The sequence below is a fragment of the Lingula anatina genome, chromosome 3, assembly GCF_051362555.1.
Source record: "Lingula anatina isolate TDL-2025a chromosome 3, LinAna3.0, whole genome shotgun sequence".
Classification (NCBI taxonomy): domain Eukaryota; kingdom Metazoa; phylum Brachiopoda; class Lingulata; order Lingulida; family Lingulidae; genus Lingula; species Lingula anatina.
Window position 1 is genome coordinate 21,619,394 of NC_141769.1, and position 144,179 is coordinate 21,763,572.

The window sequence follows — 144,179 nt, forward strand, 5'->3', positions numbered from 1 at the left end:
ATTTGCATAATGCTAAACAAATACAAAACAAATGAGGACTAAGAGATACAGATTTCAGTCGTTTTTATGCGTATAATTTACCACGCGTCATCGTAAAAAACTGAATGAACATTTTAATTTAAACGATCTGATTTGCAACGTATTGTTGATTTTCAGTTTTTTTATATATTCTTTTCCTTTTATCATTATTTTTCCTCGTCAATATGCTGTCTTTATTAATTTGTTTCCAATTCCTCATTTATTTTTTTATTTTTTTATTCATGCATTTTTAATCAAATTAATACTACCATTTCTCTATTTTTTTCTGAAAGCAAACAAACATAATTTTATCTGCATTTCGTTTGATGTTAGGGAGGATTCTGAATAAGAGGTTAAGCAAATAATAATGAAACTGGTAAAAAAAGATAAGTTTCGAAACTTATTTATTTCTGTCAAGGGCAGTGGTAAATCAATTAAAACTTCCAGTAATTTCATCAAAGAGATACCTGAATGAGTGAGATTATCTGTTTCCCCTCCTCTGCCTGGATATAGAATTTTATGAAAAGCTGGCATTTATAATTTTTCTCAATATCACATTTAAAATCTCATTATTATATTCATTTCAGCGGGGAATTGTCCGGGGGGGGGGGGGGGGGGTACCTGGATAGATGTTTGAGCTCTTATATTATCTGAAGACCAAGATGAATAAGGACATTTGAAGTTTTTTTTCCAAATAATACGTCCACAAAATTGCTTTGGGAAGATAACGATTAAGAATTTTAAGTTGACTTATCAACTCTATCATGTATGGCAGCAGTTTCAATAAAAATTTGTTCGGGACTTGTTAGAGTGTTAGAGCTGAAAGATCTGCAGGTGGTGTTAGTAAACACCTAATTTGTTTATATGGCCCCACTTCTAGGCAGCATACCAATTTGACTATATTTTTAAAGTCAACAACAACTCCATGGGCGTAACTAGGCATACGCACGGATGCACTGTGCGTACAATTTTTTGAGCCAATCATGATATTATTCTCTATAAATTTAGTGTATTTTTCACGAAAAATAATCGAAAATCCTCTTCGATTGCAAGTTAGAGTCACCTGAATGTACAAATCTTCTGTATGAATCGTATACGCACCATTGTTCTGACGCCCCCCGTCTCGTTTGCTTTCACAGAGCTGAGGTAAATAAACAATACTAGCTACCTCCAGAAGTCCTATCTTCCTTTGCCTCTTAATTGGTAGCCTTTGTCTTAAGTGTGTCGAATGCACACTCGCTGGCGAGATTTATCTCAGATAAAAATCTACCTGTGTTATTTTCAAAGAGCAGCTCCAGCAGACCTGGGGACACTAGATAAAATCTGGACAACGGGCTTTATCAGGAGCCAGAGAAACAAAAAAAATATTTCCTGCAAAGCTCTAAAGAATTTTGACACGGACTTGACCCGGCTTAACCCTCTAAACTAACAGGGTGATATGGGCAATTTTCACAAACAAACAGAGCTTTATCCTGTAATATAATTATTTGATTTTGGATGATACCATATATAAGTTCAACTTTTAGAAGATTCATCATTAAGCTGACCATGCAGGGCCGTAGCCTGAGCAAAATGCCAGGGGGGGGGGGGGCAGTAAGCGGACACGAGGGGGCGAAGCCCCCTAGGGGGGAGGGGGTGCCCCCCTCCCACGGTGTGGAAAATTTTTAAAAACTGTATGTATAATACTGCATTCTGGTGCATTTTAAATGTTATTTATTAGTCAATCAGAAGTCAGAAATTGTGGGTTCATTTTGCCATAAGTACAGTCATTTTTTTCACACAACACGGAGGGTGAGCTTTTTGGCATAAACTGAGTTGGCTAAAAACAGTACACCTTTGTAAACAGATTGTTGAATGATTGTATAGTGGCCATGAGTGCCTTTTCTCACAGAATTGATACAAACTTTGCAATTATTTTTTTTACCTTTGCGATCATTTGCACCCCAATTTCCAGGGGGGGGGCAGCTGCCCCCCCCTGCCCCCCGGAGGCTACGGCCCTGCCATGGATAGCAAGAAGGTGTAAGAATCCTACAACGATCAACTGTTCTTAAGATTATTTTCTGACAACTCGGGATAACCGCAACAAACCACATCGAACAAAGGTGCCTCACCGTTATTTAGAATTTAGCTTGATACAGGTTTTAGTAACAACCCAAACTGAATTGCTTGGTCTACTTTTAGCCCTGCCAAGTGACAGTGAGTATTGTATTGTGTAAGTTTGACCAAGGACGTGTAAGTTTGACCAAGGACGCGGGTAGAAGGCCCTAGGGTTGACCAAATATGACACCATGACGCTGTCTCTGCGGCAGGGACATGGTGGCAACAGAGCAGAGAGTCTGGTTCATAAAGGGATGATCTGTTGTAAAATCTATTGCATGATTCGTTAAATATTAACATAAGAATATAAGTGATCCATTAAGATATATTAAAAGGTGGACCTATCACTGTAAATATGCCACTATCAAAGATAGGCGTTCTGCAGTTAGATTGCCTGTTATGTACAAATTAATATTTATTACAACTTATGCGGTAGCATGTACTGGTGTAAATGAACAACAAGAGGTCGCTAAACTACAGTAAAATCTTACAAGTGGCTTGTTTCCAAATAATATTTCTATTCAAAGAGGACAGTGTACAGGATAGGTAGTGTATGGTGGCTGATTAGTAGTGTGCTAGGAACCGTAGTCCGTTCCCCATTTCTTTGTACAGATGACATTCGTCCCATATACTAACCCCAATACTTCCACTAACCCTAACGTGTACTAATTATCATATGGGAAACGGGACGCAGCTTCGTTCAAATTTCCATAAACTTCGTTTTATCGTGGACTTCATGAATACTTGTGGCCGTCACATTTCAAAAGATTTTGGGGTTGTTTGTGTTGTTATTTATGTTTTGTTAGTCCTGGGGTGGGGTGGGGGGGGGGGGGCTGAGGGGTTGCTGTTCTGGAAAGCATCACGCGCTGCGACCCAGAGCAAGAGTCTCGATTCCATAACCCCCATAAGGGGCGAGTATGGGTGAGTTATGGAATCTAGACGCTTTTGCTCGGTCACAATGCGCAATGCTTTGGAATTACGGGACCCTGTTCTGTCGAAGAGCGAGAGCCATGTTCATTTAAAAAACTAGTAAAATACTACGGAAGCCGACTGGTGCCATATGTTGAAAAAATTTTTTTATCTCGAAATTTCGAGATAGCATTTTGAAATTTGAACAAAAAAAATTTCATCTCGAAATTTCGAGGTAGCATTTTGAAATTTGAATTAAAAAAAATAATAATAGATAAAATACCCACAATGCATGAGGGATGTGAAACCGGAACTACACGAGAAAGCCTCATGCTTTACATTCATTCATCTTAGCCTATCTGTTATGCCCGAAAAAGCTGTTTTTTTGTAGAGTCACATAAATTTGACCAAAGGGACTCAATTATTTCTGCCAACGGGAAGTAACGATATGGACCAGGATTTGGAAGACTTCATGAGGGGAAGAGGGATTAGCGACACCCAAATTAATAAGCTATATTGGAAGAAAAGGTATGTTTAGACACGTTTAGCAGCAGAATTTTTTGGATTTAAAGGAAGCACTACTGCAGTAGTTAGAATCCTATATCGTTATATCCTATATCGTTAGAAACCTATAGTATATTGTAAAAATATACCAGTAGTACGTGTTCTTTCCTCAGAATGGAGTGCATACATTGTACTGGTACTACATGTAGTACTCCCATTGGGGGTAGTGATCACAGTTCACGGGAAGTAAAATTCACAAATCACAGTGAATAAAAAAACTAAAAATTTCGAATCACCGGGTATAATTATCGCATTCCACGAAGGTCACAGAATAAAAAGTTGCATTCATGTGTCAGGGAAATGGGGAGCTTCACAGATGGGACCTTTGTTTACCTCTGACATTGATATCTGAGCAAGAGATAAAAGGCACTCTGAACTTTTTGTTTTATTATACTGATTGTCCACCAAATTATTCTAGAATAACCATCTCAGTGTTAATACAAACATGTCAACCATTGACGGACCTATTCCCATACATTTTTACGCAATGACACAACCAGCCATCCAAGGCTCCTATCCAATTTTATAATTCAGGGCTCAACATAGGTACTGGCATTACTTGCCTGGTGCAAAAAAATCTGATCAAAAAACACCTCACTGACTTTTTTTATTTTATATCCATTGATGTTTTAGTGCTCTCCACAATATACTCTCACTCCACCCTCTATATCTCACATTATAAACAACCCTTTATGCATTAATTTATTTTACTGATACAAATGTTGTTCTCCAAATTTTTGGTGTGTTTATTCCTCTGTATGTGAGTGATGTTAAGGCAAAAAAAAAAAAAAAAAAAATTAGGATTAAAAAAATAATAATTTAGGAAAAATAGTAAAAATTAGTAAGCATCTGGGAAGGACGTGAAATGGACATGGAATTTTAACGTTCAACTTTAACACCAAAACTCTGCTCTGTCTGTGGAGATATTCTAAAAATCAAAGCAAAATATAAATATTTGATTATTTCTCTTTCTAAATATGTGTAAAGTGTATTTCCAAAATTTTTTTTAATTTGAAAATTTTGCAGATCTATATAAAAATCAAGTAGGCATCTGGGAAGGACACATTTGGGAAGGACATTTTGTCCATTGCTAAAAAAATGTGAAACAAGGCTAAATAGAAATATTTAATGATATATTTACTGTGCCAAGATAAGTTTGATGAATGACATCAAAAGTAAGCAGAGTCTTCTTTGATCATATATTTCATCACCAAACATTTGACTATTTTTGGCTATGATAAAAGGTCTCATCTTCTATGATTATGATTGAATAGTATTGTGACATTTTATAGTAAGTCTAACCAAATTCATTGATTAAAATTTTATATATTGTCTAGATTATAATAATTTCAAAATTATTCATTCAAATGAAATGTTTCAAAGTTAAAAAATATTTGGTAGATAATTTAAAGTTCTAGATTATCTTGAAAAGACATAAGGGTTTGGGTGTCATTGGTCACATGACCTCTTATTGTCCTATCAAAATGCCTCATGCCCTAACAAAATGCTGGGTGTTATTCTGAAATGATTATTAATTTTTATTTAATTTCTCATTGAAATGTTTCTTATTAAAATTTCTTTCATGGGTTGTTGACCCATGTCATGTTTGAGGAGAATGTGAAGTGAAAAATTTTTAGCTTTTGTATTACTGAGAAAGCTTAAAAAATACCGGTAGGTACCAAAATCATCTAGGAAGGACAAATTGATATTAATTAATCCATTATTTCCTAATTAAATAAATTTTCATCAAATGCTCTTGGCCAAATATGGGAAATAACCTATATTAAATGTCTTAAGCCTTTATTATTAAAAATGATCAATATTTTGAAAACCATATCAAAAATAAAAATGTCCTTCCCAAACACTATTTTATAATTTTTCCAGATAAAAGTGTCAATAAAGTCATAATTAATCATCAAAACCTAAAAATTATTTTGGATTCTGGTGTCTTGGGATGTCTGATTTCAGAAATTGTAAGTTTTGTAAGTAGCAGTCTTTTTTGAAATTTTAAGGTCTGCAGACCAAATACCACGGAATGGCCCTTAAATAAATTTTTAAAAGCACTCCACACGCCACAGGCAGCAGTGACCTACTTTTGGTATGAAGCATGTGTAAACAACTATGACTGTGAAAACTAATTACTGTAGCCATGTATAAAATGATGTGGTCTGTGCCACAGTGTGGACACCTTCAAATGGTGCAAAGGCAAATTTATTTATATAACAGGCTGAGATAGTAACACTTTATCTTAAAAATACATAGCCATTCCACATTTTGCAATTATGGCAAAAGTAATGTATTACTAAGTGGCTTAGCTGTGAACAGCCTTTTAAAGATACAAGTAAATGTTTTTGTGAGTGTCAGTGTACATGCCATTTCCCTCCATTAATAACATTCCTTTTCTATTGCAGATGGACAAGGAAGTGGTGACACCTGCAGAAACAGAAAATCCATCAACAATGCCTATAGAAATGTCACCTGCCCAAAAGAGTGATATTCAGGATTCACAAGATTTCCTTGATTCGCCAATATGCTTTGAAGGTCATTATACTGATGGTGAAATCTCCTTTTATATACCAGTACACAGTGAAATGCCAATACTCACAGAAGCAGAAAATGCTACTGCTGTGGTGGTAGACGATGACACCATGCCACAGAATGAAGGGCCTTCTGTTGTGTCTATGGCCGCATTGAATGATGCAACAACTGAAAAAAGTCCATATTCTGTTCAAATGATAGTTCACATGGGGACATCTTCCTTCTTTGAAGTTATGTCTTACTTTAAAGATCCTGAAATATCAGATAAACTCATAACAATCACCAGGATTCTAAGTAATGGTGAGAGGGAAATAGCAGAAGATACTGGGGGAGTTCTCCGCGACGTGCTGACTGAATTTTGGCAAACTTTCTACCAAATGTGCACGGTTGGCCGTGAAGTTAAGGTTCCTGCTCTACGCCATGACCTAGGTGAAACTGAATGGCAGGCAATTGGCAGAGTCCTTCTGTATGGGTTTAAGTACACTGGGTACTGGCCTATCAAGCTTTCAAAAGCATTTCTCTTTTCAGTCATCTGTAGTGATGAGGAAGAAGTCAAATCATGCTTGCTTGAAGACTTTTGGAAGTTTGTACCAAAACAAGACATGGAGGTTCTTCACCAGGCCTATGAAAACTACACACAAGTTGATGAGGATGAATTATTGGACTGTCTAGAGACATATGAATGTAGAGCAAAACCAAAAGAAGACAACATCAGATCTGTAATCCTTGAAATTGCACACACGCAATTGATCCAAAAACCAACATTTGTTGGTAATTGCATGAGGGAATGTCTCTTGGATGCAAAGATTAACCCCAACAAAATTGAGGAAATTTACAGCAATGTTTATCCCACTTCTCGAAGAGTGATCAAGTCTTTCAAATTTCCTGAGTTTATGGATGCAATGGAGTCAGAAGTTGCAAAACACATTAAAAGATATGTCAAAGACGCAGATGGTGACAAATTAGGACAATTCCTAAGATATTGTACAGGATCAGATCTGTTAACAGTGCCGCAGATTTCTGTGGAATTCTCATCTCTCACTGGTTTTCAGAGGCGCCCAGTAGCACACACATGTGGGTGTGTCCTCCAACTACCAAGGCTGTGCGAAAGTTACATGGACTTTAGGTACGAATTTGATAACATTCTAAACCAAAACATATGGGTTATGGACATTGTGTAAGCTACAAACTAAAGAAGAAACTAATGCCTCGATATACATGTAGACTGTCCAAAAGTGAAGCAGTATTAATATCTGGATTGTGCCTGGTTGTTTCTGACTTTTGTTGAAAAGGGAAGTTGACATTTCATGGTCATTAAGGTAAATGGGACGTGAAGCTTACTCTAAATATGATGTTGAACAGAGCTGCAGTTTTTCCTTGTTTTTGAAAGTGCATTAAGCCTGTTTCATTTTACACTTGTACTGCATGTAATGGGATCCTTCTTTTAGTCAGCGAGGATTTAAGACACTTGGTTTATGTCTGACAAACATTTTTATACTGGTTTTTATGTTCATATGTGTAATTTTCATTAATAATTTTCTCTTGTGATCAAACATTGATGATAAAAGTGTGATCATGCTACAAAACATAATGAACTGTTGGTTTTAAAAGTGCTTTGTAAGTTTATGCAAGTTGCAAGTGATTTGTCTATTTTTGTTAACACACCAAAGAAGTACCCTTTGTTCCATGTTGTTAAAACGTGTTATGGGCATTGTCATAATATTATATTATAACCTTTGTGCTCTGAACCTCACTGTTCATGTCTCTTGTTGATGGAATGGAATATCCATATCCTGGTCAGTCTGATACATATAATGCTTGCGTTTTTAATTTCTAGTTTGATTTAGCCAAATTTTCTGCTTTTCATTTTACACTTATATTACATGTTATGGTAGAGCTCTTTTGGTTAACCAATATTTCAGACACTTGGCTGATATCCAATAGAGATATTCTAATATTGCTTTTAGACACTTGGTTAATGTCTGACAAACATATTTTGATATTGATTTTTATCTTAATATAATGTGTAATTTACCATAATAATCCTTTTCCCTTGTGATCATACAATAATGATAAATTCAAAAGTTTAATTTCTGAATCACAAAAGAAGTGTCTTTTGTGCATTGTTTTTAAAACATTATGGATGTTTTCATTATAATAGCAATCTTTGTGCTCTACACCTGATGGTAGACCGGGTGTTTTTCTTTTTGTTAATAAAAGTTACACTAATAAAATGATTTTTTTTCACTTTTATTTTTGTTTTGGGGTCAATTATAGAGTAAAAGTTGAATAATATATTGGATATCAATCCAAGGATCAAACTGTGGGTTAAAGTTTCATGCCAGGTATGTGTCATAGCGCAAATACTGAGAGAACTATCAATTTTACTGTATCACCCAACTAATTTTCAATATACATGCACTAGCACTTTATATTTAAACATGATGAAGAATGTTACTCTCAAAAAAAAAAAACAAAAAAAAAACAGCATTGTCAGATTACCTTTACATAAGTTATTCCCAAACAAATTGCAGAAAAAATAAATACATGACTGTAATTCATAATTATCTAAAATGTTTATTTAAAATCCTGATGATAGAAGTAGGACTGCGCCAGACAATGAAAGGATTTTCAATGGAATGTTCACTCTTGATTATACATGTTTTTTCTAAAAATTACATCAGCAAAAGTCAGTTCTATATGTTTGTGTTGAAGTTCTAAGGTAAGTTGACTTAAATATTATGTCAAAAGGTAGTCCATGCAGTATGTTTTTGTTATCCTAGAAAACTAATTTAAGTCATGATAGTGACTTTTCATAATAATAGTAATACTAATAATAACCGGCATACTATTAAGTTTATCTCAGCAAAAAATACTGATGTTCTGTGTCTTGTTGTACTGCATGGCCTGCAGATTTTAGGGCTGTTCTGTTTTTACACTGTACTCATTATTTGTTATCATGAATAAAGTTTATAAGTAACATGACTTGATATGCATTGATCATCAAGACTTCCCTGAACAATCATTGTTACTGCGACACAGCTGATATGTACCAATGCGACACACTATAGATCCTGTCGAATAGCTAATCGCAATGCATGGTAAACCTGCTGTGCCTACTGTACATTGGTAGGAAAGTCCAAAAAAAGTTCAGCCATGTAAATATTGAAGAGTTCAAATAATTCTTCATCACAGGGAAGGCCATCCCTGAAGCTGCATTCGGTTAAACATGCTTCGATATGTCCTTGGTTGACTGGTCGCAGGTAGTCTCGTCGGCCATACAATTCTGGCATAGAGAACAGAACGATTGGTCTTCCATTGGGAACGTTCTGATTCTTTGTGCGTCGTATGCGGTGACAGTTCCATACAGACGTGACCCTATCCAGATCAGTCTATTATAAATATAAAGAAAAAGAAAAAGGCTATTTTGTTAATTAGCATACAATTTACCACAACTCAAAACTGACATTACTTAATATTGCAGTCACCATTCAACTACACCCTGATGATTATATGCAGTATTGTATTTGGAGATGTTTTAACATCTAAAACTATTTAAAACATTAAAACTATTTAACGCCATTATGTGAGATTAAAACAAAAAAGAAATGGATTCTCGACTCTTAGAAAGACCCAGTAAATATAAGAAGCGCTAAAGTTAATTATGCATTACCAACAATCAATTAGTCTCATTTCAGCAGCCGAAACAGATAGAACTATAAAATGCTTTAATACCTGGACCAAAGTCATGAAGCAGAATTGGACGAGGCTTGTGTCTAGCGGGTCTCCTGCAAAATCCCCAACATCCTTCAATGCTTTCAGAACATCCATCCAAAATTGTATGCATTCTTTACGCAGCATACACCAAAAGGCTTCAATCCGCTGGTTGTGAGTGCTCCGCCCATAAATAAAGCTATTCTGCTCCGACAAGAACTCTTGCATCTGTGCTACATGACCGTTCTCGGTTCCCATGTCTCCTTAGTTCAGATTTTATCGTTGATAAAGCAAAATGACACCTTTGTTTACTAATAATCTGTACTCAAGGCCTCATGGCTCTATAATAAAAGCATTTAAACCAAAATGATGACACCGGATTGTAGCCTACATATATACACTCCTGGTCAGCTCTAACAATTTCGTGATAAAATCTAGTTCAGGGACGAAATTACTCTTCATACCGATTGCTAATAAAAAAATACAAAGGTGTTAAATTGACGATTAAAGCTTTGAGTTGCCTATGCTATTGAATATACATCGAAAAGAAAAAATATAAAAACCGATATTTTACATTTCCGGGAGTTTTTTCATTGTTTCAAATCTGCACAAAGACAGATGCATTATTGAATAATTGGATGCAGGAAAAAACTCTTTCGTTATTAGGATGATAACAAAGGGTTACAATGTCCTTAATTTTAAAAACAAGGCGGCAAAGCTATTTTCACAACTGGTTTAAGTGTTATAGTAATCTCACCTGTCATCCCTCTTTCCCTCAAAAATACTTCCAAGCCCTGGTCTATATCTTTCACATCCCTTTGGTGAAATAATTGAGCCCCTTTGTTCAAATTCATGTGACTCTACAAACAAAGCTTTTTCGGGTATAACAGATAGGCTAAAATGAATCCTTTGAATGTAGAGCATGTGGTTTCCTCGTGTAGTTCCGTTTTCACATCCCTCATGCATTGTGGGTATTATTATTATTATTATCATTTATAATCTGCAGAAGCGACTAAATAATAATTTGCTAGTTTTGATGATTATGCAAAAATGTTATGGCGTAAACGGGAGTCGTCTTATTCTAGCTGAGGTTTAGATGGTGTGAAAACGCATAATCATTAAAGGTGGGGAAAGTAAAGCGCCGCACCGCGCCGTAAAGCGTCTGAGCGGGATAGATGTTATATATATCACTTGTAGTTGAGGGGAGGGAGGAGGAAACAAATTTTAAGATTTCTTACCTTAACTTTGTCTATTGTTATATCAAAATGCTATCTCGAAATTTCGAGATAATTTTTTTTTTTGTTCAAATTTCAAAATGCTATCTCAAAATTTCGAGATAAAAATTTTTTTTGTTCAAATTTCAAAATGCTATCTCGAAATTTCGAGATAAAAAATTTTTTTGTTCAAATTTCAAAATGCTATCTCGAAATTTCGAGATAAAAAATTTTTTTGTTCAAATTTCAAAATGCTATCTCGAAATTTTGAGATAAAAAATTTTTTTGTTCAAATTTCAAAATAGTATCTCGAAATTTCGAGATAATTTTTTTTTGTTCAAATTTCAAAATAGTATCTCGAAATTTCGAGATAAATTTTTTTTTTCAACATATGGCACCAGTCGGCTTCCGTAAAATCCCGACCACAATTCGACAATTCTCTTCATTTGAAACGACCAGCAATATTTTTCATGGACCAATAAGCGTGCCGTCACTCTTGGGATAATCTTTCCCGGATATATATTTTGGATAGCTTTTGTTCCATTTGTTAACACATCTTCTCTACTGCCCATTTCAATGCACTGCATGTAGTTTGTACATTTATATGGGTTGATAAAGTAAAATATATGCTTACATGGACTTTATGTGTGTAGTTATTGAAAAAAAACAACGCTTCTAAAGTACAAATATAATTTCTCAACATGTAATCTCTAAAGGTTCTTGAGCACTCGTTAAGGAGAATTTCAGTACGAATATCATAGCAATATACGTGTACTTCACCTCTGTAATATCATAGCAATATACATGTACTTCACCACTGTAATATCATAGCAATACACTTCACCTCTGTAATATCATTGTGTTTTAAGGAGGGTGAAGTGTCTTAAGGGTATTATGTTTAGATTAGTGTTATCAATCAAAACCAACGAGTAATGAACCTGCCAAGTTTCCTGGTCTAGACCATTATGTTCTATAGTGTAAGTTAATACATCACTAAGGGACGGCTCATCATTCGAATTGGAGGGGGGAGGAGAAAATGTCCCCCCCCTCCCAACCAAAAAATAGCTGAAAAAATCCCTGATAACATTCAAATTTTTCGGGATCTCCCTTCCACATTGATTGAATAACTCGGCCACCCCCTCAATAAAACTAGTGAAAAAGTAGTGTGAAATTTATATTTTTCACTATGTCTTGTACGACAAGTCACAAAAATTATTTTTCTCAAGAACCCCTTATTATTTTCAAATTTCGAGACCCCCCAATATTTGCTCGGAAATTTTCAGGCCCCACATTTTCTCCTCCACCTCCCCCCTCTTACTTAAATAATGACCGGTCCCTAAGTGGCGTTTCAGCCGGTGTCATTCCTTTTCCACCGCTTTCCCACGCGTTCACATATCTATTGATAACTTTTAACCTTCCTGGTTGAATCGATGCCATGTTATGAGTACATCGTCATTGGAAACGCAACACAGATGTATACATGGTGGTCCATAAAAAACTACCTATATAGCTTTCCATCTCAATTTTGATGTACATATAATTAAGATATTCCCAACTTTCTTTCGCCAAATTTTTCCATAAATACGATTATTTTATCCTTCCACATTCTGCAAAAATTGGAAAAGTAATCAAATTTCAATTGATAATGTGTTCTATCCACACTCCTCTCTGCTGAATAACGACGGCCACACTAACGTTGAAATTTGCATTTGCTATTGTAATCATGTCAGCCGGACTGTTCCTTACTTTGTCTCGAATGTTAGTCTTCAGAGAGTCTAGAGTTTGTGGCTTTTAAACAGAAAATTTCCTTAAGGTGACCCCCAAAGGAAGAAATCTGGGGGGTTGAGATCTGGCGAATAGGGTGGCCAAGGAAAGTCCGTGCGGCGTGAGATGATGATGATTGAAATTTGACTACCTTAAAGGTATCAATTTCTGCAGAATTTGCAAGGATAAATTGGTCATCCTAATGGAACACTTTGGTGAAATAAAGTTGGATATATCTTATTTATATCAAATTTGAGATGGAAAGAAATAATTTTGGACCACTCTGTAAATAGTGGAGATTGAGACAAACATATTAAATTAAGCTTCTGTTCTTCGGGATAAATAAATATTAAGTAGGTTTTCTCTCTACATTTGTTTTAGGACCATTGTGAATATTGCCTGCAATATACATAAAAAGAAAAATCATACAAACTATATCACTCATATCATTATCGGTATTTGTTGTGTTAAATACATTGTCAGTGGGACATTGGGGCAAGGCAGTACATGGTAGGTGGGTGTTCACTTTCATAGAGGAAATTACACTTTTGGCGACGTATCCATAGAGATCAAGTTCTTGTTCAAAGGGTCTGGGGAGGAAGGGGGACTTTCTTCTGTGAGCGCAATAGTGTGTCTTTTTGACCTTTTAGAATGGTTGAAATAAGTTCACCGCATCTGACCCTGCATGTACGCACGCGTTTACAAAAAGGGTGGATAAAATAATTCATACATAAAGCATAACGAGTAGGATGTTGGTATCTGGTGCATATTTTTTAAATACACATAAAGATCGCTATGGCAAAGTATAAACATTTGGGTGGAAGAAAAATAACTTAATTGATTAAAAGAAAACCGTTTTTCTTTTTCTTTTTTTTCTGAATTAGAAAAAACAATGCTTGTAATGTTATATTTTAAACTATTGTCCTGTGGTGTCTCGTTTCAAATTTGAATAAACGTTTTCAGAGCGTCGATCCCTAAGTCAGCCAAGATAGAAATGTTGATCTTCTAACTCTCCTTCTTGATAAGATATACTTTTCATTGGAAGTATAACGATAAACTAGATGATTAAATAACCTCACTCGAAGGAGAGACATGGAATCGACCGGAGTTGGAGGGAAATTCCTCTCCGTCTTTTTCATAATTTTCGGGACTCTTTCGGCGATTTCAAATGCTTATACTGTCATATATACCTCGCCTACCACGGATTTGACGTTACGTTTATCAGATCAACCGTTCCACGTCAACAATTCCATCCCTGTGCCGCCAGGGGTAACGCTGAATGTAGAACCTGGCGTTACCGTTAAATTCGGCCCGGCTGTCGGTGTGCGCGTTGAGGGACGGCTTTTGGCAGTGGGACAACCGGACAAACGTATACTTTTCACGGCTGCAGACGAACCTAATGTTGAAAGGGATGATAAGCAGCCACCTATTTGGTTTGATGGTGCACGATTGGCCGGGGACTTCACGGAAAGTCATCATGGACGCCTGGAACTTTTATACCAAGGTATCTGCAGAGTAGAAATTACTTTCTTTGTGTTTTTGGAGCGTTTTAACTTTCTTTTTTATATTTTATTTATTTATATTTCTTTTTTTGTAAGTTACAAAATGTTAATTATGTGTTACAACCCTAGTTTTCATTATTAGAAAATGACGGAACAAAACTCTCACCTCGAAGTTGGGGGAATGAAATCCGTCTACATTTCCTGCAAAGCAATTAATATTTCCCAATTCAGACCTTACAAACTGTTACAACAATAATTGGTGCTGCCCAGTTATTTAGAACTATGTCAAAAAATTAAAAATTAAATTTATGTTCTACGTCGGATCCAAGTGCAGTCGAGAAATGTTTCGTCAGGGGGAGAAAAAATTATTCCCTTCGAACATAAATATTGGTAAACCACATAAAGAGTACATGTAATCATTATTTGGCTTATTATCATAGGAGCCTAGTGGATAGGGGCCAAAGCGAAATTACTATCCCTTCTCACATATTTAAATACATCAGTTATAAATGCAAGAGTCTCACCCCTCCCCCCCCCCCCCCACGACCACAGACAGGCGTTATTCTTTATTCGTTTTGAATTATTAGCCCCCATCTGACTTTCTACTAACCTGAATATTCATTTCCACAAATGTTTGTTAAAGAGTACGTATAATTTTCCCCTTTCAGGTAGTTTTGGCACCGTTTGTCGGAATGGCTGGGATAGCTCCTACTACTACAACATCAACAACAACAACAGAGTTGTTGCTAGGATGTTGGGATATAAAACATGTACCAAAGTATATAACAGAGGCAGTGGCACTGGAAGTATTCTTCTGAACAACGTGAGATGCGATGGACATGAGAGCTCCCTCTGGGACTGTCCTCACGATGGGGTCCGTGTGCACAACTGTTGTGAGTATCTTACTGACCTGTTATCTTTATTCATGTATTTACTACTTTTGAGAACTATGATATTGCAATTGTGTAATCTTTTATAATAGCCTAAGGCCAACGTCAGGGATGTTTCTTTGTTTGGTGATTGTCAGAGTGATCTATCACGAAAAAATTAAACTTAATAATCAGGCCCTTTTTTCACTGCTAACCACAGAAAAGATAAACTCGACACTTTTACAGACGACTGTGTCTACATCATTTATATTAACCTAATTTTTTGTTTGTTTATTTGTCCATTTTATTTCGAACATGAAAGTTTGCACATGTATTAAATGGAATATAATGTAAGTTCAGGTATTAATATCACTAGTATTTTGTCTTTAAGTGATTGCAAAAGTTCTCTTTGTGCAGTGTTTGATACATTCCTGACAACCGGAGGAAGTTAGACAAACTTAATTAGTTAGACAGTCAGACAGACCATTTTACCAAAAAAGACAAAAAGTGAACTGTGGTCACAAGTCTGCTAGAATGGAAAACAACACAAATCATTTTCTATTTTACCAGTACCGATGATGGAATTTGGACCATTTACTCCACGTACGACATGCGCTCATTCTGGTCGGTTTCAAATAGCTGTTGTTGGTACGTTCTTAAACATTACGTACAATGTGGGCATGGGTGCTATATACCGATGTCAAATGTAGGAGGTTGACCATTTGATTTTTATCAGGTAGTTTGTAAAGGGTTATCATGATTTCTATACCGCTCTGTTATAATATGTATTGTGGCAGATCCAGGAGGTTGCTAACAAGAGAGGGGCGTCAACATAAGTATCAATAAATTCTGCCTGGTTTCTCGTGGCAATATTCAATGTTAGGCTAAGGTAACATAACTGTCATATATACCGTACAGGTATGGAACATGCTTGTTTTAAGAAAGGCCTGCCCTGTTCACCTGAGCTTCAGGTTACCCTGTCCTTGGGTATGTCTTTGCATGGGAACCAAAATGATAAAGTATCATACAGTTATTGTCTGTCTTTCTGTGGTTAGTAATCTATAGCTAAGATGGAGATATGGTGATATCAGTTTACAGTTAGAACAATATAGAGGAGCTGAATGTCAGTTTGGACCGGCCTGACAGGAATGGCAGTCCGTTAGGAAGCGTAGTCCTCTCCCCGTTATTTTGTACAGATGACATTCGTCCCACCTGCCCAAAATGAATGAGTAACTCTGTTTGCTTGCTGTGAATAAGGTCAGTTTGACATCGTGACAAGCGTGACAGGAATGGAAGTCCGTTAGGAACCGTAGTCCTCTCCCCGTTATTTTGTACACGTCCCATATTCTTACCCTTATACGACGACTAACCATAACCTGTACTAATAATATGGACTTCCATTCCTAAAGGCCCACCATTCCTGCCACACAGTTTTTTTCCTATTTTGCTGACTGATGCATGAAAACAAGGATTAAAATCTGTTTTTATAACTTATAATATCTTTGATGTCATTGTGACATCAGTTCATTAATTGAATTTGCCAGTGAAGCAATTAAAAATGCATTCCCTATTCTAAGTCACACGACAAACATTAAAAACGAGAATTTAGATCTCCCTATTTTCCAAATTATCGTCTGTTAAAGAGTAACACGCACCACAAAGGACCCTCATGACAGTGTCTAGTCACAGCAATGGTTGCTATTACACAGTGACCTCATCTGGCTCGTACCAAGGCTTTGAAGCGCCAATTAAGGCATTCCTTGGGATAAGTTTTTAGAGTTTCACCAAGAATAACATTCCAGGCATCGGCATCTGTCAAAACTTGTCCAGTTTGGTTCAGTTTTGTTGTAGGACATATAGGCCGTTGATTCGGCGAGTAATGACCTACCCACTTATTGTCTGTTTGGTTCAAATATGGCGATTCTAATGAGCAAGGTAGCTGCTCATTTTCTTGGTTCTGTAAGTTATCTGCTATTAAAAGTGCTCTTTGTGAACCGGTAATTTCATTGTGCACCCTAAAATTGTTCCTAAGGCCCCCTATCAAATGATAGTCAAATGAGAGGCACAGATTTAAAAAAAATGTTTAACACTGCTCAACTCATTTTACGCACTGCAAAACCGACCGCTTGCATGCATGATGTCAAATTCTTCTATGCAGTAGTTGCCGTCATATGGATACTTTTTTGACAGAACCATGCTTCGCCTAAACCAATCTTTGACCAGCCCAAAGGAGCACTACCCAATTGAATCACTGCATATTACACAATGCAGCATTGCAACAAAGATGGTGGTCAGTTAATTAGTAGCGACACACCTGACTACACACTTCTTCATTCACATATCTTATATAAGATTCTTCTACTTTTTGAAAAAGAACGTATTTTTACCTAGGCATGCCTTTGAAAATGAAATGTTCCATATCAAAATGTCAAGTCTGTGCAACTAACCCTAGCCTGTACTAATCATATGGGGCCCCTGACATCCATTCCTATAGAACCACCATTCCTGCCCCACCGGCTCAGACCAACACAACTATCATTATTTATACATAAGTCGAACATAGAGCAACGTTAGATCAACTGTATGATGCACAATCTATTAAAGGGTAATTGTGTTAATGAAATTCAGGACTGCAACCTGCTTCCTGCCCTTCACTGCTACCCTAGGTTTTAGATTCCGGTATTGTCAGCTCGATCTTGATTTCATATACATGTATAACCCATATCAGCAATACCAGGCTCTAGCGAACACCGTCAAGCTGTGGGCGTTCTTCTTCAAAATTTTGCCTGGGGCGCTTGGAAGCCATAAGTCTCGTACGTCACAGGTTTGGCCGCCTGGAGCTGCCTTTCCCACCTTGCGCTGATGTTATCTTGTGCTGACGAGACAAGAAGCAAAGTGGCTGATCATGACGCGGAGTTAGAAGTTTGAATTAAGCATATCTTGCAGTCGAAGGTCAGTGCCAGGAAAACAGTGAATAGAATCTTGAGGAGAAGGGCTGTGACAGGAAATGTGACACCTGTTAAATCTACGGGTAGACCGCGAAGTGGAAACACCAGAAGTGATCGTGTCATCATTAACCTGGCAAGAAGAAAGTGGACAAAACCTACCAAAGCCAGTGCCTTGGAGCTACAGGCCCGACGTTTGGCTTGATTGTCTCGCCATGGCTACGCTTCAAGAATAATGGTGGAGAAACCACGCCTGACACCTGCCCATCAAGCAAATAGGCTGCAGTGGGCGCGCCATAACCGTAACCTCACGGTCCAACATTGGAATCTCGGGGTGTTTGCTGGTGAGTCCCGTTTTCCACTGTATCCAACAGATGGAAGAATGAGAGTGCGTAGTCTCGTTGGAGAATGGCTGTTGACTGAAAATATCCAAAAAACAATAGCTGGGGGGGTGCCAATTGCAGCAACGGTATTTGCCCATTACTTCCTCTGGATGAAAACCTTAACGCTGCCAGATACCGGGACATTCTCCAACAGAACCTGGAGCCGTTTGCAAGAGGGATATACAGACACAAATTTTGGATTGCAACATGACAACGCAACTCCCCATACAGCCCGCTAAATTAACGACTATATCTGCCAAAACAAGATTCAGCTCATGCCACAGCCAGCAAGCAGCCCAGATGTATACCCAATTGGGACAAACTTGGTAGTGCTATTCAAAGGAGAAACCATCCCGATGCAAATTTAGATCAACTTCGAAATGTCCTTCAAATTGAAAGTACCACAATTCCTCTCCAAAGAGCTGTGGCTCTAGTTCACATGCAGTATTCCACGCCGTCACATGCAGTATTCCGCGACCATTATCCAAGCTTGCGGTGGAGCATTCCCCCTACTGCGATTAATAACTTTGTCTGAAGGGTTTTTATGACAATCTTCCCAAATTTCATCTTGATTGTCGATCACAATACAAATTTATGTTTAACTTTTGTTTTGTTACTGTTGAGTAAAAACATACTCATTTTGGAGGGATAAAACCTAAATAAATAAACGCTTTTCTTACATTTGCATTGTTTGTTTCTCTTTCACTTTCCTAATCCTCCAGCGTCACATATTTAGCAATATAAGCGGTACAATTTTGGTAATAATAATAATTATGAAAGAAACAGGGCGAAACGTATATCGAAATTTCCGTGTACCAACCATTTTGAGCAAGAGCGTATGTGTAAAATGTATACAAAATAACCTGTGAACAATAACGTGGAGTATACCAATTCCCCGAGTTCATAATAGCATGTCGTAATGTTGTTTAATTTTTCAGTTCACAGTCAAGACGTGTGGCTGCAGTGTTCAGGTTACTCTGGTTATCGTGGGATTGCCAACGAAACTGCCAAGTACTGGTCTGGTATAGAGCTGGTGACAAACTCTTCTGTGAAAGGAATAAGTGATCTCCAATATGTCGACATCGAATTCGCTGGTCTTCCTAACATCGGGACGCACTCAAATGATACAGCAGCCATATCGATTAGTGGAATCCCACCTGTGCTTGATAACCTGAATATCACAAATGTCATCGGAAATGGTGTTCTACTCAGAGATATAACTGGACATGCGGCGATCAACAATAGTAGCATTGAGAACAGCATGGGAAACGGGGTTTCCTTCAGAAGCTATGGTGGTAACCTGGCACTGGACAATGTCCAGATTTCTAATGCCCATAAAGCAGGTTTATATTACAACAGGACATTTCCGCTGCCCTCCTATAAGATGTGTCAACTGCCGGAAACAACGGTTCCTGATGGAGAACCGCTCATAGTCAGCTTTGACAGTACTGACCTTCATCTGGGGTCAAAGTCTTCCTGTTCTCAGGTAGGCCACTCGATACTTATTAGACCTTTACAGCTCACTGATTTGTTATATTTAAGAATTAGCTTGTTCAACGCGGAGCCTATATTGTAAAAAGAACGTTCCACAAAAGTTTCTGGCCATACATCTTTACATTTTGAGTAAATAATCATTCAGCTCAAGCGTTGAATTATTTAAGTACATGGGTAGATTATAGTAGTTACGCAAGAGACGTTGTTTCATAAAACACGTGTTTTAATTAGCTGTGTTCCATCATATAGGTGTTTCGAAGTCAAAAACCAGGGTATATTTTGGCGGTGCGCGTACTATATATAAGGGCACGTTGGTATACTCGCCGTAACGTACTGGATATATTTGATGGAAACAGTTCGTCCTCCCGGCGGCTGGAGAGAGTGTATACGTACGGTGCCGAGGTAAACATGCCGTCTCCTCTCTACACTACCGGCGGCTCAGTCTTGCTGTCATTTTCACGACTAGATATTGGCTCTAGCGAACGGTATCAAGGAATGTTTACAGTACAGTCCGTTGCCGGTGAGTTAACATTAAATTTGAGAAAGAAAACTTTCTCTTGTCTCTTTTCAACACATACAAATGTATGCTTGAATTTTTTCATTACTAACAGATCCAAACATTTCTCAAGAATCGTGAATTGACCAATAGAGTTTATACCCTATGAAAATCTCCCTTGAATTAACTATATATATATATATATATATATATATATATATATATATATATATATATATATATATATATATATATATATATATATGGCAAGCGTGGGTGTGGTACAGAGTGCTCAACTGTCAGGAGGTGTTTATTTGAAAACCTCAAATAAACACCTCCTGCCGATCGGGGATACCTTCTGGGTATGCCCGTGAAACTCGGAGTCGGGGTTGATACATGTCTCTTGTTATGTCACTAATATATATATATATATATATATATATATATATATATATATATATATATATATATATCAGTGCAAATGACTAATGATTCAATTTCAGTAGGTCATGCTTGTCATAATGGCAGCATATGCAGCTAAATTTCTCATGAAAATTTTCGATATGAATTTGCTATCGTAACATAAAAGTTATCTATATAAACCGTGTATGCCTTTTTACAGCTTATTCAGGTCACCCTACTGGGTTATCAATGAATAGCGTCAAAGTTACAAAGTCTGGATATGGCACTTTTATCGAGAATCAACTGCAACCAATTGGCATATCAGGGACTCGTGTGGCACATTCTTCAGAGACAGGTCTGTACGTTGGTAAAGGATCCGGTACTTTTGTGCTTCAGGACAGCGCCTTTGTGAATAACATGAACCATGTGTACTTTGAACACATCCAGAGGAATGTTACCGTGAAGAACAGTGAACTCATTATCTCCTCTAACTATGCTTTGTCTGTTGGCACCACCCCAGTGTGGACATTATCAGATAAAGTCAGCTTCATTATTCAAAACAACACCCTGATGGATAATACATTTGGTATATCAGTGCTGCGAGCCAGACAGTGTGCCCTAACAGACAATGTGTCCGACAGTGTCTTTCACAATCAAAGCGAAACCGCCCTCAAGTTGGGGTCTGGTTCTGTATGTGGAACAAACAGACTAAGAACCATCCAAGTGAATAAGAATTATATTTCTAAAACAAAAGGAACTGCGGTTTTATTAATAGAAACTGACACCCAAATACTCAACAACACATCCGATAATGACGTGTCCCAATGTGTTCTTTGTATTTCTGCCTCCAGTGTATTTGTGACTGGAAATAAATTTAGAAACAACAATGTAAGAACGGAAAACAAAAGACATAAGGTTGGTGCTATCATGGTCTTGATAAAATTTCCGAGTAGTTTCACATTCACAGACAATGTTTTCGAAAACCTGTTGGGCGAATATCTACTGACCATTTGGTACGAGAATTCCGTCCTTAGAACACTAGATGTGTCACGAAATTACTGGGGAACACCAAACCCGCAAGATGTTTACTTGGGGATTATTGATAATACAAAACGCTACACTCTGAGAACCCAGTTTCTGTACACCCAGTGTACTCTGAGAACCCAGTTTCTGTTCTATATCACGTCTGATCTCTCCAGTTTGTCCCCAGCAACTATAGAAGTGGACCCAGCCCCAACTCCCCACACACTCGGTGGCCGCATATACACCGACCTTACTCTAAAGGACACAGGTAGACCGTACACAGTGACACATGACCTGAACGTGACAGCCAACGCCACACTTACCATTGAACCAGGAGTGGTTTTAGAATTTGAAGATTCTGTGGGGATGTACATTGAAGGAAGACTTAATGTCAGTGGAACAGAGGGTAAGAAGTGCATCTTCACGGCCAGGGGAAAGTTGGCTACAACGAATGTCATATATAAATCAGATTTTGGTAAATTTTCGTTGCTTCGAGGACCCTCGCAATCATATGACGCGGCATCGTTTTATGGACTACTTTACGGAGAAGAAAACGGAGATAAATTGCCAGTTTGTTATGATTCTTCATTGAGAGGGCCGATGTTGACAACATGGTTGGACGGAGAATGCAGGCGACTTGGGTATACTTCTCTTAGGCACATGAGCTCGATTTCTGATACGGCTAAACTGGGGTTAAAACTAAATTGTGCTGGGACGGAAACAGACTTTGAAAATAATTGCTTTACAGGTATGCAAAGATACAGGTGCACTTCGTTCTTCAGAGTTGTGTGCACCAAGCATTCGCGAGAGACCACGTGGGCAGGTATACGATTAGGTCTGACGGCTCGTCCCAGCTCTATACAACATGCGGTGATGCAGTTTGCTGGATACTTTGACTCCGGGTCACGTAGAAAAGGTCCTTCTTTACAGGTGGATTTCAACCGACATATTGTAGACAACGTGGTCATCCTTACCTCTGGGGGAGGCATTCGACAACTCTATGTAGAACAAAGTATGACTAACATGGTGATAGCAGACATAGATAACAACGCCTTTGAAACATACACACTGAGTGCAACTCTGAGGGATTCACGAAGAGAAGACATAAACTCATATGCTGTATTATTTCAATCAGGACAACCCAGTAGGACAATGACAGCGTACTTTACTCCCTATAAAGAAGACTGCGGTGTAACATATCTGGCCAGTGAAGGCGATATGGTCCCATTCCATCAATATATAAATACGCGTACACAATGCGGTACCTTTACAACCAGGTCAGACCTCAGACTACGGGTTTTTATCATCTACCCTGGTTATCATGACTTCAAGCTCCTTTTGACAGATACAGTGAAAAACTGGACAGTAGGTCTGAACTCGTTGGATTCCGTTATCACCACCTCTACTAACACGCTACAGTTCCTGAAGGGTTGGAGAAACAGCTGTACTTGGTGCTATGTAGATGTTAACGCAATAGTCATGGCGGTGAAAGGTAAGCACGAGAAACTAATACGCGTAAACTTGTAATTAGATATGATAGTTGGCTCAAACGCATCGTCTAACTCAGTAATTGTGTCGTAATTTTTTTCTGTCATATATTGATATGCAGTTTACCAAGTCCAGAAACTGCACTGCGATAAAAAGCATCGCGTTTCTTGCTGCAGATAACATATTTGATAGAGAGAAAAAAAGAAACTTTCTAAGTTTTCCGGTATTAAAATGATTTTTGAAATGTATAGATATACCCCACTAGCGCTAATTGCAACTTGGTATATTATAAAACAGCGCTATTGTTTCGAGATGGGAAAATACAATGAGAAATATTTGCTTGGCCAAAAACGCTTGGGAATGTGGAACTACATTAGATAGACATTTAGATAGACGGAGAGATAACCATACAGAACCATTAAATGGAATATCATAAATATTTAAATTATATAGCATGTTAGTCAACAATTGAGCTAAAGCAACTTAATATATCGGCTGTAATGATATTATGTAATCATATTCATGGACATTATTTGTCTACATACATGTAAGGTGTGGTCATTTTGAGGATGACGTAAAAGCACCGGTTTTGGCGTTAAAGTGCTGTTCGTGGGTTCGTTATGTTCAATATTAATTACCTTGGCTAGGAACACAAAAATCCATATAGACTGATACACACTAAGAAGATGAAATAATGATTAAGGAACGCAAATGAGGCGAAATAATGACATATTTAGGGGATAAAATCTATGGTGTGATCATCTAAGGATATTTGTAATTTTCAGACGACCTTCCACCATACTAACCAAGTTTAACATTGGACAAGGTAATAATCAGTGGCTCCTCCACAGCAGTACACACACTGGACAAAAGAAGTGTCACCCCTACTGAGCCAATACTATGGGGGAGATAAATGACTGTGGAATGATATGCTCCTGGTATCATTTTATTAACATCAAATTTCACAAAAAATCACAAAATGAGAACAAAATATACATTCTACCAAAATATGCAGTTTCAAGTCCAAAATTAGTACTTAGTGGCATAGCCACGTGACCTTTTAATAGGTGCCAGTCTACGAAGCAAGGTTTCATATAATTGTCTGATGCGTTCAGGGCTTATGATGGCCCAAGCATGAAACACTGAATATAACAGAGTTTCTCTGCTGGTTAGACGGGCATTTGTCAAAAGTTTTGACATATCATTCCACACATTTTCTATTATGTTTGCATCCGGACTCTGGGCAGGCCACATCACCCTGCGAATGTCCTGTTGGTCAAACCAATCATCAACTGCTCTGGGCCCGTGACAAGGAGCATTGTCATCCTGGTGAACAAATGGATAATTCCTGTCACCAAACATGTTAGTAATAGATGGTAGCAAGCCTGACTCTAAAACATCGATATATTTCTAGTGATTCCTGTTTCCATTAACCACTATCAATTCGCCCAAGCCATGGATGCTGATGCAGCCCCACACCATGATGAATATGCTGCTCCGGGTTCGAAAATTCAGTGCATGTGGTTCAAATGCTTTACCAGCAGTTTGCCAGCATAGTACCCGTCTGTCATCAGAGGTCAGACCAAAGCGACACTCATCAGAAAAATATATAGGACCAATTGTCATGAACTGTCCAGTTCCAGATCCTGTTGACCCTAGTTTACTCTACGTTGCCTGTTTTGTAACGATATAAGAGGTTTCAGTCTTGCTACCCTGCTGTACACTCTCTGAGCATGTAACCGACGCCTAGCAATTTTCACAGACACATTCTTATGTGTGAAATTGTTCCACTGTGTTGTCAACTGACAAGCAGTGTCGAACTTTGACAACCTGGACATCAAAATCAGTCGTCGGTCTTCACGGCCAGTATTTTTTCTTGGACGACCCATCAGAGGCATTTTGTCTCTTGATCCAGTGTTTCTATACCGAGACCAGACCCTCTGCACGGTTCTAACTGAACAATTCAATTGTATCGATATTCTGACATTGCTTATATTCCGCCTCTTCAGGTTAATAACTTCCACATATAACCGTTAGATAATTGCCTGTATCTTGCCATATTGGAGGAAGACGGGAATAACATTTGCTGTACATGTACAAGACCAACAATACAATTCAATGGTATGGCGGTTTTATACTCATTAGTCACAGTATAAGTAGACCAGGTATTATAAATACCCAAGATCTGCCTACTTTTATTACTCTGAGTTAGGGGGTGACACTTCTTTTGTCCAGTGTGTGTATATGGCCGATATCGAGGCTACACTAATGGAATACGGACTGACAGGAAACATCCAAACTACCCTGATGTGGGACAAGTGGGCGTTGATATAAAAGACTCAATTATAGTAGGAAACTAAAGATTGATGAACGCTTGGTTATCCAAAGTATCGAATGTTCCAATGGTGAATGAACTGTTACCATTATTCGCCATCTCAATCAAAAACACAACCTTAGATTCCAATGACTATGGAATTTATATAGATAATGGCCGTGGAAATCGAGAACAGTTAACCATTGATGGGTGTAAGATCAGAAATACCAGGGAAACATTGTTACAGTACAGTGTCCGGGAAGACAACCCCAAAGATGTGGACATCCAGTTTTTGAATAACGAAATCACTGACAACAGAGGGAGTGTACTTGACATCAGTGGTGGTGCTCTACATATGACAGTATCGGGGAATAACATCACAGACAATGAATACAGCTCTGGGTCAATGACCTTATACCGGGGATATGAAAAGACAATACAGTTTGTGAACAATGATATATTTGGTAACCATTACAGAAAAATCATCGTCATGAATATGGAGGAATCAACCTATGATCTAAACAAAACCCCAAACGTTGGACTGGTAGGGAATATCCTTGCTAACAACACTTATTCATACGGCAACAGCGAACGTCGGCCATCACAGCCCCCAATGTCAGCTGCACTCGTTTTAGATGGTTATGGAAATGTCTGCGTTCAAAACAACACGCTTCAAAACCCGGGCCTAGAGGCAGAGGTGTATGTCAAGACTCACTCTACAAAATGGACAGACACCATTGAAGCCAGGTACAACGTGGGGATGTGAAAATACCCATTGCGTGAGAAAACGTATATATGATGCACACAGCGACATGTATCTGCCGGAAGTGCAAGTACTTCCATTTGTGTCAAGATCGAACGAGATGGTGTTCACTCCTGACGTCACAGAGGGACTTCCACAAGGAAACGTCCTTGGCGGGTGGCTGAACAAGTCCATCACATTAGAAGCAGCAGGTTCTCCATTCTATCTAAAAGAAGATTGGACTATTTTACCTGGTGTTGAGGTTTTCATTGAACCTGGTGTTTGGATTAAGCCAGCAAGGGACAAAGGGATCCTCGTTCTGGGACAGATAGTTGCCAGGGGAGAAAAGGGAAAAAGGGTTGCCTTTGGCTGTCAATACCAAACAGCTTATTGTTCTTATTGGCAAGGATTGGTGTTTGCATCAGATGACGTCAGTACTAGCCCTTCGGAATTGCTCTTTGTAGACGTTTTTAATGCAGGTTACAAAGGGAACACGTACGGCGCAGCTGTGCAGTCTTTCAGCCCCAGTATAATCATACAGAACTCACGAGTGATCCAGTCCAGGTTGAACGGTATTGAACTAATTGGACCAGTAGTGAAATCAAGCATCATTAAACGAAACGAGTTCCTTAACAACAGAGGTGTTGGGATAAACGCTATTGTGGCTTACCCAAGAAGTGTACCACTCAATACCAGGGTCAAACGAGAATCTGCGGGATGGCCAAGTGACCTTTATGGGGTCAATGATATTTGCGAAAAAACTTCCAAAATGCTCCTTGTTAACGACAGAACTGTGGTTTATTATTCTCATGGAAAACAGCACGGAGGATGTTATTATAATTGCACGCGTGCAATACGTTCTGAACTTGGACGGAATATCACAATCCAAATTTTACAGTTTAATCTGCAACGTTTTCAACTGGAAATATTCGAAGGATCGTCTCCTCTTCTCTCAAGGCGACTTCGAATTCTTTATGCTGACCAGACAAACGATTCACTTCCTTCAGATGTTCCAATAAACAGTTCCAGTGTAACCATCCGGTTATATAGCAGTGTCAGGAGCTGGGACACGTATGGTTTGCAAAGCATGGTCTTTGGTATCAAGATCTCCAGTGACACATCCACAGGTAAGATGTACATTAACACATATACATCCTAGTAGCATGTCATTGTGGTACTTGGCACTCTTACAAAGACTTTATCGTTCTTAAAGATAATTTTTTTTTTATTTACAGTATGTTAAAATACAAGTACACGTGTATATTTTACATGTTTCATAACCCATACTATTTGGTTTGCCTTTCAGGATCTATCGGCAACTTTGTCATCGAGGAAAACACTTTCTTTAACAATGGTCTAGGTGGAGTGAACATAACTACATTTGAACAGAGTAATTGGGATATAAACATCAATAAAAACATATTCCACAGAAATGGACTTTCGACTTCCAACCGAGCTGAACATTCCAAAGCAGCTATTCGGCTTAATATCGCTAACACCAGTGCTACATTGGCAAACAATTACATGGAAGGGAACCATGGTGGCATCCACGCCACGACTCACAGCGTATTCCAAAACAATAAGTTGAACATTTGGAGCAACCAGATTCTCTTTACAACTCAGATAGAGAACATACTGGTTGCAGAAATAGAGGACGGCCCTCACACACAGCAGTGCAGTATAGATGGGAATGTGATACAGCACGGACAGGGAGATAGGTACAGTGATGTCCTCCACCTGGAGGGTGTGTCTGGAACCGTCACAAACAACTACATCTAGTTTACACATCTACATCTAGTTTTTGGGACAAGATGGCGTAGAGGTTGACACGAACTCTTGGACACGGGACATAAATTGGTCTTTCTTGACATAGACAAGTGAACCCAACGTCTGATGTGATACATACTGAACAAGTGCACATCCGTGAACGAGCTGATCGGGTGGAGAAAGTACAAATAAGGTGAATAACTGATATTTTTTAACCTTATCACATAGACAGTCTGCGCGAACGTCGCATAGTGGATGATACATACTGACTACATTAAATTTCACGCAGTGCTGTCAACCTTTCAGCATGTCATCCAAACACACAAAAAACACTAAGAAGGGTGAGCCTACACCCAAACGTACGCACAGCGAAGTCTCCAATACAAGTGCTGAAGAAAATAACAGCATTATCTTAGCGGAACTAGAAGAAATAAAATCTTATATGAAAGACATGATAAACAAAGACGAACTGAAAGAACTAGTAACCACCTTAGTTACAGAAATGTTAAAAGAAATGAAAAAAGAAATGGGTTCACAAATCAACAACATGCGAGAGAAATTAGACTTCCTGGAATTTGAAAATAAAAACCTTACAGAAAACATTGCAAGGAAAGACAAAGATTTACTTAAATTGAAAGAGGAGATAAAAGATCTCACAAAACTGAGTCTCGAGGCGGACAAACGATCAAACTACAACGAACAGTATTCTCGTAAGAACAATATTAAAATTTACGGGATAAAGGAAGAGACAAAGGAGAACACTAAGTCCGTCGTACGCGACACATTGAAGGAAGTAGCACAGATAACACTCCGGGATGATGACATTCTAGCAGTACATCGTATACCTGGGGCAAAAACACAACAACCGAGACCTATAATTTTACGAGTGAATAACACGGAGACAAAAGCCAAAATTATGAGGTGCAGAAGGGCAATGAAAACCTCGAGGCAAAACTTGAGACTGGCAGATGACGTCACAAAAAAGAACGCGCAACTTATCCAGCGCCTCGTTAGCCACCCTGAAATTGACCAAGCATGGTACTTTAATGGGTCAGTCTATGGTCGGCCGAAAGACAGCACAAAAAGGGTGAAATTTGACCTGCACGATGATATTAATTTAAAGATAAGAAACGCTTGAGCATGAACTTTATTTCTCCCTTTTCCATTTTCCTCTTGCTTTAATTTCGCACATAAAACCAATTGTCGCACAAAACTGAACGCTCTCCCATGTGCGTTTTCCTATATGTAGTATATTGTGTGAGTGTATGTTTGTGTTTAAATGAGGTGAGTAAGTGGATAATGGCCCTGCGTAAGACTGAGATTGTGTACGAAAGTAAAAGTGTGCACGTGATACATGTCTGTTTGTTAAGCGATGAAAAGAATGGTGAGGCTCATTGTCGTACATACATATATATCAACGAAAACGTTATGTCTGTCAATACATTAAAATGCTATTATGAGTTTTGATTTTAGTATATTATCCTTAAATGTCCGGGGGCTAAATAACTTTAAAAAAAGAAAGGGAGTATTTAGGTGGCTACATAAAAGGCCTGAAAATGTTTTCCTCCTACAAGAAACCTACAGCTCGCAGAAAGTCGAAAAATTATGGCGCGCTCAGTGGGGTGGAAAGGTTTGGTATAATCATGGTACTGGGCATAGCAAAGGGGTGATGATATTATTTAAAAATAACATAGAATATGACATTATAGACACAGTTACAGACCCGGATGGTCGTCTTCTAGGCGTGAAAATTAAAATTGGTACGAGCACTTTTCTTATGTGTAATATATATGCCCCAAATCAAATAAATGAACAAGTTGAATTTTACAGATTTCTCTATAAAGAACTAGCTAAATATGAATCTGATTATGTAATTATAGGGGGTGACTTCAACTGCACATTGTCCAAGCTAGATAAACATGGTGGACTGTCCACACACATTAAAGATAAAGTTATACATGAAATACAAAGTATTATGAAAAAATATCATTTAAATGACACATGGAGAAAGTTCCATGGTGCAGAAAGAAGATACACATGGAAAAACTCCGAATCAAAAATTTCCTGCAGACTAGACTACTGGATAACATCTAACGAACTTATAGAAAATTGTTTTATAGAAAAGGCGGAGATACTGTACGCACCTTACACTGATCATGATGCAATATCTTTGTTTTTAAAGACAAAAGATGTGACAGTTAGAGGGCGAGGGTTTTGGAAACACAATAATACTTTACTAGGAGACGAAAGATATATTAACGAAATGAAAATTGTAATTAATGAAGCAAAAAACAGATACAATTACTTAGAGGACCGTGGTTTAGCATTTGATATGATAACCATGGAAATACGGCAGTTTTCAATAAAATTTTCAAAGCAAAAATCTAAACAACATAGAGAAAATGAAAGAGACATTTGGAAAAAAATCAACGTGCTACAAGCCGAGATAGACAATCAATTTAATAAAGAAAAAGCTAAAGAATTAGAAAAACTTAAGACTGAATATGATTTAATCTTAGAAGCTAAAACTGAAGGTGCAATAATGCGCAGTAAAGTGAGATGGTACGAAAAGGGCGAACGCAATACAAATTACTTTATCAACTTGGAAAAACGGAATCGGGTCAGAAATACAATTACAAAACTAGAAATTAATGATACACTAACAGTAACTAACGATAAAGATATTCTACAAGAACAGGAAAAGTTTTATGAAAATTTGTACACCTCACAGAACACTACCTTTAACGAGAGAATCTCAAACAAATTTTTCAATGTACAAAACATACCCCAAATTCCAAACGACCTAAAAATCGCATGTGAAGGAAAGCTAACCATCAACGAGTGCAAAAACGCACTCAAAGAACTTACAAAAAAGAAGAATAAAACCCCGGGTGTCGATGGGCTCTCCGCAGAATTTTACATGAAATTCTGGGAAGAATTAGGAGAGGAAATTGCAGACTGTTTGAATTTTGCTTTTGAAACTGGTCAGTTAAATATTAGCCAACGGCAGGGTATAATAACTCTAATTCCCAAAAAAGACAAGGATAGACACCGTTTGGAAAACTGGCGACCTATTTCTTTGCTAAGCGTAAGCTACAAAATAGCCGCAAAAGCACTTGCAAAACGAATGGAAATGACTTTACCAACCATTATCAACAAAAACCAAACCGGGTACGTTAAAAAAAGATATATCGGTGAAAATATAAGACTCATCTGGGATCTTATGTACTCAACAAAAAGGCAAAATAAAGAAGGGATGGCAATTTTCTTAGATTTTAAAAAAGCGTTCGATTGCATTGAATGGGAATTTATAAAAAAATGCCTGAAAATATTCAACTTTGGCCCTGACTTCATTCAGTGGTTTGACATTATGTACGCCAATGCTTCCAGTTGTATTACAAACAACGGATATTCCTCGCGATTCTTTTCAATTACAAGAGGTGTAAGACAAGGATGCCCACTGTCCGGCCCTCTATTCGTGCTGGCCGTAGAAATACTAGCCTGCGCAATACGCGCAGATCCATCCATACGGGGAATTACTATTGATCGTCATGAACACAAATTATGCCAATATGCCGACGATACAACGCTATTTCTAAATGATGTTGGGTCCGCTAAAAACGCATTGAAATTAATATCTGAATTCAAACAAATTTCTGGTTTAGAACTAAACTTGAGCAAGTCCGAAGCCCTGTGGCTTGGAAGCAATAGATTCAACGACGAAAAGCCCCTCGGGTTGCTATGGCCGGATAGACCAATAAAAGCTCTCGGAATTCATTTCTCTTACGATTACGAAAGCTGCAGGTTTCTAGACTTCGATAGTAAAGTTGATCAAATTGAAAAGCTGCTTAACCTTTGGTCCAGCAGAGACCTCACATGGATTGGAAAGATACAAATACTGAAAACATTGGGTCTGGCTAAACTGGTTTATGCTAATACAGTTCTTGAGACCCCAAATGATATTATTTTGAGGATAGATGCTTTATTCAAAAAATTTCTATGGAATGATAAAAAACCAAAATTAAAGCAAAATACATTAATAGCCCCAAAGAGTAAAGGTGGTTTAAATTTGACGCATGTGCCATCGCACGTGCGGTCTCTGAAGGCCTCAATGGTTAAGCGCATAATGTTAGCTGACAACGATGATCCGTGGGTTATAAACATACTGAAATATTTAAGAAGTGTGGGAGGAAAACTTATTTTCAGTTGTAATTATGAACTGAAGAATATTAACATTTCGGACATACCACCTTTTTACGTAACCATGCTAGATGCATGGAGTGATTTAATACAAACAGACCCTAATAATGCCTCCGATATAAAGAAACAGATAATATGGAATAATAGATTCATACTTGTAAACAAAAAGTCAATATATCTAAGGCATTGGTCAAAAGCCGGAGTAAATTATATGCAAGATATTATAAATATTAATGGTGAATTTATATCATTAGAAGAAATAATAAATCAACACAACTTCGACATTAAGCTGCCGAATTTTCTAGAATACGAAAAAGTAAAAAAATCAATTCCGATATCATGGTTACGTAAACTTCGGGAAAATGCAGAAACAGTTGACAACACAGACTCAGATGAGATAGTATGGACTCTAGCCTCTACAAAAACCATTTACGATAAGCTAATAGAAAGAAATGTAATAAATTTACCCACAGCAAGTTTGCATCTCATCAAATCAGGCGTAAGTGAAAATGATTGGCAGAGAGTTTTCTTGATACCATTTGAGTCTGTCAAAGAAACTCAACTACAAGTAATGCAATACAGAATAATTCACAATGTGCTGTACACAAATTCTACACTGTTCAAAATGAAAATAGTTACTAGCCCAGGATGTATTAACTGCCATATGAAAGAAACAATAATACATCGTTTTGTAGAATGTGTACGTGCAAGAAATTTTTGGATTGCATTTGAAAACTGGTGGAACATTCCGAATAACACCATACACTTCAGAAAAAATGAAAAAACTATAATGTACGGGTGTCTGTCAAGCGACCAGCGCGTAAAAGCTTTAAATTTCTGCATTATTGTGGCTAAACAATTCATAAACAAAAATTCAGAAAATCCATCAGTCTATGATTTTGAACTGTTTCTACATTTTCTTAGTCAGAAGAAGAAAATAGAAAAATACATTGCTATAAAGACAGGAAAAGAAGACAGGTTCAATACAAAATGGAAACGCATTCCTACCATAACGTGTTAAAATTTTCACCTCTAGTACGCTATAGTTGCCGTTATGTAGTTCACAACAAGCATGTATACGTGTAGTATGTATGGACGGATGAGTGAGTGAAAGTAAGTCTATATATTTATGTTCTTATTTATTTATCAGTATTTAATTACCGTAATTATTATCAGTATCATATGCATTTAATCTTTGATTTTCTGTCTAAATATTTCATTATATATGTTATAGTTGCCGAGATGTAGCTCACAACAAGCATGCATACGCGTAGTATGTATGGATGGATGAGTGAGTGAGAGTAAATCTATATATTTATGATCTTTTTATTTACCTATTAGTATTTAATTACCGTAATTATCACCAGCATTGTATTACATGCATTTAATCTTTCAATCTTTGATTATCTGCTTAAATATTTTATTATATATGTATATTTTCTTTTTTTTTTTTTTTTGAGTGAATAAATGCAATAAAAAAAAAAAAAAAAAAAAAAAAAAAAAAAAAAAAAACAACTACATCTACAACAACACAGGTCTACATGTGATGTGGTGGACAACACCAGCCAATAGGAACACGAGTGAAGTCACCACTGACAACATCATATATTACAGCATTGCAAGAGATGCAAACAATATGGCGGCCATAGTTTCTGGTGGCTCATCATCGTTTCTCCATGACAATGTTTTCCAAAACCCTACATTTACATTCGAGATGACAAGTGAAGGGTCCTCTTCAACTGTGAATGCGTCTTCCAACTGGTGGGGTCTGACAGAGCATGCGAAGATCAAGCAGAGGCTACGAGACAAAGGCACGGGGTTCCTATACCCCGAGGTCTCCATACACCCAATCATCGAGTCCATGTCTTCTTACCAAACAGGTGAGGAAGTTTTCAACACTGACACCCCTGTAGCTGAAACAAGTCATATTTGCATTTTTTAAAACTTTTATTCGGTTATATCATGATGTCTGTTGGTTATTTTAAATGAAAAAGTTGATCCGATACCTTAATTATGTTTCATGTGATTTCGACATTGTATTTCTTGAATTACCTTTGGTATATATTGCTAGGATAACAATAATAGTACATTAATAATAATAATAATAACAAAAATTAAGTTTAAAAAATCAACTAAAAGTTTGAAGTTGAACAGATAAATGGACTGGGATAAAATTTACAAAATAAAATATTTACATAAAGGATATACAAAATCTAAGCTTTCAAAGGCCTGATTATCCTTTCTTTGTATTAAAGCATTAACTGGCAATATCTTACGATTTTTGTTTATATTGTTATATTTCAGGGCCCAGCGTTTTCCCTGCTGATTACCCCCGTCAAATAACAAAGTGTCACGTATAGTAGGGCAGTTCATTCCCGACTCCAGAGTTTGTCGGCGGTATTACAGCTGCACTGAAGGTGGCGTTATTCCCAAGATGTGCCCAAACCATCTTGTCTGGAATCCAGAAATACAGGAGTGTGGCAGAGACGGTTGTGAGCCACAGGAAGCTTCTGGTAGGTGGTTTGGTACTCGGCTACAATGAATACAAAAATACACTCGTTTTGAACGTTATTTGAAAAACCATATGTGTTTTTCCCTAAAGGGATATTTATAAACCATATATCTATCTATCTGGTAAATCTAAAACAATCAGAACTGGTTTTCTGGTAAATCATTCTAGATCTGGTAAGCTGCTGATGATACAGAATTCATCTGTTCTAGATTCGTGTCCTCTTGCGTGGCTGCAGAATAAGATGGTGTGTTACTTGTACGTCGGAGGAGCACAAAACTTCACTCAAGCTCGCGTTTCTTGTGAGGTATGCAATTGACATTTATTCATCAAGTCGTTGGTCTACGAACAATAATGCTTGAAAGGATAAATATTGTATTCAGAGAGGGACATAGCAAATATTTGATGAAGTTTGTTAGACAACAACATTCATTGGTAACTTATATACATGTATGCATTTACTTTGTTCAAGGGTCAATACAGTATGTTGGTGAATCTTGCCACGAAGTCTGAGCGGGCCTTTGCAATCAGCATACTACGGTCACGAGCGGTGGGAGAGCGCAGTTTTGGCATATGGACGGAGACATGGTATAAGGTGTGGCATTTTGTGTTCTTCCATCCGGTTTTGAATAGAAAAGATTGACAATGACAAATGAAATACAGGCATAACAGGAGGTTAACAATATCAATATGTAATATGTGGCATGTTACACTGTTAGCATACATGTTATAAAACAAATACATACATACATGGGATAGACGGTAGTGAGGGTTTGGATTTTATGTTTTTATTAGATTATTTTTCGAATTATCTACTCGCATACATGTATCTTTGTAACGGTTTCCAGGAGGACGGAAAATGCCCACTGGTCAATTTGTCGAGTATTGACGGCAATGCACATATCTACAAAGATGATTGTTTCAGTCTTTCTCCGTATATTTGTAAGCGGTCCGCAGGTAATAATTTTACTGCATACTATAACGTACTAATAAAATACATCATTTTCAAATGTACATAAGGGACAATCGATGCTCAAGCTGACCGCTCGCGTTTGAAGGACGCTTCCTTATTTGATTGTCCCTTTTAATTTCCATTGTATTTTTCATTGTATTTTCTCCACATTCCCTATCCCCTTCGTCATACAGCATTGTCCTTCTATATGTACCATAGTTAACGCGTGTCCCAATGGCTGTACCTACAATGGACGTTGTGGTAAAGATAAACGATGTCACTGTAACCGAGGCTGGGAAGGGAAAGACTGCTCCGTGTACCACTGTAGAGACAGGAACAAGTGTGGACAGTACGGGACATGTGTGGGACCGAACCAGTGCAGGTGTCAGCCTGGGTGGCAGGTAAACCCTTAACTGGATACCAGGTAGTCTCGATGGGGTTAGGTATATTGAATTTAGAAGAAGAAAATCCTGAATAAATGAATCAAGCAAAATTGTTGTGCACAATATCAGATGTTCGGTCCTGATTTTAAGACCAAACCATGATGCACACAAAGGGCTAAATAACTGTGCACTCATTTTAAAATGCCTTTATCTGATCACATAATATCTTATCAGTGACAATACATTTTTCAATTGCACGGCCCTTATTTGTTCATAGGGACGCGCCTGCTCAGTAAGCTACTGTACAGCACGTGTAGGTCATGTACTGAACAGCCCGGATGTGGGTGGTGTGACCACAAACAAAGATGTCTGCCGGGCCACGAGTCTCAGCCGTGGAGAGAGCAGTGTTGGACATGGTTTTATCACGACTGTTTCTCTGTAGACACTCACATGGGATGTTCTAGTCAAATTGAGGTATGTGGTTTAAAGCAAGCTTTTATGATACGTTTGTTGTTACAATATATACGCTTTTACCAAAAGCAGAAGCTACAAATGATTTTAATTGTCTAAAATGAATTTGATGGGTGTAAAAGTCCCAGTTAGGTGCCAAATGTAAAATTAAAAACAAATTAAACTAAACTGAGATCTGATACAGTATAAGTTTTATTTTAAATGGATTGTATGATCACTGTATTCCAGCTGTTTTTCTTACCATACTGTGTTAATTCCGAGTGATTCACAAATATCATGTTCAAAAATATTCACTTCGTGTGAAAAAATCGATAACGGTTTAAATCACCATCACCTCGTTTTTATGTACAGACACAGATGTGTCTGTACATATAGCCATCACCTGCGTCTGTCGTCGCCGTCGCAGTCGTCGCCGTCGCCGTGCACTTTTACTGATAACATGATAAGTGGAAAACCGTTTTACCTTTTGGTTTGAAACTTACAGAATTGATGAATATTCATAATACGCAGGTCAAGTTCGAAAATCAGCATGATCCGGTCATTTTTAGGGAAGTTATGCTGTTTTTTTCACTTTTTTCAGCATATATGCAGCACCGATAACACGATTAGTGGAAAACTGTTTTACCTTTTGGCTTGAAACTCACATGAACTACTGAATATTCATAATACGTAGGTCAAGTTCGAAAATCAGCATGATCGGGCCATTTTTAGGGAATTTATGCTGTTTTTTCACTTTTTTCAGCATATATATGCAGCACCGATAACATGATAAGTGGAAAACCATTTTACCTTTTGGCGTGAAACTTACAGAACTGATGAATATTAATAAAACGCAGGTCAAGTTCGAAAATTGGCTTGATTGGACTATTTTTACAAATTTAAAGCTATGCTGTTTTTTTCCGTTATTCAGCATATATGCAACACTGATAACGCATTTTAAGGAAAACCAATCAGCCTTTTGTCTTGAAACTCACAGGAGTGATCAGTCTGACTAGTATACAGATCAAGTTTGAAAATAAGCTTGATCAGTTAAGTTTTGATGAAGTTATTAGCCCTTTTGTATATAAGTGGTTTTTCTTCAGATTTAATTCTTAGGCATGTTAACAGTCTTATTATGGAACTAATTAGATATGAAAAAGTGTTGTTTTGACATTTTCTGCTTCTTAACAATATTGTTAGTTGATTATATAAAAATGACGGTACCCCTTTTATTGTGCATTGTGTAATAAAGTGTCAAAATGGAAAGGAACTCATATCATTGCAGATCGTCATATTCAATCATTCACTAAGTTAAGAATCTCAGAATGGAGCAAGTTGGACATTTAAATTTGTTCTATTGATATATTTCCTTTGACGACATATTTTTTAATTGATCATATAAATATGACAGTAAATCGATTGTTCTGTTTTATGTAAAAAAGGTGTTGAAAATGGAAATAAGCTGTTTTCAATACAGTTTTCTCTTGTTTAGATTTTGGGATTTTCAAAGTGTGACTCTGAACTCTATGGGCTTGACACATTTTCTGAATATCCAAGATAGTTTTATTTTATCATTAAAAAACTGATGGTTATTATGCTGTTGCGCATTGTGTAATATTGCATCAAAATTGAACAAAACCCTATTTTGGGCACTGCCTCCGTAGTGACCGTGAAAGGAAAACCATGTCACTTGCTCTTTTCACACTTAAAGGAAAGAAACATAGGACTGAAATACAGCCTCAGTTGGAAAATCTGTCTCATTAGTTAATTTTCTGGAAGTTATAGTTTTTGTTTTTTTTTTGTGAAAATTTTCATCTTTCACATACTGGGAATTTCATTGTGGAACTTAGAGCTCCCTTGGGCATGAAGCCCAGTGGTAATCAAATTTTCTTTATGTCCATGTTTTTAATAGTAGATATTTAAAAATTGGTGGTATTTATACAGTTAATCATTATGTAATGTTGCATCAAAATTGACAAAAAAAACTACTTTGTGCACTGCCACCATTAACATTATGGAAAGAAAACTGTTACTTTCTATTTTAACAACTAGTCTTACAAGAATGATTCTTAGGATTGACATACAGTTCATATTAGCAAACCAGCTCTATTAGATTATCATTTTTATTAAATTTATGCATTTTTTGTGAAATTTTCATTTTTCTCATTCTGGCACTTTCTAAGTATAAACTTGAACTCTGATGGGCCTGAAGCCTTATGCTTTTACTTTTATCGGTGTTACCTGTTGTGCATAATTAAAATTTGATGTTGACTGTGCAGTTAAACATAATGTATTATTGCATCAGAATTGGTAGTCTCCTATTTAGTGCATTATTGTTTTGTGCTTTTCTTAAGGTGTGACTTATGGACCTGAAGACCTTTGAGAGGGTCAGTCTGTAAATTTCCCTTGGGTATCACTAGGCTAATTTAAGAGTTAGAAAGTCATTTGCCTAATTAATAGGCCATTAAATGAGATTACATAAAGCACACTTGTTGATATTTCCCTGTAAACTCCCAAAGGTTAAACTCTCTGCTAGAATACTAATAACGAAGCAGTGATAATTATGCAGGTAAATTTTGTTTAATATTGCAAATAAGTTTTTAATATATATATATATATATATATATATATATATATATATATCAAACTCAAAGATTAAAGTTTGAATAGCAGCTTCATTGGAATTATATTTACCTCTGCCAAGGAGGTAATGTTTTCACCCTTGTTTGTCTGTCATGAACATAACTCAAAAAGTTATGGACCAATTTTGATGAAATTTTCAGGAACTGTCAGAAGTGGGTCAAGGAGGACAATGATTAGTTTTTAGGGGTGGTTCGGATCAATAATCTATCAATAATCAATAATAATCAAAAATTGCTGCCTTGGCAGAGGTCTGCGCTCTCAGAGTGCTTTTCTAGTTTTGTTATGTTTTCTTTATTAATTTTTTCTCAAACACTGGCATCTGCACATTTTCTGTATTTTCTGTATTTCCACATAAGCAGTTGTATTGGTTTTTATGTCTTTAAACATTATGTAATATTATTTTATGCACTGTCATAATTTTTATGTACAGACACAGATGTGTCTGTACATATTGCCATCACCTGCGTCTGTCGTCGCCGTCGTCGCCGATGCCGATGCCGATGCCGATGCCGATGCCGTCGCCGTGCACTTTCACTGTAAACACGATAAGTGGAACACAGTTTTATTTTTTGGTTTTATATTTACAGAGCTGATGAATATTCATAAAAAGCAGGTCAAGTTCGAAAATCAGCATGATCGGGCCATTATTGTAGAAGTTATGCTGTTTTTTCACTTTTCAGCATATATGCAACCCTGTAAACACATTTTAAGGAAAACCGTTAGGCCTGTTGTCATGAAACTCAGAGAAGTAATCAATCTTTTTAAAACGCAGGTCAAGTCCGAAAATGGGCATGATCGGGCCACTATTTTAGTAGTTATGCTGTTTTTTCCTTTTTTCAGCATATGTGCAACACTGTAAACACAATTTAAGAAAAACAGATGGGCCAATTGTCATTAAACTCACAGGAGTGGTCAATCTTACTAAAACGCAGGTTGAGTTCGAAAATCAGCATAATCGGGCCATTATTTTAGAAGTTATGCTGTTTTTTCACATTTCCTCAGATTCAATTCTTAGGCATGTTAACAGTCTTATTATTTTACTAATAAGATACATTAAAGTGTTTGTTTGACATTTCCTGCATCTTTACAACATTGTTAGTAGATTATGTAAAAATGATGGTAAACTTGTTATCGTGTATTGTGTAATAAAGTGTCAAAAATGGAAATAAACTCATATCATTGCAGTTTGTCAGATTCAATCATTCACTATGTTCAGAATCTCAGAATGGAGGAAATTGGACATTTAACACTATTCTATTGATATTTTCCCATCTCATCAATTATCTTAGTTGATGCTATAAAAATGGCAGTAAACTGTTTATTTTGTTTTATGTTAAAAAAAGTGTTAAAAATGGAAATAAACCCATGTCAGAACAGTGCTGTCTTGTTTCACATTTCCTCAGTTTCATTACTAGGCATGTTAACAGTCTTATTATTTAACTAATAAGACATGTAAAAGTGTTTGGTTGACATTTCCTGCATCTTTACAACATTATTAGTTGATTATGTAAAAATGATGGTAAACTTGTTATCTTGTATTGTGTAATAAAGTTTCAAAAATGGAAACAAACTAATATCATTGCAGTTTGTCAGATTTAATCATTCACTATGTTCAGAATCTCAGAATGGAGGAAATTGGACATTTAACACTGTTGTATTGATATTTTTCCCATCTCATCAATTTTCTTAGTTGATCGTATAAAAATGGCAGTAACCTGTTAATTTTGTTTTATGTTTAAAAAATTGTTAAAAATGGAAAAAAAACAAACATTTCAGAACAGTGCTGTCTTGTTTACATTTTGGCATTTTCAAGTTGTGACTTTGAAGTTCCATGGGCCTGAAGACCTTTGCTAGTCACATTTTCTGAATATCCATGATACTAATATTTTATTATTAGAAATTGATGGTCATTATGCTGTTAAACATTATGTAATATTGCATCAAAATTTGAAAAAAATCTATTTTGGGCACTGCTCCCATGATGAGCATTTAAGAAAAACCATGTCACTTACTGTTCTCAAACAGTACAGTAAATATGTACAGATGTGTCTGTACATATTGCCATCACCTGCGTCTGTCGTCGCCGTCGTCACTGTCGCTGGTGCCGTGCACTTTCATTGTAAACACGATAAGTGGAAGGCAATTTTACTTTTTGACTGTATATTTACAGAGCTGATGAATATTCATAAAATGCAGATCAAGTTCGAAAATCAGCATGATCGGGCCACTATTTTAGTAGTTATGCTGTTTTTTCATTTTTCAGCATATATGCAACACTGTAAACACAATATAAGAAAAACAGGCCAATTGTCTTTAAACTCACAGGAGTGGTCATTCCTGCTAAAACGCAGGTTCAGTTAAAAAAAACAGCATAATCGGGCCATTATTTTAAAAAAATGCCGTTTTTTCACATTTCCTCAGATTCAATTCTTAGGCATGTTAACAGTTTCATTATTTAATTAATAAGATACGTAAAAGTGTTTGTTTGGCATTTCCTGCATCTTTACAACATTATTAGTTGATTATGTAAAAATGATGGTAAACTTGTTATCATGTATTGTGTAATAAAGTTTCAAAAATGGAAATAAACTCATATCATTGCAGTTTGTCAGATTCAATCATTCACTATGTTCAGAATCTCAGAATGGAAGAAATTGGACATTTAACACTGCTCTATTGATATTTTCCCCATCTCATCAATTTTCTTAGTTGATCATATAAAAACGGCAGTAAACTGTTAATTTTGTGTTATGTTAAAAATTATAAAAAATAAAAAAAAAACATTTCAGAACAGTGCTGTCTTGTTTACATTTTGGCATTTTCAAGTTGTGACTTGAAGTTCCATGGGCCTGAAGACCTTTGCTAGTCACATTTTCTGAATATCCATAATACTAATATTTTATTATTAAAATTGATGGTCATTATGCTGTTAAACATTATGTAATATTGCATCAAAATTTGAAAAAAAGTATTTTGGGCACTGCTGCCATGAGGACCATTATGGGAAAATCATGTTACTTATGATTGCCTTACTTTCAATAAAAGAAATACAGGACTTAAATGCAGCCTGAGTTGGAAAAGCAGTCTAATTGGCTTCTTTTTCTGGAAGTTATACATATACAAAGTGTGAACTTGTTACACATTTTACTTACATTGGTATTACCTGTTGAGCATAATTAAAATTTGATGTTGAATTTGCAGTTTAACATAATGTACTTTTGCATCAGAATTGACAGTAGCCTATTTTGTGCATAGTTATTTCCTGTTTTTTGTCTGTACATTTGACAGCTTTGCTGCCTTGTTAAGAATATCGAGAATCAATTTTTTAATTAATAATTACTAAAATATTGGTTGCATTTGTTATTCCAGATTTGAAGAAGAAAATGAAGTGCTTATTATAAGTTAAACATGTCGACATGTTTTTTTATGATATTTATTTTTTTTTTTTCATTTTTCATTTTAGATGGTTGGCCTCGTGATGCACAGAATTTTGTTCAATGAATTTTAGAATTGCTTTTCAGAATTTGGCTTTGCTTTCTTTATATAATGCTGTCATTAGAGAAAAGTAGATAGATGGGCTTAACCAGCACAATGCATGGGTGTATTAATCCAGCTTGCATGTTTGCTAGATATATCATTATATATTTCACTAATGGTATATACTTGTGAAAATGAAGTTTTCCGGAAATCGGAAACATCACCATTAACCATCATTTCAAATCACAGTTAGTATTTGGAAACAGTCTTAAGGGATCTTGGATATTAACGAAAAAGTCCAAAACTAATGCAGCTAATGAAATTTCCTATTAACTTAAAGAAAAGGTCTAGCAAGCCAAACAATTTTTCAAAGTTTGTAGTCACAGTGTAACACGAGTGACGTAATATCAGCGTTTTGAGGCTAAAATTGTCTTTTTTTTAATCAAGAATTTCTCTTAAACAAAAAGCCCTATTAATACGATTGAAATAGCTATCTAAAGGTTAGCACAAACTCCATTAAACTCTGTCAGGATTTTCTCTTTTTATTTTTACTTTTGATTTTATTTTGATAAAACGTGAATTTTACGAAATATATATGGACCTTCCAATTTCAGTATTAATAACTTCAAAAATAAAAGGTCAATCCAAAAACCAAGACTCAGACGACTAGATATTATACTGAAACAGAGACACATCAAATTTCATGTCAATCTGACAGTTACAGAATGAGATATGGGGATTGAAGTTTAGACTATGTTATCAATCTTCAAAGCTGAGAAATCGCTCCTAAACCATTTTGCTCAGGTAACTGGGCTATTTAAGCAAAATAATTGCACCTCCACCTTACCTGTTATCATCTTGTTGATCGGGAAGGTCTATACACCATTACGTGTTAAAATTGGGTTGTTTGTTTCTATCTAGATGCCAGAAAATCTTACTTTTGTACGCAAACTTATTCGTACCACGAAAGTCGCTCTTCCCTGGGAAATGATTGACAGCTGAGTAGGTCTACCTACTCTCGTTTCACTGACGTAATTAATCATAATTGTGCCTGACGCAGTAGGAGTCTGTGCACTGTCTAGGAAGTGTCTAAGGAAGCGCTTACAAACAAAAAGAGGATTACTTGGTGTGCCAGCAGAGGACAATGCCACCCGTCGTGCGTGGGCGCCGCTCTACACACCAAGACGCGAAAGTTGAGAAAGTAAAGCAAGATTTACTCCGAGAAATGGCCGAATGTGGGTACGTATATGCCATGATGCCACAGAGTGCCAAGACCGTAATATGCGAATTTGAAAATGTTTTGGGTGGCAATATTACTTTAAAACTTGCTTGCTATTACAATCTTTATTGTGCATAAAATGATTGCCTAACGATTTTTTTCTGACAACCCCAGACGTTGTACGAATACTCAGCAGTTCAAGTGTGATCTCGAGTCTTTACCGCGGGGTTTCTCCATCCACCAGAAGCACTCTCTTTCAAAATTCTCTTGCTTTCCTCGCTCATCCGTTTTCTCACGACTTTCTTTCTTCCCATGACTGTGTATATAACTGTGTTCTGCTTAGCTGACGTAAGACTTATGAGCTGCCAGGGCACGCGTAACAGCTTAAGAAGTTAGACAACCATTCTTGCCCCGCCCCCATAGTAACGGTGCTTGACAACGGAGGCGGAGCCTAAAGCCTGCCACCCGTACCAGTCAGGACAGGTAGAAAAACTCGTCCAAATGTATATTTTTAGTCCGTGTTTCACAAATATTACTTAATTGAGTATTAGATACAAAATTGATTATTTCTAACGTATAAAAAACTAAAAATCGAGTTTTAGACGTATTTTTAATATCCTAGACCCCTTAAGTATTTAATGGGTAATATTGATGTCAAACTTGTATTTTTCAATCTTAGAAGTACACAACTCTTTATTGTACAAAAATGTAAACTGCAGCACATTGTATATTCACACAGTCTAACCTGTAATTTTTGCACATACAAGAAAGAAGTGTTTGAAGTTACATGTGAATGATAAAGTCTCCCTTGTAAGGAGGGTTGTCCTTTTTGGTCCAAAAAGTCGGGTGTTACATTACTGTGTCTGCTGATATTTATTTTATACAGTAACACCATTCATGCATGCCTATTACATTGCACTCAGCCTTAAAAAACAATTTCACATTTTAAAATAATTTTCTAATGTCTTTAATTTTAACACTGTGTGACATTAACCTCTATTACAGCCAGCCAATCAAACTCAGGCGGAGGCAGTGGTGGACCAGGAGGAGGAGGAGGAGGAGGTGGAGGTTTTGGGGGTGGAGCACCTTCCGGATTAGGCGGCTTATTTGCTGGTGGAATGCCAAAGCTTAGACCTGTAGGAAGTGAGTAGCATTCACATTATACAATAAGGCTGCATTCACAACCAGTTGATCCGTGAACTAACAGATAAGTCAATCAAATATGGCCAACCCACTTGAAAGCTTGCCGCAAAATCCCCTCATAGACACTAAATAGATAATGTGGCAAGCTTTCGAGTGGGTTGGCATTATTTGATCTGCGAATCTGTTAGTCTGCATATCAACTTTGGTTGTGAATGTGGCCTTAGATGATAGGTGAGATGTATGGGTAGAGAAATAAGAATGTGGGTGATTATTAACTGTCTGTGTGTAATTTCAACTCCCCAAACTACTTCCGATAGCCCTAAAGCAAGTTATCGCACCAAGGCCCTACAGTTGCTGTCACAGAAGAGTCAAAGTGCAATTATGTAACTTGATCCAATCTTGAGTCATTATGTACAGACACAGATGTGTCTGTACATATTGCCATCACCTGCGTCTGTCGTCGCCGTCGCCGTCGCCGGCGCCGTGCACTTTCCTTGTAAACACGATAAGTGGAGGGCAGTTTTACTTTTTGGCTTTATATTTACAGAGCTGATGAATATTCATAAAACGCAGGTCAAGTTCGAAAATCAGCATGATCGGGCCGTTATTGTAGAAGTTATGCTGTTTTTTCAATTTTCAGCATATATGCAACCCTGTAAACACATTTTAAGGAAATCCGTTAGGCCTGTTGTCATGAAACTCACAGGAGTAATCAATCTTACTAAAACGCAGGTCAAGTTTGAAAATCGGCATGATCGGCACTATTTTAGTAGTTATGCTGTTTTTTTCATTTTTCAGCATATATGCAACACTGTAAACACAATATAAGAAAAACAGATTGGCCAATTGTCATTAAACTCACAGGAGTGGTCAATCTTACTAAAACAAAGGGTGGGTTCGAAAATCAGCATAATCGGGCCATTATTTTAGAAGTTATGCTGTTTTTTCACATTTCCTCAGATTCAATTCTTAGGCATGTTAACAGTCTTATTATTTAACTAATAAGACATGTAAAAGTGTTTGGTTGACATTTCCTGCATCTTTACAACATTGTTAGTTGATTAAGTAAAAATGATGGTAAACTTGTTATCGTGTATTGTGTAATAAAGTGTCAAAAATGGAAATAAACTCATATCATTGCAGTTTGTCAGATTCAATCATTCACTATGTGCAGAATTTCAGAATGGAGGAAATTGGCCATTTAACACTGTTGTATTGATATTTTGCCCATCTCATCAATTTTCTTAGTTGATCGTATAAAAATGGCAGTAACCTGTTAATTTTGTTTTATGTTAAAAAAATTGTTAAAAATGAAAAAAAAAAAAAAAAAAAACATTTCAGAACAGTGCTGTCTTTGTTTACATTTTGGCATTTTCAAGTTGTGACTTTGAAGTTCCATGGGCCTGAAGACCTTTGCTAGTCACATTTTCTGAATATCCATGATACTAATATTTTATTATTAAAAATTGATGGTCATTATGCTGTTAAACATTATGTAATATTGCATCAAAATCTGAAAAAAATCTATTTAGGGCACTGCTCCCATGATGACCATTTAAGAAAAACCATGTCACTTACTGTTCTCAAACAGTACAGTAAATAAGTACAGATGTGTCTGTACATATTGCCATCACCTGCGTCTGTCGTCGCCGCGTCACTGGCGCTGGCGCCGTGCACTTTCATTGTAAACATGATAAGTGGAAGGCAGTTTTACTTTTTGGTTGTATATTTACAGAGCTGATGAATATTCATAAAATGCAGGTCAAGTTCGAAAATCAGCATGATCGGGCCTTTATTGTAGAAGTTATGCTGTTTTTTCACTTTTCAGCATATATGCAACACTGTAAACACAATATACGAAAAACAGATAGGCCAATTGTCATTAAACTCACAGGAGTGGTCATTCCTGCTAAAACGCAGGTTGAGTTCAAAAATATGCATAATAGGGCCATTATTTTCAAGAAATGCTGTTTTTTTCACATTTCCTCAGATTAAATTCTTAGGCATGTTAACAGTTTCAATTTTTAATTAATAAGATACGTAAAAGTGTTTGTTTGGCATTTCCTGCATCTTTACAACATCATTAGTTGATTATGTAAAAATGATGGTAAACTTGTTATCGTGTATTGTGTAATAAAGTTTCAAAAATGGAAATAAACTCATATCATTGCAGTTTGTCAGATTCAATCATTCACTATGTTCAGAATCTCAGAATGGAAGAAATTGGACATTTAACACTGCTCTATTAATATTTTTCCCATCTCATCAATTTTCTTAGTTGATCATATAAAAACGGTAGTAAACTGTTAATTTTGTTTTATGTTAGAAATTGTTAAAACTGGAAAAAAAAAAACATTTCAGAACATTGCTGTCTTGTTTACATTTTGGCATTTTCAAGTCGTGACTTTGAAGTTCCATGGGCCTGAAGACCTTTGCTAGTCACATTTTCTGAATATCCATAATACTAATATTTAATTATTAAAATTGATGATCATTATGCTGTTTAACATTATGTAATATTGCATCAAAATTTGAAAAAAAAAATATTTTGGGCACTGCTCCCATGATGACCATTTAAGAAAAACCATGTCACTTACTGTTCTCAAACTTACAGGAAAGAAACATGGGACTAAAATACAGCTTCAGTAGGCAATGCAGTACGTTTGGTAATTCTTACTGCCAGTTAAACGTTTTTTTTTTTTTTTTTTTTTGTGAAAATTTAATTTTTCACATATTGGCATTTTCAAGGTGTGACTTTGAAGTTGCACGGGCTTGAAGACCCATGCTAGTCACATTTTCTGAAAATCCATGATACATATATTTTATTATTAAAAACTGACGGTCATTATGCTGTTAAACATTATGTAATATGGCATCAGAATAGAAGAAAACACAATTTTGGGTGCTGCTGCCATGATGACCATTATGGGAAAACCTTGTTACTTATGATTGCCAAACTTTCAAAAAAGAAATACAGGACTAAAATGCAGCCTGAGTTGGAAAAGCAGTCTAATTGGCTTCTTTTTCTGGAAGTTATACATTTTCAAAGTGTGAACTTGTTACACATTTTACTTACATTGGTATTACCTGTTGAGCATAGTTAAAATTTGATGTTGAATTTGCAGTTTAACATAATGTACTTTTGCATCAGAATTGACAGTAGCCTATTTTGTGCATAGTTATTTCCTGTTTTTTGTCTGTACATTTGACAGCTTTGCTGCCTTGTTCAAATATTGGGACTTTCATCGTGTGAATTTGAACTCTCATGGTCCTGAAACTGTAATCTTATTGAAGGGGTGGATTGAGACCATCTTCTGGGTCTTCCGGAAGATGGCCAGGTTTTTAAGTTTATATTGACTGGTATCTATTTTTTTCTGTTGGAAGACCATCAAAATGGAGGATGGATCCACATAGATTCTTTGGAATACTCGTAACTGTCAGAAAATATCTCTGGGTCCACTCCTGTTATTGACCATGTTACCTGTTGTGCATGATTAAAATTCAGTGTTGACTGACAGTGCTATTATAAGCATTATTTATTATTGCATCAAAATTGACAAAATGACCTATTTTGCATCTTTATTTTCTGTTTTTTTGTCTGTACATTTGACAGCTTTGCTGCCTTGTTAACTTAATGCCGTATATTTAATGTGTTCAGTATATCGGCTGTGACTACCGGCAGTGTAACTCTACCATACGGTATTCCAATGATGAGCTCTGTCACAGGTGTAGAGACGTGGAGGCCTGCTTCAGTGACGATGTGAGTGAGTGATATATAATGTAAATAAAAATAAGAAGAACAATTAACCATTAACGGACCCACAATCTGTTTCACATTATATTGGGTGCCGTTATAATCCTTCCGTAAAGTATTTTGTGTAAATGTGTTAATGCCATTTCTTGTAAGTAAGCTATGATGACTGTACTATGTAATGACATACATACAGCATTGGTCAAAAAGGTTGTCCCACCCCCATTTCCATGTACTTTTATTTACAAATGATCACCTCATAGCTGTGAACTGTTAGAAATAGTGCTTTTTATCACGGATACCTTGTCTAACATGATTAATGGTTAAAAAAAAATACAAAATAGTGGTGAAAATATACATATTTTATACTATTTAGTAAAATTTATAAGAGGTACCCCCTCAAATCGACTGTTTCACTGTGACTTCTAAAGATGTAAAGAAATGTCTATAAATTTGAAAAGACGCCATCAAATGTCACAAAATTCACACACAATTAGCATTAGGGTGTGCTCGTTAAAGATCACGTGCCTAACAGCGTGTGCGTCTACCGCGTACTGCAAAAGACCGCGTACTGCAATTATCTCCTGTAGACGGCGCGACAAGCATTCAACATGGGTAACAATTCTGTTATGTGGGATATTGTCCCATTCTTCTTAAATTTTGTATTTTTTAAACCATTAATGATGTTAGACACGGTATACGTAATAAAAAACACTATTTCTAACAATTAACAGCTGTTAGGTGATCATTTGTAAATAAAGGTACATGGAAATGGGGGTGGGACAACCTTTTTGACCAATGCTGTATGTTTTTTTTTTCATATTTAATAACTGAACAAATACCATCCATCGTGTCTAATTATTCTACAAATTACCTTAGGAAATATGTTTTCTTGCATATTACACCGGTTAGATCTCATATAGCTGCCGTCAATGGGACATGAGGAAATGCCCAAATGGCCTAGTGCGACCGGTCTATAACCATGGCAACCAAGCCCTGGATACGACCCTGCAAACGTGAAGGTCATTAAGCCTGACAGAGAGTTTTATGTGTGCCCTATATTAAACACGAAACAAAGAGGTGAGCATCCATGTATGACATCTGTAATGTTTATGAATTTTTGAAATATGATGCAAAGTGGAATACGAGGTTTTTCATAATATGCCTCCTTTTATGTGTTCTATCAAAAGTTTGCAAGTCTGTAAGTATATTTTGTTGAACATACCGTCGTGTTACTGCAATATTTGTGAAAAAATGTAACAAATATTTCATATCAGGGGAACGATAACTTGAATAAATAATTAACAAAGTGTTTGATGCCTTTTACTATTGCTGTACCAAAGGTTAACCCGTAGTTCACCATAAAGATACAGTTATTACAGTGATCATGGTAGTCCTATTTAAGTAAGGCTTCAATATTTATTTCCACACGCAATTGAATAAAAATTTAAAACGCATGCTGATTTTTGTTTGCATTTATCTGAATAATTCTTGATAGGTCACTCCATTCTTGTGACCAGAGACAAGGTCAAGTATCCCAGGTCCAGAGATTTTGTCATTGTCAGCAAGCAAGCTGGAGAAATCATGCATAAAGTGTACGCAACTCAAGAAAAAGGTGAGTTTATTATACTGCATGTAACACTATTTTCAACCAAAGATCATCATGCTTATGACGTTATGTCAGTTGAAGTAGTGATATTTCTAGCACATTAATATAGCATAATCCATAACCTGAAAATATTACTAAAGTACGTCCTATAAAAGTTTCATATCCATGACGTTTAACCAATAATCGACATAAAATATAAACGTGTATTTTAGGACAAAGTGGTATATTTTATTAAAGCGAGATTTTAATTTAATCCTCCCCCTTAAAAGTATTTTAATAGGCTTATAGCATTTGCATGATACATCGTGTACATCGTAGTATTATGTTTTTATCAGTTATGGCAATCGTTTTGTTCAGGAACATACCGATATTTTGTCGCTGTAAGGGCCTCGTTGGAAGATGTCATCCAGTATGCCAACTTTAACCAAACAGTTCCTGTCCGTTCCCTCATGGATGACAGGACGCTTGAGCACATGCCGGAAAAACGCATTTTTAAAATTGCCTCTGCGTGGGAAGGAGCAGCCATTAGAGGTTCCTTAGTTCACTTGGTAAAAGGTGAATCTCGTGAAGTTCTGATTTTAAATTGTTCCCCAAATAATAATAATAATAATAAACAATAAATATAAACGGTTGAAAAACTGAGTGCAACTTTGCTAGTATAAAGTATTTACCCTACACTACAGGAAGTAGCGTACGTATTCATTTGATAAATATGTGAACCAGTGTCAGCTGATAAAAATAGTTCATTTCTCATTTTAGATGATCATGTTTTTAAATGTCTTGGACATTGGTACAATGTGACCATAAGACCTGTGGCGTCTCAGTACATTGTGCTACGACAGAGTATGTCAAAACACATTGGCGTTGGCGATGTCGTCGTCGGCAGGGAAAGTCAGGGCTTCCTCGAGGACATAGAGGATGTTGTAACAGAATCTGAGGCTGTGACGTATCACGCCAAAGTGAAGACGTGTAGTCAGGCTATGTCTTTTAGGTTAGTGGTATTTGTATACGATGAATACAACGTGCCGTTTTACATCTTAGTTACTTCAAAACGTGACATACATTATAGTATGTGTAGTACGTCATATTAAATTTCCGGTCCCTGTCGAACGTGACAGAGAGTCCCCCATAACAGAGAGACCGCTTCCCATTCATTTGTACAGGTGAGCCTCGCCCTAGATTTTGGCCCACTTAGGTCAGGCTAACCCTAACCATTAAAACTATATGGACGGCGGACTTTCTGTTACACAGACACTTAGTTTCGTTACACCGGTCGAACAATAAATAATCTATTTGGAAACGACAACTAATTTTCTCCGTCTCCTTGGAATATTCTGAGGCTTTGTTATGAATAGTGACACGGCAATTTTTTTTTTTTTTTTTTTGCTAATAATTGGTCGACAGTGGTACGTATAGAAGTATTCATTTTAGAATGCCAAAGGAAAGTACACTGTACATTTTTAATGTGTTCGTACATGCATATAATTGATACTTAGCATTTTTATGTAGAAAAGCGCATGACATGTGGCGTACTCGATGTGTTTTCTAGTTTAATTGCTGTCTCTCCTGTCTCCACATCTATCACTATGTACTGTCACGGCGGAGAACAGAATGACAGAAGCCTGCACATTAGTGAGTCAGTGAATCAAGAGACGGCGCCACCAGTCGTAGGCGACGTCATTCCAGGACGTACATCTGGCGCCTTTCTCGGTCAGGTAAACTATACTTGACTGGTATATCATATCACCATTTGACTCGGCAGCATATACATGTAGAATATAGCATTGTAACAAGGCAAGATGAACCGATTTTGATATTGAGCATATAACGTTAAAACTATATAATGCATAATTGTTCCACATTTTCTGTATGACTTTTATAGAATAAAATATGAAGATGTAGGTGCATGTTTAGCATACCGTAACCAATCTGGGCTTCAAAAGAGATATACTATTCGTATTCAGGTTATTTCAAGGTTTGAGAAAGGGGGCTACATTTTCCTGGAGTGTATCCCCATCCAGGACTTAAACTAAGACACAGTGCTGACGTCTGCTCCCTACACTGCTTTCCACCCCGACAGACGACTGAACAACCAAATATCCACTGATGGCATATTTACATCACTGAAAAAGGAGGCGGTGTTTGAGGTAATTACTGTACCTGCGGTGTCAACTTAAATTTTGTTCCTGCGAGTATTGAATAAAGTGGATATTACATATATTGTAGCTTGTCGTTAAACTGAATAATGATATGGAAAACATATTGGTAGATACTTAAGCTACCGTTGCGGCGACCTAATAATACAATGAATTTAATTATATAATGTGTTTTATTAAGGTTACGTACTTAGTACTTATATACACGAAACACATATTCTGGAATACATGAATGCACTCGGTACTCCACACCCCCCTTGCTTTGCATCCACACCACCCCCTTCGCTTTGAACTAGTCCTTTCCCCCTTAAGTATATCGCAGTGTATAAGATGAACATTTATCTTTGTATATAGACAACTTCAGCGTTGAGAAAGCAGCTGTCAGTTGACATGAATATAGTGGTGACAACAGGACTGCAGCTCCATCTACAGTCCACAGTTCCAAAAGCACAGAAGATAGGGATCCGACTGGAGGCAACCATTGACTACAATATGAACAACAGTTATGAAGCATTGGTCAGGTGTGAATGGTCCAGTGATTTACATTCTTAACGTAGACAACGTAATGCGCACAAGTTGTAGATTGTTGAATAAAAGTCATGGCTTGTTGTTTTTTAATTTCATTGTTTCCAACCATAATTGTTATTACTACAAGCAAGGAATACGTACTTGCTACAAGCAATGGCTGCCCATTAAGGAAATATCACAATTTGGCCATTTTACAATTGCAACATACGGTACATGCCTAACTACTCTTAGATAATCTGTATGCTGTTTTAAACTTTTAAACTTCAGATACACCGAAGTCAACGAAGATCATTATCTTGTATCTAAACGTACATCTCTTGGCGTGCACTGCTTGGCTATCTCACAAGACGTCTGCTTGCCTCTTAATATTGCTCTCCTCAACATGAAGTACAGTTTTACGGCAACATCCCAGGTAAGTGGGAAGCGGTAACACCGACCAAAAACGGTTTAACTGTACCGGTGGTCTGTTGAAGTCGCCTGTTTGAGAGGGGGTGGGCGTCCTTCGCCCTATGTTCACAGTTTATAACACACTTGTAATACACGACCACCCACGGTGAAGCCATTGTGTTCTGTTGTTCCTGCAATCCCCAGCTGCCTATGTGTATGTGTGTGTGTTTTTTAATCATGGAACTCGCCCAAATTTCAGGGCACTGGCGTATTGCGACATCATTCCCGAGGACGAGTCCGGCAAACTCTCGGTGCAACTTGGAGATATGGAGCCGACGGGGAGCATTTTCACAGAGCTGCTGTAAGTTTCAGTTCGCTGGGCATTATTATTATAATTAAATTATTTGCAACTTATTTGATACTTTCGGTTTACTGCATTTCAACCAGAATTTGTTCTTAGCGAAAAAGACAATGTGAAATTATCTTTGTGAAAAAGAAAAAATCCCCCCCGCTTCATTAGCTGCTCCCAGGCTATCCAAAGGCACCCACTTTTGCTGTAAGGTGCCGATGTGTGGTTCTATTATTGATGTTCGTAGTGAAAGCTCTACTCACATTATTTATCTATTCCGTTCAACCACTGTACCCTTGGTATTTTCATTGTTCTAAGAAGTCCGTCCAATATTTAAGCGGTTTTTATGTACTTTGTTTATTAAATCATTTATAGCAGTATACATTAATACAGGGTATCAAACAAAAACATGTTAGGGGTACATATTTAAAGGACAATAAATTCCAATTTAATTCTGAATATAGTTGCGATTATGGCTTTCAGATATTAAACTGTCTTCTGGAAATGACTGTTGCTATTGAACACAAACAACCTGATGAGTTGATTCTGATAAACAACGTAATGGCGTTTTTAGGGGGAACAGATTGAATTGAAGCATCTGTTTTTTCCAGGCGACTGACGTGACACATGACGTAGATCACACAGATGACATGGGCAATGTTCATATAAACGTTGACATAGAACCAGCATTGCACGTGCAGTTTCCCAGTGCCTCGGATACCATAGTTTACTACCTCGTCAACCTTTCGCTAGTTCTCCGTTTTCTAGAGAATTTGATAGGTAAGTCCTACTCCAGAGTCCTAGTGTTCCAATACGGCTGTCACACATTTCTGCATATCACTTTATGTCCCCTGGTATTATTGATGTCTGTAACGCGGGTGCTTCGACGTACACATGGTGGGACTGCATAATGAAGCCATCAGCAAACAGGGCATAGAATACCAGCAGAACCTACGTGTATGTACACATGTAGCACGGGCGAACACCTTGGCACATTTGTTAACGTTGTTTTATAAATTTGCTGCTGGAACTGGTGTGCAGTATTTTAAAAAATTCGTTAGCATTATTCTTTCAGAAACGACTGTACGCATTTTAGGGACTCTTAAGCGATGGCTGCTTTATTAGACTATTACAGTATAGTAGAAGACACATGTAGGTGGTGTGCATGCACGAACATGAGTGTGTGAATGTAATACACGGAGCTTATTTGGGGTTGGAATGCAGGAAACATGTCATTGTCGTTTCAGACCCCGGTGTTGTCAGCCGTTCTGAGACTGTCACATACACGACTACAGCCCCTATCACGGACAGTTTGGACATTATCACGTGTTCTAAGATCTGTTCCGGGCGTGAGGGCGTGCACCTTGTGGTCCAAAAAGCGGGATCGGGATACAGAAAAGACGCTGGGTTTCTTCGTTTAGAAGCGTCATATTCGATTTTCACAAGCCTTGAAGAATATGTGCTTGTTCCTGATTCTGTAAAAGCTTCTGCGTAAGTGTGAGAACCGTTTTGTTTGACATCTTCATATCTGATGTGTGTATTACGTATTTCAGTTTAAGCGCCAACAGTTAAGTGTTTCAATATCAAGGTGCATTACCATACAGTTATAGAAATGTTAACCAAGAACATCATCTTATCAATTCATTGCAGTCATGATATTAGAACTTACAGTGTATCTTTATTGTATACGTTTAAATATATTCATTTAATGCATAGCACTCTATACTACTATAGAATGGTGATCATTAATAAATACATTTTAACCGATGGACATTGCAGGCGCTGTAGGCCAGCTACCGTAGCCACCACGTGTCCTACTGGACCTGGTACCTGTCTATGTCCTGATGGAAGCAGTAGTATTGAGGTGATTTGTGTCATTTGTGTTTTAATGTCTTAACAATCCTGGTAATAATAAGTTTATGTGTTGCAGGACATTTTCTCTTGCTTCATACGTTTTTAAGTCCAATCTCGACATAAAATTAGTCTTTCAACGTCAAAACTTCATGGCCGAAAGCAACCAAAGAAAACATTTACAAATTTAAGTCGATGGCAAATTTTTATGTACAGACACGTCTGTCGTCGCCGTCGCCGTCGCCGTCGTCGCCGTGCACTCAGCGATAACACGATAAGTGGAATACCAGTTTACATTTTGTATTCAAATTTACAGAACTGATGAATATTCATAATACACAGGTCAAGTTCGAAAATCAGCATGATCGGGCCATTTTTAGGGAAGTTATGCTGTTTTTTCACTTTTTTCAGCATATATGCAGCACCGATAACACGATAAGTGGAAAACCATTTTACCTTTTGGCTTGAAACTTACAGAACTGATGAATATTCATAATACGCAGGTCAAGGTCGAAAATCAGTATGATCGGGCCATTTTTAAGGAATTTATGCTGTTTTTTCACTTTTTTCAGCATATATGCAGCACCGATAACACGATAGGTGGAAAACCATATTACTTTTTGGCTTGAAACTTACAAAACTGATGAATATTAATAATACGCAGGTCAAGTTCGAAAATCAGCATGATCGGGCCATTTTTAGGGAAGTTATGCTGTTTTTTTCACTTTTTTCAGCATATATGCAGCACCGATAACATGATAAGTGGAAAACCGTTTCACCTTTTGGCTTGAAACTTACAGAACTGATGAATATTAGTAATACGCAGGTCAAGTTCGAAAATTGGCTTGATTGGAATATTTTTACAAATTTTAAGTTATGCTGTTTTTTTCCATTATTCAGCATATATGCAACACTGATAACGCATTTTAAGGAAAACCAATCAGCCTTTTGTCTTGAAACTCACAGGAGTGATCAGTCTGACTAGTATACAGATCAAGTTTGAAAATAAGCTTGATCAGTTAAGTTTTGATGAAGTTATTAGCCCTTTTGTATATAAGTGTTTTTTCTTCAGATTTAATTATTAGGCATGTTGACAGTCTCATTACGGAACTAATTAGATATGAAAAGTGTTGTTTTGGCATTTTCTGCTTCTTAACAATATTGTTAGTTGATTATATAAAAATGACGGTACACCTGTGCCAAAAATGGAAAGGAACTGATATCATTGCAGTTCGCCATATTCAATCATTCACTAAGTTAAGAATCTCAGAATGGAGCAAGTTGGACATTTAAATTTGTTATGTTGATATATTTCCTTTGACAACATAATTTTTTAATTGATCATATAAATATGACAGTAAATAGATTATTTTGTTTTATGTAAAAAAGGTGTTGAAAATGGAAATAAGCTCTTTTCAATACAGTTTTCTCTTGTTTAGATTTTGGGAATTTTCAAAGTGTGACTCTGAACTCTATGGGCTTGACACATTTTCTGAATATCCATTTTATCATTAAAAAAATGATGATTATTAACTTATTATACTGTTAAGCATTGTGTAATATTGCATCAAAATTAAACAAAACCCTATTTTGGGCACTGCCTCCGTAGTGACTGTGAAAGGAAAACCATGTCACTTGCTCTTTTCACACTTATAAGAAAGAAACATAGGACTTAAATACAGCCTCAGTTGGAAAATCTGTCTCATTAGTTAATTTTCTGGAAGTTTTGTGAAAAATTATATCTTTCACATACTGGAAATTTCAATGTGGGACTTAGATCTTCCTTGGGCATGAAGTCCAGTGGTAATCAAATTCTCTTAATGTCCATGTTTTTAATAGTAGATATTACTAAAATTTATGGTATTTATACAGTTAATCATTATGTAATGTTGCATCAAAACTGACAAAAAACCTTCTATGTGCACTGCCACCATAATGGCATTAACATTATGGAAAGAAAACTGTAACTTTCTATTTTTACAACTAGTCTTACAAGAATGATTCTTAGGATTGACATACAGGTCATATTAGCAAACCAGCTCTATTAGATTATCATTTTTATTAAATTTATGCATTTTTTTGTGAAATTTTCATTTTTCTCATTCTGGCACTTTCTAAGTATAATCTTGAACTCTGATGGGCCTGAAGCCTTATGCTTTTACTTTTGTCGGTGTTACCTGTTGTGCATAATTAAAATTTGATGTTGACTGTGCAGTTAAACATAATGTATTATTGCATCAGAATTGGTAGTCTCCTATTTTGTGCATTATTGTTTTGTGCTTTTCTTAAGGTGTGACTTATGGGCCTGAAGACCTTTGAGAGGGTCAGTCTGTAAATTTCCCTTGGGTATCACTAGGCTAATTTCAGAGTTATAATTAATTAAATTAAAATAATTTGCCTAATTAATAGGCCATTAAATGAGATTACATAAAGCACACTTGTTGATGTTTCCCTGTAATCTCCCAAAGGTTAAGCTCTCTGCTAGATCAATAATAACGAAGCAGTGATAATTATGCAGGCATGGCCAGAAATGTGCAGCATTTGCGCGATACGCGAGGGCGCAACAGTAGGGCTTCAAGTGAATCATCTAACCATGGTAACAAGGTAGTTCATGGTAACAAGCGTCTGATATGTGCAGAGAAGTTTATTATTATAATATATATTGTTCTTATTGTTACATTATTTAATCTAACTCTGTTTCCAAGTAGTAACTATACTGTACCAAGTCAGGTACTGATGATGTACAGAGGTCATATATTCCAGAATAAGCCATTACCACTGATTTATAACTTTCATTTTTGTTTAATATGTTATTCATGAAAGAGTTCATGAAAGATTATTTTAATTTGTTAAATCGTGATCTTATTCTTTTTATATTCAAATAATTGAATACTGTGGGTAAAATTGGTCTTCCACTTCTTATTTGCATTTTTCCTTTACTACAAGATTATTTTGGAACAGTTGCAGCATTAAAAATTTAAATAAATAGCAATTTAAAAGAAGAATTTTGCATAATTATTAAATGATGATAGGAATTTTGGATTAAGAGATTAGTTAAATACTGAGTATTGATATGGTCAGTCAATTTATGTAGAATCTGATAATATGATTGAACATACTGATTGAATTCTTGGCCTTGCACTGGGCAGTTTTACATTTGTGCCAAGTGCTCTTTTTGGACTCCATTGTACAGTGGTAAAAAATCTTCAATTGCCATGAAATTTTTTAATCAGACTCTGTATGTTACTGCTATCAGTTGGTGCTATCGGCAACGAATTAATTTCCCTTTGTTTCTGAGTGAATCTACCGTCTAAAATTACTATAACTGAAAATATTTGCGTTTTGCTGAGAGTAGTCTAGGCAATATACGGCAAACTTCTTAGTACGTGTGTACAACAGAATTTTTTTAAAAACCCTAGCGATATTTGGTCAGGAGTTGCTTGAAGCATAGCACAGCGTTGCTGTCTAGCGGCATCAGGCCGTTAGTTTGTCAATTCTCACGAATTACCCACGAATCGCGAACCCATTCATTTTCCTATGGCAATCTAGCAACTCATTAAAAAGGCACGCATGCGCAGTGGGCTAGGCGTGACGTCATGCAGTGCATTTCTGGGGATGTAAATTTTGTTCAATATTGCAAATAAGTTATATATATATATATATATATATATATATATATATATATATATATACACACACTGTATATATATATATATACACTATATATATATATATATATCAAACTCAAAGATTAAAAGTTTGAATAGCAGCTTCATTGGAATTATATTTACCTTTGCCAAGGAGGTTATGTTTTCACCCCTGTTTGTCTGTCATGAACATAACTCAAAATGTTATGGACCAATTTTGATGAAATTTTCAGGAACTGTCAGAAGTGGGTCAAGGAGGACAATGATTAGTTTTTAGTGGTGGTTCGGATTAATAATCTATCAATAATCAATAATAATCAAAAATTGCTGCCTTGGCAGAGGCCTGCGCTCTCAGAGTGCTTTTCTAGTTTTGTTATGTTTTCCTTATTAATTTTTTCTCAAACACTGACATCTGCACATTTTCTGTATTTTCTGTGTTTCCACATAAGCAGTTGTATTGGTTTTTATGTCTTTAAACATTATGTAATATTATTTTATGCACTGTCATAATTTTTCAAATATTGGGACTTTCATCGTGTGAATTTGAACTCTCATGGTCCTGAAACTGTAATCTTATTGAAGGGGTGGATTGAGACCATCTTCTGGGTCTTCCAGAAGATGGTCAGGTTTTTAAGTTTATATTGACTGGTATCTATTTTTTTTTCTGTTGGAAGACCATCAAAATGGAGGATGGATCAACATAGATTCTTTGGAATACTGTCAGAAAATATATCTGGGTCCACTCCTGTTATTGACTATGTTACCTGTTGTGCATGATTAAAATTCGGTGTTGACTGACAGTGCTATTATAAGCATTATTTTTTATTGCATCAATATTGACAAAATGACCTATTTTGCATTTTTATTATCTGTTTTTTGTCTGTACATTTGACAGCTTTGCTGCCTTGTTGAAATATAATATGAAAGTCATATTATGATATTGAATCAGTTGTTAATATTTGGTTATGATTCACAGTATAACCACAGTTGCCAGTGTGACATGTGCCCGGATGGTAAAACTAAAAAGGTGATCACTGATGACCCTTCTCAGCCTGCGTGTCCATGTCACTGTGCGGACGGTTTGCCACGGGAGATGAACGCAGACGTGTGAGGTACAGAACATGTACATATTCAGAAAATAAAAATGGTGTATTTATGTAAATTTTCATGAAGATTTAAGTAGAGAATTTGTTAATATTATGGTTGAATCGAATTATTTCTATGCGCAGTGCAATCCAGACATCATTGTTATCATTTTAATTATGTTTCAGAATAATGGAACCAAGGCAAAACGTTAATATTTTAGTGAATTTTTGTGTACAACTTTAACTGTCTTAATGCTTTTGACATCCGTATATCAATCGATCTTGAGACCATATTTTTCTGTTATTATATTTCTGCCCATTATATCAATGTGTATTTTTCTAGTGTGGCTGTGAGTGTCCAAATGGCGGTTATGGTACGGTTAAACCTGATGGTGGCTGTCATTGTTCATGTGAATGTAAAAACTGCCAGAACTCGGTTATAGCTAGTGATGGAACGTGTTACTGTCCGAATGATATGTGAGTATATTGCACCCCACGTAGAAGCATAGACAGGTATATACTTATATTGATGAACGTGGACACCTGTTGTAGTCTGTAATTTATCGAATTTGCTTGTAATGAGGGAACTGTTTACAGGTACGTGTTATAAGTCTCTGAACTATTGAAGTCATCTGACTTGAATGTCTAGTTTTCGCTTCTACAGCTGCCCGGTGTGTGACTCTGCCTACGAGCCTGTGTGGGAAGACTGTCGTTGTGTTTGTCGTGAGAAGACCCAGTGTGGACTGTACCCTGCCTGTGTACGAGGTCGACGTGGAGGGCAGTGTGACCAGCCGGACTGTGAGCCATGCAGTTTTCAGACAGACAACGGGTTGCAAGGTGAATCGCCCCAAATTTAAGTGTAAATGCATCATAGGCTGGCTTGAATTTACATAGCAAAATAGACATTCATTTTCAATTTGTTATTTTTCTACAATTGTTTTCCTTCAAATTATTTATCATTATTTCTACTTCATTATTTGTTTGTGTCTTATGTCTGCTAAATGGTCTATAAACTAGCCTCTGAATTCATACAGTCAGATAGAACCTTTATATTACAAACACCCCTACTGTATTTCAGAATGTTTCGGCAATGGTGTTTGCACCCCTCAATCGTACTTCTGTAGCTCCAGGTGTGTGTGTTCCCAATTCTGGACCGGCGTCTGTTGTAATGTCAGAATACCAAGAAACATGGGAGGTGTTCCTCACTTACAGACAGCAGATGGTGGGTGAACATCGTCAAAATTGCTCAGCGAATTTAAATCACTTTATCTTTAGACATGTTTTTCAAAATGGAAAGGCATAATATACTGCGGTTCTTTGAATCACATTTGTAACATACGTGTATATTTTAGTGTATTAATATTATTTTTCTATACAATTCTTCGGCAGTTTAGTGTGCATCGATGTTTATTTCCTGATTTAATCATAGCGTCTCGAAAAACAAAGGAAAGTAATCGTTGTGAAATGAAATAGCCGTTGTGCACCATGTTTGCTAAAGTAATGGTATAACTTGCTGTATGAATTCGTTGTTTCCTAAGGTATATCCTACGACTACCATGGTATTGGAGAGTTCTGGGACTGTATGAGTACAGCTAACGACTTTGGCGTACAAGTCAGGTTCTTCGGCTATAAACAAGCATCACTGGTCGGTGACGCCGCGGTCAAGGTCGGCCACAGTGTGGCCACCATTACTACACCGGCCAATGCTACTGAAACCACTCTTCCTACTTTAAGGTGAATTGGGAATATAGAAAGTGTACTAGTAATATCCCGCACGAAAACGAAGTAGATACTCCAGCGCAGTAGACTACTGCAATCATACTGCAAACATGCTTCAAATCTGCTTTGATTGGGGAGCTAATTAGCATATTTGAAACATGCTTCTATCATGCTGCTAATCTACTGCATTAATGCTCCTCCTCTGTACAACCCTATGTAATTTTTGAAGTAGAATTGAAGTAGACTCTACTGCATTTCTACTGCAAATATGCTCCACACCACTACTGCGTTAATGCTTCTTTACTACTTCGATACTACTGCATTTTCGTGCGGGATTGCCTTTGAATAATATGACATTAAAATCCGGAAAGAAACAGCATGATGGTTGCGCTTGTTTTATCAATCACATGGTCAATGAAACGAATGGATGTATTGTTTTAATATTTTTAAGATATCATTATCAAATGATCGTTATTGTAGACGTCTAACTACACGTGCCATGTACCTCACGGTAATATAGAAAAGAAACCGTCTTACTACTATACATGTGCCATGTAACGCTCGGTCATATCTGGCATATAAAACACATATACGTACGTTTAGATAACAATTCTTTTTTACTCAGAATTGACGGGCTAGTCCAGAACATAACCAAAAACAAGACAAGATTGACGCTTAACAATGACACCGTCACTGTAGATATTGCTAAGGTCAGGAACAATGCCACTGGTGCCGTGATGATGATTGCAATCCAGTATGACACCGGTATGTATATTGTTATATGTATGTTCTCTCACCCTAAGGCGTGTAATTTGAAGAGAATATGCTCATACACTATTGTCATAGGATGTGATGTAGGCTGTGAGTTGATAACTGGTATGTGTTCCGCTGTATAAAGAGCGACAGAGCCGCAGGAGCTGGGAAGGGGGCGGGGTACGAGGGATTAGCTACGTATTTCAACCATGGTAGTCCTAGGGGCAGAACGAATGGTTTTAGTGACTCTGTAAACGTCTTTAAGACGTCACTTTCTCCAACCAAGAAACATATGAGCTAGGTGAGTATTAATATATAGAGAACCTCTAACACCACTCCTTGCCTTATCTGCCTGAATTAAATAAATATTAATAAATATACCGTATCAAAACGTTAACATACTTTGTACATGTGCAGATTCACACCACATCAGACCATTATTATTATTACTGCTTAAACAGTCTGTTAGCACGTAGAGAGTTGGAATAATAAATATGAGATATATAAATATAAATACACAGTGGCACAATCAGATATAATAACTGATTGATAAAACTGAGGATATTAAAAATCGTAAATAAAAGTCTTTGTGCGCATGCGTTACCATTCTTTATTGACTTATTTATAAATATCCGTGTTATTTTGTGTTATTTTAACTGCTGAATTAATATCCTTTGCTAGAAATATACAATAACATGCAAACCTGCATGCATATACAACCACATCTGTGTCTGTAGCCTCATAATATAACGTTATTGCCAGGTTGTCCTGGTCAGTGTAATGGTAAAGGGAGGTGTGTGAACAGCACTTGTCAATGTAACGACGGCTGGACTGGAACTGACTGCTCTACAGGTAGGTTATATGTCACCCTGGACAACATCCTACATAGTAGGCTTGTTTAGGGGTCAAACGCTGCAATTTATAGTCTAACTTGGCATGAATGATCCTTGGGCCAAAAGAAAAAAATATCCATACGCATAAATTATGCAAATTAGGTATCAAAATATAATGTTTCATATTTCCATCACTTTTTTACCAAAAAAAACGTGTAGATTATCAAACCTGACTAAATTAGGAAAAAAGAACCCATTTTCGACATTATAGAAACAACTTGGGGTCATTTTGTGCCTCATGTAGATTTGACATATATCTTAGCAATAAAATATTTAAAGATACATACAAAGTCAATTTTGTCATAAAAACCAACCGAATGCCAGCATATAGTTTCAGGTAGTATAACTAAGAGAATTACCAAAAGGCATTGTTTAATTTTACCCGAAAGTGATGTTTGGACAGATTTTTCTGCTAGCATTCTATGCTGTATGTCAATGGGGCAGAAAAGTAGGTCACGAAAGTAGGTTTAATTGACAACCAAAAATTTAAAGAAAGGAGCACTCTAAAGCTCTTTTATGGTTGATTGGGTGATTTATTCAGTTTATCCCTTTGCATGTCGAATTTATTAGAGTCGTAGAAGAAACTAGTAGAAGTGGTTTACATGTGTTACTGGGAATCCGCGCTCCACCGATGCTCGGTTCGTATGTACCTTTAGGGTTTTTTTAGATATTTTTTCCACTTTTTTCCACTTTGTTTCTAAAATGCGTTTGACAAAATCACGTTTCTAAATATGTATGAAACTGTGACACACACAGATAGTGTTTTTATATAAATTTAGATATGTTTTGAATTATAATACAAATGACAATACTTACGCCAATATCACTCCGGTTCATACAGGTTCCTGTGGTGCCTGCGTCAATGGTGTATGTGACAGCGGTTTCTGTGTGTGTACTGTGGGCTGGGAAGGGACAGCCTGTGAACAGAAAGGTAACTGTAAGGAACTCACAAATCACCCGTTAACTGTATGCACTCGATTGCTCTTCTGGGGCACTCTATTTTGTATGAAAGTTACAGTTTTGTACTGTAAAGCATTTTTTTTCTCCTATCGCTCGCCACGCCTCACCACCTCACATTCCTCTGAATGCTGTGACCTGACCAGCATCAGTCTTATTAATTAACAAATGTATTGCAGTCAGAACTTCAAGTCTTTTATTTTTCGGTCACGTAGAGACATGTAAAAAGCATATAGAAACAAGCAGTTATGTCGAGAAGAGTTAATTAAAAAAATATTGTGTTTGATAGAAAGCTTCATACCATTGCATCAACAACACATGAGTAACGCTATAATATCAGTTTACAAGTGTATAGAAGAGGGATGTGTGTGATGCATAGCGTAATGTGTCGTACCACACATTACTTAGTTTCCGAAAATGTACTAATGACTTCAATGCTCTATTCCAGCTACGTGTCTGTATGTGAATAACTGCACTGACGAGGACCACGGTGTGTGTTACAGGACCAACAGGTGTCGCTGTTTACCAGGATTTGTGGGTATGTATTGAGGACCAAGGCGTGTGTTAATACAGGACCAACAGGTGTCGCTGTCTACCGGGATTTGTGGGTATTAATTATGGACCACGGTGTGAGTTACGGGACCAACAGGTGACGCTGTCTACCAGGATTTGTGGGTATGTATTGAGTACCATGGCGTGTGTTACAGGACCAACAGGTGTCGCTGTCTACTAGGATTTGTGGGTATGTATTGAGGACCATGGTTTGTGTTACAGGACCAACAGGTGTCGCTGTCTACCAGGATTTGTGGGTATGTATTGTGGACCACGGTGTGTGTTACAGCACAAAAAGGTGCTGCTGTCTACCAGGATTTGTGGGTATGTGCGGAGGACCATGGTATGTTTTACAGGACCAACAGGTGTCGCTGTCTACCAGGATTTGTGGGTATGCATTACAATAAGGATTAACTTTCGTGTGCTTTCAAGGCAAAGGGCAAAATCTTCCAGAAGTCGAGCGCACACTAAGGCTAATCACCCGAGGAGGCTTGTCATTTAGTTGATGTGAGTGCATTCAGTCCCAAGGCAGTTGGATCGATCTAAGTAAAAAAAAGTTTATTGGAAACGCACCCTACATATATATATATATATAATTGTACGAAATTTCTGTGGCAAAAAAAAAACACGAACTAATTTACCCACGTTTTCAATTCTGTACATTTAGGTAGTGACTGTAGCATCGTTGCAACTTGTTTCAACGTGTCTGAATGCTCCAGTCACGGGGTCTGCGTGGACTTCGACGTATGCAAATGTGACAGCGGATGGGCGGGGCCAAATTGCACAGAGTTTTCTTGTGAACGTCTGGCGGCTTGCTCAGGTGTGTTGTTCATAGGAGAGATTTTTACCATTATTTTTACGTGAATGATATGAAAAAAAGGGGTGCATTTGAGAAAGTACACAAATACAAAAATACAAAACGTTTTTATATAATTCGACATGTAACAATATGCGATAGAATAAAGCAGTACTATACGATATGCTATTATACATCACTGTCTTATGTATTATCATCAGTAGTTCAATTATAAGAATGTTGAAGCATGTACCTTTCCAGGCCACGGTCAGTGTAAAGGATATGACGTATGCAGTTGTGACAATGGTTGGCAAGGAGACAGCTGCGCTCTGCCAGACTGTTCTTCAAATAATGACTGCTCCCTACACGGGGTGTGTACGTCACCTCACACGTGCACGTGTTATGACGGTTACCATGGTGAAAACTGCACCGCAGTGAAAAATTGCACATCGTTAAATGACTGTAGTGGCCACGGTATATGCGCTGCCTTAGAAGGGAATGATACGGCTGTTATGTGCAGGTATGGTACTTTTCGTTACCTTCAGTTAGAGGTGGCAGGCGTTTGGTTATATATATCATAATAACAGAAATCCCACAGCAATTGTCTACGATAGTGAAATGTAACAACGGTTTTTAAAATATGTTTGGTGAAAGCTTAGGCTGGGTCTATTTATGACACTTAAAATAAGATGATATTAAAATTGTTATTATAATTTTTACAACTGGCCCTATGACAAATTTAGAGAATTTCAGAGGGAGGAAAACAGTACATGTATTTATGATTTTATTTTCTCCCTTCAAAAATTATATTTGTAACAGGTGTTTTGAAGGCTACCATGGCGACACGTGTGACGCCGTCTCATGTTCTACTGTAAACAACTGTTCAGGACACGGTGCGTGTTTGGAGCCCAACCTCTGTAACTGTGACACAGGCTTCGGGGGAAATGACTGCTCTAATTTCTCATGTGAAGCTCTTGGATACTGCTCTGGTAATAACTGTATAACTCAATACATACCCACAATGTCATAATATATGGTTGTATATTTATTCTAACTGTGCGTCTTACCTGTTTATTTTCAAAGAGAAAGCGTTAAAAACATCCACTTGACCAGAAGATAACTGCCAGTAATGCGTTCATTGGGAGTTTGCACACGATTGCATTGTCTTAGTGTGGAATAAACTAGTTTTAAACAAAGCCATAAGTTTATGTGTTAGATCTGCAACGATTGTATTTGTTCATCTCCCTATTACGCTATGTGACATACTTGTGTTTATCTTTCCTCTATGCAGGCAATGGACAGTGTGTATTATTGGACACGTGCTTGTGTTCTGCTGGCTGGCTGGGTGAACGCTGTGACGGGCCCGTCTGCCGTGATGTGGCCAACTGCTCTGGTAATGGAAGTTGTGTCTCGCCTAACCAGTGCGAGTGTCTGGATGAATACGACGACGTCGACTGTTCTATTAGAATTGGTTCGAACTATCACAGCCCAAAGTTTGCATACAACTGGTACAATGGCACTGTGCCGGAGAATGCCCCACCAGGGACTATTATCGTGCTTCAAGAGAACATTACCATGATTAACGCGACAGACTTAGATACAGGGCGAAATGGCAAACTTGAGTATACTTTCTCTGGAAGCAACGGAGCGGAGCGGTTCTTCAACATGGACAGTCAGGGACAGTTATCAGTGGTAGCCAAACTGGACTACGACAGTCTTCCGCAGGAGTTCATTATGACAGTAGTGGCATCTGACAAGGGCGTACCGCCCAAGAGTGCTGCCACCAAGGTCGCCATCATTGTCCAAGACGTCAACGACAACGCTCCACTTTTCCAGTTGTTTGGTTTTCCAGAGATTCCAGTGAATGCCAGTGGCGAGCTAGGACGAACGGTAGGGCGGTTCCTGGCCACAGACAAAGACAGTGGGTCGTACGGAACGGTTCGACACTCTATAACCAACGAGAGCAACCCTGATGCTGTATTTGCTGTCAATGAAGACACCGGAGAGCTGATCGTCGTGCGTTTCCCAGCCCAGTATCGATATGACCTTACCATTTTGGCGGAGGATGGAGGAGAACCACCAAAGTCCGCCATCTTGCCTGTTGTTATTTCTGTCTACGGACACCTTGTTGAGGAACGAAATGATACAGTCGTTGTGAACCCTACGACTAACACCGTAGCACCGGTTTCCACTACCCTTGGGAGTTCTTCAACCACGGGCACCCAGGGTGAAGTGACAAGTGGTGAGACAGTACCATCGCCGAAGACGACGACAACACAAGGTATGTTACAGTAGCTCAAAACAATGACCAAGTTAACATGTATGAATTGAATCCCGCTTTTATCTAAACGAATACAAACACCTGATAAAAAGTTAGTAATTTCCACACCCGGTGATTGGCCTATAGGCTAATAGGGTAATTAGGGTAATTTTATAATGATACGTTTTTATATTCCCTATATTTCAGCCACTGTGGTAAAGTCCCCACAAGAACCATGGTACCAGACGGTGGGCTTCAAGGCCGGCGCAGGCGCAGTGGGCGGAATGGTGGCACTGTGCCTAATTGCTGTTATTGCCTATCGCTGTGTCTGGGGACAGAAATATAAAGTCAGCTCAATGCCAGAGCATCCCCGTAGGTCGCCCCCCATGGCCTACACACACCAGATGACATCTATCGGGGCAAACAAATACAGGAGACATCCGCAACATTGAGGACATTGATGCCTCGGCGGATAGTGAGAACGAGACCGACTTCGCTTCATTTCCACCTGGGAGACATGCTTTTAGCAATCAGGCATTCACTTAGACAATGTTTTATTTTCTCAGATATTATAAACAATGCTTTAGATGCAAACACTAAAGTGCTGATGACAATACATGCGATATCTGATCTGTGCCGGCTTTGATTTTGACATATGAATGTTAGATGCGCAGATCCAAGAAAACTAGGAAAATTATTTGGAAATGAAATGAATGTTTTGATTATTACGGTGCTTCAAGATAATAAATTTGTGACAAAAAAGAACAGCAAATGATTAAAATTACCAGAACGGTTTAAAATATCAACTTAAATTTACAAAGAAATCCTGAGAAATTAATGGTAGTCAAAATTAGGAATTATTAATTGGTCATAATATATTAAGGAAGAAACGCTGCTAGTTTACTTACTGCTTGCTGCATTAATTGTGATATGGTTGGATCACGGAACAACAAGAATAATTCCATGCGTTATTATCAGTTACATACGGGACCAACTGACATTTAAAATTTTTATGATTTTAATTTATTAATATTGAAATTTCCCCAATTATGAAATTTTCAAAAAGCGTAAAACCCACTGGTACTGTTTTTGTATCATATAACCTACTGCTTGTTCAGTGAGGTCACACAATGAAAGTCATTGGTTGTTGATTGAAAAATCAAATAAATAGTTCACTTAGTGCAGGCAAAATATACCCTTTGCTTGAATTAAAATGCTCAACCTCGAATAACATTTAAAAACCCCGTGTTAATCCCCTACACCCCACCTTGGCAAACTCATTGCATGAAAGTGGTAGGTTGTCATAGATCCCTCTTAAAATAAAGTTCTAAATAGCCTCATACAATACTTCTCAATGCTAATCATTCTGTAGTATTTTAGTGGGAATCGCCTTAATTTATTATAAACAGTAGACAGCACAGCTTTGTTACTTTAAATTAAGTCCCCTTTACACTGGCCGGCGTCATTTCAGCGTCCCTTCTACAATCAATAATGTTGTCAAGAAGCTCAATTGTCGCCAAAGCAATTAAATCCTGTCTCAGTGTAAATGCTTCTTCGTCCCTTGTGCCTTCTTTGAACGACCGAATATAGGTTTTACTGGTAAAACAGCGAGCGACCTGTGCGTCCACTGGAGCTATCCGCCTACCTCCCCTGTGCGTCCCCTGCACAACCTACGGGGTTCAAGGATTCATTACGAACCCTTCGTTAAGTTCTCTGTACCTTCATCGACGTTTAGTGGCTGTCATTCTTAGATATTTCTGCCTCCTGCTAGACCGATAAACGATGCTTGAACGTTCTGTGTGCGAAGCGATCACAGTGTGTGCTTTGAGCGTCCAACGGCAACCTGGCACGTTTTATGGTCGCTGTCTAGTGTAAAGAGGGTTTTACTCACAAGATCAATTAACAATATTGCAGATGTATATCTGACGATTCACGAAACCCCCAGACTTCGCTTCCATAGTTCAGGTTCGGTAAAACATATGCATCAAAGAGAAAAAGTTGTTTCTACATTTGAGAGTACGTCTCTACTGATATTGTTACTACCAACATTGCCTTACTTCCCTGATCAGCTATGGCTTTCTGTGTGGTGAGGAACTTTCCATTGTGATTTAATAATAACCCTAGGAACGGAAAACTATTGGTTATCTTGATATTTCCTGTGCAGAGAACAACTCAAGACAACGCTACGAATTCACTAATATCTTTTATTTGAATCCGACTCAGTCGCCCCCTCAGCCGAATATAGCTTTTTTGTGGCCGCGTTAGGAAATATTGAATAGCGTTTTGTAATATGAGAATGCAAAATTCTTTAAGTAAATAGAGTATAAATATTTGTAGATTGTGTGAAAAGGAGAGTCGATGAATAAACATTACAAAGCTCCAGACTGTTGTCGTCATTTCTCACTATAACATGACTATTTATCTAGAGACATCTGCGAGTATCTGTGAAAAATCAATCTGTCGACTGGTAGAGGGTACCATGACAGCAGCTACAGTACATAAGAACTTTTCAGAATTCTATGTTCTAAACAATTTCTTTGATAAAAATTTACAGATTTTGTAAAAAGAGGAAGAACGATTATATTTCCTAGGGGATAATGTTTGCAAATAGCAGGAACAAACTGGACTGTTACAGATGTATTCTTGAAAGACTGCCCCTTGTGACAGGAAAAAACAAAGAATGAAGTCATGTACACAACAGGGTGGAGCTAGGTGTCATCTTCAAGACAACATTACTTGAAGAAATTCCGGAATGAATGCATAGTGAAACTTCTTTAATTTTTTAAAAAAGATTTTCCGAAAAAGAGGAAGAAAGATTATATTTCCTGAGAGGAAATGCTTTCAAATAACAGGAACAAACACGCTCGGCTGTCACCTTGATTGGATAGTAAACGATTGTCGTAAAATCGCTAAATGATATTAAAACCGGGTGCATAAACTTGAAAACCACCTACAACAACCTTGGACTGCCACATTAATCCAATACAATGCAAACATAAACTATAACAAGTGGTTAAAGCCTTTAAACCGAATGTCGTAAAGTCCCCATATACCTCCATAGAGACAATAAAATAGAATGAGCTTCTGAAACAAACCTGATCCAGTTCCAACAGAATAATCGAAATAAAATACTGCCGGGCATCGGAGCGGCCTAAAACTTGGCACGCTTACCGCTAATACTGCAGGCTACATCATTCCGTCGCTCGTTTGTAAATTCCGTGCATGGCATACGCACAATCAAACCGTAAAAAACAAATTCTCGGGGTGTCGTTGGCCAGGTCCACTCTAACCTACCATTACGAAAAAGAAGCCATGCCATTGGACAATGCGACCTCTGCGGTTACGTCATTTCCTGAATTGGATTGTTGCGTGGACCTAGCCAACGACACCCCGAGAATTTGTTTTTTACGGTTTGATTGTGCGTATGCCATGCACGGAATTTACAAACGAGCGACGGGATGATGTAGCCTGCAGTATTAGCGGTAAGCGTGCCAAGTTTTAGGCCGCTCTGATGCCCGGCAGTATTTTATTTCGATTATTATGTTGGAACTGGATTTTTCTTGTTTCAGAAGCTTCTTCTATTTTATTGTCTCTATGGAGGTATATGGGGACTTTACGACATTCGGTTTGACGGCTTTAACCACTTGTTTTAGTTTATTTTTGCATTGTATTGGATTAATGTGGTAGTCCAAGGTTGTTGTAGGTGGTTTTCAAGTTTATGCACCCGGTTTTAATATCATTTAGCGATTTTACGACAATCGTTTACTATCCAATCAAGGTGACAGCCGAGCGTGGGAACAAACTAGACCGTTACAGATGTATTCTTGAGTCTCTTGTGACAGGAAAAAGAATAAAGTCATGTAGATGAAAGTAATAAAGAACAATTTTCAATAATTAATTTTAACAATACTTACAAAGTTTGAAAAGATTTAGAACTTTATAAAGTATATTTCTATTTACTGTCATTCCTTAATACGACCAAAACCTCAGATTTTTTTTTTTTTTTTTTGTCTCTGCGTCTGCTAGTCCCACAATTGACGTTTGTTTATATAACCCGTCAATCAAGCAGTTATTACTTGATGGGATCTGTCAAAACTGAATGATTTGATTGGCACGTTGTCGATCAAATGGTGAAGGAAGCTGGAACTTTGCATGTTCGACAACTGTAGATTTCAACAACGTAATGATTTTGATTGAAGTTTGTTTATAAAACTCAAAGTCGTGTGCGTTTGACAGCTTCCGTCAAAATTGAATTAAACCGTATGAGTTTGATAGGCACCTGTCTATCACAACACTTTTGTTGCTTTTAGTTAGTAGAAAGCAAAGTTCATTTTTCCATGCAGCTCTATTAAGTCTCAATTCCTACCAGTCCTGATAGGTACGTCTCGACAGATACGTCTTGACAGATAACGGGACCCGATACTTCTATGTCGCCATACCTATAAACCCATTTACCGATAAGTGCACGTACCGATAGATTAATTAGACTAGAGTCTGCTTTTGAAAATGCTATCTAATGGTGTCACCTTATTTATTTTTAATCAATTAAAATTATTTCTTGTAATTAAACATCAATTACCATTACCTGAGGGCCATGGGGAAGACAAAAAATTAATTTACTATGTTTTATCCTCAATAACTATTTTTTGTAAATAAATAAATAAAAACTTAGCTTTGTTATTTATTATAAAAAGCATTATATTTACCCCACGACCTTGAATTTTGATACGGATTACCGTACAGACCTTGACAGCGTTGCTAGCTCTCAAATGTTACTTCATTCTTCAGTAAGACTTGTGCTGTGTGAAAAATAAACATACGGAGACATTTGCGCCCAAATATACACTAAGCTACATAAAAACATGTAATTTGGTCATATTAATTTTGAAAGTTCCCTTTCAGAAAATACGTCCTGACTCTGAAATACTGGTAAAGACCGAGAACATGCGTTTTTGTGGCGTCTGGACTGGTAGTTTAATTTGGTGCATGGGGGGAGGGGGGGGGGAGTAATATCTTCAACTTTGTAAAAGTGATCTTCTAACAGTAGGTAGTTGAATCTGAAGTTTCGATGCAAAGGTAATTGAAACATTTGACAGTATTGTTCCTACGCTAGTTTTCACAGCCCCATACTAGGCTGCCATTGGGTATTTTCCTTACCTGTGAAAGCCACTATTTACTTCCCAAGATGCGTGAAACGTTCATTTTATTTAGCGTGAAGCACCCCATTCCTGTGACTCGTACATGCGGCTTTTTACTCTCCGTTATTCGTGAAAGAAAGACGCTATACCCGGTGATTCGTGATACGTGATTTTTGACGAGCATTTTCAGTGAAATCTGAATAAGGTTTTATTTACTGTGTTTTGTGAAATGATAATTTTTTCCCGTGAATTGTGATCACCCCCCCCTCAATGGTACCCTCTCTGGGCTGTATCCTCCCAAGGGAGGTGAGAACATTTACACCTAGTCTGAGTCAGTATTAGTTTTTTATGTACTTTATAAGAACATCTGTTAAGTCAATCCTAGCTGTGACAGCTATAGTTAACTAAGCTGTACTCACTCTAGGCCCTTATGAACGCTGTCACTAATTTTAACGTTCTATACAAATAGGGTAAACAAAAAACGCATTTTGTCTTCTCTAACACAATCGGTACAGATGACTTTTTTTTTTTGGGGGGGGGGGGGTGAAACAGAGCCAAATAATTTGATATCAAACTTAACGGTTGATAAGATGTTATTATTTTTGCCATTATGGTGGTAGAAAGCCTAAATCACCATCCAGGTATTAGGACCCCTTGCGCCATATCAAATAACAAAAACAAGTTTAAATCGAAACTTGCGTTCAAAAAGAGGGTGCCCTGTACATTATTATGTAATACAAGTGAGCATTTCGGTGAGAGGTGTTCAGGTAGAACCAAGGTCAGTAGAAGATGGAGAAGACAGAGGTTCTTGGTACGTTGCTGCAATTTCCACATGTAGGCCAAAATTTAGCACAGAAAATTACAGGAAGCTGACGTAGTATTACATAGATGTTATAAGATAACGCCGTGTATTTTGTGTAGACGACGTTTACCCAAATGATGCGTTTCGCACAGGGACATTTTAGTCCTTATGACTGTGTGAACATTGCACTTATGTCTAATACACTCTAAATTAGAATTTCAAAATCAGCTCTAAGTTTGAATGATTTATTTTCTGTAATTTCAGAGAAGGAACGCACTTGACAATGAGGAAGTGAGAGGCTTATTGCCGCTGTCCAAAGGTCTGAACAAGTTCTCAACAAGTAAGACGACTGGGCAGGTATCTACATTTTCCTAATTGATTTATTGGCGAGGTCACTGGCCTGTTTTCAAAGTATCAAAAATGTAATGTTTATAAAAGTAAACTTCATACAGACAAGTGCACATTCATTAATAAGATGTTGAACTATTGTGTCACTGCATTCCTGGAAACGACGGGACGAGGCTGGGGAGGTGAGGGGTGGGGGTGGTGGACTAGGCTACAGTGTCCCTCCCTTAGTTTAAGAGGTATCCCTTCTCCCTCACAAAATAACAAATCAAAACAAGAACAAGAACAAATCAAAAGCGCAAAAAAATGCGCATGGCACGAAACTAGACGAAATCCAGTTAATGTATCCTCGTATCCTCGCCCCCTCCCCCTAAAAACCCTGGCTTGGTCAGAGAAAATGTGCCTAGATAATGTCTTTTTTTAGATCCTGTCAATTTTATACTAATTGGGCCCATCTGCCAAATGTTTTCATTCACTGGCTTTCATGTCCGTGAATATCTCCGTAATCCGTGCACCTGGGGCCCGTATCTCGAAAGCATCGCGCATTGCGACCGTGCGCAAGCGTTTCGATTCCATATCTCGCCCATACTCGTCCCATATAATACATTGTAGCCTCTATTTGATATAGCTATTCGCAATACGCGATGCTTTCGAGATACGGGACCCTGGTCTTTTCACATGACATATTACGTAAAGAAGGATGTTGTCATTAAACAGTGTGCACACAGTAGAAAAGAATAGGGATGGCACAATAGTGTTTTGTAAACATAATATTGCATGTGTTCCAGAATAGCATGCTGTAAAGATATACACATACTGCTTCATCAAACTGTGTCGTGAATGTGATTTTCTTCGTTTATTTCAGTGGCTCCCAACTTCTGTTTACCGGGTGATTGGATGCGTCGCCGATCAAAGACATCAAATTCATGTTGGACATCGCCCGCGCCCATGCCAAGATTGTCTCGCTTGTTGAAGTTTGTCTTGTAGTTTATTTGCAGGGTAGACATTCGATATGAAATGTAATCTTTGCCTTGGATAGTAATATTCTGCATAAAATGTGTATAAAAATAATTGTTGCACGCAGCAAGAATTTTTTAACGAAACTTCTGATCAGAGAAAAAGAAAGAAATGGATATCGTCGATATATATTATAGATTTGTTTCTAAATCGTAGTACACCACTCTATCCGCTCATATCGTTTCAAGTATTTTATTTATTATGTATATTTATTATTGTGTCAGGAGGAGGTACCCATCAGTTCTCAAACAAAAATACGGCACTTTTTGGAGTTCACCTTTAACAATATAATTCTAATGCAAAAAGTATTTGCTGAAGTGATGGATGAAAACAAAAATGATAGTTATTATTATTATTATAAGGCGATTTTAGGTAGAGTACTGTTCCAGCACTATTGATTTTCTAGTTGAAGGTAAAATTTTTCTGTGGGCAAATCTTCAGTTAGCCACTTACCTGTGCATTTGAGGATATTTTAAATATTTATTTTGAATTGAATTGAATTCTGAGAAATTCCAAGAAGAAAAATATCTCAACTTTATTACATGTTGAGAGACAAACGGTTACATATATTGACCGTTAAGTTTGAGAAAAGAACAAGTTGTTAATTTAACTTAACTTACAAACACTGTACTTCAAGTTATAATGATTCGGATATTACAGCTTTATGAAAAAGATTAAATTTGTCCACGTGATTCCAGAATTGCCCATGTATAAGAAACGATCCTTTTTTTTTAATTGTGGATATACGTTTGTGACGCATGTTAAGAATGAACTTACTTTGGTTTCGGTGTTTTGATATTTTTGTCTGATCAGTGACAGATACACATTTTCTGTGCTGGGAGGGGTCTAAAACAATGTTAAGAAAATGAAACCAGGGGAGAAATAGGGATTTTCACGAAATTACTGCGCATTCGTTATTGCAGGAAGGGAATATATGTCACCCACTTGATAAAATTGCCTCTTCTTAGGGCCACCCAAATTTATCAGCATTGCATGAGCTAATTTGTGAGTTGCTCGACCTTTTGTCAATATCGCAAAGCAGAAATGTAAGTGCTCTCCTGAAAAACTTCTTTGTTCATATGCATAAAAATATCTATGTAGGATTGGCATTTATCATAACCTTTACATTTTTTATTTCGAAAATTCATCATGCAATTCAAATTGATTGCTTCAGCCGTCTCAAAAAGTTGGGGGGGGGGGGGGGTAGAGTAACTTTGTTCGAAGTGCTTTATTGATTGATATTTCTTTAGCCGAGAGGTGATTGAGAGGAAAAGGTCAGCCCAGCACATCTTGGGGTACTTTTGCCAATTGTTTTCATGATCACTGAACACCGGAGACCAAAGTAAGGGTATTAGCATTTATGAATTAATGAATCTTAAGTCACCATTTATTTATTTATTTATTTTTTGCGTAATCATTTCAGCTTTGTTTGCATATTTTTCTTGAATTGCTTCGACTAGAATAAGCTTGGAAATTAACCATGTTTTTATGCCGTTCCTGATTCGCATGCTGTGCAAATTTAAGTTTTCGCTCAGTCTTGCCATTAACCTACCAATATCAAGGATGTAATGAAATGAAAACAAAATAATGTAAAACACTCGATTCTTAAAAATGACTGTTTTTGTCTACCTTTTTCTGTGCGAGAATCAGCACGACGGCTTAGAACAAGGTGTGCGTGAGTGCGAGTGCACGTGAGGGGAAGACACCTATATGTATTTTGGAATTTCGATATCATTCACACAACTGCAATTGGACACTTTGCTCCTCAATGAAATTAGTAATCAATTATGAACGCCAACTTTTAACGAAATTTGACAAGTACGATATAATTTCAATTTATCTACCAGTCCTGGTCAATTTTTTATATGAATTTTGATTTGGTAAGAATTATGTCGAAATTCTCTTTTATATAAATAAAAAAGAATTCGTTGTTTGAGCGGCAATTTCCAAAGTGCATAAAATCCTTTATATGTGTTAGTTAGTCTACTATCTGGTAGACTTCTTGTATTTTTTTGTAAAAGCATAATTTATAGATTTTTTTTTAGAAATTAGATGCTATTATAATGATAGTTGTCAACGTAGAAAAACGTAATTTCACTTATTTTGTTTTGTATAAAGCTTTGTTGAATTTACTTGGAATTTGTTGAAACAATAAATAATGAAAATAATGTACAGATATTTGTATGTTGAATTCCCTTTCATTTTTCACCTTCTGTTCCCTTTAGCTCTATTCGAACTCTCGTTCTCCAGTGCACAAGTCTGTAGTCTTACCTATAGAGCCTCTTGTATTAGTTTACCTTGCTTATTTGAATTTTTTTTGCAAAAGGTAATTTGCTGGGACCCAGAAGCGCCAGGTTTCGAACTTGGGACTTTTTGACTCAGAGGCAAGCGCGTTACCTACTCCTCTAACTGTTCCCACCCACCCTCCTCGGGAAGACTTTCCTCTTATAGTGACCAAAGGGAAATTTCTGTAAAGCCCCTTGAAAAGTATTCAATGATTTCCAAGTACCCGAACCAGGAAACGAACCCAAACCCGAGGGGTACCACTGAGTCAATGAAATTATTGTAGTAACCAAAGTTAACTTCTAATATATCCCAATACATTAAAGAAATTTTAGAAAAGTAAGACAAGTTCAAAGCCCAACCCCAGGTTGCCGCTGAGAAACGCAACCGTCAAAGTAATAACTAAGACGTTTTGTGTATTTGGAAAGTCTTTATTCAGTGCCAAACAACTACGTATTTATTATATTTAAGCATTTTAGTGTAAAACTACCAAGTTTAAGAACACTTAAATCACTATTTAATCACTTTGAATATCCGTAAGACATGCATGTAAGACAAAAGTTATATCTCAAAGGCGTAACATATACAACAAATATATTACATTTCACCAATAAACGGTCAACTTAACTACTCGTTCATGGTATGGTGTTATCAATATCTACAAGCATTTAAAAAAAATTCAGATCAAATTTGAGAAATTGACAGTAATTAAAAGGATATATAAAGCAGTTCATCAATTATCACACAACATGTGTGCGTCACTGACTAATAAGATCAATAACTTGTGACTATTTCTATATTTACATGATTTATTTGATTTATTATTACTATAGCATAAAACATGAAAAAGGGAACATTTCATGAAATTACTGTCAGAAAAATATATCAGTAAATTGTTGTAACTTCCAAATGATCTTTCAAAACACTCACTTTTGTCTTATGAAAAAAATGACGATCTCGACGATCAAAAGTTTCCATATTTGTGCATACTTTATTCGCACGACAACGTAACGCCAAGTCACCACTCGTTACCTTGCTGGTACTTTCGCCCTAAAAAGTTCGGAAACATTGTTATTTTGAATAGTTACAAAATAACCATTATTATTTTTTAGGTAAATATTTTAACGGTAAATATTTTTACGGTAAATATTTTAACGAAATATTGTTGGATAATGAACCCACCATGTGTTTATCTTTATTTCCACAGATTTTCCCAACACATTACATTTTTTTTATTATTGAAAAACAATTTCACGTTTCCGAACTTTCTTGGTCGCGTGTATAATATCCAACAATCTCCCAGGGCCACTGAATTCATGTGCACTTTTCTCTGACGTACGCAGGACAGAAAAGTCCCATCGTTTAACTAGAAACATATCTGTGAAAACGTGTATCAAGTTAAAAATCAATCTATGGCCCTGGTAGAGGGTAATCATTATTGTAGTACCATTTAACAAAGGCCACGGCGGCAAACTTGAAGGTCTTACGAGAATAGAGCACGTTGAAAGGCATAAGGGACAGATATCTTTACTGAAATAAACCAAACCTGTATCTGACGACCACGCAGTCTTAAACATGTCATGTTTCTAGTTGCTTTATTTTAAAGATATCAACAGAACGATTAACATTTGTTTGAAACAGTATTTTGCGCTATCAGTTCGCCCCCTATGCCTTGTAGGGTTTACATTGTTGGCCAGTGAAGCCACAATATTTAAAGCTCCCGTCACACAAAAATCTCTACAGTGTAGCTATAATTCAACTTATATATTCAACGGACTGAAATAGTACAACTGGACTAGTGACTTATATATTCAACGGACTGAAATAGTACAACTGGACCAGTGAAATCGTGCCGAAATTAGAAATGGAAGTGTAATACTTATACAGCATACCTACTGTCTGTTATGCTCTTTTTATTTCGACCTCCAACCGCTTACTACAAATATTTACATGTCAGTAAATAGGAATTTAAATGGAGAGATTCCACAGCATTTCCCCTTTTTTTGATTGCTTCTTGTACGTCTTCAACTGACGATACTTTTTCAACTAACGAAGTCCGAAATAGTTTTCATTTCCAGAGGACGTCGTGATAAGGTGAAGTTATGGAGGAAGCAAAATGTTGTGGAGGAAACACTGGGGAGTGGCCAAACCATTTTTATACATGCACGCGTCACAGTTCTTTTCATAAAATTAATTACAAATAAGTGAACATTAAATCCCTAACATTGATACATTAAAACGTTATACTGAAAAGGTTAAAACATAAATATTCGTATACTTAGTTTCCAGACCGCCTCGCATCCACTCCCTGATCACGTTAGGTGTAACAACTCTTCCCAGAGAGTAGGTTCAATTTGCTTTATGGGGGAGGGGCTTTTCTGTCCAACCCTCACTCTTATCTGACAAGCAAAACTTGATTAACAATTTACTAAAATCAAAATGCATATATATATAGTGCATTTGTGTTAAATATATTTAAAAAAGAAACCAGAAGAAAACACCCAAAATGAAATAATATTATGTAGGTCAATGGCGATTCTAAAATGGTCCACTGCTTTTATCTGAACAGTTTTCGCCATGTTTGACAAACTGGGCAGTACTATAACGCCACCTGGAGGAAAATATGATCGTCTCTGTTGCAATAAGTACCAGTCACATTATGATATCAACATACTACACAGGGGCGTAACCAGGCATACGCATGGATGCACTGTGCGTACAATTTTTTGAGCCAACCATGATATTATTCTCCACAAATTCAGTGTATTTTTCACGGAATATAATCGTACCTGGGAATTTTCAAAATCTGTGCGTACAATTTTAAAAGGTCTGGTTACGCCCCTGCTACATGTAGCTGAATATGACATCTACGTCTTTGTATGTCCACACATGAATCTACAGTATATGCACAGGTGTATGTAACGTACTTTTCCCGTCACGCCGGTTTATTTGGACTTCTTAAGGAGGACGATAAACATACTGTACACGTGTGACGAGGCAGAAAAGCTGTCATGTGTACATACAGATATATAACACATGGTAGAAACACTGACATGAAAACAGTCTACTGTCGCTGTACTGGGGGTAAATTAAGGAAGCCATTTAAAATGGAAGTGAACAAAATGTTTGATACTGTATAATGTTTATGTTTTGTTACCCAATGCTTCACAGCATCATGATAACCTGTTTTCAATAAAGAAATACATGTGTCGTGGATATTAAAATAATGTAGTAAACACAGGACTTGAGGCCCATGTAAATACTTATTAAATCACAATTAAAATATGCCAAACTGTGAATAGTGAAAGTGGGGAAATTTAAACGTTAAACCTACATCTGTGTTTCAGTCTAAGAGAAAGAGCACATTAATTATGACTGAGGTAAGCTTATTAGTCTGGTGGGAAGGAGGGGTTCACGTGCAACCCCGTGAAAAACAGTGGATACCTATATTTTCTTAACCCTTGATGTCTAAATTTTTGATTTCTTGATGTTCCCAGGGTGAAAAAATGTCCCATGGGGTTTTAATTTAATGACATGTAACACCCTGTGGCTCAAATAACCACATTTGAAATAATGGGGGTAGGGGAAGAAAATTATCTATAATTTGCAATTTAAATAAGATATAAGAATGGTTTATATATCATTATGTAGGTAAAAGGTTGCTCTAAAAATACAAGTAATAAAAGTTATGTAATACTGAACCATGTCTAAGTAAAATGGTGTCAAAGGTCAAATGAGGTCAAATTTGAGAAATTTTCAGAAAAATAAAGCAATAAAGTTTATCTGTATAGAGAATGTGAGCCAACAACATACTTTGAAGGGTATATTTGATAAATCCCATCTATATTACAAATAGTTAATGGTCATTTGTGACTTAGTTTTACAGTTTGTGATAATTATGATGGATATGATTAGCGTATGGGGGTATCAGTTAAATTTCAGATCGGTGGGGGTAGGGGAAGAAAATCACTCATAACTTGAAATTTAAGTAAGATATAACAATGATTTATATATCATTGTATAGCTTAAGCCTTGTTCTAAAAACATAAGTAATAAAAATTATGTAATGCTAAACCATAATGGAGTAAATGGGGTCAAAGGTCAAATGAGGTCAAATTTAAGAAATTTTCAGGAAAATAAGCCAATATAGTTTACTTATTTAGAGGATTAGAGCCCACAGTACATTTTAGAGTATTTTGTGTAAGTTCCATCAATTAAGCAAATGCAAAATGGTCTATTGGTATTTAATTTTACAGTTTGTGGAAATTATAATGGATTAGGATAGGATTGATTAACATATGGGTACTGACACTATCAGTTCAGTTTCAGAACAATGGGGGTTGGGGAAGAAAATCACCCATAACCTAAAATTTAAGTTACATATAACAATGATTTGTATATTATGCATATCTAAAGCATTGCTCTAAACAAAAAAGTAATAAAAGTTATGTAATACTGAAACATCTCAAAGTAAAAGGGGGTCATATAAGGTCAAATGAGGTCAAATTTGAGAAATTTTCAGAAAAATAAAGCAATAAAGTTTATCTGTATAGGGAATGTGAGCTAACAATATACTTTCTAGTGTATGTTTGATAAATCCTATCTATATGACAATGCTTAATGGTTATTTGTAACTTAATTTTACATTTTGTGATAATTATGATGGATATGATTAGCGAATGGGAGTATCAGTTAAGTTTCAGATCAGTGGGGGTAGGAGAAGAAAATCAATCATAACTTGAAATTTAAGTAATATATAACAATGATTCAAATATCATTGCATAGCTAAGGAGTTCCTCTAAATACACAAGTAATAAAAATTATGAAATACTAAACCATTATGGAGTAAAATGGGGTCAAAGGTCAAATAAGGTCAAATTTGAGGAATTTTCAGAAAAATTAAGCAATAAAGTTTATTTATTTAGAGGGTTAGAGCCCACAGTATAATTTTGGAGTATGTTAGGCAAATCCCATCTTTATAGCAAATGTTTTATAATTTTTTGAGACTTAATTTTACATTTTCTGGGATTTATCAATATGGTGGGGGTGTAGTTCAATTGCCGAAAATGGGGGTAGGGGAAAGAAAATCATTAATAGTATAGGATTTAATTAAGATATGACATTGATAATATATCACTGTGTTGATAAAAGAGAGCTCTAAACAATTAAGCAATAAAAGTTGTGCAACATTGAATCATGGCTAAGTTAAAAGAGATCAAATGTTAAATAAGGTCAAAATTGAGACATCATCAGGAAAGTAGAAGAGAGGTCAAATTTGAGTCATTTTCTGGAAAAAAAAACAATAAAGCTAATTATTTTACATAGAACTTGAACTTAGATAATGTTTCTTTAGGGTAAGTTGTCTGTTTCAATTATTTCATGGGAATTTATTTTAAAGTTTGTTAAATTAAAAATGCAATTCTTACAGCAGAGGGGTTCAGCATAATTGCCAAAAGTTGGGGCTAGGGAAAAAATCTGTTCATAGTAGGGAATTTTAAGTAAGATGTAGCTATGATTTATGTATCATTCTGAAGCTGAAGGGTTGTTCAAAATACATCAGAAATAAATGTTATATAAAATTGAGACATGGTGAGGCTTAATGGGGTCCAAGATCAAACTAGGTCCATCCCTAATAAAAGGACTTGATGGAATATTTGGATTTTTTACAATAAGTGAGTACTGCAGATGGGATCAGTTCAATTGCATAAAAAATGGAGACAGGGAAAGGACACCCTTCATAGTAGGGAATTTAATTAAGATTTACCTTAGATATATCACTGTGCAGCCAAAATGTTGCTCACAACATATAAATAACACATTTTATGTAAAAGTGAATCATATGTCTTCATAGAATGGGATCAAATGCTAAATGAGGTCAACTTTCAGGCATTTGTAAGAAAAGAAATTAAATATAGCAGTTAAGTTTTACAGAGAAGAATATGATTTGTAGACTAATATATATATATATATATATATATATATATATATATATATATATATATATATATACAATGATTTGATGGGGGTATGAGAGTTTATTTTACAGTAGGTGAGATGTAAAACCTATACAAGCACTGCAGATGGGTTTAATTTAATTGTCGAAAAAAACGGGGGTAGGGGAGAAAAATCCGTATCATTTGATATTTATTCTTAAAACAAAATATACATTATACTCCTACATTACTTAAATGTTTAGAGGGACCATTCAGCAACACAATGATATATAAACTATAGTTATATCTTACTTAATTCCCTTACTATTAATGATTTCCTTCTCCTGGCTGCCCCCATTTGTGGGCAATCGAACTAAGATCCCCCTACAGTACATACATGTATACTAATAAGTTTTATCATTCATAAATATCAGAAACTCTAAAATTAAGTATTTGAACTCCATGAAATTTTTGTAACAAAAATTTAATTTATCAAAGATATCCAAAAATCCTAATTTGAACTCACGTTCTCTGAATAAAGAAACTTGACTGCTTCAAATATGAGACCTCATTTGACAGTTTTCCCCTTTTTACACAGACATCATTCAATTTTACATAATATTTGCAATTTAAATGTTTAGAACAACCCTTCAGGTATATTATGATATAGAAATCACAGTCATACCTTACTTACAATACCTCCTATGAGTGATGTCCTTTCCCTGCCCCCACTTTATGGCAATTTAACTGAACACTTCTTAAGTACTGGTATCAGACATAGATCTAAATGCTGTAAAATGAATTCCCAAAACCCTGTTAAATAACTAAGATTTAAACTGTATTTACCAATCATACTCTAAAGAAACATTTTCTACGTTCAAAATTTCTGATTAAATAAAAATTCTATTTTGAAAATGACTCAGTTTTGACCTTAATGGACTGTTGACCACTTTTAACTCAGCCACGTTTCAATGTTACTTAACTTTTATTATTTATAATTTATTGGATGTTTAAGAGCTCTCCTTCAGCAACATAATGATATATAAATCAATGTCATATCTTAATCAAATCCTATACTAATAATGATTTCCTTCCCCTACCCCCATTTTTGCCAATTGAACTGACCCCCCCCTCCTCAACCTTAATTGTATCATTCATTTTGATAAATCTTCCAAAATGTAAAATTAAGACTCAATAGAATATTAAACATTTGCTATATAAATGGCATTTGCACAACTTACTCCAAATATATACTGTGGGCTCTTATCCTCTAAAGGAACAAACTTTATTGGCATATTTTCCTGAAATTTTCTTAAATTTGACCTCATTTGACCTTTGACCCCTTTTTACTCCATAATGGTTTAGTATTACATAATTTTATTACTTATGTGTTTAGAGGAACTCCTTAGCTATGCAATGATATTTAAATCATTGTTATATCTTACTTAAATTTCAAGTTATGATTGATTTTCTTCCCCTACCCCCTCTGATCTGAAATTTAACGGATACTCCCATATGCTAATCATATCCATCATAATTATCACAAACTGTAAAACTAAGTCACAAATGACCATTAACTATTTGTAATATAGATGGGATTTATCAAATATACCCTTAAAAGTATGTTGTTGACTCACATTCTCTATACAGATAAACTTTATTTCTTTATTTTTCTGAAAATTTCTCAAATTTGACCTCATTTGACCTTATATGACCCCCTTTTACTTTGAGATGTTTCAGTATTACATAATTTTTTATTACTTTTTTGTTTAGAACAATCCTTTAGCTATGCAATGATATACAAATCATTGTTATATATTATTTAAATTTCAGGTTATGGGTGATTTTCTTCCCCTACCCCCATTGATCTGAAATTGAACTGATACTATCCGTACCCATATGTTAATCATATCTATCATAATTTCCACAAAACTGTAAAATTAAGTCTCAATAGATCATAAAACATTTGCTATATAAATGTGATTTGCACAACTTACTCCAAATATATGCTGTGGGCTCTAATCCTCTAAATAAGTAAACTATATTGGCTTATTTTCCTGAAAATTTCTCAAATTTGACCTCATTTGACCTTTGACCCCATTTACTCCATTACGGTTTAGCATTACATAATTTTTATTACTTATGTTTTTAGAACAAGGCTTAAGCTATGCAATGATATATAAATCATTGTTATATCTTACTTTAATTTCAAGGTATGAGTGATTTTCTTCCCCTACCCCCACAGATCTGAAATTTAACTGATACTCACATACGCTAATCATATCCATCATAATTATCACAAACTGTAAATTTAAGTCACAAATGACCATTAAACATTTGTAATATAGATGGGATTTATCAAATATACCCTTCAAAGTATGTTGTTGGCTCACATTCTCTAAACAGATAAACTTTATTGCTTTATTTTTCTGAAAATTTCTCAAATTTAACCTCATTTGACCTTTGACACCATTTTACTTAGACATGGTTCAGTATTACATAACTTTTATTACTTGTATTTTTAGAGCAACCTTTTACCTACATAATGATATATAAACCATTCTTATATCTTATTTAAATTGCAAATTATAGATAATTTTCTTCCCCTACCCCCATTATTTCAAATGTGGTTATTTGAGCCACAGGGTGTTACATGTCATTAAATTAAAACCCCATGGGACATTTTTTCACTCTGGGAACATCAAGAAATCAAAAATTTAGACATCAAGGGTTAAGAAAATATAGGTATCCACTGTTTTTCACGGGGTTGCACGTGAACCCCTCCTTCCCACCAGACTATATCTGTTGACTGTGTGTAATTGAAGTGAATTTTTGAGAAGTGAAAACTAGACTTAAAAGACTGGCAAAAGCCATGGATAAAAACAGTTAAACATTAATAATAATGACATATCAAGTCCAATGTTTGTGACATTTGTACAACTGAAGCTTAACAACTGTATAAATCTGAGACAAGCTTATCAGTTGATTGTCTATGATGAAAAATTTTTTTTGGACAATATATTGCAGAAAACTGAAAATTACATTTAAAAAAACTGGCAAATTCCACGGCTTGAAAACGTTAAACGTTAATAATTTTGACAAATCTGGTCCCATATTTTTGATACTTGTACAAACGCTGCTTAACAATAATAAAAATGTGATAAGCTCATCAGTTCACTGTGTAATTAACTGATGAATGTGAATTGACTGTGTATTTTTTAACAATATATATTTCAGAAGAGTGCAAACTGCATTTAAAAAACTGCTATATTCCCCAGATTAAAATAGTTAAATGTTATTAACCCTGTGAGATGTACTCTCATGTTTGTGAAACTTGTACAACTGTAGCTTAGCAACTGAAATAATCTAAGATAAGCTGATCAGTTAACTGTATGTTATGAAAGTAATTTTTAGGACAACATATTTGAAAAAAACTGATAATTACTTTGAAAAAAAAACTGGAAAATTCCATGGATAAAAATAGTTTTAAGTTAATGATTTTGACAAATCTAGTCCAAAGTTTGTGAAATGTATACCACTTACGCTTAACAACAGCAAAAAAAAAAAAAAAAAAAAAAAAAAAAAAAAAAAAAAAAAAATACTGAAGTGTTTTTTCTTTCACAGTTCATTTAAAAAAGGTAAAAACTACAGGATCAGAGAGGGGATACCACCTCCGGGTATTATGCCACCAGCTGGAGTAAGCGAATTCTTATAGAAACAAAAAAGGGAGTCCACCTCCAGTGTTTTGCTTGACAAACTTTATGCATTAAACAAGAATTCTCAATTTTTTAAAGAATATTTCAATTTATAACAAAATTGTGGGGAGAAGTAAAAATTCAAATCCAAGGTTGCAGTAGGGATGAGAATATAAAACTTCCTATCCAAGTTCAATTGTATATGTATCAGAGCTTGAAAATTTGGAAAGTGCGATTCATGGCTAAAAAAAAAAAAAAAACAGACACCATCCCTAGTCTTTTGCTTGACATGCTCTATAAAATGCACTAAACAAGAGGTTTCTAGCATTTATGGTGCCAGGATTAGAGTTTTCAGTTTAGAAATCTAATGGACGCTTCTCCAGATGCACCAATTGACCTCAAACTCACAAAGATGAAAGATGACCCTAAGGGTAATACCTGCCCATAATATTAATACAAAAGTTAGATACAGGGGCTCTTGTAGTTTAAGAGGACAAGCAGTAAAGGTGACGTGGCAGCAGAGCTGACGGAACCAACGGTGCTAGTGGAGCCACCGGACAATACCAGTCGGGACTAAAACCATAGGTACCGCCAGCACTGTGCTAGAGGTATAATAAGACTTAAAATGTAACAAATTACCATCACAAATATAGTTAAACATTAAAGCAATAATAACTCTTCCTTTGAGATTCAAAATTCCGCAAAAAATACATTGTAAACAACGCATGAAAATATATTGCACTTTACCACTAAAATGGCTGTTATTGTAGTAAAACTGAAATCTGTGCTTGTCAATTGGGCTTGCGATGCCTTTCTTCCCGGTTGTCAAGGCATCCATTGCCAATGACGTTAGGGTGTCACGTGATTTCTCACGTTCATTCAAGACCAGAACAACAAATGGCGGCATAAGAAAGCAGATGCGTGATGCAATCCTCATACATAAGTTGCAAGTTTTTGTACAGTGCTTTGAATAAGGAAAAGTCCAGAATTGCACACATTGTAGATATAAATGCATTTTGAGCAATAAGACGAATATATCTTATGAATCTTATATTATTGTTATATAGTGTTGTTGCTGTCTGCTTTTCCTGCGGTTTTAAGTAGGTCACCAGAAAATCTTGCTCAATATCCCACGACTATGCAATGTCAGAGAAGGCTCCGTCTTCGAAGTTTGGTTTTTTGTTAAAATCTCTTAAGACATTTTAACAAAAAATCCAAACTTTTAGGAAAAAAACCCTGGACTAACTTTGAATGCAGGAATGGGGTTGTTGACCATTGATAAGTACGGGAAAATTGCCCTTTACTCCAGGAAAATCCAAATTTATGCCAAAACGAAGAGTTATTATGACTAATAATTTTGTCAATTCTATTCAATTTCTTTTAAATTTTGAAAAAATGAAACTTAACAACTGCAGATATCTGTGATAAGCTTATCAGTTGACTGTGTGTAACAGAAGTGTAGCTTATTGGCAACTTGTATGAGAAGAGTGAGAATTATTGAAAACAAATATTTTAATAATGCAATATCCCAGCAGACAAACGACATTGATTCACCGTTGAATCAACGTTAATTTTGGTGGATCAACGTTGAATCAACTTAGAATCAATGTCGTTTGCCTGCTGGGATATCATTCAGTCTCTAATGAAACATCAAACATGATAATTTGTTTGCTTGTGTAAAGGTGGCAAATTGTCCAAAATTGAGATCTAGAATACAACATATACCCATTCCTTTCTACTGATACAAGATGGAGGTTCCTCCTTACAAAGGTTTTCTGGAGTCAGGTTCAGCACACCATTTCACAATCACTGAATGTCGTAAGTTTTGCCACATACCATCTATTGTACACATGGATAATAAGCTTATCAGTTGACTGTGTGTATTAGAAGTGTAGTTTATTGGCAAATTGTATGAGAAGAGTGAGAATTACCGAAAACATTTTTTTCAATTTCACAACATAAAATTAGCCTCACATTTAACATCAAATGTTATGATTTGAGTTTGTTTGTGTAAGAGGTGACAAATGACCCATAATTGTCCTCTGAATAAAAATATATACCCATTCAAGACTTCTCCTTACTACCAATACCAGATGCAGATTCCTCCTTACAACTGATTTCTAGAATTGGGTTTAGCACACCATTTGACAATGTCCTAAAGCTTGCCACATACCATCTATTCTACACATGGATGAGAAAAACCATTGCTCTTGCTGTTGTCTTTCACTGCCTGTTTTTTCTACAGGAATTAGCCATGACCAGACAGGAAGAATCAGTTCATCAAAAAACCCACCACGCTGTATGGAAAAGGTCACCTGGAAAAAGAACAATATATTTGAAAAAAGTGAAAATTAAATTTTAAAAATTGACAAATTTCACAGACTAAAATATGTAAAACTTTAATAACTTTGGTAAAGTTAAGCTTAACAGTTGACTGTGTCTAATAAAAAGGATATTTTTGGAACTGAAAATAACACTGAAAAGATTGCCAAAGTCCATGACTTCAAATAGTTAAACGTTAATAATTTTGACAAATCAAGTCCAATATTTGTGAAATTTGTACCAATCATGCTTAACATCAATAAAAATCTGTGAAAAGCAAATCAGTTGACAATGTCCAATGAAAAAAGATTTTTTCAGAACATATAAATTTGAGAAAACTGAAAATGACATTGAAAACACTGACAATGCTATGCCTTAAAATTGTAAAACGTTAATAATTTTGACAAATCTAGTCCAATATCTGTGAAATTTGGAGAGATGATGCATAACAACAATAAAAATCTGTGAAAACCTCATCAGTTGACTGTTTCTAGTGAAAAAGATTTTTTCGACAATATAATTGAGAAAACTGAATGTTACATTGAAAAGACCATGACTTCAAATAGTAAAATGTTAATAATTTTGACATATCTAGTCCAATATTTGTGAAATTTGTACAAACATCATTTGACAATGTCCTAAAGCTTGCCACATACCATCTATTCTACACATGGATGAGAAAGACCATTGCTCTTGCTGTTGTCTTTCACTGCCTGTTTTTTCTACAGGAATTAGCCATGACCAGACACGAAGAATCAGTTCTTCAAAAAACCTACCACGCTGTATGGAAATGGTCACCTGGAAAAAGAACAATATATTTGAAAAAAGTGAAAATTAAATTTTAAAAATTGACAAATTTCACAGACTAAAATAGTTAAACATTAATAACTTTGGTAAAGTTAAGCTTAACAGGTGACTGTGTCTAATAAAAAGGATATTTTTGGAACTGAAAATAACACTGAAAAGACTGCCAAAATCCATGACTTCAAATAGTTAAACTTAATAATTTTGACAAATCAAGTCCAATATTTGTGAAATTTGTACCAATCATGCTTAACATAAATAAAAATCTGTGAAAAGCAAATCCGTTGACAATGTCCAATGAAAAAGATATTTTCAGAACATATATATTTGAGAAAACTGAAAATGACATTGAAAACACTGACAATGCTATGCCTAAAAATAGTTAAACATTAATAATTTTGACAAATCTAGTCCAATATTTGTGAAATTTGGATAGAAGATGCATAACAACAATACAAATCTGTGAAAAGCTCATCAGTTGACTGGGCCTAATGAAAAAGATTTTCTTTGGACAATAAATTTGACAAAACTGTAAATAACACTGAAAACACTGCCAAATTTCATGGTATAATATAGTTAAACGTTAATAATTTTGACAAATCTTGTCCAATATTTGTGAAATTTGGGCATATGATGCTGAACAATATTAAACATCTGTGGTAAGCTTATCAGTTGACTGTGTGTAATAGAAGTGTAATTGTCCTGTGAAAAAATATATATACCCATTCGAGACTTCTCCTTACTACCAATACCAGATGCAGATTCCTCCTTGCAATTGGTTTCTGGAATCAGGTTTAGCACACCATTTGACAATGTTCTAAAGCTTGCCACATACCATCTATTGTACACATGGATGAGACAGACCATTGCTCTTGCTGTTGTCTTTCACTGCCTGTTTTTTCTACAGAAATTAGCCATGACCAGACACGAAGAATCAGTTCATCAAAAAACCCACCACGCTGTATGGAAAAGGTTACCTGGAAAAGGAACAATATATTTGAAAAAAGTGAAAATTAAATTTTAAAAATTGACAAATTTCACAGAATAAATAGTTAAACATTAATAACTTTGATAAAGTTAAGTTTAACATTTGACTGTGTCTAATAAAAAGGATATTTTTGGAACTGAAAATAACACTGAAAAGACTGCCAAAATCCATGACTTCAAATAGTTAAACTTAATAATTTTGACAAATCAAGTCCAATATTTGTGAAATTTGTACCAATCATGCTTAACATAAATAAAAATCTGTGAAAAGCAAATCCGTTGACAATGTCCAATGAAAAAGATATTTTCAGAACATATATATTTGAGAAAACTGAAAATGACATTGAAAACACTGACAATGCTTTGCCTAAAAATAGTTAAACATTAATAATTTTGACAAATCTAGTCCAATATTTGTGAAATTTGGATAGAAGATGCATAACAACAATACAAATCTGTGAAAAGCTCATCAGTTGACTGTGTCTCATGAAAAAGATATTTTCAGAGCATATAAATTTGAGAAAACTAAAAATTACATTGAGAAGTCTGCTGAATTTAGTGCCTAAATATAGTTAAACGTTAATAATTTTGACAAATCTATTCCAATATCTGTGAAATTTGGAGAGATGATGCATAACAAGAACAAAAATCTGTGATAACCTCATCATTGGACTGTTTCTAGTGAAAAAGATTTTTTCAACAATATAATTTAGAAAACTGAATGTTACATTGAAAAGACTGACAAAGTCCATGACTTCAAATAGTTAAACATTAATAATTTTGACAAATTTTGTCCAATATTTGTGGAATTTGGACAAATGATGCTGAACAATAATAAAAATCTGTGATAAGCTCATCAGTTGACTGGGCCTAATGAAAAAGATTTTCTTTGGACAATAAATTTGACAAAACTGTAAATAACACTGAAAACACTGCCAAATTTCATGGTATAATATAGTTAAACGTTAATAATTCAGCACACCATTTCACAATCACTGAATGTCGTAAGTTTTGCCACATACCATCTATTGTACACATGGATAATAAGCTTATCAGTTGACTGTGTGTATTAGAAGTGTAGTTTATTGGCAAATTGTATGAGAAGAGTGAGAATTACCGAAAACATTTTTTTCAATTTCACAACATAAAATTAGCCTCACATTTAACATCAAATGTTATGATTTGAGTTTGTTTGTGTAAGAGGTGACAAATGACCCATAATTGTCCTCTGAATAAAAATATATACCCATTCAAGACTTCTCCTTACTACCAATACCAGATGCAGATTCCTCCTTACAACTGATTTCTAGAATTGGGTTTAGCACACCATTTGACAATGTCCTAAAGCTTGCCACATACCATCTATTCTACACATGGATGAGAAAAACCATTGCTCTTGCTGTTGTCTTTCACTGCCTGTTTTTTCTACAGGAATTAGCCATGACCAGACAGGAAGAATCAGTTCATCAAAAAACCCACCACGCTGTATGGAAAAGGTCACCTGGAAAAAGAACAATATATTTGAAAAAAGTGAAAATTAAATTTTAAAAATTGACAAATTTCACAGACTAAAATATGTAAAACTTTAATAACTTTGGTAAAGTTAAGCTTAACAGTTGACTGTGTCTAATAAAAAGGATATTTTTGGAACTGAAAATAACACTGAAAAGATTGCCAAAGTCCATGACTTCAAATAGTTAAACGTTAATAATTTTGACAAATCAAGTCCAATATTTGTGAAATTTGTACCAATCATGCTTAACATCAATAAAAATCTGTGAAAAGCAAATCAGTTGACAATGTCCAATGAAAAAAGATTTTTTCAGAACATATAAATTTGAGAAAACTGAAAATGACATTGAAAACACTGACAATGCTATGCCTTAAAATTGTAAAACGTTAATAATTTTGACAAATCTAGTCCAATATCTGTGAAATTTGGAGAGATGATGCATAACAACAATAAAAATCTGTGAAAACCTCATCAGTTGACTGTTTCTAGTGAAAAAGATTTTTTCGACAATATAATTGAGAAAACTGAATGTTACATTGAAAAGACCATGACTTCAAATAGTAAAATGTTAATAATTTTGACATATCTAGTCCAATATTTGTGAAATTTGTACAAACATCATTTGACAATGTCCTAAAGCTTGCCACATACCATCTATTCTACACATGGATGAGAAAGACCATTGCTCTTGCTGTTGTCTTTCACTGCCTGTTTTTTCTACAGGAATTAGCCATGACCAGACACGAAGAATCAGTTCTTCAAAAAACCTACCACGCTGTATGGAAATGGTCACCTGGAAAAAGAACAATATATTTGAAAAAAGTGAAAATTAAATTTTAAAAATTGACAAATTTCACAGACTAAAATAGTTAAACATTAATAACTTTGGTAAAGTTAAGCTTAACAGGTGACTGTGTCTAATAAAAAGGATATTTTTGGAACTGAAAATAACACTGAAAAGACTGCCAAAATCCATGACTTCAAATAGTTAAACTTAATAATTTTGACAAATCAAGTCCAATATTTGTGAAATTTGTACCAATCATGCTTAACATAAATAAAAATCTGTGAAAAGCAAATCCGTTGACAATGTCCAATGAAAAAGATATTTTCAGAACATATATATTTGAGAAAACTGAAAATGACATTGAAAACACTGACAATGCTATGCCTAAAAATAGTTAAACATTAATAATTTTGACAAATCTAGTCCAATATTTGTGGAATTTGGACAAATGATGCTGAACAATAATAAAAATCTGTGATAAGCTCATCAGTTGACTGTGTCTCATGAAAAAGATATTTTCAGAGCATATAAATTTGAGAAAACTAAAAATTACATTGAGAAGTCTGCTGAATTTAGTGCCTAAATATAGTTAAACGTTAATAATTTTGACAAATCTATTCCAATATCTGTGAAATTTGGAGAGATGATGCATAACAAGAACAAAAATCTGTGATAACCTCATCATTGGACTGTTTCTAGTGAAAAAGATTTTTTCAACAATATAATTTAGAAAACTGAATGTTACATTGAAAAGACTGACAAAGTCCATGACTTCAAATAGTTAAACATTAATAATTTTGACAAATTTTGTCCAATATTTGTGGAATTTGGACAAATGATGCTGAACAATAATAAAAATCTGTGATAAGCTCATCAGTTGACTGGGCCTAATGAAAAAGATTTTCTTTGGACAATAAATTTGACAAAACTGTAAATAACACTGAAAACACTGCCAAATTTCATGGTATAATATAGTTAAACGTTAATAATTTTGACAAATCTTGTCCAATATTTGTGAAATTTGGGCATATGATGCTGAACAATATTAAACATCTGTGGTAAGCTTATCAGTTGACTGTGTGTAATAGAAGTGTAATTGTCCTCTGAAAAAATATATATACCCATTCGAGACTTCTCCTTACTACCAATACCAGATGCAGATTCCTCCTTGCAATTGGTTTCTGGAATCAGGTTTAGCACACCATTTGACAATGTTCTAAAGCTTGCCACATACCATCTATTGTACACATGGATGAGACAGACCATTGCTCTTGCTGTTGTCTTTCACTGCCTGTTTTTTCTACAGAAATTAGCCATGACCAGACAGGAAGAATCAGTTCATCAAAAAACCACCACGCTGTATGGAAAAGGTTACCTGGAAAAGGAACAATATATTTGAAAAAAGTGAAAATTAAATTTTAAAAATTGACAAATTTCACAGAATAAATAGTTAAACATTAATAACTTTGATAAAATTAAGTTTAACATTTGACTGTGTCTAATAAAAAGGATATCTTTGGAACTGAAAATAACACTGAAAAGACTACCAAAGTCCATGACTTCAAATAGTTAAACATTAATAATTTTGACAAATCAAGTCCAATATTTGTGAAATTTGTACCAATCATGCATAACATCAATAAAAATCGGTGAAAAGCAAATCAGTTGACAATGTCCAATGAAAAAGATTTTTTCAGAACATATAAATTTGAGAAAACTGAAAATGACATTGAAAACACTGACAATGCTATGCCTTAAAATAGTTAAATGTTAATAATTTTGACAAATCTAGTCCAATATTTGTGAAATTTGGATAGATGATGCATAACAACAATAAAAATCTGTGAAGAGCTCATCAATTGAATGTGTCTCATGAAAAAGATATTTTCAGAGCATATAAATTTGAAAAAAACTGAAAATTACATTGAGGAGTCTGCAAAATTCGGTGCCTTAATATAGTTAAATGTTAAAAATTTTGACAAATCTAGACCAATATCTGTGAAATTTGGAGAGATGATGCATTAGTAGGCTTGTTAAGGACCAAAAAATGGCCAAACGCTGCATTTTGTAGTACAAATGTCTAACTTGGCATAAATGTTCCTTGGGCCAAAAGAAAATTTTTTATCCAAAGAGACGCCCTCTACCGATACATTAATTAGCATAAATTATGGAAATTATGTGCCAAAATATATAATATTTTATATTTCCATTAATTTTTGGCCTAGAAACATGTATAGATTATCAAACCTGACTAAATTAGGGACAAGGAACCCATTTTTGATCATTTGGAAGCAATTGGTGGCCATTTTGTGCCTCAAATCCAAGATGGCCGCCACCCGCCATTTTGAAAGTAGACATAATTTTGCTATTTTATGTTGAATTTTGAAGCGTTTGCTCTAACTATACTTGATATATATATCGATTCTTACTATTTTGGGGGTGCAAAAGTAATTTTTGATATTGTTATGGTGATAGTAGTGATGTGAAGGAACAAAGAGGGTGTTTTAAGTGCCTACCAAGATATGTGTGAACGCTGCAAAACCATGGATATTGATAACCCGTATTCAAATATATCTCAATGCAATTTTTCGTTATATACCATCTCTATTGGACTATATTATGAGCAAAAAAACACATTTTACCATTATGGAGGCCATTGGTGGCCGTTTTATCCCTCAAATCCAAGATGGCCGCCAAAAACCATTTTGAAATTGGGCATAATTCGCTATTTTGAAACTATATGTATTACATCTTTGTAAATGAGTAATACGTCGTTTTATATTATTTTCTGGTGCAGAATACATTATCTGTTTCATGAAATGTGAGTACAAACTATTTTAGCCTCCAAAATCAATATGCATGTAGGCTTAAGTTGTCAAATAGACTTACATGTGCCATGTAGTCTAATTAGTACAAAATGTTTTATTAAATCCTAAAGAGCTTGAAACAAGCGTCAGAGATCAAAATGGCTTAATTAAAGGTAAAGAACACATACCTGGTGCTTTGAAGACAATTGGTAGCCATTTTGATCCTCAAATCCAAGATGGCCGCCAGTCACAATTTTGAAATACGGGTAAGGCATAACTCATCAATTTGAAGCTATTGCTCTTACACTAGCATGTTATACATCGTTTCTTATCATTTGGGTTGTAGAAGTCGTGTCTTATCTCTTCTGAGATATAATACAAAAAGAAAATATTACAAGGCTCCAACACCAATACAGGCTTACGTCTTCACCTCGTATACGTCTTGAAGTCAAATTTGTGCAAAAATATGTTATATAACAATTATAAAATAGTTTTGCCAGACATGTAGATTAAGTGCAAGAGACCAGCATGGCTGATTCGACTTCATGGTGACTACTGTTAGCTATTCTGTTGTTCATATCCAAGAACCTGTCACTATTTTAAAATTATGGCATAATTTACCTTTTTGAGCTGTTGGACTTTCATATATGATCGTAATACATCAATTGTTACTATTTTGGAAGTACGTAATTAATTTCCGGTGTTATTCTGGTGACAGAGGATAATAACAAAGGCATAAGGTGTTTTAAGATGATTCCAAGATGAATTTTCTTGTAGTTGTCATATATTGTAGATGTTTTGTGCTTGTTCGTCCATTGGAAACAATGAGAACTATAAAGTTGCCTTATGGATTTCTATTGGTAGTGAGATGACTTGTCTGGCCAAATCATGCTAGGAATGATCACTGGCACTGTCAACTAGGAAAATAGGCTGCTTCCTCGATATTTTTGCTTTATCCCTCTTGCCTACCTGCGCAGCTGCTGCTTTCCAGTTGGTTTTGCAGATTCCTTCTTTTGTGTAAAGATACCACTTTCCTCTGATGCGACATGTTCTCATGCATTGATGTTTCTCTGGAAACTGGATTTTAATATATTGTTTGGCTGTTTCTCATAGGACACTGACAAAACCTCAATTCTTACTGGCTGTTGTCTTATTGGCCTACCAGAGCTGATCATGCATGTTTTTTTTTTTTTTTTTTTTTTTTTTTTTTTTTTTTTGCTGTGCTGCTGGATGATTTTGCAGACAAGATCTGGAGCTATTTCAAAGCAAAGTCCATTTGCTTGTCTTTCACGGGCATTTTGGCATCAATACAACTAACCAAGTTCCATAGTATTATAAGACGACACATTTTTCACCCTTCAAATCTTCTGGACTATATTTAACATGCAAATGCAAGCCCCAGTGACTGGGACATAAATGTACATGTGGCTTTTTGGTTCACATTGACCAGTAAAAGATTAATAATATAATACCACTATGTATATATATTTATTGCTTACCTTTAAATTATTCAGTATCTTTTAGTGGATGGTCACTTAAGATAAATCTAAATGATGTATTTGAGCATGTGGTTCGGGTTCCACATTTTTGTTACAGACGCAACGAAACTCATCTTGGAATTTATTTTACAACCTTATATTACGGTACCTTTTTATTATCTTCTGTCATCAAATTAGCACCGGAAAATTACTTTTGTGCCCCCAGAATAGTACCATTTTACCTAATACAAGCCCACAGTTCAAAGGTTATAAATTACACCAAATTATTAAAATAGCGGCATGCAACCAACACTTGGTTTTGATAAAAAAAATAGCAAACAATTATCCTCATGCGGTCAAAGATGTATTATTTTACTTTAATGCAGCCATTTTGTTTGCTGACACTTGTTTTATAGATCGGGCAAAAGCAGTTTTGCACTAATTGGATTACTAATTGTACATATAAACTGCAGGCCCATGTGGCGACTAAATCCTATATTTATTTGGAGGCTTATAAAAGTTTCTATTTACATTTTATGAAACCGAAATTGCATTCTGCACCAGGAAATAATCAATAAAAATGAAGTATGGCACGCTTATAAAGGTGTGATAGTTTCAAAATGGTGAATAATGCTCAATTTGAAAATGGCGTATTTGGGTCAGCTTGGATTTGAGGCACAAATTTTATGAAACAAATAGTATTCTGCACCAGAATATAATATAAAACGAAGTATTACTCATTTACAAAGATGTAATACATATAGTTTCAAAATAGCGAATTATGCCCAATTTCAAAATGGTTTTTGGCGGCCATCTTGGATTTGAGGGATAAAACGGCCACCAATGGCCTCCATAATGATAAAATGTGTTTTTTTGCTCATAATATAGTCCAATAGAGATGGTATATAACGAAAAATTGCATTGAGATATATTTGAATACGGGTTATCAATATCCATGGTTTTGCAGCGTTCACACATATCTTGGTAGGCACTTAAAACACCCTCTTTGTTCCTTCACATCACCTACTATCACCATAACAATATCAAAAATTACTTTTGCACCCCCAAAATAGTAAGAATCGATATATATATCAAGTATAGTTAGAGCAAACGCTTCAAAATTCAACATAAAATAGCAAAATTATGTCTACTTTCAAAATGGCGGGTGGCGGCCATCTTGGATTTGAGGCACAAAATGGCCACCAATTGCTTCCAAATGATCAAAAATGGGTTCCTTGTCCCTAATTTAGTCAGGTTTGATAATCTATACATGTTTCTAGGCCAAAAATTAATGGAAATATGAAATATTATATATTTTGGCACATAATTTGCATAATTTATGCTAATTAATGTATCGATAGAGGGCGTCTCTTTGGATAAAAAAATTTCTTTTGGCCCAAGGAACATTTATGCCAAGTTAGACATTTGTACTATAAAATGCAGCGTTTGACCTCTTAACAAGCCTACTACATAACAACAATAAAAATCTGTGATAACCTCATCAGTTGACTGTTTCTAGTGAAAAAGATTTTTTCGACAATATAATTGAGAAAACTGAATGTTACATTGAAAAGACCATGACTTCAAATAGTAAAATGTTAATAATTTTGACATATCTAGTCCAATATTTGTGAAATTTGTACAAACATCATTTGACAATGTTCTAAAGCTTGCCACATACCATCTATTGTACACATGGATGAGACAGACCATTGCTCTTGCTGTTGTCTTTCACTGCCTGTTTTTTCTACAGAAATTAGCCATGACCAGACAGGAAGAATCAGTTCATCAAAAAACCCACCACGCTGTATGGAAAAGGTTACCTGGAAAAGGAACAATATATTTGAAAAAAGTGAAAATTAAATTTTAAAAATTGACAAATTTCACACACTAAAATAGTTAAACATAATTACTTTGATAAAGTTAAGTTTAACAGTTGACTGTGTCTAATAAAAATAACACTGAAAAGACTACCAAAGTCCATGACTTCAAATAGTTAAACATTAATAATTTTGACAAATCAAGTCCAATATTTGTGAAATTTGTACCAATCATGCATAACATCAATAACAATCTGTGAAAAGCAAATCAGTTGACAATGTCCAATGAAAAAGATTTTTACAGAACATATAAATCTGAGAAAACTGAAAATGACATTGTAAACACTGACAATGCTATGCCTTAAAATAGTTAAACATTAATAATTTTGACAAATCTAGTCCAATATTTGCGACATTTAGATAGATGATGCATAACAACAATAAAAACCTGTGAAAAGCTCATCAATTGACTGTGTCTCATGAAAAAGATATTTTCAGAGCATATAAATTTGAAAAAACTGAAAATTACATTGAGAAGTCTGCCAAATTTGGTGCCTTAATATAGTTAAACGTTAATAATTTTGACAAATCTAAACCAATATCTGTGAAATGTGGAGAGATGATGCATAACAACACTAAAAATCTGTGATAACCTCATCAGTTGACTGTTTCTAGTGAAAAAGATTTTTTCGACAGTATAAGTTAGAAAACTGAATGTTACATTGAAAAGACTGCCAAAGTCCACGACTTCAAATAGTTAAATGTTAATAATTTTGACAAATCTTGTCCAATATTTGTGGAATTTGGACAAATGATGCTGAACAATAATAAAAATCTGTGATAAGCTCATCAGTTGACTGGGTCCAATGAAAAAGATTTTTTTCGGACAAAAAATTTGACAAAACTGGAAATTACACTGAAAAGACTGCCAAATTTCATGGTAAAATATAGTTAAACGTTAATAATTTTGACAAATCTTGTCCAATATTTGTGGAATTTGGACAAATGATGCTGAACAATATTAAAAATCTGTGATAAGCTCATCAGTTGACTGAGTTCGATGAAAAAGATTTTTTTAGGACAATAAATTTGACAAAACTGAAAATAACACTGAAAAGACGGCCAAATTTCATGGTATAAAATAGTTAAATGTAAATAATTTTGACACATCTTGTCCAATATTTGTGAAATGTGGACAAATGATGCTGAACAATAATAAAAATCTGTGATAAGCTCATCAGTTGACTGAGTTTAATGAAAAAGATTTTTTCAACAATATAATTTAGAAAACTGAATGTTACATTGAAAAGACTGCCAAAGTCCATGACTTCAAATAGTTAAACATTAATTGTCAGCGACAGTTACTCAACTTCCCTACTTAATGAACTCTGCCAATAGTGAACGCATTCAACACCGTAACTGAGCAGTTTTTGCGTCCAGCTGCTATATAAGCTGGACGTTTTCTACAGCGGTATGCAGTGCGGCATCGACACACTCCGACGACCACAAATTGTAGCAACGACAGGCAGCTTGACAGAAGAGGTTCTCTCCAGCGCCTCGCACCGGCCTACGACTCCGCGGTCACCCCGGCGGCTCAACAGCAGCGGTTCTCTTCAGCGCCGCGCACCGGCCTACGACTCCGTGGTCACCCAGGCAGCTCGACAGCGGTCTACTCCTGCTGCAATCATCGGCCCAAGACTCGACGGTCACCCCGGCGGCTCGATATCGGTCTACTCAACTCCTGCGCCACTCACTGCCCACGACCCAGCAGTCATCCCGGCGGCTTACGACAGTGGTATCTCTCGATAGCAGTCCAACCGACAGCGATCCATTTCGATTTGGTTTAATTTTATTTTCATTCAATGTTTGTAACCATTTATTCGCTATTAAATTATTTATTTATTTATTTACTTCGTTCTTGTTGCTTCTATCACCGTCTTGTCCGCAACATTGGTCTCGCGAGCCGGATTTCAACACCTACTGCATGGATGAACAGAGATTGAAAGCCGCAAGAACTGGACGCCTGGCTGCCTTCACTAAACGTGTGCTGAAAGCAAGACAGCTCATCCACGATGAATCCACTAGAAAACATCGGTTGTCGGAAATGAAAGACGAAATAACTACTCTAAAAAATGAATGCGAAACTGCTAACTTGAAATACATCGACATTCTGGAAGATGAAACGGCCATCACAAACGCCCAGATCTGGTTTACTGACGTTGAAGAAACCTGCGCAGATTGTTTGGGAGAAATCTCCGAGGTTATACAAGTGACCAAGGAACAGCCGCAGCCAATTCAACAGCCTCAATCCCAAGAGCCTCAAGTCCATGATGTTCCCGTCGCACCTACCCCAGCACCAATAGACGCATGGATTGATGAACTTGTTCCATATAGTGAGACTGTTTTAGCCACACCCAATGATTCAGACAAGTCCTATGAAGAATTACTTCTGAAGTGCATGTTCGAGAAGGATGCTCCGCGAGCCTCCATATTGCCATTCAACGGGTCTGCACTAGACTGGCCAAGGTTTGCTGAACTATTTTACGAAGAAGTGCACAAGCAACCCTATTTTAAGGATACCCGGCGCATGTGGTTACTACAGAGCAGTGTAACTGGTCAAGCAAAACAACATATCGCGGGATATGGAATCGATGGTGCAGCATATGCCATAGCCTTGAAAGCTCTAAAACACAGATTCGGACATAGATCGCTGGTGGCCCGAGCATTTTTGGAACGAGTGACAGATGGCCCAACAATCAAGGACCGGGACCGGGTACAACTTGAATCGTTTTATGTCAACATCCGAGACTGTATTTTTGTTCTAAAGCGGATGAATTATCAAGCAGACGTCATGAATTTGGACACGGTACGACGTTGTACACTTCGCCTCCCACTACGTATGAGAGAACGTTGGGCTGAGTGCTGCCGTATTCTGCGAGCAACCCACGAACCAACTCTAGAAGATTTGGAAGGCTGGTTATCAGAGAGAGTAACTTCACTATTTGACCCACTCCTCGCAGAAGATGTTTATGAGACGGTTCAACCCAGAAGTCGTAAAGCGTCTTCCTTTCACACTACTCAGCCTGTTCCTGAGGAGAGAAAACCTGCTGACCATCCATTCTCCAAGACGCCATCTTTGAGACCCTCTTCGCAGTCCACCTGTGTTGTTTGTGGTTGTCTCCATGCACTTTACAAGTGTGAACTTTATCTAGCAATGACAACAAAGAAACGGTTTGAATGCGTCAATTCCCATCGACTTTGCAGGAATTGTCTACGGCCAGGACATATTGCATCTGATTGTACCTCCCCTGGGCGCTGCAGAGTTGATAATTGCAACAAGAGACATCACACAACTCTCCATGACGTCCCACAGGAAGTTTACCACCCTCGGTCCACGTGTGTATCTTCCAGTGCAGTGCAGGCAGAAGTACAGGCCCCGTCAGCAACTGAAAAAGCTCAACCCAAGAGATCCTTTGCTACGCAAAATCCTAATTCTGAAGTTTATCTGCAAGTTGTTCCTGTGATCGTGACGTCACCCACCGGTGAGAAGATCAACACTAGTGCCTTACTAGACTGTGGAAGTCAACTAACTATGATACGCCGTGATTTAGCTAGTCAGCTCAACTTGTCTGGTCCAATGGAGATCCTACAGATGGGAACAGTAACTCGAGATGAAGATTGCCAGCGAGCACAGCTAGTCAGTTTTACCATTTCCTCAGCCATTGAAGATGATGATGCCTCTTTCCCAGTCCAGCAGGCATGGGTGGTAGACAAGCTGAACATACCCCCGCAACGCTCCGTCAAGATCAACAATTTGCCACACCTCCGAGATCTGAAAGATGTTTTTCCAGACTGCCCTGATATTGGCTTGTTAATCGGTGGTGATGTACCTGACATCATGGTCCAGACAGACATCAGACGTGGTCCTCCGGGAACTCCCATAGCTATAAAGACTGTTCTTGGTTGGTCACTTCTTGGAAGATTGGCAGACCCGACTACGAAACAGCACCGTCTTCACGTCCTCCACGCTAGTTTCAAGTCCATTGACAGAGGGGATGCTGATCAACTTGAGAAATTTTTCACGACAGAATCATTTGGTTGCAAGTTTGAAGGCAATGCAGCAACTTCCGTAGATGACAGACATGCCCAGAGCCAGCTTGACCAGAAAACCAGCTATAAATCTGGACGATACTCGGTTCCAATGCTGTGGAAAAACGAAGATACAGTTTTACCCTCAAACTACGTAATGGCTCTCAAGCGTTACCAGTTCCTGTGCCGCAAGTTGAGAACCAATCCAGAGCGATTCCGCAGCTACTCTGAAATCATCAACACATGGCTGGAGAAAGGTTATGCCAGAAAGATGACAGACAGTGAAGTCCATACACAGAGCCCCATCACCTGGTATTTGCCGCATCATGACGTTTACACTTCGAATAAGACCAGAGTCGTTCAAGACTGTGCAGCCAGATATGCAGGGACGTCGCTGAACGACAAGTTACTTACAGGTCCAGACCTCCTCAACAGTTTGACAGCAGTTCTACTGAACTTCCGACGAGGATCCATTGGTTTATCTGCAGACATTGAGTCCATGTTTCACAGAGTGCTGTGTTTGAAAACTGACAGAGACTGTTTACGTTTCCTGTGGTCTGATGATCTACGCATTGAACAGCCTGACACGTATCAGATGTGCGTTCATCCATTTGGTGCCAAGTCGTCTCCCACGTGTGCCAACTATGCTTTGCGCTGTACAGCAACTGACAACGCCGACAAGTTTTCTTCCCTAGCAGTTGAAACTACACTGCGGAACTTCTACATGGATGATTTATGTACCAGTCAACCATCTGTGGACCTCGCCATATCCTTATCCCATGAATTGGTGGATCTACTGAGCATTGGTGGATTTCGTTTCACGAAGTGGGTATCCAACTCCAGAGATGTATTGTCCTCCCTCCCTGCATCAGAAGTTGCCATCAAGAACTTTGACCTCTCTATGGATGCCATGCCTTCCCAGCGGGTACTCGGCTTCATATGGGACACTAATGATTAATTATATATTTAATTTTTGACACTGTCGCTTCCAGTTAGTCGTATTACTGCGAGGGGTGATGTCAGCGACAGTTACTCAACTTCCCTACTTAATGAACTCTGCCAATAGTGAACGCATTCAACACCGTAACTGAGCAGTTTTTGCGTCCAGCTGCTATATAAGCTGGACGTTTTCTACAGCGGTATGCAGTGCGGCATCGACACACTCCGACGACCACAGCTTGTAGCAACGACAGGCAGCTCGACAGAAGAGGTTCTCTCCAGCGCCTCGCATCGGCCTACGACTCCGCAGTCACCCCGGCGGCTCAACAGCAGCGGTTCTCTCCAGCGCCTCGCACCGGCCTACGACTCCGCGGTCACCCAGGCGGCTCGACAGCGGTCTACTCCTGCTGCAATCATCGGCCCAAGACTCGACGGTCACCCCGGCGGCTCGATATCGGTCTACTCAACTCCTGCGCCACTCACTGCCCACGACCCAGCAGTCATCCCGGCGGCTTACGACAGTGGTATCTCTCGATAGCAGTCCAACCGACAGCGATCCATTTCTATTTGGTTTAATTTTATTTTCATTCAATTTTTGTAACCATTTATTCGCTATTAAATTATTTATTTATTTATTTACTTCGTTCTTGTTGCTTCTATCACCGTCTCGTCCGCAACATTAATAATTTGACAAATTTTGTCCAATATTTGTTCAATTTGGACAAATGATGCTGAACAATAATAAAAATCTGTGATAAGCTCATCAGTTGACTGGGTCCAATGAAAAAGAGTTTTTTTGGACAATAAATTTGACAAAACTGAAAAGACTGCCAAATTTCATGGAATAATATAGTTAAATGTTAATAACTTTGACAAACCTTGTCCAATATTTGTGAAATTTGGGCATATGATGCTGAACAATAATAAAAATCTGTGGTTAGCTTATCAGTTGACTGTGTGTAATAGAAGTGTAATTGTCCTCTGAAAAAAAATATATACCCATTCAAGACTTCTCCTTACTACCAAATTCCAGATGCAGATTCCTCCTTACAATTGGTTTCTGGAATCAGGTTTAGCACACCATTTGACAATGTCCTAAAGCTTGCCACATACCATCTATTGTACACATGGATGAGACAGACCATTGCTCTTGCTGTTGTCTTTTACTGCCTGTTTTTTCTACAGGAATTAGCCATGACCAGACAGGAAGAATCAGTTCATCAAAAAACCCACCACGCTGTATGGAAAAGGTTACCTGGAAAAGGAACAATATATTTGAAAAAAGTGAAAATTAAATTTTAAAAATTGACAAATTTCACACACTAAAATAGTTAAACATTAATTACTTTGATAAAGTTAAGTTTAACAGTTGACTGTGTCTAATAAAAAGGATATCTTTGGAACTGAAAATAACACTGAAAAGACTGCCAAAGTCCATGACTTCAATTAGTTAAACATTAATAATTTTGACAAATCAAGTCCAATATTTGTGAAATTTGTACCAATCATGCATAACATCAATAAAAATCTGTGACAAGCAAATCAGTTGACAATGTCCAATGAAAAAGATTTTTTCAGAACATATATTTGAGAAAACTGAAAATGACATTAAAACACTGACAATGCTATGCCTAAAAATAGTTAAACGTTAATAATTTTTACAAATCTAGTCCAATATTTGTGAAATTTGGATAGAAGATGCATAACAACAATACAAATCTGTGAAAAGCTCATCAGTTGACTGTGTCACATGAAAAAGATATTTTCAGAGCATATAAATTTGAAAAAACTGAAAATTACATTGAGAAGTCTGCCAAATTCGGTGCATTAATATAGTTAAACGTTAATAATTTTGACAAATCTATTCCAATATCTGTGAAATTTGGAGAGATGATGCATAACAACAATAAAAATCTGTGAAAAGCTCATCAGTTGACTGTGTTTCATGAAAAAGATATTTTCAGAGCATATAAATTTGAGAAAACTAAAAATTACATTGAGAAGTCTGCTGAATTTAGTGCCTAAATATAGTTAAACGTTAATAATTTTGACAAATCTATTCCAATATCTGTGAAATTTGGAGAGATGATGCATAACAAGAACAAAAATCTGTGATAACCTCATCATTGGACTGTTTCTAGTGAAAAAGATTTTTTCAACAATATAATTTAGAAAACTGAATGTTACATTGAAAAGACTGACAAAGTCCATGACTTCAAATAGTTAAACATTAATAATTTTGACAAATCTTGTCCAATATTTGTGAAATTTGGATATATGATGCAAAACAACAATAAAAATCTGTGAAAAGCTCATCAGTTGACTGGCTCCAACAAAAAAGATTTTTTTTTTGACAATAAATTTGAGAAAACTGAATATTACATCGAAAAGACTGCCAAAATCCATAGTATAAAATAGTTAAACGGTAATAAGTTTGACAAATCTAGTCTAATATTTGTGGAATTTGGACAAATGATGCTTAAAAATTATAAAAATCTGTGATAAGCTCATCATTTGACTGGGTCCAATGTAAAAGATTTTTTTTGGACAATAAGTTTGAAAAAACTGAAAATAACTATGGAAAGACTGAGTAAAATAGATAAACTTTAATAAGTTTGACAAATCTAGTCCAATATTTGTGGAATTTGGACAAATGATGCTTAACATTTATAAAAATCTGTGATAAGCTTATCAGTTGACTATGTGTGATTGAATTGTAGTTTACTGGCAATTTGTATGAGAAGAGTGAGAATTAACGAAAACATTTTTTCAATTTCACAATATATAATTAGCCTCACATTTAACATCATATGTTATGATTTAAGTTTGTTTGTGTAAGAGGTGACAAATTACCCGTAATTGTCCTCTGTAAAACAATATATACCAATTCAAAACATCTCCTTATTATCAATACCAGATGCAGATTCCTCCCTACAATGGGTTTCTGGAATTGGGGTTTAGCACACCATTTGACAATGTCCTAAAGCCTGCCACATACCATCTATTGTACACATGGATGACACAGACCATTGCTCTTGCTGTTGTCTTTAACTGCCTGTTTTTTCTATAGGAAATAGCCATGACCAGACAGGAAGAATCAGTTCATCTAAAAAGCCACCATGCTGTATGGAAAAGGTCACCTGGAAAAAGAACAACATATTTGAAAAAAGTGAAAATAAAAATTTAAAAAGTGTCAAATTTCCCAGACTTAAACAGTTAAACATTAATAAATTTGATAAAGTCAAGCTTAACAGTTGACTGTGTCTAATAAAAAGGATATTTTCGGAATATATAAATTTGATAAAACTGAAAATGACATTGAAAAGACTGCAGAATTCCATGATATAAAATAGTTAAATGTTAATAATTTTGACAAATCTAGACCAATATTTGTGAAATTTGGAAAGATGATGCATAACAACAATCAAAATCTGTGATAAGCTTTTCTGTTGATTGGGTCCAACGAAAAAGATTATTTTTAGACAATAAATTTGAGATAGCTGAAAATAACACTGAAAAGACTGCCAAATTCAATAGTATAAAATAGTTAAACGGTAATGAGATGACAAATCTAGTCTAATATTTGTGAAATTTGGACAGATGATGCATAACAACAATAAAAATCTGTGATAAGCTCATCATTTGACTGGGTCCAATGTAAAAGATTTTTTTTGGACAATAAATTTGAGAAAACTGAATATTACATCGAAAAGACTGCCAAATTCCATAGTATAAAATAGTTAAACGGTAATTAGTTTGACAAATCTAGTCTAATATTTGTGAAATTTGGACAGATGATGCACAACAACAATAAAAGTCTGTGATAAGCTCATCATTTGACTGGGTCCAGTGAAAAAGATTTTTTTTAGATATTAAATTTCAGAAAACTGAAAATAACTATGGAAAGACTGCGTAAAATAGATAAACTTTAATAAGTTTGACAAATCTAGTCCAATATTTGTGGAATTTGGACAAATGATGCTTGAAAATTATAAAAATCTGTGATAAGCTCATCATTTGACTGGGTCCAATGTAAAAGATTTTTTTTTGGACAATAAATTTGAGAAAGCTGAAAATAACACTGAAAAGACTGCCAAATTCCATAGTATAAAATAGTTAAACGGTAATAAGTTTGACAAATGTAGTCTAATATTTGTGAAATTTGGACAGATGATGTATAACAACAATAAAAATCTGTGATAAGCTCATCATTTGACTGGGTCCAATGTAAAAGATGTTTTTTGGACAATAAGTTTGAAAAAACTGAAAATAACTATGGAAAGACTGAGTAAAATAGATAAACTTTAATAAGTTTGACAAATCTAGTCCAATATTTGTGGAATTTGGACAAATGATGCTTAACATTTATAAAAATCTGTGATAAGCTTATCAGTTGACTATGTGTGATTGAATTGTAGTTTACTGGCAATTTGTATGAGAAGAGTGAGAATTAACGAAAACATTTTTTCAATTTCACAATATATAATTAGCCTCACATTTAACATCATATGTTATGATTTAAGTTTGTTTGTGTAAGAGGTGACAAATTACCCATAATTGTCCTCTGGAAAACAATATATACCCATTCAAGACTTCTCCTTACTACCAATACCAGATGCAGATTCCTCCTTACAATGGGTTTCTGGAATTGGGGTTTAGCACACCATTTGACAATGTCCTAAAGCTTGCCACATACCATCTATTGTACACATGAATGACAGGGACCATTACTCTTGCTGTTGTCTTTCATTGCCTGTTTTTCTATAGGAAATAGCCATGACCAGGCAGGAAAAATCAGTTCATCTAAAAAGCCACCACGCTGTATGGAAAAGGTCACCTGGAAAAAGAACAACATATTTGAAAAAAGAGCATATAAATTTGAGAAAACTGAAAATGACATTGAAAAGACTGCAGAATTCCATGATATAAAATAGTTAAACGTTAATAATTTTGACAAATCTAGACCAATATTTGTGAAATTTGGAAAGATGATGCATAACAACAATAAAAATCTGTGATAAGCTTTTCAGTTGATTGGGTCCAATGAAAAAGATTTTTTTCGGACAAAAAATCTGAGAAAAACTGAAAATAACACTGAAAAGACTGCCAAATTCCATGATATAAAATAGTTAAACGTTAAAAATTTTGACACATATAGTCCAATATTTCTGAAATTTGGACAGATGATGTATAACAACAATAAAAGTCTGTGATAAGCTCATCTTTTGACTGGGTCCTGTGAAAAAGATTTTTTTTACATATTAAATTTGAGAAAACTGAAAAATAACTATGAAAAGACTGCGTAAAATAGATAAACTTTAATAAGTTTGATAAATCTAGTCCAATATTTGTGGAATTTGGACAAATGATGCTGAACAATTATAAAAATCTGTGATAAGCTCATCAGTTGACTATGTGTGATAGAAGTGTAGTTTATTGGCAATTTGTATGAGAAGAGTGAGAATTACTGAAAACATTTTTTTCAATTTCACAACATATAATTAGCCTCACAATTCACATCAGATGTTATGATTTGAGTTTGTTTGTGTAAGAGGTGACAAATTACCCATAACTGTCCTCTGGAAAACAATATATACCCATTCAAGACTTCTCCTTACTACCAATACCAGATGCAGATTCCTCCTTACAATGGGTTTCTGGAATTGGGGTTTAGCACACCATTTGACAATGTCCTAAAGCTTGCCACATACCATCTATTGTACACATGAATGACAGGGACCATTACTCTTGCTGTTGTCTTTCATTGCCTGTTTTTCTATAGGAAATAGCCATGACCAGGCAGGAAAAATCAGTTCATCTAAAAAGCCACCACGCTGTATGGAAAAGGTCACCTGGAAAAAGAACAACATATTTGAAAAAAGTGAAAATAAAATTTTAAAAAGTGACAAATTTCCTAGACTTAAACAGTTAAACATTAATAAATTTGATAAAGTAAAGCTTAACAGTTGACTGTGTCTAATAAAAAGGATATTTTCGGAATATATAAAATTGATAAAACTGAAAATGACATTGAAAAGACTGCCAAATGCGCTGCCTTAAAATAGTTAAACGTTAATAATTTTGACAAATCTAGACCAATATTTGTGAAATTTGGAAAGATCATGCATAACAACAATAAAAATCTGTGATAAGCTTTTCAGTTGATTGGGTCCAACAAAAAAGATTATTTTTAGACAATAAATTTGAGAAAACTGAAAATAACACTGAAAAGACTGCCAAATTCCATGGTAAAAAATAGTTAAACGTTAATAAGTTTGACAAATCTAGTCCAATATTTGTGAAATTTGGATATATGATGCAAAACAACAATGAAAATCTGTGATAAGCTCATCAGTTGACTGGCTCCAACAAAAAAGATTTTTTTTTTGACAATAAATTTGAGAAAACTGAATATTACATCGAAAAGACTGCCAAAACCCATAGTATAAAATAGTTAAATGGTAATAAGTTTAATAAATCTAGTCTAATATTTGTGAAATTTGGACAGATGATGCAAAACAACAATAAAAATCTGTGATAAGCTCATCATTTGACCGGGTCCAATGTAAAAGATTTTTTTTGGACAATAAATTTGAGAAAACTGAATATTACATCGAAAAGACTGCCAAAATCCATAGTATAAAATAGTTAAACGTTAATAAGTTTGACAAATCTAGTCCAATATTTGTGAAATTTGGATATATGATGCAAAACAACAATGAAAATCTGTGATAAGCTCATCAGTTGACTGGCTCCAACAAAAAAGATTTTTTTTTTGACAATAAATTTGAGAAAACTGAATATTACATCGAAAAGACTGCCAAATTCCATAGTATAAAATAGTTAAACGGTAATAAGTTTGACAAATGTAGTCTAATATTTGTGAAATTTGGACAGATGATGTATAACAACAATAAAAATCTGTGATAAGCTCATCATTTGACTGGGTCCAATGTAAAAGATTTTTTTTGGACAATAAGTTTGAAAAAACTGAAAATAACTATGGAAAGACTGAGTAAAATAGATAAACTTTAATAAGTTTGACAAATCTAGTCCAATATTTGTGGAATTTGGACAAATGATGCTTAACATTTATAAAAATCTGTGATAAGCTTATCAGTTGACTATGTGTGATTGAATTTTACTGGCAATTTGTATGAGAAGAGTGAGAATTAACGAAAACATTTTTTCAATATTTCACAATATATAATTAGCCTCACATTTAACATCATATGTTATGATTTAAGTTTGTTTGTGTAAGAGGTGACAAATTACCCGTAATTGTCCTCTGTAAAACAATATATACCAATTCAAAACATCTCCTTATTATCAATACCAGATGCAGATTCCTCCCTACAATGGGTTTCTGGAATTGGGGTTTAGCACACCATTTGACAATGTCCTAAAGCCTGCCACATACCATCTATGGATGACACGGACCATTGTTCTTGCTGTTGTCTTTCACTGCCTGTTTCTTCTATAGGAAATAGCCATGACCAGACAGGAAGAATCAGTTCATCTAAAAAGCCACCACGCTGTATGGAAAAGGTCACCTGGAAAAAGAACAACATATTTGAAAAAAGTGGAAATAAAAATTTAAAAAGTGACAAATTTCCCAGACTTAAACAGTTAAACATTAATAAATTTGATAAAGTCAAGCTTAACAGTTGACTGGGTCCAACGAAAAAGATTTTTTCAGAGCATATAAATTTGAGAAAACTGAAAATGACATTGAAAAGACTGCAGAATTCCATGATATAAAATAGTTAAACGTTAATAATTTTGACAAATCTAGACCAATATTTGTGAAATTTGGAAAGATGATGCATAACAACAATAAAAATCTGTGATAAGCTTTTCAGTTGATTGGGTCCAATGAAAAAGATTTTTTTCGGACAAAAAATCTGAGAAAAACTGAAAATAACACTGAAAAGACTGCCAAATTCCATGATATAAAATAGTTAAACGTTAAAAATTTTGACACATATAGTCCAATATTTCTGAAATTTGGACAGATGATGTATAACAACAATAAAAGTCTGTGATAAGCTCATCTTTTGACTGGGTCCTGTGAAAAAGATTTTTTTTACATATTAAATTTGAGAAAACTGAAAATAACTATGAAAAGACTGCGTAAAATTGTTTAACTTTAATAAGTTTGATAAATCTAGTCCAATATTTGTGGAATTTGGACAAATGATGCTTAACAATTATACAAATCTGGTATAAGCTCATCAGTTGACTATGTGTGATAGAAGTGTAGTTTATTGGCAATTTGTATGAGAAGAGTGAGAATTACTGAAAACATTTTTTTCAATTTCACAACATATAATTAGCCTCACATTTCACATCAGATGTTATGATTTAAGTTTGTTTGTGTAAGAGGTGACAAATTACCCATAATTGTCCTCTGGAAAACAATATATACCCATTCAAGACTTCTCCTTACTACCAATACCAGATGCAGATTCCTCCTTACAATGGGTTTCTGGAATTGGGTAATTCTGCGGTAGGATTGTGCTTAAGTCAACATCAATCACTTCATTAGACTCTGCAAGTAACCGTTCGTAGTAGCATTTAATTTCTTTTAAAATTAGTGTTTGGGTAGTAATTCAGGATCAGGATATTTGATTGAAATTTGCCTGATGGCTGAAGGTGTTCTCCAAGATATCAAGCATTTCTTGAAATAAAAAGACTCAGATCTGAAAAGGGGGGGAAATTAGGAAAATTACCTACAAAAAAAGGTAATTTCGGAAGAAAAGGGGGGGTCTAGACCCCGGGACTGGCTCCTGTATCCACTTATGGGTCGTCAGATTCTTTTTAAACTTTCCAGTTTGATGCTCAGTGTTACGGACCAAAACAGCCCGAACATAAAAAAACACAAACAACAACTAACTTAACTATGAATAAAATATATTAGAAACAATGAACATACACTACATAAACTAACTACATGTAATACTATCATGTTGCATAAACTTTAACATTTGTTAAATACAGTTAAATTCTAACAGATTCGTAGACAGTTAAGTTTTGAAGACGCAATGTCACAGTTTTACGAGTCCTTTTCTGTTAAACGTTCCTCCTGATAGTGGGGAGTTTTGAAGACGCAATGTCACCATTTTCCATGTCCTTATCTGTTGAACGATCCTCCTGATAGTGTGGAGTTTTGAAGACGAATGTCACCGTTTTCCATGTCCTTATCTGTTGAACGATCCTCCTGATAGTGTGGCCTCACAAAGTAATGTTAATAAAGTACAGTTTTTGTACTGTAAAAGTGTTACACACTGTCCACACTCACGTGTTGCATCAGTTCATGTTATCCGGAATCTCGCACTTAATAACAGTCCCGCACTTCATTTACATTATACAAGTATGCAGGCACATACGGTAATTACTCATAAAAACTAGAGGATCAGAGAGGCGATACCGCCTCCAAATATTGTACCACCAGCTGGAGCAAACGCATTCGTATAGACCCCCACATACACAAAATAAGGGACACGGCCACCAGTTTTGTGCTTGACAAGCTGTAAAAATGCAATCAACAAGAATTTTTTAACTATTGCAAAAAATATATATGGTACAATCAAATTTAAGTTCTTCGTAAGGTAGGTCAAGGGTCAATTTCAAGGTCACAGTAAATTGCCAGTATATGACTTCCTATTCAAGTTCAAGAGTAACTATGGACCTATCTCTGTCAAGTTTGAAGTTAAAAGAGAAAGAAATTAGCAGAGTTCAGTTCATGATAAAAAGTAGGTCAAAGGTCAATTTCAAGGTCACACTTAGATTGCCAGTATAGGACTTCCTATTCAACTTCAATAGTAACTATGGACCTACCTCAGCCAGTTTTGGAGATAAAATGGAAGCAAAATTTGCAAAATTCAGTTCATGAGGAAAAGTAGGTCAAAGGTCAATTTCAAGGTCACATTAAGATTGCCAGTATATGACTTTCTATTCAAGATCAATAGTAACTATGGACCTATCTCTGCCAGTTTTGGAGATAAAAGGGAAGCAAAATTTGCAAAGTTCAGTTTATGGTGAAAAGTAGGACAAAGGTCAATTTTAATGTCACATTTATAATGCCAGTATATGACTTCCTATTCAAGTTCAATAGTAACTACGGACCTATCTCAGCCAGTTTTGGAGATAAAAGGAAAGCAAAATTTGCAAAATTCAGTTCATGGTGTAAAGTAGGTCAAAGGTCAATTTTAAGGTCACATTTAGATTGCCAGTATATGACTTCCTTTTCAAGTTCAATAGTAACTATGGACCTATCTCTGCCAGTTTTGGAGATAAAAGGGAAGCAAAATTTGCAAAGTTCAGTTCATGGTGAAAAGTAGGTCAAAGGTCAATTTCAAGGTCACATTTAGATTGCCAGTATATGACTTCCTATTCAAGTTCAATAGTAACTATGGACCTATCTCTGCCAGTTTTGGAGATAAAAGGGAAGCAAAATTTGCAAAGTTCAGTTCATGGTGAAAAGTAGGTCAAAGGTCAATTTCAAGGTCACATTTAGATTGCCAGTATATGACTTCCTATTCAAGTTCAATAGTAACTATGGACCTATCTCTGCCAGTTTTGGAGATAAAAGGGAAGACAAATTTGCAAAGTTCAGTTCATGGTGAAAAGTAGGTCAAAGGTCAATTTTAAGGTCACATTTAGATTGCCAGTATATGACTTCCTATTCAAGTTCAATAGTAACTATGGACCTATCTCTGCCAGTTTTGGAGATAAAAGAGAAGCAAATTTTGCAAAGTTCAGTTTATGGTGAAAAGTAGGTCAAAGGTCAATTTTAAGGTCACATTTAGATTGCCAGTATATGACTTCCTATTCAAGTTCAATAGTAACTACGGACCTATCTCAGCCAGTTTTGGAGATAAAAGGAAAGCAAAATTTGCAAAATTCAGTTCATGGTGTAAAGTAGGTCAAAGGTCAATTTTAAGGTCACATTTATAATGCCAGTATATGACTTCCTATTCAAGTTCAATAGTAACTACGGACCTATCTCAGCCAGGTTTGGAGATAAAAGGGAAGAAAAATTTGCAAAGTTCAGTTCATGGTGTAAAGTAGGTCAAAGGTCAATTTTAAGGTCACATTTAGATTGCCAGTATATGACTTCCTTTTCAAGTTCAATAGTAACTATGGACCTATCTCTGCCAGTTTTGGAGATAAAAGGGAAGCAAAATTTGCAAAGTTCAGTTCATGGTGAAAAGTAGGTCAAAGGTCAATTTCAAGGTCACATTTAGATTGCCAGTATATGACTTCCTATTCAAGTTCAATAGTAACTATGGACCTATCTCTGCCAGTTTTGGAGATAAAAGGGAAGCAAAATTTGCAAAGTTCAGTTCATGGTGAAAAGTAGGTCAAAGGTCAATTTCAAGGTCACATTTAGATTGCCAGTATATGACTTCCTATTCAAGTTCAATAGTAACTATGGACCTATCTCTGCCAGTTTTGGAGATAAAAGGGAAGACAAATTTGCAAAGTTCAGTTCATGGTGAAAAGTAGGTCAAAGGTCAATTTTAAGGTCACATTTAGATTGCCAGTATATGACTTCCTATTCAAGTTCAATAGTAACTATGGACCTATCTCTGCCAGTTTTGGAGATAAAAGAGAAGCAAATTTTGCAAAGTTCAGTTTATGGTGAAAAGTAGGTCAAAGGTCAATTTTAAGGTCACATTTAGATTGCCAGTATATGACTTCCTATTCAAGTTCAATAGTAACTACGGACCTATCTCAGCCAGTTTTGGAGATAAAAGGAAAGCAAAATTTGCAAAATTCAGTTCATGGTGTAAAGTAGGTCAAAGGTCAATTTTAAGGTCACACTTAGATTGCCAGTATATCACTTCCTATTCAACTTCAATAGTAACTATGGACCTATCTCTGCCAGGTTTGGAGATAAAAGGGAAGAAAAATTTGCAAAGTTCAGTTCATGGTGAAAAGTAGGTCAAAGGTCAATTTTAAGGTCACATTTAGATTGCCAGTATATGACTTCCTATTCAAGTTCAATAGTAACTACGGACCTATCTCAGCCAGTTTTGGAGATAAAAGGAAAGCAAAATTTGCAAAATTCAGTTCATGGTGTAAAGTAGGTCAAAGGTCAATTTTAAGGTCACATTTAGATTGCCAGTATATGACTTCCTATTCAAGTTCAATAGTAACTATGGACCTATCTCTGCCAGTTTTGGAGATAAAAGGGAAGAAAAATTTGCAAAGTTCAGTTCATGGTGAAAAGTAGGTCAAAGGTCAATTTCAAGGTCATAGTAAGATTGCCAGTATATGACTTCCTATTCAACTTCAATAATAACTATGGACCTATCTCTGCCAGTTTTGGAGATATAAGGGACTAGATGTTATAATTTTGGAGTTACCATAATGTGCCTTAAATTTCATACAGAAAAAATTAATTAAAATAAAGAAAATGTCATTTTGGTCAAAATTCTTGAAGTAGGAGGTGCTCTGAAGTTTCAGAAGTTCAAATTTGATGAAATAATGTCATTTTTGAACACAAGTTGTCTGCTTTGCCAAGCCTTATGTTTTATTTTTCCACAGTTCAAAATTTATTAACCATTACCGTACTGCACATTTTGCTTTTACCACCAATATGTACTTTTTGATACAGCGTAACTCGAAAACTGTATGGAATACAAAAAAACCGAGACCACCCCCAGTGTTGGGCTTTACATGCTCTACAAAATGCAAAAAAGAATGGGTCTCTAGCATTAATGGTTCCCGAATTAGAGACAGTTTTCAGTTTCAGTATCTTATGACCGCTACTCCCGTGAAAATGCACCGATTGACCCCAAATTCATGGAGATGAAAGATGACCTGAAGGGTAACACTTTCCAATAATATTATTGGTTAAGTCTGAGTGGTGTCTGAATAACAGGGGAAAAAAAATTTTTTTCGTAAAAAATTTCATTTTTTTGAAAATTTTGGCCCATTTGACCTTGAAGTAGAGGTCAAAGGTCAAATCCAAGGGTATATTTGAAATCTACACATATGACTTTTGGAAAGCCGTCTATAGAAATTTTTCCCATAACTCCTTCCGTAGAGTAGATAATTAGCATTTAATTTTGCCATTTTTAGACAAGGGTGCATTGCAATGAGTACCACACCCAGACCCTAATACCGACAAAGCCCAAATTTTACGTGGAACGAGTTGAGATTATAGGTGACCTAAATCCATGAGATGGGTACGGGGGCCCTTACCGTCTAGGAGGAGAAGCGGTAACGGTAGCCGTCCGGCAGAGCCGGCGGAGCCAGCGGAGCCAACGGAGCCGGCGGAACGATCCGGACGGGACCGAAACCATGTGTACCGCCAGCGCTAACGCTGGTGGTACAATTAAACAACAAATTAGCTTTACTAAAATAATTATAACGTCACATCAGGTAGTTAAGATAATTTTAAGAATACAAAAACAAAGGGTCACCAGTCTAATTTTTTCTCACAGCTAACTTAAATTTCCAGAAAAACAGGCATTTTTGGCTTTTTCAAGCTTTTTCTTCAACCTTGAGTAAAATTTTGTCAATTTGCCATAAAGTAAGGGTGGTGACCCTATGTTTTTTTCTTTTTCTTAAAGATAACCTGTGGAAAGTTTAAAAAAACTGACGACCGCTTTTTTCACAAAATTAATTTTAATGAAAAAGGGGTAAAACAAGCGTTTTATGAGGGGTAATTACCCCTATGCATACCTCTCTAGTGAGATAATCATTTAAAACTATTATCAAGGTTATGATTAAGGTTATAAAGTTAAGGTTGGCCCAATGTTGAGATCCAGTTGATATGTCAACATTGACAAAGGGTTTACAAACAAAGGTTGATTCAATGTTGAAATCCTGTTGATCTATCAACATTGAAAACTGATTGACAAAGAAAGGTAAAATCAATGTTGAGACCCTGTTGATCTATCAACATTGACAATTGGTTGACAAGAAAAGGTTGATTCAATGTTGAAATCCTGTTGATCTATCAACATTGAAAATTGATTGACAAAGAAAGGTTAAATCAATGTTGAGACCCTCTGTTGATTTATCAACATTGACAATTGGTTGACAAGAAAAGGTTGATTCAATGTTGAGATCTTGTTGATCTATCAATATTGATGGATCAACATCATATCAACCTATCCTCAATGTTGAATCAACGTTGAGTGCCCGCTGGGATATTATTTATGTTTAAATTATAATTTCTCTCCAAATTACTTATTTCTGTTATCAATTTTTTTTCTCTATCGTCAACTAGTTTTTTCTTATAAGATGAAACGGAAATGGTTTTGCCCCTGATCTCCATAAGTAGTGTCTCGAGAAAGAGTTGATCATTTACAGTAAACTGTATGTCAGGGTCCGGAATTGAGCAGATATTATTTAGGTTATAGACAGGAAGTGCATACTGGATTTTTATATTATTAATAAGTTGTTTTATATTGTCAATATATTCTAAATCATTAAGCAGAGGATTATTAAATTTCCATAACCCTTTACCTTTCCTAAATGGCTTAAATTCAATATTTATCCCCACAATGGAGTGGTCCGATCTATAACTCGATTTGATATATGGGTTTTTAATACTTCTTACAAGGTTTTCTGTCACAAGGAAAAAATCTAGTCTCGCTTGTTTAATGGGATTTTTTCTCCTCCAAGCATATCTCCTATAACATTCATGTTGTTCCTTATAAACATCAACTAAATCATAAATTTCAATAAGTTCTAATACCTTTTTTCTTGCTTTTGGGTTGTTTATATGTCGATATATCTGATCATAATCTATTTCTGGATTTAAGTTGAAATCACCACAGATAATAGAGTACCCAGCTAGAATGGGAGCCCCAGCTGCCCACGGGAGCCCAGGCTGCCAAAGAGACTGCCAGGGAGACTGCCCTTTTGCAGTCTGGGGCTCCAGTGTGCAGTCTCCTTGAGCAGGCAGACTGCAAAGGGGGCTGCAATAACTTAAACATTTTTGCAGGAGACTGCAAAGGGGGCTGCAATAACTTAAACATTTTTGCAGGAGACTGCAAAGGGGGCTGCAATAACTTCAACATTTTGCAGGGGACTGCAAAGGAGGCTGCAATAACTTCAATATTTTGCAGGGGACTGCAAAGGAGGCTGCAATAACTTCAATATTTTGCAGGGGACTGCAAAGGAGGCTGCAATAACTTCAAAATTTTGCAGGAGACTGCAAAGGAGGCTGCAATAACTTCAACATTTTGCAGGAGACTGCAAAGGGGGCTGCAATAACTTAGAAATTTTCACAGGGGACTGCAAACTAAACTGAAATAACTGACATTTTCAACATTGGCCAACGTATGCAATAAACAACCCAATAGTTATTTAAAAAGTGTTTCTATCCGCAATTGAGAAGCACATGTGCTAAACTTTTGATTACTAACTAAGTGAAGTTTTATATTTTTAAATTTTTTTTTTTTTTATTAAATATTTTAGATTTTTATTTTTTTAATAATGCTGTGAAAATATCCTTTATTATTGCTATAATTTTCATTGAAATCAGACAAATAATTGAAGTCTTATGATAATATACAATTGCATAATATATAAATTTTAAACCTCACAGTTAGCATCAATTTAAGTTGGACTTGTGATTAAAATTAACTGGTAACTTTCAAAACCAAATTCATTTCAAGCCAGGGGCATGTTTATCTTAACTGTCAGTTTGATATAAACAGTTCACCTATAGCTTGCCCAATGAGGTCAAATAACTATACAGCACAGGCAGTAGTACAGAACCGTTGAGCTAATTAATTCAAAACTCTAAGCCAGAAGCTAGGTCAGAAATGTTCTAAGGAAGAGGCAAGAAATCTGAAAACATTGATTTCTGGATTGAAAAAGCTAGAAGACATTTTTAGGAAATGCATGTAGAAAGAAAAATGAAGAAGGACAGAGACAGGATAAGAAGTGAGCATGCAAGTCCTTTTGGTTTTGTATTTTCCTACATGTATAGTTTACTGATGCACCAGGATCCATAGAGCTTTGGGAAGTGTTCAATTTTAGCCCAGCACTTTGAATTCTGTTTGTGGTTTTTAAAAGTACTTGAAATTGCTATTAGGCTAGAAAAAGGTTTGCATTTAACCATTTTGGTCGTTTTGTCAATTAAAATATTATTTCAAACTTTGCAGTTTTTGACATGAATATAGACAATAATTCACAGATGAGGATAACACCTTTTAAAACATCGATCTTTGTACTTTTCATTATCATGCAATGTGTTAAAAATACAAAATTTAAATGAAATGAGCCTTCTTTTCCTTTGGTATGTACACTTTAAAAATTGTTTTAGTGTATAACTTGCCCACATTAGTTAAAAAACCTTAAAAATTACTTGAAATATTGCTCTTATGTGTCGATCTGTATCGATGTATGAATCCTAGCCAGTGAATTCTGTGACTGAGTTTTTGGAATGATTAAATAACGTACAGTAGAATTCCCAGCCCTCTGCTAATATGGGCTTTGTAGAAAAATATATATGTAAAATAGTTAACTGAACTAAATAGTATGGAGAGAAATAAACCAATATGTTAGATATAAATGAATCAGATAACATACATTTTGTGATCAAGGGAAAATTTTGTATTTAGATTTGAACTTACACACATGCTTGGGAGAAAGATTATTTCTAGATTCCTTTTGATAAATATAATTATTATTAGAATATGTACATGTATATGACTTAAAAAAAAAAAAAAATAAATAAATAAATAAATAGATAAAAAGATTTTGCCAAATTTTATTTTGCTAAGCAAACTGCTAAGGAGACTGCAGAGTAGACTGCAAGAGGGACTGCCAAGCAGACTGCTAGGGGGGCTGCCAAGCAGACTGCCAGGGGGACTGCCAAGCAGACTGCAAGGGGGGCTGCCAAGCAGACTGCAAGGGGGCCTGCCCTGGCAGTCCCCCTGGCAGCGCGTTCCAAAAATGCAAATGAAGACTGCTAGGGGGACTGCCAAGCAGACTGCTAGGGAGACTGCTAAAGCAGACTGCCAGGGGGACTGCCCTGGCAGTCCCCCTGGCAGCGCGTTCCAAATATGCAAATTAAGACTGCCAGGGAGACTGCCAAGCAGACTGCTAAGGGGGCTGCCAAGCAGACTGCCAAGCCAGTCCCCCTGGCAGTCCCCCTGGCAGCGCGTTCCAAAAATGCAAATTAAGACTGCCAAGGGGACTCCCTCCATACTTAACGATACCTGCAAAGGAGACTGCTGTGGAAGCGGGGACTGCTAGGGAGACTGCAAAGCAGGCTCCATAGGGGGACTGTTAAGGAGACTGCAAGCAGACTGCAAAGGGGACTGCTTTTCTAGCTGGGTACTCATCATCGGTATCCTGTAGCGCCATTTCTATCTGTTTATAGAAGTCGGGAGAATCAAGATTTGGACCATGTATATTAATCAATGTCACTTTCCTATCTTCTAATAAACAATTTAATAATAGAAAGTTACCCGCATCGTCTTTTTTTTTTCATTGATTACTTTAACATCAGCAGTGTTATTTAAAAGTATAGCAATACCCCTCGAGTTTGACCTGTACGAGCTAAAACAGGCCTTATATCCCCATTCAGACCTAACCCTTGATTCTATTTCTGCCGTAAAATGTGTGTCTTGTAGGCATAGGATATTATATTTTTGTTGTCTTAAATAAGAAAATATGTCTTTCCCTTTTTGTCTATCCCCAAGGCCCTGGCAGTTAACAGAAACAATCTTAATACAATTTGTCATTTAAATATACGGCTCTAATAAATGTCGTAAATCTCTAATAAATGTTTTTCCCTTATTTTGCTTTTTATCGCTCTTACCACAAAACTAGTTTTTACCACCACCAGAATGGCACCCTTCTTCCAAATAGCTCCACCTATCACCAACATAAAAATATATTGCAATAAGTACACATTAATTCCACTTGTCGACGAGTATAAGAGAAAAGTTAAAATTAACATAAAATGTTATTGTAGGCTATCTTATACTGTAGTGCAACAGCTTATCCGAGGTAAGGGCGTACGCTTTAGACCCTCTCGCACTTACACTTGTTAGGTACTCCCTTTCACTTACATAGAATAACATGAGCTGTAAACTGTCCATTTTGACATACACACTAACACAAACTTTCACACTGACACATATCCACAATACATGAGTCATCACTACAAAAGACCTAGGACGTATCGTGAGTCCTAGAAAAGACAAAGCAGTGGTAACACTCATGACCCTTGCATTCATCAACTGGCGATCGATCGCCTGAACAGACACGGTGATTATATTGTTGTTACAAACTGTAAATATCGGTATGTTCTATACTACGCATGTCGGCTGGGACACCTAGGGGCCCTTTTTGTGTTTGTCACATAACAGGAGTTTAGTTCCCCGTCATTGCCCATTAAGCAATATATATTGAGCAATGTGCACATAATCGGAGCCAAATACACCCAATAGCTACGATGTCCCCTTCTATTTGGAGCGTACCAACCGACATAGAAAATTGTGCTTTATAATGTTGAACACATCTTATATTTTCTTGTATTGTCAATAGCTTAGCTAGTAATACCACATGTATAACAGCATACCATATCTCGAGAAATGAGTGTGTGTGGTCATCCAGTGCCCACATCAGCAAGACGCCTCGTGAATACCTGTATTATAAAAATATGTGATCAATAACTCAAAACTATATATAACTAGAGGATCACAGAGGCGATACCGCCTCCGGATTTTGAACCACCAGCTGGAGTAAGCGCATTCGTATGAACCCCCCCCCCCCAAAAAAAAAAAGGGACACCACCACCAGTCTTATGCTTGACAAGCTCTATAAAATGCAATCAACAAGAGTTCTCAAAATATGCAAAAAAATATAACTAAAAATGCTACAATCAAGCAGACTTTCGAATTGACTTGCATTTTCCTACCATTGATCACTCCTGTGATTTTCTAGACAAAAGGCCTATTGGTTTTCCTTGAAATATGTGTTGTCAGTGGTGCATATATGCGAACAAAAGAGAAAACCTAGGGGCAACACTGGGCACACCTCTGCTAGTTTTGAAGATATGAGGGGCAAGAAAATGTGCAAAGCTCAGTTCATGGTGAAAAAGTAGGTCAAAGGTCAATTTCAATATCATAGTATATGAATTTCTATTCAAGTTCAATAGTGACCATGGGCATTTCTTTGCCAATTTTGCAGATTTAAAGCCAGAAAACATGCAAAAAGCAGTTCATCATAAAAAGTAGGTCAAAGGTCAATTTCAAGGTCACAGATTGCCAGTGTATTACTTCCTATTCAAGTTCAATAGTAACTATGGACCTACCTCTGGCAGTTTTGGAGATAAAAGGGAACAGAAATTTGCAAAGTTCAGTTCATGGTGAAAAGTAGGACAAAGGTCAATTTTAAGGTCACAGTAAATTGCCTCTAATGACTTTCTATTCAAATTCAATAGTAACTATGGGCGAATCTTTGCCAGTTTTGGAGATCAAAGGGAACGGAAATTTGTTCAGTTCATAGTAGAAAGTAGGTCAAAGGTCAATTTCAAGGTCACATTTAGATTGCCAATATATGACTTCCTATTCAAGTTCAATAGTAACTATGGACCTATCTCTGCCAGTTTTGGAGATAAAAGTGAACGGAAATTTGCAAAGATCAGTTCGTGGTGAAAAGTAGGTCAAAGGTCAATTTTAGCGTCACAGTAAATTGCCAGTATATGACTTCCTATTCAAGTTCAATAGTAACTATGGACCTATTTCTGCCAGTTTTGGAGATAAAAGGGAACCAAAATTTGCAAAGTTCAATTCATGATGAAAAGTAGGTCAAAGGTCAATTTCAAGGTCACATTTAGATTGCCAGTATATGACTTCCTATTCAAGTTCAATAGTAACTATGGACCTATCTCTGCCAGTTTTGGAGATAAAAGGGAACAAAAACTTGCAAAGTTCAGTTCATGGTGAAAAGCAGGTCAAAGGTCAATTTCAAGGTCACAGTTAAATTGCCAGTATGTGACTTCTTATTCAACTTTAATAGTAACTATGGACCTGCCAGTTTTGGAGATATAAGGAACTTGATGTTAACTGTTGACGGTCAGACTCATGTTGAAAATGTCATAATTGATTCCCAAGTGTCTCATTTTTTTCTTAAGATATTTGAATTACCCGACTAAAACATGCTTCTTCTTTCACTGACCCGCAGAGGATGACGTAATCTTCTCTGATTGGTCATAATATGCAAGTTTTAGGTCAAAGCACGTGTGCCTCTCTTTAGTATAAACAAGGTATGAACAACGATGAAATGATCGTTTTTTTATTCACATAATTGTTCAACATTTTAATTGAGCAACCATAGGTTTAGGACCAATTTAAATCACTCGCCCAGACCAAATACTTTAGGCCAGTAACCCTTGTGACTTTTGTAGTTTTAGTCGTCAGAATAAATTTTTAGTCGCATTTGACGAGCGGGCGACCGGGAATTTCCAGTTCTGCTGATTACCAGTGATGACAAAATGATGAGAAAAAGGAAAAGCAAAGGAAAAAAACAACAGTCAATTAAAAGGTTTTGTCATGCAAGGTAGGCAAAGTTATTTACTATAGATTTCAGAGTCCGACATACCTACTTGCGATGGTTGCGTTTCGCAACTAGTTTTATCAGCCGGGCAACTAAAATTTAGCTGGTAGTTGCCCGGAAACGCAAGTGACTTTCGGCTGTTCACTTGCCCGGAAAATTTGAAGTGTAAAATTTATTATCACAGACAAAATAGATCGTTTATTATTGGCAGTCATTTGCCGGTTGGAAACAAAGTGGTTTGCAGCAACCGGCTAGCTCCAGATTTGGCCAGCTTAGAAAACAGTTGAACTTGAAGTGCTGCGCTAACAAACATAAATAAAAATTATCTTTCAACAAACTGTGAAATAATATTTCTAGTAATTATTTACAAATTGAAAGCAAAGGTTTAATTTTTATAAACAATTTAGTAAAACTTAAAAACGACGGGTGCCTAATGTTCCCGACTTGACCTACTTTTTGTCGGCATCAATTTTAGGGAGAAACAGTAGGAAGAGTAAGAAGTATGAACATTTTGATTGATTAAAATGGCTAAATATGTAAATTTTGTGTCCCTTCTCAAATAGTATACTAAAAAATGCTTGTTTGACAGAGACGGATACTGGGTGACTACTTGTCAGTGTTTTGGATAAAAGGATAGTGGGTTATTGTTATGAAAGTGAACTGTGTGATTGCATGATTATTAATACACAAAATTACACCTTGATGAGCATTTTTTAATTTTACCCCTTTATTTTGAAAATTACCCCTTCTTTTTTTGGGCAAGGGGTACGGTACTCCCTTAGAAAAATCCTACCGAGTGCACTGGGGAGGTGCTCAGAAGTTCCAGATGTTCATATTTCATGAAATAACATCATTTTTGACCAGAAGTTGTCTGCCTTGCCAAGCCTTATGTTTTATTTTCCCGGGAATCAAAATTTATTATACATTACCGTACTGCACATTTTGCTTTCACCACCACATTGTACTTTTTGATACAGCATAACTCGAAAACTGTATGGAATACAAAAAAATAGAGACCATCTCCAATGTTGGGCTTTACATGCTCTACAAAATGCAAAAAAAGAATGGGTCTCTAGCATTAACGGTTCCTGAATTGGAGACAGTTTTCAGTTTCGGTATCTTATGGCCGCTACTCCCGTGAAAATGCACCGATTGACCCCAAATTCACGGAGATGTAAGATTACCCAAAGGGTAACACTTTCCAATAATATTATTGGTTAAGTCTGTGTAGTTTCTCAATATCAGCGGAAATTTTTTTTTTCGTAAAAAATTTCATTTTTTTGAAAATTTTGGCCCGTTTGACCTTGAAATAAAGGTCAAAGGTCAAATCCAAGGGCATATTTGAAATCTCCACATATGACTTTTGGTCAGCCAACTGTAGAAATTTTTCCCATAATGCCTTCTGTAGGGTAGATAATTAGCATTTAATTTTGCCATTTTTGGACAAGGGTGCATTGCAATGAGTGCCACACCTAGACCCCACCACCGACAAAGCCCAAATTTTATGTGGAACGAGTTGAGATTGTAGGTGACCTAAATCCAAGAGATGGGTATGGAGGCCCTTACCGTCTAGGAGAAGTGGTAACGGTAACATGGCGGCGGAGCATACGGGTCGGGACTAAAACCATGTGTACCGCCAGCGCCTACGCTGGTGGTACAATAATTACTATCAAGTACACAACCGAGAGACAGATAATCTGTACATATAACCACCACAGAGACACCTCACCCACACAGGCGTTTGACTATATATATACATCTTATCACACAAACTAACCTAGCCCGATCTAATCTAATTGGAGAGCGTCAATTGTTGACTCTTGGTAATAACTGAATCTCTCTGAATTTAAGTGCTTCCCAACCACCCTTGACACTACAATCAATCTATTTTCTATCCTCTTGGCTTCTAAGAGGTTGGCCAGTGTTTTGGCTACACCTACATCGTTATTGTCATTGTAATAGACTGTCCAAGCACCGCCACTTTTTATTCTGTAGGCGTAAACAAGCGAGGCTCCACTTACTTGGCCACCTGCTATTATGGACGCAAGCGCAGATTGTGCGTCTTCGACCGAATTCACTCTTGTAGAGATTCCCATAAAGGAGTTACCCTTTGGTTTAGTTTTCTTTTCCGAGAGTTTTATTTCATGTCGATGGTTTTTCCTATGTGTTGGTAGGTTTTTTAAAGAGTTATCGGGCTTGCGGTCATCTGGGGTATACAAGGAGTTATTTACATAGAGTTTTTCGCCCACTAACCTGTGTTTGATATTTTTTGCCCTTAGCTCTTTCATGACGGGATAAAGCATTCTTCTTTTTTCTTCCACCTCCTTGGGATACTGGTCAGTTATCCTTATTTAGGTCCCCTTTAGATTTTTGGTATATTTCATAACAATTCTTTTGTCATGGAATGTCGTACATTTTGCTATTATTGTCCATGGTTTGGGCCCGTTAGTTACCGATCCAATGCGATGAATCCTATCAAAAGACACGTTTTCTTCCTCAGGAATCTTCATCTGTTGAATCAACACCTGCCTCAGTGTATTCTCCACGTTTTCCTGCGGTCCAGTCTCGGAAATGTTATGAAATAGTAAGTTATCTCTCATGGATCTAGTTTGTAGATTTATTATTATCTGGTGATCCGTATCAACTTGTCTCTGTAGGCTTTGTACTCTCTGCTCGCTAACATTGAGTTGTTCTCTTAGCACACTGTTCTCAGTTTCTAGAGCACTTACTTTCTCGTCCAGTTGGGTCATGTTTTCATCAAGACTTTTAACCGAAATCTTACTTTGTTTGAGAGAATCTTTGAAGGTTTTTGTAATGGCGTCCAATTTATCTTTGAACTTTGCTAACCAATCACTGATAATGTCCCAGATTACGATGTTGTCTGTAATGAGATATTTGTCACCCTTTTTTTTCCTTGAGCTTTTATCCATATTGCTCTCTTTGATGTGGAGTTTGGCCAATGGTGTGTTTTCTGTACTGGATGATGAACTATGGGAAGGCCTTTGTCTTCCCCTTTGCATTGTTTCATTGGCGTGATTTTTAAATCCCAGAAAAAATATCACTTTTATCGTCACATTACCAGGAATCCTGCCCTTTTCAACTGTCACTTCAGTTTATATTCATCCTCACGCAGTCAGCCACTGTCCAACTACAACCGATCATATACAATTATGGTTTTTATCACCATGGCCCCAGCTTGAGTGCTACACCACCGCCGTCATCTTGCGAATCCTATAAATTTGATAAAACTGAAAATGACATTGAAAAGACTGCCAAATTTGGTGCCTAAAAATAGTTAACCTTTAATAATTTTGACAAATCTAGTCCAATATTTGTGAAATTTGGACGGATGATGCATAACAACAATAAAAATCTGTGATAAGCTCATAAGTTGAATGGGTCTGATGAAAAATATTTTTTTCGGACAATAAATTTAAGAAAACTGAAAATAACACTGAAAAGACTGGCAAATTCCATGGTAAATAATAGTTAAATGTTAATGAGTTATACAAATCTAGACCTGGTCCAATATTTGTGAAATTTGAACAGATGATGCATTAAAAACCTGTAATAAGCTCATCTGTTGACTGTGTTTTATGAAAAAGATTTTTTCGGACAATATAATATAGAAAACTGAATATTACATTGAAAAGACTGGCAAATTCCATGGCAAAAAATAGTTAAACTTTAATAATTTTGACAAATCTTGTCCAATATTTGTGGAATTTGTACAAATCATGCTTAAAACCAATAAAAATCTGTGATAAGCTCATCAGTTGATTGGGTCCAATGAAAAATATTTTTTTCGGACAATAAATTTGAGAAAACTGCAAATAACACTGAAAAGACTGGCAAATTTCATGGTAAATAATAGTTCAATGTTAATAAGTTTGACAAATCTAGTCCAATATTTGTGAAATTTGGACAGATGATGCATAACAACAATAAAAACTGTGAAAAGCTCATCATTTGACTGGGTCTAATGAAAAAGATTTTTTTCAGGCAATAAATTTGAGAAAAAATGAATATTTACCTGTGGGTGCTGGTGTCACATGTGTCTGTACATAAATATCTTCTACTATATCACTTACATCATACACTGTATATATAGTTGTACTGATATTTACCTGTGGGTGCTGGTGTCACAGGTATCTGTACATAAATATCTTCTATTATATCAGTGACATCATACACTGTATATATAGTGGTACTGATATTTACCTGTGGGTGCTGGTGTCACAGGTATCTGTACATAAATATCTTCTACTATATCAGTGACATCATACACTGTATATATAGTGGTACTGATATTTACCTGTCGGTGCTGGTGTCACAGGTGTCTGTACACTGGGAATAAAAGTAACAGGACCTCCTGGCAGCTGAACCCCTGGGATGAAAGTGACTGGGGCTTGTGTAGTTGGTGTTCCTAGTCAAAAAAAGTTAAAATATACTGTACTGACAAATGCAGTGGCAACTGTAGCTTTAAGGGGCACCATGCTATAGGAAAAGAGCTTTTTTGTAATTTTCTTGTTATGTTTTCTAGGTTTTCTTTGCAGGCCAAGTGGTTTTCTTGTTCCCACTCCCCATATTATATACACATGTAGGTCTCCAGTTAATAGTTTGGACAGAGAGATATGTACATATGTATGTGTACCCATCTGAACTATTATAAAGTTATGTCACTATAGGGACATATTTCAAGATTTTGATACTTTTGGAGGCTCTTTGGTTCCGCCCAGCCTCCAGCATCCCCAGAGCCTGCAGTCACTCTTCCAGTGTCAGACGTGGCATCACAGAACTTTTTTGTCATAGGTCATGCTGGATTTGGTGACTACCTTAAATAGGCTTAATTAATCATCATATATTGAACCTGATTTATTCACAACAATCAGGAAAAAAAAAACGACTTTGTAACAGCTGATCACAAAATCACTGAAGCGGAAATTTTAAACATCCGAGTGATCAGTGTTATGACCAAACAAGTGCATTTGTACTCGTTTACATGGTTGCAATCGATTCTCGGTAAAAGTACAAGAGTACAAAAGTACAAGAAAGTTTTCATTGACTGTCAGTATATATTTTACATTAAGGCCACAATGGAAGGGGCAGCATTTATCCCCCTTCACTCAACTGAAGGCACGATGAAGATGTTTTATGACACAAAAAAGGTAAATTTAACTGATGGTTAAAAAGGTATTTAAGAAAATCTTATATGTGAAACACCATAAAGAGATATAGCCCAGGCTACATTTTTGTAAATTTCGTATTGATCATTAAATTTGAAAAAAGGCTCCTTAATTAGTGCAATCTTTGCCGTAAACTTTTCAGCTTTCTGGCCAATTGGACCACCATTTTCCTAAAATCTACTGGATTCACTGAAGTCCAAGTAAATTTTTTAATAGACTGGGCATTTTCACTATTGCATTACTATTTGTAATCAAGACACTAATTTTGTCAAATATTTTTTTAGAATCATCATATAACAGTTATATTGAATAAAAAATTAGATCAAAAGTCACCTATCTGTTTCATACCTAGTGTTATTATTATTTTCTTAGCCTCTTCACGTAGCCAGTGCCAGCTTGCAAGGTCTATAATTATACATGGCACAGAGCTGCAATACTGAACAACCTATTTTCTTGTGTGAAAACTCACTCACACATTATATATTGTATACCTGATCCCACCAGGTGTCAAATAACAGAGATGCCCACCTCTGGAAATCTAAAATCTGGAGATTCTATAATTTTGCTCAATAAGTGGGGGGTGGTGGTGGTGACCCCTATCTCAAACAATTAGAAGAGAATTATGAAGTTTTCAAAAGATCACCCAACTATTCTGAAGATAAATCGACAGGGTGTTAGCTGACAGTGGTGCAAATTTTCAAAGTCGCTTTTATCCGGGAGATTTGGTTACCTTTATTGCTTGTACGGGTGACGGGGAGACTCGCTCTGTACATATTCAGGAGACTCCAAGATTATCCGGGAGAGTCGACATGTAAACAACAAGCCAAAATGAATGTCTACCCGACGACTTTGATTTCAGGAAAACTTGGATGACTGAACACTGTTTTGTGTTGATTAGATCTATGATTTTGTAGAAAGAGAATGAAAGACACCAATGAAGATAAGATTTGTTTGTTATCACAAACCAGAAGTCTTAGAGCATTTATCAGAAGGGAAGCAAAGTCTTTATACTTACCCAATAAACTAAAATGCACTCCTTTTCGATTGTGTTCACTTGCAAAACTACATGTATTCCGCGCTTTCCCGGTCGAACCTTGGTGTTTTCTCCCCCCAAATCGCTACAATCCCAAAAAATTATCACTGAATCTTTGCATATGTAAGGCGAGGTGCCAGTGGCGATTGAATGGGAGAAGTTGACATTTTCTTACGTCGTTAATATTCCTAGATATATTCCATAACGTGCGAAATGCTTGAAAATAGTATTCCGATCCGAAAGAACAAGGCTGTTGATGAAAAAAAGACCTGCAGTGAAAACGCAATCAACATATCTGTCACAACTAACACACTATATCGGAGGAGAATCGGGGCACATCAAGCGCATCCCAGTTCAGCGCTACGTTAAAGCTATTTCGGCCAACTAGATCTTTTGATTTTTAGTTCAAATATGAATTGATAATATTTTGGTTGAAAAGGATTTGAATTGTTTATTATTTAAAAGGATCCCATTGTTCATTATTTAGAAGGAAAAGAAGTTATTTTTTACACTCCCTTTTTTATTTCAATTTTCGAAGACGTTCGGCCTACCGGTATTGTTTGATGTCCATTGCCCGATATAGAACCAGGGGCGAATCCAGGATTATTTAAAGGGGAGTCCGCCGCAGATGCTTTGCTTACTCGAGCTGATGACGTAGCAGCAGCTTTTTTGGGCTGTAAGATCAATTTCAAGCAGATTTCCCTCACCTGAACATAATATGCATGTGTAATGTGGAGCTTATCTATACAAGTTTTATTATTTCTCCTAGGCGGCTGACTCCCAGCCCCGAAGTACTGTACACTGCACTGCACCTACGTGCAGGCGAATGTTGACATTTTTTCTTTCCGTTTGTAAAGACGACGCACACCAACAACATAATGTGCAGCGAGGAACCATAGAACCATAGATATTGGTTCCCTGTACTGTAACTCAGATAACCCTTATGTTCACAAGCAAGCTGTCTGAAATTTCAGTTGACTTGTAACTCTAACATTTATGGCAGCAGTTTCAATAAAATTTTGTTTAGGACTTCCAGGCCTTATAAACGGATTAGGCGTTTACTGACACCAGCCGCAGATCTTTATATATAGCACTAACGCCCATATTAACCGCAAAACTCACGAATTAGCCAACACACAATTATTTAGCACCAACAAAGCAAAACCTATAGCACTAACATTCATCCGCTCTGGTAGTGTTGGTTAATTGTGGTTAAAATGGGTGTTAGAGCTAAAAGATCTGAGGGTAGTGAATGCAATGGCCGATTTAGGGGGGTCCGGAAAAAAAATCACACTAATATTCCCCTCTTGGATTAAAAATTTTGACTAGATGATTTAAAGTGCTAAACCGTACCAAACATGGGCGTAACTAGGCATACGCACGGATGCACTGTGCGTACAATTTTTTGGCCAACCATGATATTATTTTATATAAATTTAGCGTATGTGGCCTATAGTGGGCGTTTTGCCCCGATCACTGGGCGTTTTGCCCCTTTTCGTTTTTAGATAAAAAATAATTCTAAAAAGATGCGGAAGTGTTCTTTCATGCACTTTTTTTTTATTGTATATCATCAGTTATTACACTTATATGGGGAAAAGCCAAAGCAAGTGGCTGTACTAGGAACTTAATTTTGGAAGTATCACAGTGCCCTACCGTAAAGAGTAGAATTACAGCTCATTTAAATTTGATGGGTATTTTTATTATCTCAGTACCACAAAAAATTATCTGTTGCTTTAAAGGCTTACTAAGTTGTCCCGTAGAAATATAATTTAATTTTATTTTGCTTTGTACAAAGGCGGGGCATAACGCCTACAGTTTGGGGCAAGACGCCCACGGTAGGCATTTAGCCCCCTGGTGCGAGGCGTATTGCCCCAGCAATGGGTCAAAAAGGCCGATTTTATAATTCACTTATTTTTTACCTATAACGTTTTTCTTTTGTTTGTTTCCAAAAGTGTTACCGTTCTGGGTAATAAGAATAATGAAACTTTTTTCATTGCGAGAATGTTTCTGACTAAATGATGATTTTATTATTCATGGAAATTAAGCTGCGATGTGTGGTACATATCATGTAATTACGCTGTCCTTCATCTCTTGCGTTAGTCTACATTTTGCTGGGAATTTTTAAAAAAACTGTGCGTACAATTTTTAAAGGTCTGGTTATGCCCCTGCCAAATACTAATACCAAAAAATTCGGGGTCCTTCACCGGGCCTCGAACCCCACGCCATGTGGAGGGGAGGCTGATTTCGCATCCGCGGACCCCCACCTTCAAATAATCCTGGATCCGCCTCTGTAAATCTGTCGAACAGGAAATGCGTCGAAGAAAGCCACGGCCCCCAGAGGTATAAATTTGAGTCGGAGAATGCAAAGGAACTCTTTACTACTCTAGTAATTAAAATATGTATATTATCACTAGCTGGTGAAACACACTACATGTATTTCGGTCTATTTTTCTCACTGGTGAGGTGAAAATAACCTAGCTTAAGATTTGGTCCTCAGAGAAAAAATCTCACATGATGAACTTCTGAAAGCTATCAAAAAAGAAATTAAAAAACCAAGTTTTCAGCTCACCGTGTCTACACCTGAACAAAGTCAATCAACCATGCCATGTTCATTCGCCGCCAGTTTTAACTCGACTGCTGGGATTGTTGCCCTGAGTGTCAGAGTCACTGTGAAGCGGGCAGTTTTGCTGATATGGGTTATATGAAGTCAAGATCGAGCTGGCAAAACTGGAATCTAGAAACTAGGGTAGGGACTGTGTGATGGGCGGTCGCACTTGCCAATACTTCCATGTACCACTGAATAACCAGTTACCATGCACGAAAGGTAACAGTTTATCAAGGGCGGATCCAGGATTATTTGCAATGGGGGTCCGGTTTTTTAGGAATGACAGGCCTCGGATGCGAAGCCGACCCTCGCCCCCTCCTCCATCCCCTTTGTAGTGGGGTTCGGGGCCCGCTGAAGGGTACTGAAAAATTTTGGTATGTTAGAGGGCTACGGTCTAGAACTATGATTAAGCTAGTCAAAATTCTAATATCAAGAGAGGAGTATTGGTGTGGTTTATTTTTTAGAAACCGAAGGGGGGGGGGGGGGGGGGTTAAATGTATTGTGTTAATTTTTTTAGAAAAAAACATGTAAACACAAAATAAGTTTTATTGCATTGGTTGGGGTTTTTGAGGAGAAGAATGTCATAAAAATGCAAGTTTAAAAAAGTTGAATAATATATGTATGTGTGTATGTACATTAAAGGAAACAGGCTCTTCAATGATGAGGGCATATGATAGTGATGTGGTGCTCTGACTTGCATGTGTTTTCTAATATTTTCATGCCTTGAATCAAATTGGGTTTTTAATTGATGATGGGTGTGCAACTTTGCCCAAAGTTCAGTTTCAAATGATTTTTGTTTATAACTACTATTATGAATTAAGTATAAATAGTGCAGTTTAAGGTAAAGATTGATTGTAAATACAGTGCTGTTTAAGATTGATTGTTACAGTTTACCTGTTACAAAGATTGCAATAAATTATTATTAATTTCAGTGTGTATGTGTGTGAGCAATTGATAAATGTAGTTAGAATTTTTTAATGATATTCTATTGAAAACTCTATTATTTTTTCTAGGCTTGAATAGCATGAATGGGACCAGGATTATTCCTTTTGCCATGCCTTGACCTGCAATTATCATAACAAAAGCACCCATCATTTCCAAATGCTGTGTGGCAATGAACACCACAACCTCTGGGATACTTCTAAGAGAAGCAAAAATATATTTTTGAGCTATGCTGTTGCTTATATTAATTGTTATTGGTTATCAGTATATAGAAATGCAGTTTGTGAAATCATTTTAGGTTTTAACCACATGAAGTTAGTTAAAAGTGTATGTGCAACTAAGTTAACAATACATTGTTATTTTTACTGTGCAGGTTTTTTTATATATGTGTAGCTTATAGATAATATCAACTTATCAGAATACATGTAAAACAAGTTTATTCAAATGCAAATATGGATTGGTACCTGGTATCAGTGAAAGAAAATTAATATGACAACTTTGGGAAAATTTATGAAATTATATTATTTGTAAAAATTGAACCGGTCCACTTTGTAAAAAGGAATTGTGTGTTAGATGGTTAAATATATATAAATATATACCAATCAAGTAAGGTAGCATTAAATTATCACCTACTGGGTAATTAATGTACAATGTAATGTAAAATAACAATTTTGCAACGTACATGTCTCACTGGTAAAATATTTCAGACTAGTTGAATTTTATGTAAAATTAAAATATAACAATGTGAATAAATGTAAATTGTCTTTCATTTGTTATTTTTCATATTGAATGAAAGGAATACCCTCATCAGTTGGCCTCAGGTAATAAAACGGTTTATTTACAATGAAAAAAATGTTAAAATTCATTTGTATTAGCACCGTGGTAAGTGCCAAGAAAAAAATTATTACTCAGTTGCTCTATATAAGTAATACTGTGTGAAGGAAAAACTAAAACGAGACTGAAGCTCATGAGAAAGCACTAAGTCAAAGCGAGGCTTATATGCGGATATTGTAAGTGAGCGTTTTCAGGCTGACATGGCCGTGAATTGATTTGTGCCATTCACAGCTTAAGGCAAAGTTCTTTACATGCTTACATTGACAGAAAGCTGAATAAATTTGCCACAACTAACTGGTAATTAAAAGTTGCGCGGAGTCCTCTATAGATACAAAGATCACAGTTAAAGATGAACTTTCGTTATAGCTTTCGTAAATTTTCGATTTCAAACTGTTTTTTAACACTAAATAGGCTCTAGATCAACTCGTGGTGCATCTCACATTATTCGAAATTTATTTCTCAATATGTCAATGTATGTAATGTGTCCCTGAGTACGTTCATAGCCGAGATATTGCATCGTTTCTGACACCCTATAAATCTCTAAAACTTTAGCCGATTCAAAAATGTAAGACTTCCGGTTTGTTTAAAAGCCACCTAGCGGCAGACCAGTGGCTCCCGGGCTGCAACCAGTCCCTTCCTGTGTTGACGTGAAAAAAAAGTGGGCATAGGGCTTTTAAAACACCATTCTTTTTATAGCCCGCACTCCGACTGCCTTGGGCAGCCGTAGGTGTATGAGGAGGGAGCCTTCCCCCAATATGTTTTGAATTAAGCCATTAATGTTGTGATTTTGTCATGTAAGCCAATTATTGGTCTTCAAAATTGAAAATAGACTGCCTTGTATGAATAAAATTAACAAACCTAGGCGGGACTAGTCTCTATAGTAGACAGCGTATGGAGTATTGCTCTCTACAAAAATTGAGAAGGCGCGTTACTGTCTACCATTAAAAGATCCAGTTCAACAGAAAATGGAACGACTTTTTATATCAACCCTGTATCAATTTCCGATTCCCCATCGAGTAAATTCTAAATCATTCTTACGTATATATAACATAGTAATGAAGAGAGAGAGAGAGCGAGAGAGGTTGAACAATAAGAATGGAACTAGACGGCATTTCGGTACTGAGTTTACTTGTGAATAACCTTTAAATCGGGGCTTAAGTAAGCTCAGTATCTGTGGGTATTTCTAGGGGCAAAAAAGGAAGCCAAGATATGAAGTTGCCCTGTACACAATTTTTCGAGTGCACGTCTTTTGTTTACGTACTAAAAGAGAGGAATGTCAAGACTCGCCTACCGCCCCCGGTTCCTCTGTTTGAACCCCTTTGACTTATCTGCTGACAAACCGACTTTTCTCGACCTGAGCTCAAAACTAGGGCAGATTTTTACCTAATCTGGGTTATATAAAGATGAAAGATGTTTCTCTTTAATAGATTAGTTGGAAAAAAAATACCGAGAGAAAGAAGCTTTATTTTTAGTGTCACTTGCGGTATGAAACATTATATATAAAATATACATATTAAAAAGCAAAAAGCATGCCAGGAAATCTATATGCGCCTTCAGACAAAAAATCATAGAATGTGCTAGATGAGGCAAAGTAAAGACGCTGTTGTTAATGCTCAATTAATTTTGTTTTTACTTGAAAAATAGAATAAAATAAATTAGATAAAAAAGTATAATTTCAAGTAAATATTAAAATCTTATACGACGTAGCATCCATTTTATACATAATGAAAAGACATTTTTACCAATGTGATGAAATACAGTATAAAATATTGAACGAACAACTTCATTAAATTAAACCAAGGATTTGAAGTCTTTGATTAAACCAGCCCGACTTATTCCTATTCACACGTTATTGAAATCTGGAGTTTTTATACTTATAAAGTAGCAACAATATATCGCAGATTAAAGCTCGAAAGATTGTTATCGCATTGCATAAAATTGTTTTCAATTTTAATTTGGCAGTTTTAATTGTGTAGTTTTAAAAACAACAGTTTTCACGCACGCTCCTGTCAATATACAGAGACGGGCTACTTATTGCTCCGGTCCTTTATAAGGAACGAATAAAACCGGTAGTTTTTAATTTTACCTGGCCACTAACATCATTATCTCGGCATTTTCTCTCCGTAGCTCATGAAAAAAATGACAAGGTTTTATTTTTCATACCATTTGTTTTTAAAAAATGATCCAAAAATATTCGATGGGTATAAAAGAACATGAGTATGATTAAAGTATATGTTCAGTTCGTATACGAAGTTCCGATTTCGTACGAGCACCAAAGAAAGGATTATGGAGCAACAAACATCGACAACAACGCTAATTCATGTATAGTCATTTTACATCATATCCAGAAAAAGAATGATCACTGATTTTTAGTAAAATTAAAAACGCCTGTGAAAGAACCCGGGACTCTTTCACGTTGTTAAATTTCAGTCTCTCGGTTGAAATAAAAAACCCAACGTTTTTTAACGCGCTGCAATAAATAAAATAAAATAAAATAAAATAAAATAAAATAAAATGCCCCCTACCTCCAAATTGTTATGACATGTATTGTTATAGACAGGAATGTGTCAAATTCAAACAGGCAAATTCAGCTTTGATAAAAGCTGTTAATCGCACACGACTATGAATGACAGTTTTTTTAAACAAACGTCAAACACAATTACTACACTCTTGTCTCCGAACATGTAAAATCTCCAATATCCTTTGATTGACAAGATGCCAATCAAATTCAGTTAGTTTTGATAGTTGCTGTCAAGTAATAACAGCTTGATTGGCAGGTTATATAAACAAACGTCAATCACAATCATTACAGTGGATCACTATAGTCGTAGAACACGTTTAGTTCAAGCTTCCTACACCCTTTGATTGACAAGGTGCCAATCAAATTCAGTTAGTTTTGATAGTTGCTGTCAAATAATAACAGTTTGATTGGCAGGTTATATAAACAAACGTCAATCATCGCGCACTGTGATTTCTCTCGCTGTGAAACAGTGAGTACGCCGAAAGAGAGCGCTAAAATCTAAAAAGTTAGTAATTAACTTGCAAAATATTTCAAGAGAATATATACAACATATTTCCAAAACTAGTTCTCTTTTTGAACCCTTCAGCGTGTCTAATACGACACTCTATATTACAAACTATTTTGTAAAAAGAAGAATTTAGCAAAAGAAACCAATTTAAAAACAGATTCAAATAAAGAAATATGACATATGACGTTATTCTGGACGTAGCGAATGAGTCATTTCAAAATTAGTACAACTATGTTCCCCAGTATGTGCGTGGAAGAAAGAAGAATAAATGTGTCGATACGCGGTTCAGAGAAAAAACGATAGTTGAAAAACTACACGTATATCTACAGAGACTGATAAAAAAACTACCCAGTCAGTGAGCAGGGCGTGAATATATACAAAGTAGGCAACAGGATCCGGAGCTAAAACTAAATCCTCGTCCACTACAGACATTGACATATGAGCTTTAAAATTCGTTACTACAACTAATAGTGCGGTTCGTTTGCATGGACATGCTTTTTCTATACGTTCCAACAAAATGTATTTGCATTATGCATGGAATATTGACAGGTTCTTTTACTGTCAAAGTTTACTTTCTGCAAAATAATAAATAAATAAATAAATAAATAAATAAATAAATAAATAAATAAAACGATACTAATTCATCTTCATTTAAGGTGACATTCGTGCTGTGGTTGAGGTAAGTGGTTTAATATTGCGGGGCTAAATGTTAGCAAGGACCTGTGATAATAAGTGGATGGGAAAGAAAAATATAGGTAACTGTAAACAAAAATATTACTATCCTATTTAACAAACAAACCGCTACTTCGCTCTTGTAACTATATTGTTAGTTAATTTTACTGAAGTAAAGCGTGGATAGAATAGTTCAAAACACCCTCACAGTGCCGTTGTTTTTGCGACTTCAGCTGCTGGGGTTAGGACAGGGTTAGGAGAGGACAGAGGCGGATCCATGATTATTAGAAGGGGGATGGGGTCCGGAACGACAGGCCCCGGATGCGAAGCGGACTATCACCCCTTTGGTGTGGGATTAGGGGACTGCTTAACGGCCCCGATAAAAAATGATGTTTTGGAGAGCAAACAGTGCCCTTTGGTACGGTTTAGAACTATGCTTTAGCTAGTCAAAATTCTAATTTTAAGAGGGGAATATCGGTGTGATATATTTTTCAGAAACCTCTAAATCCGCCACTGGTTTATTATAACTCGCCAATACTCGCCAATACCAATTTGATCTTATATAAGAATTTAAAGCTATGCATGTATTTTATTTCCTCGAGAAATGATATTTTGACATAGGGGGCCCGGTCCATATGTAAAAACAACTTTTTATACGCGGTAATATTCTGACGTTTGTCTTGTCTCAACATGGTTGTGACGTCTACCACAAAATTGATGGGAATGTGCTAGATGTGACAAGCCGTTGGCCGCTGTAAATGCATATAGTAGGCCACAATAACCTATTTTAACCATTAGCCTAAAATATCTTGTTAAAGGGTTTTTAAAGCACGTCTTTTTGGTACCTGTACTTCTGTTCCTCATCTACTGATACGCATAGTATATTCCTTTATGGAATTGTAATATCAAGTTATTCACGAATCTCTCAAATGTAGTATTACTAGCAAGGTATACTACCCACGTACAAGACAAGGTGCCGTATCCTACCCTCCCTGTACTGTAACCCAGATAACCCTTATGTACACAAGCAAGCTGTCATAAGTGACAACTGTAAATAACGGGGGAACTTCAGCAAAGATTATGTCTCTTGACGCTAACTACCGATAGCAGGTCAAATGTGCGTTCAAACGGGCAGAAATAAACCGCCTTTGAACCTTTCTATAATATTTGATATTATGGTGCATGGCACAGTGTGAAGTGTAATTACACATTTGTGTCCTTCTGTTGAGGTAACTGACAACGATGAAATACGCTCTCTTCAGGATGTCAGACTCGTTAATGAAGAATTGTCGGTGTATAGGAAGGTGAATAACAACACTTTAAGGAGTGGCCTGAGTAACATAATGCTGGCCCCTTATAAAGATATGATGGGAATAGACATTTAGCCCAGATAATAATATTGTGTATCTACATGTATGATATCGGAAGAAGAGAGGCAATTCTCGTATTTGTTAGACACATTTCCATTAAAGATCATCCCTCTACGCCTAAGCTAATTTACAGATAATAGCTGCCATTTTTACACTGGGACCTATCACCTGTATACACAGTTTGGTGATTTGGGTGACTTTACCAATACATGTATAGTAGCCTCGTGATCAGAGTAACTTGATTGTAACCCCGCTGTATTTTAATGCAAAAATTAAGTTACTAGACAAGAGAATTTGGGACATGAACCATAATTCACAGGACAAGAACTAAACGCGAGTAAAATGGGCCAGGTGAGTTTTCTTGTTATATCGTAGTTACATTCATTCAGTAGATTAATTTGTGATAATCCGCTACTGATGCATTCTATTGAACTATCACGTGAAGTACTGGGATACGTGAGTGTACGCAATGTGACAGGAGGGGAGGAAGGGGGGGAGGGGAGGGGAGCGGCACCTCGGCCAAAAGATTGATGATACAGGAGAGGCCAAAGCCAGAGTCAGTGCAAACCATCACTTTACCGTCAAATTATTGGCCAATATGAAATGAAGTTAGAATATCTTCCCCCGTTTTTTTTTTAATTCGCCCAAGCCCTAGTTCTGGAGGATCGTGGGTTGCAAAAATGATTTGACTGACAGAGACCAGTTTTATGATGGTCTTCAAGTGACTAATATGTATGACTTTTCTTATGACTTTCGGTCTCCAGTGACTGATAAGAAGTTCAGTTCTGAACACCCCCTTTATCAGCTTATGTGATGCAGAATCTTGGCGTCAAAGTAAATGATCCGTAGGAGGTCGAATAATACATAAGGCCACACTTTTTTAATTTTATGGATGACATCCTGCTCGCGCACCGATTTTCGTAAGTTCTCCAAAAAAAAAAAAAAAAAAAAAAAAAAAAAAAAAATCCCCCCCCCCAACGAAGTCGGCTGTCGCAAACGTCGTTATTGAATTTGCCGGAAAATGAGTTTTCTGCGCATGCGTATTACTGCCACGTGGAAATATGGCCGCTTTGCCATCAAATTCATCTCTAGGATTACTTTCAAGTTACAGGACAATTAATTATATAAAGTCATAAAGAGAACGGGGCCGTCGTTTTGGATTGTTATGCAATTGATATTGGGCATGGAGATATCCACTTTTTTACAATTATGCGAAAGGCTGGCGGCGGCCAGCAATTATCGCCCGGAAAATTTCAGTGACATTCTGTCTAAAGCAGCACATACCAGGTTTTTTGTAGCGAAAAAAGGGTCGACAGGGCGTCGAGGTATTCGGTGGGCTGTAGGTCGGTCAGGCCACCCGACAGTTTGGCTGCTTCGTGTGAGTCGAAGTAGACCAAATGGCATCGACTGAAATGACCTTTTATAGATTTGGTAGTATTAAGCATATCATTCAAGTTTGCATCATTTTGTAACATTTCTGTGTAGTGTTCATAATGCTTTAATATTCTGAGAGTACAAATAAAGACATGCTGTTTGATTGATATTTGTTTTATTGATTGTTATACCAACAAAATGCATGAAATAACCCTAAATAGATTGGGTAATATGCAGCATGTCTATCAGGCCCGTAGCCAGCAATTTCAAAAGGAGGGGGGGATCTTTTTTTGAAAAAGTGGGCCATTTTCCATAAAAACTTAATGTATCTAGATATAATTTTACCTAGAGTGGACCTTTTCCCAGCAAAAGGGGTGGTTCTTTCAAACCCCCTAGTTAGTTTGATATGTGTTTCTGTGGTAAATTTGTGTTTCCAGCTGTGTACTGACGGCATTCCTTCACTTAAGCAGCACTTTTTTTTTTGGACTGTTTTTTTTTTTCGCCCTCTCGCACCGATTTTGGGGTCCCCAGAGGATGTCATCCATAAAAATAAAAAAGTGTGGCCTAATAATGATTTAGGGGAACGGAAACTGTTTGAAAAAGTCACCAGTTCTCTTGTGACATATAAATTTGATAAGTCGTCTTCATATTTGGCCATTTGTTTCCAGGGAAATTCAAGTCCTATCATCTCGAATTAGATGATCATAAGAACATGAACAAAACGATGCTTGATTTTTAATTTTTCGATAAATTATGGTGTATATGTAAAATATGCTATGTCGACTGGAAAAACACTTGAACTGGCAGATACATTAAGTGAGCTTTACCAGGCTTTATAATCACTTTTCAGACAGCAAACGTTTCCATGACTCCTTATGAGTGTTATACTGTTATACATGTATAAAAGGGCATGAGATTCGTGTCTTTGGAAGTATACTTCGAGCGGTTTATTTTTTCCGTATTTTTCCATACAATTTTTTAGGTTATTCCCAAGTTATCGCAAATAATCAGTGAGCCCCCTTAAAATCCTCTTCCACGTATACTACAAGAAGACTCGCTCCAACTAAGCTTATTAAAATGAGTTACGACTTTCAGAGTTACACAGTGACAAGTACGAGGGGGTGTGGCTGAATTTTAGTTGGCCCAAGTAGAAAGCCAGCAAGAGGTCCTCTATACCGGCAAACGCACAACTTCCTTTGCTCTCCTTGACGAAATTTTCTAAAGAAGACATCTGCTATAGTGGTGTCTGAACATAAAACACTCAGGCCTACCCAACTACCAGACTCGGCACCTAAGGATCCTGAATTAACCGGTTTATC

At 36.2% G+C, this 144,179-nt stretch overlaps 9 protein-coding genes and 1 long non-coding RNA gene across 22 annotated transcripts; 8 read left to right on the top strand and 2 right to left on the bottom strand.

The window, feature by feature from the left end:
- The first annotated feature begins 3,047 nt into the window (after positions 1-3,047).
- On the top strand, positions 3,048-9,111 carry LOC147763074 (uncharacterized). The gene is made up of 2 exons (XM_087009241.1): positions 3,048-3,552; positions 6,000-9,111. Exon 2 carries the CDS (start codon positions 6,000-6,002, stop codon positions 7,305-7,307), a length of 1,308 nt encoding a protein of 435 aa, XP_086865367.1. The 5' UTR covers positions 3,048-3,552; the 3' UTR covers positions 7,308-9,111.
- LOC147763075 (uncharacterized) lies at positions 8,681-11,091 on the bottom strand. Of its 2 annotated transcripts, XM_087009242.1 has the most exons (3): positions 10,598-11,091; positions 9,862-10,181; positions 8,681-9,518 (listed from the first exon to the last, which is right to left on the bottom strand). In XM_087009242.1, the coding sequence occupies exons 2-3, from the start codon at positions 10,096-10,098 to the stop codon at positions 9,243-9,245; spliced, it is 513 nt and encodes a 170-aa protein (XP_086865368.1). In that variant the 5' UTR covers positions 10,099-10,181; positions 10,598-11,091; the 3' UTR covers positions 8,681-9,242. The 2 variants fall into 2 exon arrangements, with proteins under 2 accessions (XP_086865368.1, XP_086865370.1); XM_087009244.1 differs by lacking the exon at positions 10,598-11,091 and having other exon boundaries at positions 9,862-10,326.
- A 2,806-nt stretch (positions 11,092-13,897) lies between these two features.
- On the top strand, positions 13,898-24,344 carry LOC106182039 (protein bark beetle). The gene is made up of 6 exons (XM_013566665.3): positions 13,898-14,322; positions 14,989-15,213; positions 19,456-20,003; positions 20,261-20,531; positions 21,130-23,424; positions 24,206-24,344. Exons 1-6 carry the CDS (start codon positions 13,911-13,913, stop codon positions 24,223-24,225), a joined length of 3,771 nt encoding a protein of 1,256 aa, XP_013422119.1. The 5' UTR covers positions 13,898-13,910; the 3' UTR covers positions 24,226-24,344.
- Positions 24,345-26,435: 2,091 nt separating this feature from the next.
- LOC106182059 (uncharacterized) lies at positions 26,436-28,255 on the top strand. Its single transcript, XM_087008731.1, has 2 exons — positions 26,436-27,603; positions 27,783-28,255. The coding sequence occupies exons 1-2, from the start codon at positions 26,436-26,438 to the stop codon at positions 28,253-28,255; spliced, it is 1,641 nt and encodes a 546-aa protein (XP_086864857.1).
- A 5,703-nt stretch (positions 28,256-33,958) lies between these two features.
- On the top strand, positions 33,959-50,044 carry LOC106182060 (uncharacterized). Of its 4 annotated transcripts, XR_015333361.1 has the most exons (10): positions 33,959-34,323; positions 34,748-34,956; positions 35,165-35,259; positions 35,425-35,547; positions 35,801-35,909; positions 36,124-36,305; positions 36,565-36,761; positions 45,082-45,219; positions 48,878-48,979; positions 49,883-50,044. XR_015333361.1 is itself a non-coding variant. In XM_087007929.1 (8 exons), exons 2-7 carry the CDS (start codon positions 34,878-34,880, stop codon positions 36,727-36,729), a joined length of 753 nt encoding a protein of 250 aa, XP_086864055.1. In that variant the 5' UTR covers positions 33,959-34,323; positions 34,748-34,877; the 3' UTR covers positions 36,730-36,761; positions 42,844-44,711. The 4 variants fall into 4 exon arrangements, 1 of the variants encoding a protein (XP_086864055.1); XR_015333360.1 differs by lacking the exon at positions 45,082-45,219; XR_015333359.1 differs by lacking the exons at positions 45,082-45,219; positions 48,878-48,979; positions 49,883-50,044 and adding exons at positions 42,844-44,096; positions 44,420-44,711.
- LOC106163344 (uncharacterized) lies at positions 49,883-53,256 on the top strand. Its single transcript, XM_087007930.1, has 7 exons — positions 49,883-50,050; positions 50,469-50,585; positions 50,937-51,134; positions 51,339-51,570; positions 52,129-52,294; positions 52,544-52,726; positions 53,090-53,256. The coding sequence occupies exons 2-6, from the start codon at positions 50,555-50,557 to the stop codon at positions 52,610-52,612; spliced, it is 696 nt and encodes a 231-aa protein (XP_086864056.1). The 5' UTR covers positions 49,883-50,050; positions 50,469-50,554; the 3' UTR covers positions 52,613-52,726; positions 53,090-53,256.
- LOC106182044 (uncharacterized) lies at positions 53,126-70,894 on the top strand. The gene is made up of 19 exons (XM_087008732.1): positions 53,126-53,256; positions 53,531-53,675; positions 53,910-54,011; positions 54,611-54,779; positions 55,247-55,490; positions 55,779-55,863; positions 60,926-61,059; positions 61,247-61,419; positions 61,661-61,804; positions 62,121-62,316; positions 62,927-63,066; positions 63,817-63,906; positions 64,789-64,878; positions 65,353-65,442; positions 66,124-66,276; positions 66,514-66,772; positions 67,072-67,241; positions 67,544-68,533; positions 68,720-70,894. Exons 1-19 carry the CDS (start codon positions 53,126-53,128, stop codon positions 68,962-68,964), a joined length of 3,750 nt encoding a protein of 1,249 aa, XP_086864858.1. The 3' UTR covers positions 68,965-70,894.
- Positions 70,895-74,194: 3,300 nt separating this feature from the next.
- Positions 74,195-77,602, top strand: LOC106163712 (uncharacterized). Of its 9 annotated transcripts, none has more exons than XR_015333362.1 (3): positions 74,195-74,484; positions 74,717-74,805; positions 75,663-77,602. XR_015333362.1 is itself a non-coding variant. In XM_087007935.1 (3 exons), the coding sequence occupies exons 1-3, from the start codon at positions 74,440-74,442 to the stop codon at positions 75,768-75,770; spliced, it is 246 nt and encodes an 81-aa protein (XP_086864061.1). In that variant the 5' UTR covers positions 74,195-74,439; the 3' UTR covers positions 75,771-77,602. The 9 variants fall into 9 exon arrangements, 8 of the variants coding, with proteins under 8 accessions (XP_086864061.1, XP_023931591.1, XP_013396831.1 ...); XM_087007935.1 differs by having other exon boundaries at positions 74,717-74,809; XM_024075823.2 differs by having other exon boundaries at positions 74,717-74,792.
- Positions 77,603-102,227: 24,625 nt separating this feature from the next.
- Positions 102,228-105,290, top strand: LOC147763076 (uncharacterized). The gene has a single exon (XM_087008733.1). The coding sequence runs from the start codon at positions 102,228-102,230 to the stop codon at positions 105,288-105,290; it is 3,063 nt and encodes a 1,020-aa protein (XP_086864859.1).
- A 2,959-nt stretch (positions 105,291-108,249) lies between these two features.
- LOC147763077 (uncharacterized) lies at positions 108,250-111,118 on the bottom strand. Its single transcript, XR_015333658.1, has 3 exons — positions 110,983-111,118; positions 109,968-110,108; positions 108,250-108,411 (listed from the first exon to the last, which is right to left on the bottom strand). It is a non-coding gene; the product is annotated as an uncharacterized LOC147763077 (long non-coding RNA).
- Positions 111,119-144,179: the final 33,061 nt, after the last annotated feature.

Coding starts and splice junctions, on each gene's coding strand:
- LOC147763074 (XM_087009241.1), top strand. CDS start 6,000: ATGGACAAGGAAGTGGTGACACCTGCAGAAACAGAAAATCCATCAACA.
- LOC106182060 (XM_087007929.1), top strand. CDS start 34,878: ATGTGCCCAAACCATCTTGTCTGGAATCCAGAAATACAGGAGTGTGGC. Junction 35,260..35,424: donor AAGCTCGCGTTTCTTGTGAG/GTATGCAATTGA, acceptor ACTTTGTTCAAG/GGTCAATACAGTATGTTGGT. Junction 35,910..36,123: donor TATTTGTAAGCGGTCCGCAG/GTAATAATTTTA, acceptor TATGTACCATAG/TTAACGCGTGTCCCAATGGC.
- LOC106182059 (XM_087008731.1), top strand. CDS start 26,436: ATGTCAAGACTCACTCTACAAAATGGACAGACACCATTGAAGCCAGGT. Junction 27,604..27,782: donor CTCCAGTGACACATCCACAG/GTAAGATGTACA, acceptor TTTGCCTTTCAG/GATCTATCGGCAACTTTGTC.
- LOC106163712 (XM_087007931.1), top strand. CDS start 74,261: ATGGTGGTAGAAAGCCTAAATCACCATCCAGGTATTAGGACCCCTTGC. Junction 74,462..74,716: donor GGAGAAGACAGAGGTTCTTG/GTACGTTGCTGC, acceptor CTGTAATTTCAG/AGAAGGAACGCACTTGACAA. Junction 74,810..75,662: donor CAAGTAAGACGACTGGGCAG/GTATCTACATTT, acceptor CGTTTATTTCAG/TGGCTCCCAACTTCTGTTTA.
- LOC106182044 (XM_087008732.1), top strand. CDS start 53,126: ATGAATATAGTGGTGACAACAGGACTGCAGCTCCATCTACAGTCCACA. Junction 63,067..63,816: donor TGCAATCCAGTATGACACCG/GTATGTATATTG, acceptor CGTTATTGCCAG/GTTGTCCTGGTCAGTGTAAT. Junction 64,879..65,352: donor GACAGCCTGTGAACAGAAAG/GTAACTGTAAGG, acceptor GCTCTATTCCAG/CTACGTGTCTGTATGTGAAT.
- LOC147763076 (XM_087008733.1), top strand. CDS start 102,228: ATGGATGAACAGAGATTGAAAGCCGCAAGAACTGGACGCCTGGCTGCC.
- LOC106182039 (XM_013566665.3), top strand. CDS start 13,911: ATGGAATCGACCGGAGTTGGAGGGAAATTCCTCTCCGTCTTTTTCATA. Junction 20,004..20,260: donor CAAAGTCTTCCTGTTCTCAG/GTAGGCCACTCG, acceptor TCCATCATATAG/GTGTTTCGAAGTCAAAAACC. Junction 20,532..21,129: donor TACAGTACAGTCCGTTGCCG/GTGAGTTAACAT, acceptor GCCTTTTTACAG/CTTATTCAGGTCACCCTACT.
- LOC106163344 (XM_087007930.1), top strand. CDS start 50,555: ATGCATAAAGTGTACGCAACTCAAGAAAAAG. Junction 50,586..50,936: donor GTACGCAACTCAAGAAAAAG/GTGAGTTTATTA, acceptor CGTTTTGTTCAG/GAACATACCGATATTTTGTC. Junction 51,135..51,338: donor CTTAGTTCACTTGGTAAAAG/GTGAATCTCGTG, acceptor TTCTCATTTTAG/ATGATCATGTTTTTAAATGT.
- LOC147763075 (XM_087009242.1), bottom strand. CDS start 10,098: ATGGGAACCGAGAACGGTCATGTAGCACAGATGCAAGAGTTCTTGTCG. Junction 9,519..9,861: donor GCTTCATGACTTTGGTCCAG/GTATTAAAGCAT, acceptor TATTTATAATAG/ACTGATCTGGATAGGGTCAC.